At 44.9% G+C, this 121,896-nt stretch overlaps 2 protein-coding genes across 2 annotated transcripts in view; one reads left to right on the forward strand and one right to left on the reverse strand.

Annotated features, from left to right (window-relative positions):
* The window catches only part of LOC144600702 (POU domain, class 3, transcription factor 4-B-like), a 103,849-nt gene extending 80,224 nt beyond the window's left edge, over positions 1-23,625 (forward strand). The window contains exon 2 of the mRNA XM_078412608.1: positions 23,504-23,625. The gene's annotated coding sequence lies outside the window, so the exon portion shown is untranslated. The remainder of the gene's footprint in view (positions 1-23,503) is intronic.
* Positions 23,626-35,961: 12,336 nt separating this feature from the next.
* LOC144600705 (ribosomal protein S6 kinase alpha-6) lies at positions 35,962-119,404 on the reverse strand. The gene is made up of 22 exons (XM_078412614.1): positions 119,244-119,404; positions 88,262-88,321; positions 77,059-77,175; positions 75,351-75,432; positions 74,044-74,124; positions 67,141-67,220; positions 66,002-66,108; positions 65,418-65,455; positions 61,879-62,021; positions 60,959-61,029; positions 56,309-56,397; positions 54,060-54,124; positions 53,524-53,626; positions 51,074-51,198; positions 49,827-49,949; positions 45,612-45,701; positions 43,122-43,280; positions 42,097-42,258; positions 40,873-40,949; positions 39,672-39,789; positions 37,947-38,087; positions 35,962-36,612 (listed from the first exon to the last, which is right to left on the reverse strand). Exons 1-22 carry the CDS (start codon positions 119,307-119,309, stop codon positions 36,487-36,489), a joined length of 2,223 nt encoding a protein of 740 aa, XP_078268740.1. The 5' UTR covers positions 119,310-119,404; the 3' UTR covers positions 35,962-36,486.
* Positions 119,405-121,896: the final 2,492 nt, after the last annotated feature.

Below are 121,896 nucleotides of genomic sequence, written 5' to 3' on the forward strand. Positions count from 1 at the left end.
ACACATGCGCACACACACACGCACTCACACACACAAAAACCCTCCTCACCTGTATCCACCTATCACCTGCCACGCATCTCTCCTCCAGCTTTCTCCACCCTCCCCGCCCCGTATCACTGATGACCCTGTAACAAAGGGCCATTATGGGCTCTGCCCTCCCTCCTCTGTTCTGGCCTTTTCCTGCCTCCAGTTCCCTCCCCTCTACTTTCAGTCTGATGAAGGGCCCCGACCCGAAACGTCACCCATCGATTTTTCCCAAAGACGCTGCCTGACCTGCTGAGTTGCTCGACCACTTTGTGTCTATCTACAAGCCATGGAGCACGGTCTGGTAGGTGGAATTAGTCTGGATGTGTACATCATGCTGGCATGGCGAGGGTGTGTCAACGAGCCTGTCTCTGGGCATGACTCCACAACTCCAGTTACCCTGAGCTTTGGAAGATGCCCAGAAGCCACATACCCCCCACATTACTGTCTTGTCCATACATTCCCCCCACTTTACAGTCATGTCCATATAGTCTGAATTTGTTAATTGTTCATTTAAACAATAGACAATAGACAATAGGTGCAGGAGGAGGCCATTCAGCCCTTCGAGCCAGCACCACCATTCAATGTGATCATGGCTGATCATTCTCAATCAGTACCCCGTTCCTGCCTTCTCCCCATACCCCCTGACTCCGCTATCCTTAAGAGCTCTATCTAGCTCTCTCTTGAATGCATTCAGAGAATTGGCCTCCACTGCCTTCTGAGGCAGAGAATTCCACAGATTCACAACTCTCTGACTGAAAAAGTTTTTCCTCATCTCCGTTCTAAATGGCCTACCCCTTATCCTTAAACTGTGGCCCCTTGTTCTGGACTCCCCCAACATTGGGAACATGTTTCCTGCCTCTAACGTGTCCAACCCCTTAATAATCTTATACGATTCGATAAGATCTCCTCTCATCCTTCTAAACATTAGAGATACAGCACGGAAACAGACCATTCGGCCCACTGAGTCCGTGCTGATCGGCAATAGATAGATTCTTGATTAGTACGGGGTTATGGGAAGAAGGCAGGAGAATGGGGTTGAGAGGGAAAGATAGAACGGCCATGATTGAATGGCAGAGTAGTCTTGATGGGCCGAACGGCCTAATTCTGCTCCTATCATTCATGAACCTACAAACCTGTAAGTCCTTGGAGTGTGGGAGGAAACCGGAGCACCCGGAGAAAACACAGGCAGGTCACGGGGAGAACGTGCAAACTCCGTACAGACAGCACCCGTAGTCAGGATGGAACCCGGGTCTGTGGCGCCGTGAGGCAGCAACTCTACCGCTGCGCCACCGTGCCGCACCTCAGTGACAACGACAGTTGCTTTTGATCTCCTTCCAGGCGCGTTACAGTTGATGCTCAAAACGTGAGTGGAAAACAAAATGTCAGTGGGGACTCCGAGCATAAAGATTCAACAAACTGGTGGACCGGGCAGGACCTGCTCATGGCAGGACGTGTTGGACTGGTATCTGAACTCTGCCGGCACCATGAGGTACTGCTGACCTCTTGAGTTGGCACCCAGTAACACAACAGCTTCAGCCAGCGTGGAAATATAGTTGGCGTGGGGCCATCACTAGCAGCCGATGTACATCTTCCACTGATTCATGGTGTAACAATTCTCATAGTCACACAGCGTGGAAACAAGCCCAACTTGCCCCACACCGACCAACATCTGCACTAGTCTCACCTGCCTGCGATTTTAGTTTAGCTTGGTTTATTGTTAAATCCTATCAATGTACCTGTCTGAATGTCTCTTAAACATTTTCTTAGTCCCTGCCACAACTACCTCCTCCAGCAGCTCGTTCCATACACCCACCACCCTTTGTGTGAAAAAGTTACCCCTCAGGTTCTTATTAAATCTTTCCCCCCTCAATTTCCCCTTCCATCGCCCGGCGCGGCTCGGCCGCGGGACCTTCCAGCGCCCGGCATGGCTCGGCCGCGGGACCTTCCATCGCCCGGCGCGGCTCGGCCGCGGGACCTTCCAACGCCCGGCGCGGCTCGGCCGCGGGACCTTCCAACGCCCGGCGCGGCTCGGCCGCGGGACCTTCCATCGCCCGGCACGGCTCGGCCGCGGGACCTTCCATCGCCCGGCACGGCTCGGCCGCGGGACCTTCCAGTGCCCGGCGCGGCTCGGCCGCGGGACTTTTCATCGCCCGGCGCGGCTCGGCCGCGGGACCTTCCATCTCCTTGCGGGGGCTGTGCAAGTCAGGAGCCTCGGTCGCCTCGGCAGAAGTCGAACTATCTGTCCGTGGGAGAGGCATGGGGGAGGAGAGAAGAAATTTGTTTCTTGCCTTCCATCACAGTGAGGGGGTGTCTGGAGGAGTCACTGTGATGGATGTTTGTGTTACAATTGTGTGTCTTGTGCCTTTTACTCTGTACTGCTGTGGCTGCGTGGCAAATGATTTTCGTTAAATTCATTTTGAATGACAATAAAGGTCATTCAGATTCAGATTCAGATTTAAACCTTTGTCCTCTGGTCCTCGATTCCGCTACTCTGGGCAAGAGACTCTGTGCGTCCACGCAATCTATTTCTCTTGTGATTGTGTACACCTCTATAAGATCACCCCTCATCCTCCTGCGCTCCAAGGAATAGAGACCCAGCCTACTCAACCTCTCCTTATAGCTCGGACTCTCGAGTCCTGGCAACATGCCAGCTCCTCGTAAATCTTCTCTGCACCACTTCCATCTTGACGACATCTTTCACATAACGTGGTGCCCAAATCTGTGCACAATACTCGAAATGTGGCCTCACCAACGTCTTATCCAACTGCAACATGACCTGCCAACGTCTATACTCAGTTGAGGGACAATTAGTCACCACTGAGACATAAGAAAATAACTGCAGATGCTGGTACAAATCGAAGGTATTTATTCACAAAATGCTGGAGTAACTCAACAGGTCAGGCAGCATCTCGGGAGAGAAGGAATGGGTGATGTTTCGGGTCGAGACCCTTCTTCAGACTGATGTCAGGGGGGCGGGACAAAGGAAGGATATAGGTGGAGACAGGAAGATAGAGGGAGATCTGGGAAGGGGGAGGGGAAGAGAGGGACAGAGGAACTATCTAAAGTTGGAGAAGTCGATGTTCATACCACTGGGGTGCAAGCTGCCCAGGCGAAATATGAGGTGCTGTTCCTCCAATTTCCGGTGGGCCTCACTATGGCACTGGTGGAGGCCCATGACAGAAAGGTCAGACTGGGAGTGGGAGGGGGAGTTGAAGTGCTCGGCCACCGGGAGATCAGATTGGCCAACGCGGACCGAGCGCAGGTGTTGAGCGAAGCGATCGCCGAGCCTGCGTTTGGTTTCGCCGATGTAAATAAGTTGACATCTGGAGCAGCGGATGCAATAGATGAGGTTGGAGGAGGTGCAGGTGAACCTCTGTCTCACCTGCCGTCTCACCACTGAGACCTTGTACATAGTCTCTGTATCCGCGGCCAAGGGCACTGGTCAATGGTCTGGAAGGTGCTAGGGCTGTGTTGGGAAGGTTCAGAGATATAGACGGGGAACCAGAATCTTCCCCCTGTGTGCTTGTTATTTTATATTGGGTGTATTACTGGATACCATGAACAAGTTACAATAACCCATACTTTCCTTTCTCATTGGAACGAGGTGCCGGAGGAGGTAGTCAAGGCAGGTACAATCGCAACGTTTAAGAAACAGTTGGACGGGTTCGTGGATAGGACAGGTTTGGAGGGATAGGGGCCAAACGCAGGCAGCGTAGATGGGACATGTAGGTCAGTGTGGGCAAGTTGGGCTGAAGGGCCTGTTTCCACGCCGTATGACTGTGACTCTAAAGGGTGGTGGGTGTAGGGAGGGAGGTGCTGCAGGAGGGGTAGTTGAGGCAGGTACAATCACAACGTTTAAGAATCAGTTGGACAGGTTCGTGGATAGGACAGGCTTGGAGGGATATGGGCCAAACACAGGCAGGTGGGACAAGCGTAGACTGGACGTGTCGGTCGGTGTGGGCAAGTTGGGCCGAAGGGCCTGTTTCCACGCTGCAGGGCTCGAATCAGGTGCCCCAAAGATAAACGATTGCTTGTGCAAGTTGGCAGCCTTGGAACACCGTTGGCTGTTGTTTCTGAGTCGGGACTCAGCGAGGATTTGCTGGGAGCTGCCACGAAAACAGCCCCACGATTGGAAACGATTTCTTTTCTTTCAAACTGCTTCGCACATGAAAGGGAAAGAAAGTTTGACTCCAAAGGGGGATTCCATGAAATCCCACCCCAATTAGACGTGCCGCATTAACGGCCCAGGCTCTGAACTCGGCTTCCTATGTGCGCTGCCATGGGACGAGCATATAGTTTGCAGCCTCCCGAACATTGAAATATTTATTTCCCCACCACACACTCAGTCTCCCCGCCGAGAGAAAATGCTGCCAAGGCTTCCCCGCGACTGATTTGTTTGAAACTTTGACTTTCACTCTTCTGATTCTTGTTAAAACCACCCCTCCCCCCCACCCCCCCCCCCCCCCATCCCTCCTTCCCCGCACAATCTCCCAGTAACCTAGCGGCGATCGGAATTTCCCAGTCGAGCGTTTGTAGCCATGAAGCGGCAAACCCGCCATCTCAATGTGAACTACATCCGCAGCCGGGCAATTTACTGCTTGACTGCATTTCTGCATCTTTTCCAGCCCTTTATAGACAATAGGTGCAGGAGGAGGCCATTCGGCCCTTCGAGCCAGCACCGCCATTCAATGTGATCATGGCTGATCATTGTCAATCATTCCCCTCTCTGCATGGGGGGGACCTCATTGAAACGCACCGAACACTGAAAGGGCTGGAAAGAGTGGATGCGGAGAGGGTGTTTCCACTCGTGGCAGAGTCTAGGACCGAGGGACCCGCAGCCTCGGAATAAATCGATGTACCTTCAGAATGGAGGTGGGGAGGAATTTATTTCGTCAGAGGGTGGTGAATCTGTGGAATTCATTGCTACAGACGGCTGTGGAGGCCAACTCAATGGATATTTTTAAGGCGGAGATTGACAGATTCTTGATTAGTGCGGGTGTCAGGGGTTATGGGGAGAAGGCAGGAGAATGGGGTTGGGAGGGAGAGATAGATCAGCCACAATTGAATGGTGGGGTAGACCTGATGGGCCGAATGGGTTATTTCTGCTCCTAGAACTTGTGAACATGAACTTGAACTTGGTCCTGGGCCGCGCTTTCTGTTCAAATCCACGTCTCCGTTGCTTTCCGTGCCTCGTGTTGCCGATGGTAACAGATCGCAGCGTCGTAATTTGGGACCGATTCACTAACGACGCGACTGAATGAAGAATCGCTGTCAGGCTTGAAATCCCAAGGAGGCAACCTAGTCAATCAGAACCACAAGCAGGAATCGAGTCGACTGGCTTTGGTTTGATGGTTTGGTGTTTGCTGTCTGTTGGTGCCAGCTTTGGGAGGCAGGCAGGTGGACATTAGAAGCAAATGTGTCGAGAAGGATGAACCAAAAAGATACTGGGAAATAACAATGACTGCAAAACAATGGCGGCGAAGTTGCCCAAAGCGGTAGAGTGATACGCTGTCTATGAAACCCTTTCACTGATTCCTTCCTTTGCAACAGAGCGAACAACAAATTCTGATTGAAGGCCAACATTGGGCGGCACGGTGGCGCAGCGGTAGAGTTGCTGCCTCACAGCGCCGGAGAACCGGGTTCGTTCACAACTACGGGTGCCGTCTGTACGGAGTTTGTACGTTCTCCCCGTGACCTGCGTGGGTTTTCTCCGAGATCTTCAGTTTCCTCCCACACTCCAAAGATGTGCAGGTTTGTAAGTTAATTGGCGTGGTAAATTTTTTTTTTTTAATTGTCCTTCGTGGGTATAGGATAGTGTTAGTGTGCGGGGATCGCTGGTCGGCGCGGACCCGGTGGGCCGAAAGGGCCTGTTTCTGCGCTGTATCTCTAAACTAAACTAAACTATCTCTATGTCACCGTCTCTATCTCTCGTTTGCCTCTCCCCCGACTCTCAGTCTGAAGAGGGGTCTTGACCCGAAACGTCACCTATTCCTTTTCTCCAGAGATGCTGTCTGACCCGCTGAGTTACTCCAGCTTTTTGTGTCTATCTTATGCATCACAAGGTGCACTGATTGAAAAGAAAAGCTTCACGAATTCTGTAAATTATGCTCTACTGTTTAAACAAAAATCCTGGAAATAATCAAGCCAGTCTGAAACCTTGTCACTTTGGAACAGAGATAGATAATAAAATTTAATTAACAAAGGTATCACAGTTTCTTCTCCTTTAATTTAGTTTTCATATTAAACTCGTTGATAAGGATACAATTTAGGTCGCACTGACAACGTTAAATGCCAAGCACATTCCTCTCACCTTCTGTTCTCTTTCTTAACCTGTTAATTAAAGTCAAGGTACGGGATGCAATGTAATTGTGAATGTGATTGTATTTGCCAACTATAATTGTTCATGGTAAATAGAGTCATAGAGTGATACAGAGTGGAAACAGGCCCTTCGGCCCAACTTGCCCACCCCAGCCAACATGCCCCATCTACACGAGTCCCGCATTTGTTCCATATCCCTCCAAACCTGTCCTATCCATGTACCTGTCCAAATGTCTCTTAAATGTTGCGATGGTCTTTTTAGTTTTATAGACACAGGCCCTTCGGCCCCCCGGGTCCGCGCTGACCAGCGATCCCCGCACACTAACACTATCCTACACACATTAGGGACAATTTACAACTACAGCAAACTGATTAACCTACCAACTCCGTACAGACAGCACCCGTAGTCAGGATCGAACCCGGATCTCCGGCGCTGAAAACGCTGTAAGGCAACAACTTACCGCTGAGCCTCCGTGCTGCCCCTGGTACAGCCTTAACTACCTCCTCCGGCCACCTGTCCCATAAACCCACCACCTTTGTGTAAAAAAAGTTAGCCCCGCAGGTTCCCATTAAATCTTTCTCCCTCGTTTTAAAATTATGTTCTCTGGTTCTCGATTCCCCTATTCTGGGCAAAACTGTGCGTCTACCCAATCTATTCCTTTTATGATTTTGAACACCTCTGTAAGATCACCCCTCATCCTCTTGCACTGCTAGAAATAGAGTCCCAGCCTACTCAACCTCCCCCTATAGCTCACACCCTCGAGTGCTTTCTATAACATGGTGCCCAGAACTTAACACAATATTTTAAATGTGGCCTCAACAACATCTTGTACAACTGCCTCTCTAAACTAAACTAAACTAAACTAAACTAAACACTGGGGGCAAAGTATGTCTAAAGTAAATCAATGAGACATATTTAAAACCAACTAGACAAAGTGGACCCGTTGGGCCCAAACCTCTCCTGCATTGATGCAGCACCCTGTTCTCCCCCCTTCCCCTCTCTCCTCAACCCCCCCCTCTCCCATGTACAAATGTGGCCTCAACAACATCTTGTACAACTGCAACATGACCTCCCAACTTGTATACTCAATACTCTGACTGATGAAGGCCAATGTGCCAAAAGTCTATCTACCCATGAACTATGTAGCTGGACTCCTGAAACCCTCTGCTCTACAACACTCCCTATAACCCCACCGTTCACCTTGTAGGTCCTGCTCATGATAGAAGTCCCAAAATGCAACATCTCACATCTCTCTGTATTAAATTCCACCAACCATTCCTCAGCCCACCTGGCCAACCGATCAAGATCCTGCTGCAATCTTTCACAACCACCTTCACCATCTACAAAACCACCCATTTTAGTGTCATCTGCAAACATGCTAATCATGGTCTATCATTTCTAACGACTGTACAGGTGTGGTCGGGTCAGAAAATCATCGCCCCAGAATTCACCCCTGATTAGCAGAGTTGCTGCCTCACGGCGCCAGAGACCCAGAGTTCGATCCAGACCAGGGGCACTGTTTGCACGGAGTTTGTACCTTCTCCCTGGGACTGCGTGGGTTTTCTCCGGGTGCTCCAGTTTCCGCCCACATCCCAAAGACGTACAGGTTTTTTTTAACGTTGATTGGCTTTGGTAACAAATTGTAAATTGTCCCTTAGTGTGTGTAGGATAGTGCTAGTGTGCGAGGATCATTGGTCGGCACGGACTCAGTGGGCCGAATGGCCTGTTTCAGCTCTGCCTCTCTAAACTAAACTAAACTAAACTAAACTAAACACTGGGGGCAAAGTATGTCTAAAGTAAATCAATGAGACATATTTAAAACCAACTAGACAAAGTGGACCCGTTGGGCCCAAACCTCTCCTGCATTGATGCAGCACCCTGTTCTCCCCCCTTCCCCTCTCTCCTCAACCCCCCCCCTCTCCCTTCTCCCCCCCTCTTCCCCCCCCCCCCCCCTCCTCCCCCTCCCCTCCTTTTAAACTTTAAAACGTGAATAACTTTAAAAATATAATACCGATTTCAATAAAAATAAATAAAATTAAATTGGGCGGCACAGTGGCGCAGCGGTAGAGTTGCTGTCTTACAGCGAATGCAGCGCCGGAGACTCAGGTTCGATCCTGACTACGGGCGCCGTCTGTACGGAGTTTGTACGTTCTCCCCGTGACCTGCGTTGGTTTTCTCCGAGATCTTCAGTTTCCTCCCACACTCCAAAGACGTGCAGGTTTGTAGGTTAATTGGCTGGGTAGATGTAAATATTGTCCCTAGTGTGTGTAGGATAGTGTTAATGTGCGGGGATCGCTGGGCGGCGTGGAGTCGGTGGGCCGAAGGGCCTGTTTCCGCGCTGTATCTCTAAATCTAAGAAACTACTTGCATTATCACTAAAGTGACAATGGTGAGTAAGGTGGGCCTAAAATTGTGGCGCTGTCGTGTGCCGTTTTGGCTGAAGTTCAGTCACAAACAAGATAACAAACGAGAGTTTTAGTCCATAGATATCGAAAGTCAAACTATTTAAAAGCAAGTATTTAGAAGGCAATGGCATAATGTTATTAGCGATGTAAGCATGTACAATTCAGTGTTGATGAAACAGTGGCACATGTTCTGAATGAATCTTCTTGTGTCTCCTGGAGTTTATATAATAGAAAACTCACCAGTTCTGCAATACACTCCCACAGGCCACTTCCCAAAGACACTACAGATGGTGTTGGAAGTGATTATATTCAGAGAGGGGAAGACACTGCAAGTTCGTAAAACTGCTTTTCACCCGAAATATGAGAAAATCAGGCGTTAGTTACTGGACATAGACGCAGAGTGCTGGAGTAACTCAACAGGTCAGGCAGCATCTCTGGAGACATTTCGGGTCGGGAACCTTCTTCAGACTGACAGTGGAGGGGCTTTGTCAAAAGGAGGAGGCGGAGGTGGAAGCGGGCTGTGCGGGGCTGGGGAACGATGAGCACCGAGGTCAGATCACCAGAGGTGATGAAATCAGAGATAGTCCTGGAGACAAAGGGTGGTGGGGGCATGGAACGAGCTGCCGGAGGAGGTAGTTGAGGCAGGGACTGTAGCAATGCTTTTGAACCAATTAGACAGGTGCATGGATAGGACAGGTTTATAGACAATAGACAATAGGTGCAGGAGGAGGCCATTCGGCCCTTCGAGCCAGCACCGCCATTCAATGTGATCATGGCTGATCATTCTCAATCAGTACCCCGTTCCTGCCTTCTCCCCATACCCCCTGACTCCGCTATCCTTAAGAGCTCTATCCAGCTCTCTCTTGAATGCATTCAGAGAATTGGCCTCCACTGCCTTCCGAGGCAGAGAATTCCACAGATTCACAACTCTCTGACTAAAAAAGTTTTTCCTCATCTCAGTTCTAAATGGCCTACCCCTTATTCTTAAACTGTGGCCCCTTGTTCTGGACTCTCCCAACATTGGGAACATGTTTCCTGCCTCTAACATGTCCAACCCCTTAATAATCTTATACGTTTCGATAAGACCTCCTCTCATCCTTCTAAATTCCAGTGTATACAAGCCTAGTCGCTCCAGTCTTTCAACATATGACAGTCCCGCCATTCCGGGAATTAACCTAGTAAACCTACGCTGCACGCCCTCAATGGCAAAGAATATCCTTCCTCAAATTTAGAGACTAAAACTGCACACAGTACTCCAGGTGCGGTCTCACTAGGGCCCTGTACAACTGCAGAAGGACCTCTTTGCTCCTATACTCAACTCCTCTTGTTATGAAGGCCAACATTCCATTGGCTTTCTTCACTGCCTGCTGTACCTGCATGCTTCCTTTCAGTGACTGATGCACTAGGACACCCAGATCTCGTTGTACGTCTCCTGTTCCTAACTTGACACCATTCAGATAATACTCTGCCTTCCTATTCTTACCACCAAAGTGGATAACCTCGCACTTATCCACATTAAACTGCATCTGCCATGCATCCGCCCACTCACACAACCTGTCCAAGTTAGAAGGATGTGGGCCAAACGCTGGCAAGTGGGACTAGTGTAGATGGGACATGTTTAGCTTAGTTTAGAGAAACAGGCCCTTCAGTCTACCGAGTCCTCACTGACCAGCGATCCCCACGCATTAACATCTCCCTACACACACTAGGGCCAATTTACCTTTATACCAAGCCAATTAACCTACAAACCTGCACATCTTTGGAGTGTGGGAGGAAACCGAAGATCTCGAAGAAAACCCACGCAGGTCACGGGGAGAGCGTACAAACTCCGTCCAGACAGCACCCGTGGTCAGGATGGAACCCGGGTCTCTGGCGCTGTGAGGCGGCAAGTCTATCGCTGCACCACCGTGCTGCCTTGTAACTAGCAGCTGCAGCTCCTCAAGTTGGGCCGAATGGCCTGTCTTCTCGCTGTGTGACTGTGTGACTGACTGGGCCTCATCTGTGCCCTCATGGAACCTGCACCAAAGTTTATTCGGAAGTAAAAGTAAATAAATAGGAATAAAAAATCCCAGGCACTATAAATAGTCATGTAAATTGTCAAAGGGGCTTTGATGTGAAGTTAGCCCTGTTTGTCTTTCTGCTGGTCCTGCCTGACCTGCCGACTGCAGGTAGACCACATTGCTGCCAACCTGCCTTGCCATTTACATAGAGCAGCACAGGAACAGGCCCTTCAGCCCACAACGTCTGTGCTGAACATGATGCCAAGACCATCACACGTCTACTTGCACAGAGGGAAAGATAGACCGGCCATGATTGAATGGCGGAGTAGAGTTGATGGGCCAAATAGTCTAATTCTACTCCTACAACATATGAATGCAGATAAGTGCGAGGTGTAGTATTTAGGGAAGTCATACCTGGGCAGGACCTTCACAGTGAGTGGCAGAGCCCAGGGGAATGTTAGAGTCATTCAGCGTGGAAACAGGCCCTTCGGCCTAACTTGCCCATTGCCGACCAAGATGTCACATCTAAGCTAGTCCCACTTTAGTTTGGTTTAGAGATACAGCGCGGAAACAGACCCTTCAGCTCACCGAGTCCGCACCGACTGACAATTACTCCGTATACTGGCGCTTTGCTACACACTAGGGACAATTTAAAATGATAAAAAGCCAATTAACCTACAAACCTGCACATCTTTGGAGTGTGGGAAGAACCCGGAGCACCTGGAGAAAACCCACGCGATCACCGGGAGAACGTACAAACTCCGTACAGACAGCGCCCGTAGTCAGGATGGAACCCGGGTCGCTGGTGCTGTGAGGCAGCAACTCTACCGCTGCGCCACCGTGCCTGCGTTTGGCCCTTATTCCTCTAAACCTTTCAATAGACAATAGGGGCAGGAGTACGCCATTCGGCCCTTCGAGCCAGCACCGTCATTTACCATGATCATGGCTGATCATGCACAATCAGTACCCCGTTCCTGCCTTCTCCCCATACCCCCTGACTCCGCTATCATTAAGAGCTCTCTCTTGAAAGCATCCAGAGAATTGGCCTCCACTGCCTTCAGAGGCAGAGAATTCCACAGCTTCACAAATCTCTGAGTGAAAATATTCTTCCTCATCTCTGTTCTAAATGGTCTACCCCTTATTCTTAAACTGTGGCCCCTGGTTCTGGACTCCCCCAACATTGGGAACATGTTTCCTGCCTCTAACGTGTCCAACCCCTTAATAATCTTATATGTTTCAATAAGATCCCCTCCCATCCTTCTAAATTCCAGCGTATACAAGCCCAGTCGCTCCAGTCTTTCATCGTACGACAGTCCCGCCATCCCGGGAATTACTGCACTGCTCCCAGCAGACGAGTCAACAGTAACAGTTAAGAAAACACAGAAAACTGATGACAATTTATCCTTGTCTTTACTTTTATTTATAATGAATGATATCTTGCTATCCACATTGCTGCTGTAATACTGTAAACTTCCCCGGTGTGGGACGAATAAAGGAATATATTATTATTATTATTATTATTATTATTGTTATTAACCTCGTGAACCTACGCTGCACTCCGTCAATAGCAAGAATGTCCTTCCTGAAGTTTGGAGACCAAAACCTCACACATTCCTCCTCACGTACCTGTCCATTCTGAAGTGCATCCTCAACCGGAATGTTCTGGAATGCAATGAAGCCTCCTGCAGTCAGACTGGCAATGAGGTGAAACGTTTGGCAGGTTTGCTCGTTGGGATGGTCTCAGGTGTGGACTCCCGAGGAATGACAGGTTGCAACTGCACGTCGGTTCCGATGTTCCACTGACGGATCAGACTCAGCGGCACATCTCAGCAGCTGCCACACGACAGCCGGCACCTGAGCCGCAAAGTAAGATTGACACAGGCCGGGCCAGAGTACATTGCTCCTGCCACTGACTGTGGACTCAGAGAGTGAAAACACCTCTACGTTCAGCATAGACACAAACTGCTGGAGTAACTCAGTGGGTCAGGCAGCATTTCTGGAGAAAAGGAATGGGACCCCGCCCCCATCCCCTGACATCAGTCTGAAGAAGGGTCTCGACCCAAAACATCGCCCATTCCTTGGTGAGACCGCACCTGGAGTATTGCGTACAGTTTTGGTCTCCTAATCTGAGGAAAGACATTCTTGCCATAGAGGGAGTACAGAGAAGGTTCACCAGATTGATCCCTGGGATGGCAGGACTTTCATATGAAGAAAGACTGGATAGACTCGGCTTGTACTCGCTGGAATTTAGAAGACTGAGGGGGGGATCTTATAGAAACATATAAAATTCTTAAGGGGTTGGAGAGGCTAGATGCGGGAAGATTGTTCCCGATGTTGGGGAAGTCCAGAACCAGGGGTCACAGCTTAAGGATAAGGGGGAAGTCTTTTAGGACCGAGATGAGAAAACATTTCTTCACACAGAGAGTGGTGAATCTGTGGAATCCTCCCACACTCCAAAGACGTGCAGGTTTGTAAGTTAATAGGCTTTGGTAAAACATCTGGCCAATGTAAATTGTCCCTAGTGTGTGTGGGATAGTGTTAGTGTGCGGGGATCGCTGGTCGGCGCGGACTCGGTGGGCCGAAGGGCCTGTTTCCGCGCTGTATCTCTAAACTAAACGACGCGGATGTAACCTGGAGAGTTTTAGTGCGGAAACAGCAGACGTTTGCACGGCCTTGGACGTGGTGGAGGGGGGGGGGAAGAATGGGGAATGCATTGAGATCCTCACGTCTGGTGAAGAGGGTGAGGTTTCCACAGCTGCTGTGCTGAGGCAGCGCCAGATCCAGGCATCGCCCTCCGTGTAGAGATAGAAGTCTTAGTGGTGGCACAGTTACGCGGGCACAGACACATCTTGGGCGTCAGGTGGTGGCACCAGGGCTGTGAACAATCTGGCTCCGCTTTGGATGAAGAATGGAGTGGCTGGCTGGAGGAGCGGAGTTTGGACAGGGATCTAAGGGAGTGGCTTTGGCCTTCCCCCGTGCTGAGCTGGAGGAGAGTTCCGCTCAGCCCACGATACCAGGCTGCTTGTCCTAGATCCAGCTTGGCGTCGGTGGTGAAGCCAAGAGAGGTGGTGGTGAGTTGGAGCTCAGCGTTGGCAGAGAGGGAGCTGGCAATGTGCTGTTGGATGATCTTGTCGAGGTGGTGACAAGTAGGTGGCAGATGGCGAGGGGCCCACATGGGATGCCAGCTGTAGGAATCAACGCACATCTGAATTCACCTCTCTCTTGCAGTGCGGAAACAAGCCCTTTGGCCCAACTAGGTCCACGCCGACCAACATGCCCCATCTACACTGGTCCCATTTGCCTGCGTTTGGCCCAGATCCTTCCAGACCTGTCCTATCGGATAGGCACAGTGGCGCAGCGGTAGAGTTGCTGCCTTACAGCGAATGCAGCGCCTGAGGCTCAGGTTCGATCCTGACTACGGGCGCCGTCTGTACGGAGTTTGTACGTTCTCCCCGTGACCTGCGTGGGTTTTCTCCGAGATCTTCGGTTTCCTCCCACACTCCAAAGACGTGCAGGTTTGTAGGTTAATTGACTTGGTAAAATGTAAAAATGGTCCCTAGTGTGGGTAGGATAGTGTTAATGTGCGGGGATCTCTGGGCGGCGCGGACCCTGTGGGCCGAAGGGCCTGTTTCCGCGCTGTATCTCTAAATCTAAATCTAAAAATCTAAATCTATCCATGTCCCTGTCCAAGTGTCTCTTAAATGTTGTTATAATCCCAGCCTCAACTACCTACTCTGGCAGCTCGTTCCGCACACCCACCACCCTCTGTGTGGTAAACGTTGTCCCTCAGGTTCCTATTAAATCTTTCCCTCTCACCTTAAACCTATGTCCTCTGGTTGTTGATTCCCCTACTCTGGGTAAAAGGGACAGGAGTAGAATTAGGCCATTCGGCCCATCATGCTTACTCCGCCATTCAATCATGGCTGATCTATCTCTCTCTCCGAACCCCATTCTCCTGCCTTCTCCCCCATAACCTCGGACACCCGTACCAATCAAGAATCTATCAATCAACTGCCATAAAAATATCCACTGACTTGGCCTCCACAGCCTTCTGTGTCAAAGAATTCCACAGATTCACCACCCGATGACTAAATAAATTTCTCCTCATCTCCGTCCTCAAAGAATTGGCTGTGGAGAGACCTGGAGCCAAAACACCCTGGGCTTTACTGATGACTAAAGGCATCCAAGTTTGTGTCTTTTGAAGATAGACACAAAATGCTGGAGTAACTCAGCGGGTCAGGCAGCATCTCTGGGTCACGTTTCACGTTTAGACCCTTCTTCAGAATCTTTCTTCATAAGTAGGTTTCTTTGCAGAAGAATAGCTCACTACTGCCATCTAGAACCCAAACCATGACTACATTTTATGATTTAACAATGAAGTGAAAATGAGAACTGAATAATGTACAGGTACTTTTCACAAATCCAGCTTGAACTAATTACCACTTTGCAATCCTTGTAGAAGCCTAGGTCAATAAAAATCAAAATTTTATCTAAATAAATCTCCTGTCCAAAGGATCTATTTGCTTAAGACTGAAGCAGTTTCTCAGTAAAAAAGTAATATACTGGATTGATTTGCCATAAGCGTATTCTCTTACACTTTGATCCTGACTACTGGTGTTGTCTGTGTGGAGTTTGCACGTTCTTAATAGACAATAGACAATCGGTGCAGGAGGACGCTATTCGGCCCTTCGAGCCAGCACTGCCATTCAATGTGATCATGGCTGATCATTCTCAATCAGTACCCCGTTCCTGCCTTCTCCCCATACCCCCTGACTCCGCTATCCTTAAGAGCTCTATCTAGCTCTCTCTTGAATGCATTCAGAGAATTGGCCTCCACTGCCTTCTGAGGCAGAGAATTCCACAGATTCACAACTCTCTGACTGAAAAAGATCTTCCTCATCTCAGTTCTAAATAGACAATAGGTGCAGGAGTACGCCATTCGGCCCTTCGAGCCAGCACCGTCATTTACCATGATCATGGCTGATCATGCACAATCAGTACCCCGTTCCTGCCTTCTCCCCATACCCCCTGACTCCGCTATCATTAAGAGCTCTCTCTTGAAAGCATCCAGAGAATTGGCCTCCACTGCCTTCAGAGGCAGAGAATTCCACAGCTTCACAAATCTCTGAGTGAAAATATTCTTCCTCATCTCTGTTCTAAATGGTCTACCCCTTATTCTTAAACTGTGGCCCCTGGTTCTGGACTCCCCCAACATTGGGAACATGTTTCCTGCCTCTAACGTGTCCAACCCCTTAATAATCTTATACGTTTCTTCCTACCGGGTGCTCCGGTTTTCTTCCACATTCCAAAGACGTGCATGTTTGCAGGTTAATTGGCTTCTGTAAATTGGCCCTAGTGGGTAGTGCTTGTGTACAGGTGATCACTGGTTGGCACGGACTCGGTGGGCAGAAGGGTCAGTTTTCACGCTGTATCCTAAACTAAAGCAGTGACAGGATCGGTCAAAGTCAGCATGGATTTGTGAAGGGGAAATCATGTTTGGCTAATCTTCTGGAATTTTTTGGTGACAAGTAGAATGGATAAGGGCGAGCCAGTGGATGTGGCGCAGCAGGAGTGGCTGCGACTCGCCTTCGGAAGCTTCGGCCGCGTGAACGTCGGAAGCTCGCAGGCCCCTGGGTGGGGGCCGACATCGGGAGCTCCGGCAGCGGCAGCGTCTTCGCCCGCCCTGGATCGCGGGGCTTGGGTCGGCCCACCGCGGACCTTTCACCGTCCGGCACGGCCTGAAATAGGCCGCGGGATTTTTCTCTGCCCGGCGGGGGCTTCAATGTCGGGAGCCACGACCGCCCCGACGTGCAGCGGCAGCGTCTTCGCCCGCCCCGAATCGTGGCGCTTGGGTCAGCCCGCTGCGGACCTTTCACCGTCCGGCGCGGCCTGGAACGTGGCAACTTCAACAGCCTGACCGCGGGAGAAGACGGCAGGGGAAGAGAAAAGACATTCTGGCCTTCCATCACAGTGAGGAGGTGACTGGAGGAGACTCACTGTGATGGATGTTTCTTGCTTATTTTTATTGGTCTTATTGTTGGACTGTGGGTAATCTTTCATTTCACTGCACATCTTGTATGTGTATGTGACAAATAAACTTGACTTGACTTGACTTCAAAAAGCCTTTGACAAGGTCCCACACAAGAAATTAGTGCGCAAATTAGAGCACATGGTATTGGGGGTAGGGTATTGACATGGATAGAGAACTGGTTGGCAGACAGGAAGCAAAGAGTCAGAATTAACGGGTCCTTTTTAGAATGGCAGGCAGTGACTAGTGGGGTGCCGCAAGGCTCGGTGCTGGGACCCCAGCTACTTACAATATACATTAACGATTTAGACGAGGGAATTAAATGTGACATCTCCAAGTTTGCGGATGACACAATGCTGGGTGGCAGTGTGAGCTGCGAGGAGGATGCTATGAGGCTGCAAGGTGACTTGGACAGGTTGGGTGAGTGGGCGGATACATGGCAGATGCAGTATAATGTGGATAAATGTGAGGTTATCCACTTTGGTGGCAAGAACAGGAAGGCAGATTATTATCTGAATGGTGTCAGATTAGGAAAAGGGGAGGTGCAACGAGACCTGGGTGTGCTTGTACATCAGTCACTGTAAGTAAGCATGCAAGTACAACAGGCAGTGAAGAAAGCCAATGGCATGTTGGCCTTCATTGCGAGATAGAATTGAGTTTAGGAGCAAGGAGGTCGAACTGCAGTTGTGCAGGGCCCTGGTGAGACCGCACCTGGAATATTGTGTGCAATTTTGGTCTCCTAATTTGAGGAGGACATTCTTGCTATTGAGGGAGTGCAGCGTAGGTTCACCAGAAGACTGAGGGGGGATCTTATAGAAACATTTAAAATTCTTAAGGGGTTGGAGAGGCTAGATGCGGGAAGATTGTTCCCGATATTGGGGGAGTCCAGAACCAGGGGTCACAGTTTAAGGATAAGGGGGAAGTCTTTTAGGACCGAGATGAGAAAACATTTCTTCACACAGAGAGTGGTGAGTCTGTGGAATTCTCTGCCACAGAAGGTAGTTGAGGCCAGTTCATTGGCTATATTTAAGAGGGAGTTAGATGTGGCCCTTTTTGCTAAAGGGATCAAGGGGTATGGAGAGAAGGCAGGTACAGGATACTGAGCTGGATGATCAGCCATGATCATATTGAATGGCGGTGCAGGCTCGAAGGGCCGAATGGCTTACTCCTGCACCTATTTTCTATGTTTCTATGTTTCTATGTTAATTCCCGGGATGGCGGGACTGACATTTGATGAAAGAATGGGTCGACTGGGCTTGTATTCACTTGAATTTAGAAGGATGAGAGGGGATCTTATAGAAACATATAAAATTCTTAAAGGATTGAACAGGTTAAATGCAGGATAAAATGTTCCCGATGTTGGGGGAGTCCAGAACCAGGAGTCACAGTTTAAGAATAAGGGGTCGGCCATTTAGGACTGAAATGAGGAAAAACTTCTTCACCCAGAGTGTTGTGGTTCTGTGGAATTCTCTGCCACAGAAGGCAGTGGAGACCAATTCACTGGATGTTTTGAAGTGAGAGTTAGATTTAGCACTTAGTGTTAATGGAATCACGGGATATGGGGAGAAAACAGGAACGGGGCACTGATTTTAGATGATCAGCCACGATCATATTGAATGGCGGTGCTGGCCCGAGGGGCCGAATGGCCTACTCCTGCACCTATTTTTCCATGTTTCTATATTTGTAAGACATCATCATATTATTTACTGAAATATATTGACTTCATTGCATTGAAGGTTCATTTTTGAAAATTAAATGCTTAAGATAAAGACCTGCAATGGTGTCACCCACTGTTGTCAATGCTTGTGATCACATCTGTTATTATTCAAGTCTCTCCTGGGCAATATCATTTACTTTCTAGGTAGTACACGACCAAATAATGTGCCAATGATTGGTACTTTATTGTTTGATACTTTATTATAGTCACATGTACTTGGTACAGCCACACTCTTTGTTTTTGCGTACAATACACAGGTATGCAAAGAGTCACCACATAAAGGGCGCCGACCAAGTTACAAAAAGTATAAGAAAATAACTGCAGATGCTGGTACAAATCGAAGGTATTTATTCACAAAATGCTGGAGTAACTCAGCAGGTCAGGCAGCATCTCGGGAGAGAAGGAATGGGTGACGTTTCGGGTCGAGACCCTTCTTCAGACTGATGTCAGGGGGGCGGGACAAAGGAAGGATATAGGTGGAGACAGGAGGGTAGAGGGAGATCTGGGAAGGAGGAGGGGAAGAGAGGGACAGAGGAACTATCTAAAGTTGGAGAAGTCAATGTTCATACCTCTGGGCTGCAAACTGCCCAGGCGAAATATGAGGTGCTGTTCCTCCAATTTCCGGTTGGCCTTACTATGGCACTGGAGGAGGCCCATGACAGAAAGGTCAGACTGGGAGTGGGAGGGGGAGTTGAAGTGCTCGGCCACTGGGAGATCAGTTTGGTCAATGCGGACCGAGCGCAGGTGTTCAGCGAAGTGATCGCCGAGCCTGCGCTTGGTTTCGCCGATGTAAATAAGTTGACATCTAGAGCAGCGGATGCAATAGATGAGGTTGGAGGATGTGCAGGTGAACCTCTGTCTCACCTGGAAAGACTGTTTGGGTCCTTGGATGGAGTTGAGGGGGGAGGTAAAGGGACAGGTGTTGCATCTCGTGCGGTTGCAAGTTACAAAAAGTATTCATTATAGTTCCAATGGGCCCTAATCCTTCATGTGCTCCCACCCCTCATTCCCACCCACCCTCACCCCAAGTCCCTCTTTGTTCTCGGCAGACCCCCCCGCCCCCCCACCCCCCATGCCAGGTTCCTCTTGGTAAGACGAATGGTCTTTGAGAACACAAGGAAATAGGAATAGCTACGTGGCCTGTAAATATTTCATGGCCAGTCAATAACCACCTCCTCTGTGCCAGTTCCCCCACACCACTCAATCCCTTGATCTTTCAAAGATGTCTCTGCTTCTTGGAACTAACCTCCGCAAAGCTCCAGGGTGGAGAGTTCAGCAAATTCACCAAACCCATGGGAAGTCCCCACACGTCTCAATGTTGAATCAGCAGCTCCCTTAACCTGTACCTGCGGCTTCTCATTTGGGATTCCCCCACTGGTGGAAATGTGTACCAGCAACAACTCTGCCCTGACCTCTCCCGGTCTTGTATCTACACACTAAAACTCTCGTTTGTTTGTTCCTGAACTACAGCCAAAACGGTACACGATAGCGTGACAATTTTAGGCCCACCTTACTCATCTTCGTCCCTTTAGTGCTGATGGAAGTTTCATTGAAATCGGTGTTATATTTTAAAAGTTATTCACATTTTAAAGTTTAAATCTATCTCCTAGGGAGGGAAGGGGGAGGAGTGAGGATAAATGGGGTTGTGGGGGATGGAGTGGGGTGGGAAGGGGGGGAGGGGAATAGGGGAGGGGAAGGGGGACAGGGGAAGGGGGGCAGGGGAAGAGGGGGAGGGGAAGAGGGGGAGGGGAAATGGGAGGAGGGGAAGGCGGGGAGGGGAAAGCGGGGAGGGGAAGGGGGGAGGGGAAGGGGGAGGGGAAGGGGAGGGGAAGGGGTGAGAGGAAGGGCAAGGGGAGGAGGGGCAGAGGGGAAGGGGAGGAGGGGGATGGGGAGAGGGAAGGAGAGGGTGCTGCACCAATGCAGGAGAGGTTTGGGCCCAACGGGTCCTCTTGGTCTAGTTTTTTAATAAAATCCCTGCTCATTCCTCGAAACTCGGGAAAAGATTGATTGTGGAGTAGCGGTAGATTCGTGCCTCACAGCGCCAGAGACACGGGTTCCATCCCGACTACGGGCGCCGTCTGCACGGAGTTTGTACGTTCTCCCCGTGACCTGCGTGGGTTTTCACCAGGTGCTTCGGTTTCCTCCCACACTCCAAAGACGTGCAGGTTTGCAGGTTAATTGGCTTCTGTAAAATTATAAATGATCCTAGTCATCGGAGCAGAATTAGGCCATTCGGCCCATCGAGTCTACTTCGCCATTCAATCATGGCTGATCTATCTCTCCCTCCTAACCCCATTCTCCTGCCTTCTCCCCATAACCCCTGACACCCGCACTAATCAAGAATCTGTCAATCTCCACCTTAAAAATACTCAATGATTTGGCCTCCACAGCCGTCTGTGGCAACATTTTTTTTACAATAAAGTTTACAATAAAGTTTCACTGAGGCATTATCAGATAGGTTTTAGGTTAATCACTGTGAATTTTTTTTTTGCTGCTAATACATTTTTAGGAATGAGTTTTGGTAATGGTCCAAGCACATATAAATGACAACGTGGCATTTAACCAACTGTTCTTAATAAGTACTTTGCCTTCATATTTGTCGAGCCTTCCTTCAGCTAAAATATCCTTGCAAATTATGCCAATGATCATGACTTTGTTATTACAGTTGAAATAATCATGTCGTGTTTTAAGCCTGGAAGGGATTTGTTAAATATTGCATCCTTAAAACGGGAGCATAATTTTCACCAAAAATTCACATCAAACATCAGCAGAGCTATAATGCACTTGAATAATGAGGTGCTTGGAATTAAATGAATAACACTTAAAAACTGAGAGAGAGAGAAAAAAAAACAAGCTTGTTTAGAACACACAATTCAAAATGTTAATGCATCCCAGATTCTGCCCCTGAATATTCTGAGCCCAACGTAGTCAGACCCACGAAGGCAATAGATGACAAATACTCCACCTGGTGGCCAAACTGTCCCGACATCCACTGCAGAACCTTAATGTCGCCAACTGTGACAATTTCGCAATTGTCCAACCCCTCTCTCTCCGTCCCTCCCCCACCCAAGTCGTACCAACTTCAACGTCGTCTTGTTGAGTCTCATTGTCTGTAACTGTCAAGGGTTACGGGGAGAAGGCAGGAGAATGGGGTTAGGAGAGAGAGATAAATCAGCCATGATTGAATGGTGGTGTAGACTTGATGGGCTGAATGGCCTAACTCTGCTCCTATCACTTATGACCTTATGAACTCGTTTTCATCTCGCCCCATGGCCTTTATACGTACATCTTTTTTTGCATATCTTTCATTCATTTGTTCTACATCACCGTCTATTTATCTTGTTTCCTCTTCCCCTGACTCTGTCTGAAGAAGGGTCTTGACCCAAAACGTTACATATTCCTTTTCTCCAGATATGCTGTCTGAAATTTACACACAATGGGTGGTGGGTGTATGGAACGAGCTGCCAGAGGAGGTAGTTGAGGCAGGGACTCTTGCAACAGTTAAGAAACAATTGGACAGGTACATGGATAGGACAGGTTTGGAGGGATATGGACCAAACGCAGGCAGGTGGGAGCAGTGTAGAAGGGAAGCTGGAGTAACTCAATGGTCCAATGGTACTTGATCTGTCGCATGTGCTGAGGTACAGTAAAATTCATTGTTGTACACAGTTCAGCATAAGTATCACTATACATAAGCACTTAGATACATCTTAGATAAGCATCTCAGATACAGTACAGGTGTATAGGAGTGCTACACTGAGACAGTATACAGAGTGGTCAGAATCCCAGTTGTAAGTGCATGACCTGCCCATGAACGTCCGTTGTCACGGTGGTGTTGCAGGGTCGGCCTGGCCAAGCATAGTCGTGATGTCCTCTACTGCTCCGCTCCGCTGGAACTCAAGGGGTCAGGCAGCATCCCTGGAGAACATGAACAGCTGATATTTTTAGGGTTGGGGGCCTATTTTCAGTCTGATGAAAGGTCCCAACCTGAAACATCACCTATCCATTATGTTGAGAGATGCATCTCCAAAGTTGTAAAGTCACCAAGGCATGTTCTCCAGCGATGCTGCCTGGCCCGTTGAGTTACTCCAACACTTTGTGTCTCTTATTGGCATAGCTACGATTGAAACCGACAGTACAAGGCACAACAGAACCTTCCTCGCTGGATGCCTGAAGACTATTGTGAACTCACTGATGAACTCCATTGTGAGATCACAAAGTTCCACTCGATGTAAGCATTTTGAATCATGCACTTCATTGTTTATCAAACTTGAAATGGGACTGCATTTCCTTCTGACAGTGCAGTGAAATATACTTTTTAGATTAAGGGTGAAATAAGACTTCAAGTGAGCAAATCATTTGTAATATCCACTTGCTGAAAATTGTACTGATGCAACTTTTCAGCAGAACATTGCAGCCGCCTATTTGTGTTGATGTGTACTCATGCATGTTGTTGTATTATAAATCTGAAAATACGATACCTTCAAGATTAGGGTCGCACGGTGGTAGAGTTGCCGCGTCACAGCGGTAGAGACCCGGGTTCCATCCCGCGCACGGGTGCTGTGTGTACGGAGTTTGTACGTTCTCCCCGTGACCGCGTGGATTTTATCCGGTTTCTTCCCACACTCCGAAGACGCGCGGGTTTGTAGATTAATTGGCTTCAGTAAATTGTCCCTCGTCTGCAGAACTAGTGTGCGGGGGATCGCTGGTCAGTGCAGACACGATGGGCCAAAGGGCCTGTTTCCGTGCTGTATCTGTAAACAAATCTAAACTAAACTATGCTGCTATCCGTGAATTATCAATAATCTACCAGAAGATTGTACAACAGAATGAGCCACGAGTTATTAGAAACCAGCCAGGCAGATTCATTTCTGAATGTAATCGTTATTGATGAATGTGTCAGGTGAAAAACTTGTATCATAATATCTACAGCTCATCTAGGTGCTGAATTGAAAGGACAAGCTTCGGTCTATTAATTCCCACTAAGTATTTATTTTCTCTCTCCAGAGGTCGTTTTTGTCCCAGCAGTCACGGTGGACAAGAAACCCCTAAATCCATTACATCACAGAGAATACTTTAAACAAATTACCATGGAAGACGACTGTGCCAAGGGTTTGCTTCCCTCTCTACACCATAACTGCAACGAAGACGGATATTTGGAAATCTCTTCTGGTCAAAAGGCAATATTAGGTATGCATAGGAGATTGTCTTCTCAAGTTTACTTTAGTTTAGAGATACAGCGCGGAAACAGGCCCTTCAGCCTGACGAGTCCACGCCAACCAGCGATCCCCGCCCACTAGCATTGTTCTACACACGCTAGGGGACAATTTACAATTTTTACCAAAGCCAATTAACCTACAAACCCTTTGTACGTCTTTGGACTGTGTGAAGAAAGCGGAGCACCCGGAGAACATTTTTTAGATTTCGTTTTAGAGAAACAGGCCCTTCGGCCCACCGAGTCCGCGCCGCCCAGCGATCCCCGCACATTAACACTATCCTACACACACTAGGGACAATTTAAAAAAAAACATTTTACCCAGTCAATTAACCTACATACCTGTACGTCTTTGGAGTGTGGGAGAAAACCGAAGATCTCGGAGAAAACTCACGCAGTCACTGGGAGAACGTACAAACTCCGTACAGACGGCGCCCGTAGTCGGGATCGAACCTGAGTCTCTGGTGCTGGATTGTAATCATGTATTGTCTTTCTGCTGACTGGATAGCATGCAAGAAAAACCTTTCACTGTACCTTGGTACACGTGACAATAAACTAAACTGGACAGTAAGGCAGCAACTCTACCGCTGCGCCAACGCGCCACACAACGTCTTGAGTAAATTTTATATCACCATATTACAAGTGCTCAGCTCCAGGTCTACAAGGCGGCACGATGCACAACAGTAGAGTTGCTGCCTCACAGCACCAGCAACCTGGTTGGGACCCTCCTTGAATATACACCGATCAGCCAAAACATTATGACCTGATGAGCCAAAACATTATGACCACCCGCCTAATATGCTGTTGGTCCTCCGTGTGCAGCCCCATACGCACCAGGGTGCGATGCACTGTGTATTGTGACACATTCCTCCCGTGACCACCATTAACATTTTCTGTGACTTGTGCCACAGTCGACCTTCTGTCGGTTCGGACCAGACGGGATCACCTTCGTTGCCCTCGCGCATCGATGAGCCTTGGGCGCCCAACACCCTGCCTGTCGCCGGTTTGTGGTTTGTCCCTCCTCGGACCACTGTCGGTCGGTACTCACCACTGCTGACCGGGAGCACCCCACAAGCATTGCCGTTTCAGAGATGCTCTGACCCAGTCGTCTGGCCATAACAATTTGGCCCTTGTCAAAGTCGCTCAGGTCTTTACTCCTGCCCATTTCTCCTGCATCCAACACATCAACTTGAAGAACTGACTGTTCACTTGCTGCCTAATATATCCCACCCCTTGACAGGTGCCATTGTGACAAGATAATCAATGTTATTCACTTCATCTGTCAGTGGTCATAATGTCTTGGCTCATTGTTGTAGACGGCACTCCAAGGGAATTTAGGAAGCAAAAATTGACTGAGAAATCACCATTATTTCAGGGGATATGTTACTTCAGTATAAATGGATTAAAAATTCCACTGTTACAGACTAAGTAATGAGAATTTCCACTTTTGTTCTTTAAATAAAAAGTTAATTGAATTTGCGGTAGAGTTGCTGCTTTACAGCGAATGCAGCGCCGGAGACTCAGGTTCGATCCTGACTACGGGTGCTGCACTGTAAGGAGTTTGTACGTTCTCCCCGTGACCTGCGTGGGTTTTCTCCGAGATCTTCGGTTTCCTCCCACACTCCAAAGACGTACAGGTATGTAGGTTAATTGGCTGGGTAAATGTAAAAATTGTCCCTAGTGGGTGTAGGATAGTGTTAATGTGCGGGGATCGCTGGGCGGCACGGACTTGGTGGGCCGAAAAGGCCTGTTTCCGGCTGTATATATATGATGATATGATGATGATGAAAAGAAACAGACAGGGTTTTTTTGTTTGCAAAGTCTGAATTCCATTTGCCAGGTGAAAAACAATTCCCATTCTCCATTACAGATCTAGACGCTATTTTCAACTCCGAACATTCACAGCATCAATCGAAACAAAGCGTCATAAGGCCTCGATGCCCAAATAAAAGGCTGCCGTCAAAGCATCCAACACACCTGCAGGAAATAGAAGTGGGTACCTTGTTTACAGAACACACAAGGAACTGCAGATGCTGGAATCTTGAGCAAAATACAAAGTGCTGGAGAAACTCAGTGGGTCAGGCAGCATCTGTGGAGTGAATGGATAGGCAGTGTTTTTGGTTTCACTTATCCTGTCAGTGGACAATTATACATTTCCCTTCATAATCCTCTATTAGTCACTCAACCTATTTGTAACCCTTTGAGGAAGCAAGGAACTGCAGATGCTGGTTTACATAAAAGCATACAAAGTGCTGGAGTAACTCAGCGGGTCAGGCAGCATCTCTGGAGAACATGGAAAGGTGACGTTTCACTGAGTGCTGGAGTAACTCAGCGGGTCAGGCAGCATCTCTGGAGAACATGGATAGGTGACGTTTCACAGAGTGCTGGAGTAACTCAGAGGGTCAGGCAGCATCTCTGGAGAGAACATGGATAGGTGACGTTTCAGGTGCCGACCCTTCTTCAGATATTCCATGCCCTGACCAATGAAGACATTCTTATCTCATGCCTTCTTCACCACTCTATCCACCTGAGTGGAACCAACTTCAGTATTAATATGGTACACTATCGTACAGTTTCTCAGGCCCTTCTCCTTCCTGACATGCAACGTCACCTATCCATGTTCTCCAGAGATGTTGCCTGACCCGCTGAGTTACCCCAGCACTCTGTGAAATGTCACCTATCCATGTTCTCCAGAGATGCTGCCTGGCCCGCTGAGTTACTCCAGCACTCTGTGAAACGTCACCTATCCATGTTCTCCAGGGATGCTGCCTGACCCGCTGAGTTACTCCAGCACATTGCTTCCCTTTGTGGCCACCTTAGGTCCTGTTCACAACTTTCCTCTCCATGTATGTAATCGTGTCGTCAGCCAAATAACCATATCTTCAGTCTGAAGAAAGGTGCCAATTCGAAAACGTTGCATGTCCATTCCCTCCACAGATGCTGCCTGACCCGCTGACAGCACTTTGTGTGCTTTTGCTCAAGGTTTAAACTGAAACTCCAAATTTGAGGAAGGATATTCTTGCTATTGAGGGCGTGCAGCGTAGGTTTACTAGGTTAATTCCCAGAATGGCGGGACTGTCATATGTTGAAAGACTGGAGCGACTAGGCTTGTATACACTGGAATTTAGAAGGATGAGAGGGGATCTTTTCGAAACGTATAAGATTATTAATGGGTTGGACACGTTAGAGGCAGGAAACATGTTCCCAATGTTGGGGGAGTCCAGAACAAGGGGCCACAGTTTAAGAATAAGGGGTAGGCCATTTAGAACTGAGATGAGGAAAAACTTTCTCAGTCAGAGAGTTGTGAATCTGTGGAATTCTCTGCCTCAGAAGGCAGTGGAGGCCAATTCTCTGAATGCATTCAAGAGAGAGCTAGATAGAGCTCTTAAGGATAGCAGAGTCAGGGGGTATGGGGAGAAGGCAGGAACGGGGTACTGATTGAGAATGATCAGCCATGATCACATTGAATGGCGGTGCTGGCTCGAAGGGCCGAATGGCCTCCTCCTGCACCTATTGTCTATTGTAACACAATCTAGGGCATAATCTGAACCACACGTTAATGATGAAAAGATGTTTTCTGTTAATAACTGTGCGACACAGTGGCACAGCAGTTGCCTTTCAGCGCCAGAGAGCTGGGTTCAATCCCAACCTCCGGTGCGAGTTTGCATGTGTGGTTACATGTTCTCCCTGTGACTGCGTGGGTTTCCTCCGGGTGCTCCAGTTTCTCCCCACATCCCAAATACGTACGAGTCTGTTGGTTAATTGTAAATTGTAATTGTACATTGCTCCGAGTGTGTCAGGAGTGGACGGGAGAGTGGGATAACACAAAATGCTGGAGTAACTCAACGGGACAGGCAGCGCCTCTGGAGAGAATGATGATGCCGTGGAGCAGACAAAACGTGTAGGAAGGAACTGCAGATGCTGGTTTAAATCGAAACTAGTCTGAGGAAGGGTCTCGACCCGAAACGCCACCCATTCCTCTTCTCTACAGATGCTGCCTGTCCCGCTGAGTTACTACAGCATTTTGTGTCTGTCCTAAACTAAACTAATCTTCATTTTGTTTAAATCTGGAGGAAACTTTAACAGAAGAATTTGCACATGACGATGCAGAAAACTACAAGCCAGGGTGCAGTGAAGTTGAAGAGTTCAAATCTGCGGAATCGGGATTTCGATATTTGAAGATTGGTGGGATGAGAGTCTTGCCCGTCCCTGTATCCGGCCCAATGTTCTGGACTGACAACAAATAAATTAACTGCGTATAATAACTTGTACAGAGTGGGACTGACTTCATTAAGCATGAAACGGTGGGTTTAAGCAGATGTTTGCCAGTCTATGTTGAAAGACTGGAGCGACTAGGCTTGTATACACTGTATTTAGAAGGATGAGAGGAGAACTTATCGAAACGTATAAGATTATTAAGGGGTTGGACACGTTAGAGGCAGGAAACATGTTCCCAATGTTGGGGGAGTCCAGAACAAGGGGCCTCAGTTTAAGAATAAGGAGTAGGCCATTTAAAATTGAGATGAGGAAAAACTTTTTCAGTCAGAGAGTTGTGAATCTGTGGAATTCTCTGCCTCAGAAGGCAGTGGAGGCCAATTCTCTGAATGCATTCAAGACAGAGCTAGATAGAGCTCTTAAGGATAGCGGAGTCAGGGGGTATGGGGAGAAGGCAGGAACGGGGTACTGATTGAGAATGATTAGCCATGATCACATTGAATGGCGGTGCTGGCTTGAAGGGCCAAATGGCCTCCTCCTGCACCTATTGTCTATTGTTCCTGTAATTCTCTACCAAGGCAGGTGAATAGATTCCAAACCTCATGTGTGGTATTTGCTAGTACCTGCCTCCTAGAGGTGCCAACTATCTCATTCCGAAATAAGGGACATAGTGATGTCACTGCCCCGTGCCCCACCCCACGTGACCTCACCCAGCCAGCGTCCACGTGCTCCCGCTCCACCAATGGCGGCCGCCCGGGCCGGGAGGCGGGATGCTACGCAACCTCCGTTAGGCGGCGCCCAGGCCACCGGGCCTACACTGTCTGGGCCTACACTGTCCGGGCCTACACTGTCTGGAGATAGGCACAAAATGCTGGAGTAACTCAGCGGGTCAGGCAGCGTCTTGGGAGAGAAGGAATAGCTGACGTTTCGGGTCGAGACCCTTCCTCAGTCTGAAGAAGGATCTCAACCCGAAACATCAGCCATCTTCTGTTGGACCTCCACATGCTTCTTTAGTAACTTGTGAGTTTCTTTGTTGATCTAAATTAGGCGCTGGTTGCAATCAAAAGTGTTTGAGCTTCGCCATGGACGATGAGGGCGAGGAAAGTATCCACAAACTGAAGGAGAAGGCGAAGATGAGGAAGGGGCGAGGATTTGGCTCCAAGGAAGGCGCTCGATCCGAGCTGCGAGAAGACGACGACTCTGTGGAGCGAGACGGCGACAAGCCGGGCCCTCAACGCGCGGTGGAGGGGTGGATCCTGTTTGTGACCGGGGTCCACGAGGAAGCCACCGAGGAGGAAGGACATCCACGGCAAGCTTGCCGACTACGGTGAGATCAAGAACCTGCACCTCTACCTGAGGCGCACCGGCCCCTCAAGGTCTACGCTCTGGTGGTGTACGAGACCCACGAGGAGGAGCAGGCGGTCATGGAGGGTTTGACTGGGTCGGAGCAGGGCCGGGCAGCACATCAGCGTGGACTGGGGCTTCGTCAGGGGGGCCCCCTAGGAGCAAGAGGCGGAGTGGCCGCAGGAGAAGCTGGAGCTGGCCGGACCGGACCGGACGCGTCACTGAGCCGGGACGTAGTGAGGAGCGACCGGTGGGACGGAGCGGCCCGCACAGCGCCGGGGAGCGATACACACCGTTCTTCGTGCCCAAACGTGTCAGGGGCTTTTTAACCACAGTCGGGGACTGTCGTGGGGCTGGGGAGAGGGTGGGGAGGGAAGGGGAAGGTTGGCTTGTGCAAAACAACACTCGGAAATAAAGTAGTTTAGTTCAAAAACAAATCTTCAGTCTGAAGAAGGGTCTCGACCCGAAACGTCACCCAGTCCTTCTCTCCAGAGATGCTGCCTGACCCGCTGAGTTACTCCAGCATTTTGTGTCTACCTTTGATTTTAACCAGACTGGTTAGTAAAAACAAAAGCTTTTGTTGCGTGCTAACCAGTCAGCGGAAAGACAACACATGATTACAATCGAGCCGTCCACAGTTTAAGAATAAGGGGTAGGCCATTTAGAACTGAGATGAGGAAAAACTTTTTCAGTCAGAGAGTTGTGAATCTGTGGAATTCTCTGCCTCAGAAGGCAGTGGAGGCCAATTCTCTGAATGCATTCAAGAGAGAGCTGGATAGAGCTCTTAAGGATAGCGGAGTCAGGGGGTATGGGGAGAAGGCAGGAACGGGGTACTGATTGAGAATGATCAGCCATGATCACATTGAATGGCGGTGCTGGCTCGAAGGGCCGAATGGCCTCCTCCTGCACCTATTACCTGTTGTCCACAGTGTACAGGTATAAGGGATAAGCTCGTAATCAACGCTTGTAACGTCTCGAACAATACCTTCCAACTCACCTTATCCAAGTGATTAAGTGGATATTCCAGACCAGTACTCACTGCATGTAGCAGATCCTCATCCAGAATAATCGCCTCTGTTCCTTCGTGATGATTCAATCAAATACCGACAAGTCCCTCAGGCAGCAGCTCACCGCGATTCTTAAGTAATGGGTAATTAAATGCCACCTAAATGCACTTATCAGGCACCTGAACCATCCTACCACCAACTAGAGAGGTGTCCTGTCCTACCATCTACCTCATTGTTGACCCTAGGGCAATCTTTTATTGGACTTTATCTTGCACTAAATGCAATTCCCTTCATCCTGTATCTGTACACTGTGAGATCGTAACCATCTATCAGCACCAGCTGGACCTGCTCACACAACAGAGCATTTCACTGTACCTCCGTACACATCACACAACAGAGCATTTCACTGTACCTCCGTACACATCACACAACAGAGCATTTCACTGTACCTCCGTACACATCACACAACAGAGCATTTCACTGTACCTCCGTACACATCACACAACAGAGCATTTCACTGTACCTCCGTACACATCACACAACAGAGCATTTCACTGTACCTCCGTACACATCACACAACAGAGCATTTCACTGTACCTCCGTACACACGATGATAACAAACTAAAGATTGGTAAATGAAGGCAAATTGTGTTGGGGGTCGGAGAAATTTATAATAATGTGGAATACCAGAGGTTGAGAGGAATATATAAAATTATGAGGGGCACCGATAGGGTTGACAATCAGAACCTTTTTTCCCCAGGATGGAAATCCATACATATCTATACACTAAAACTCTCGTTTGTTTGTTTGTTTGTTCCTGAACTACAGACAAAACGGTACACGATAGCGCAACAACTTTAGGCCCACCTTACTCACCGTCATCCCTTTGGTGCTAATGGAAGACGTTTCATTGAAATCGGTGTTATATTTTTAAAGTTATTCACATTTTAAAGTTTAAATCTATCTCCTAGGGAGGGAAGGGGGGGGGAGGGAAGGAGGGGGGAGGATCAGGGGGGTTGAGGGGGATGGAGGGGAAGGAGGGGGGGGGAAGGAGAGGGTGCTGCACCAATGCAGGAGAGGTTTGGGCCCAACGGGTCCACTTGGTCTAGTGTCAAACAAAAGAGGCCATAGATTTAAAGAGAGAGAGGCAAAATTTAGAGATGTGTGGGGCAGTTTTCTGTTCATATAGAGGGTGGGAGTGCCTGGAACTTGGGAAGGTGGTGGAGTCAGGTACGATAGTGACATTTAAGAAACTTGTACATAGGCACATGGGCGGCAGTGGCGCAGTGGTAGAGTAGTGGTGACAGGTGCCTTACAGAACCAGAGACCCGGGTTCAATCCTGACCTCGGGTGCCGTCTGTACGGAGCTTGTATGTTCTCCCCGTGACCGCATGGGTTTTCTCCGGGCGCTCCGGTTTCCTCCCACAATCCAAAGACGTATAGGTTTGTAGGTTAACTGGCTTCGGTTAAAGTGTACTTTATCTCTAGAGTATAGGATCGCTCATCGGCTTGGACTCAGTGGGCCGAAAGGCCTGTTTCCATGCTCTGTCACTGAAGTCTGAAGTGACATAGATATGCTGGGATGGAGGGATATGGATTATGTGCAGGTAGATAATAGGTCTTGGCATCATGTTCTGCAGAGACATTGTGGGCCGAAGGGCCTGTTCCTGTGCTGTACTGTTCCATGTTCTAAATAACACCAGGTCAAGAGGGTAATTTCCCGTGAGTTAGCATTCCACAGGTTTGCAGATGCTGGTTTAAACAAAAGGACACAAAGTGCTGGAGTAACTCAGTTCTGGTACAAATCGAAGGTATTTATTCACAAAATGCTGGAGTAACTCAGCAGGTCAGGCAGCATCTCCCAAACAGTCTTTCCAGGTGAGACAGAGGTTCACCTGCACCTCCTCCAACCTCATCTATTGCATCCGCTGCTCTAGATGTCAACTTATTTACATCGGCGAAACCAAACGCAGGCTCGGCGATCGCTTCGCTCAACACCTGCGTTCGGTCCGCGTTGGCCAAACTGATCTCCCGGTGGCCGAGCACTTCAACTCCCCCTCCCATTCCCAGTCTGACCTTTCTGTCATAGGCCTCCTCCAGTGCCATAGTGAGGCCCACCGGAAATTGGAGGAACAGCACCTCATATTTCGCCTGGGCAGCTTGCAGCCCAGTGGTATGAACATCGACTTCTCCAACTTTAGATAGTTCCTCTGTCCCTTTATTCCCCTCCCAGATCTCTCTCTATCTTCCAGTCTCCACCTATATCCTTCCTTTGTCCCGCCCCCCTGACATCAGTCTGAAGAAGGGTCTCGACCTGAAACGTCACCCATTCCTTCTCTCCTGAGATGCTGCCTGACCTGCTGAGTTACTCCAGCATTTTGGGAGTAACTCAGTGGGTCAGCACGCTTCTTCAGACTGATTGTAACGGGGGGGGGGGGGGGGGGGGGGGAGAAGCTGGAATAGAGGAGGGGCAGGACAATGCCTGACAGGTAATAGATTGATACAGTCGAGGCAGAGGGTTTGATAGGCAGATAGATGGTTGGACAGAGGCCGGAGGTGAAAAGACACAAGGTGTAAGACAAAAGTATTGATGAGTTGCAAATTGTGAAGCCAAAGGAATGTTCCGACCCAAAAATGTCAGCTGACCCTATTCTCGACAGATGTTGCCTGACCCGCTGAGTTACTCCAGCACTGTGTGTGTATTGTTTTAGAAGCATCTGCATTCCTCCTTTCTGCAATTGGCCATGTTGCTTTTAGCTGTGCTGGGATCCTACGCTGGAAAACATCTCCTGCTCCTTCTCGTGTTCTTCCTTTAAAAATGGTCCAGGAACGAAGAAGATGCAAAAAATGGTGAACCCTGTGCAGTCCATCATGGATTTAGTTTAGTTTAGTGATACAGGACGGAAACAGGCCCATCGGCCCACCGGGTCCGCGCCGACCAGCGATCCCCGCGCATTACCACTAGGGACAGTTTTTACATTTACCAAGCCAATTAACCTACAAACCTGTACATCTTTGGAGTGTGGGAGGAAACCGAAGATCTCGGAGAAAACCCACGTAGGTCACGGGGAGAACGTACAAACTCCGTACAGACAGCGCCCGTAGTCGGGATGGAACCCAGGTCTCCGGCGCTGTGAGACAGCAACTCTACCGCTGTGCCACCCAGAGTACTGACCTCCCCATCACCGAAGGCCCATCATGGGTACTGACCTCCCCACCATCGAAGAGATCTACAGGAGAGGCTGCTGCAAAAAGACAGCCGGCATCGTCAGAGACCCACACCACCCTGGCCACGCTCTCACTTCACCCCTGCCATCGTGAAGAAGGTACAGGAGCCTGAAAACTGCAACGTCCAGGTTCAGGAACAGCTTCTTCCCTACAGCCATCGAGCTATTAAACACGACAACCTCCAGATAAGCTCCCAACTATAGAGGCAGGGACATTATTTTTGACTTTGCACTACTATTGTCTATTTATTTGTCTGTCCGTTTAAAAAAATTAAAACTGATCTTTTTTGTTGTTTATTATGGGTTTTACCGGGCAATATATTTACATATCTGTTGTGCTGGACTTCAAGTGAGAATTTCATTGTTCCGCATTTGTTATTCACTTTGCCATTACTAAATGCTGCTTCAAATTTCTAGCATCACAGAAAATTCACTAAAATGGTGCATGAATTCTAAATAATTGCAATGATCTCCCGTTGAAATATTTTGTGGACAATAGACAATAGAAATAGGTGCAGGAGTAGGCCATTCGGTACTTAAAGCCAGCACCGCCATTCACTGTGATCATGGCTGATCAGCCACAATCAGTACCCCGTTCCTGCCTTCTCTCCATACCCCCTGACTCCGCTACCTTTAAGAGCTCTATCTAACTCTCTCTTGAAAGCATCCAGAGAATTGGCCTCCACTGCCTTCTGTGGCAGAGTTCCACAGATTCACAACTCTCTGGGTGAAAAAGTTTTTCCTCATCTCCATTCTGAATGGCCGACCCCTTATTCTTAAATGTACTTATCCATTGTGTAAGTGTAACTAAATTACCAGGAGTTGGATATGGATTGTGTTAAACACTCTGCAAATGTTCATGGTCAGGCCAATGATTGATTAATGTGTGGGAACCATATAACAGAAGAGTATAGAGTCATACTGCATGGAAACTGACCTTTCGTCCCAGCTCCTATGTGCTGACGAAGGTGCCCCATCTAAGCTGGTCCCAGATACCCCGCGTTTGGCACATATCCCTCTGAACCTTTCCCACCCATGATATATAGTTAAGAAAATGAAGCAATTAAAATGTCTCATCTTTATTGTAGTTTCCCCATTCTGCAAGAGCTGAAAGTGTAATCCAGTCAAATATGCAGGAGAGAGCCTCCTTGGAGAATGTGCCCACATGGCTCTGGAACTCAGGGCCTAGTCAGAGCCAGCAGATCCATTCCCTTAAGTGACTTTGCAGGCCAGTATCTTGCCCTTGCCTCCCCCCCCCCCCCCCCCAAGATGTGACCTCTGTTGCACCGGCAAAAGTATGGTATGGCAAGGCTCTGGAACCAAGGTGCTGGAAAATCAGGGGTGGACCTGTTCTTAATCCAAACATCTTGGAAATATGAATGCTGCAAAGTTGGGGGGAAGAAACATTACAGCTTTAATCCACCATATTAGTTACCTTCAACTTCATAAAACATACAAAACAGAACTAATTAATCTTATTGTGGGGCTTCTGAAGATGAAGTATTTGGACACTAAAACACTGGCTTCCATTTGACCATTTAGAAATTATTTAAAGGATTGCAGGTCCTACTGCCTTGGCGCCATTAATGTGACTCCCTAAATATATTCAAGATGTCATTGTAATGTTCCTTCAGCAATGGTAAAATATTAACACGTTGGGAAGTCTTTACATATCCACAATTTCAGAAAATGGAAAACTAAATAAAGAACATTTGTCAAGAAATAATTTTAAGGCTGTTGGACAACTTAAAGTCCATCGGGTGGCGCCACCACGGTGGCTGCCTCTCCAACAGTCTGTCTGTCCTTTCTACTGTTTTTATTATTTTAAGTATGTGTTAAAAGTATGTTTTAGTGTTTCTTGGTTGTTTTGTGTGGGGGGTGGGGGTGGGGGGAATTAGGGGAAACGTTTTCCAATCTCTTACCTCGACGGAGATGCGAGTTTTCTCCGTATCGTATCTCCGTCCCCTATGCGGCCTAACATCGAGGAGTTGGCGGCCTTTCCTGGAGACCGGACCGGCGCTTCAAGCCGCGGGCTTTAACATCGTGGAGCTGCGATCCTTTGCCGAGGATCGACTGCGGAGAGCTCCAACCGCGGGGCCTGTGGATTTTAACATCGTGAAGCCCACGGTCTCTGGTAAGAAGAGGCCGACTCGGGAGCTCCATGCTGCGGAGTGTGTTTCAACCGTCCCGACGCGGGGAGTTTCGATCATCGGACAGTCGGCAGCGGATGGTTCAACAGCCCCGACCGCGGGTGATCGAAGAGGAAGCCGATTGAACTTTATTACCTTTCATCACAGTGAGGAATGTGGATTCCGCTGTGGTGGATGCTTATGTTAAATATTACTTTATGTGGCTGTGTGTCTTGTTGCTTAGTATGGCTGTATGGCAACTCAAATTTCACTGTACCTTAATTGGTACATGTGACAATAAATTGATCTTGAAATCTTGAACTTAATGCAATCCAGAGTACTCTTGTGCAATATGACATTTTAATGACAATATATAAATTGACCTCAAAATAAAACTTTATCTGAAAGCATTGTATTTCTTGAAAGTGAAAGTAAATAAATAAAATAGAAAGTTTAATTAAACAATATCTTAGAACAAGATCACAAATGCAAAATAGCTCTGAATTTGTGCCACGAGTAACCCTCCTCCTTAATCTGCTGATCTTGTTGTTATCCTGATTCAAATTGTTACGCCCTTTTCAAAACTGCATTATTAAAATTCAACTTCATGATGCAAACCTGCCTCAATTGAGAATTAAACACAACTCCTTTTGTCATTGGTATTATCCTATCTTTGCATCTTCTGGTCGTGGTTGATCCCAGTCTTCCATCTCCTGATTTGGTCTCCAATTTCCCGATCCTTAATGGAAAAACAAAAGGAAAAGCAGAAACTCTGGCTTTGTGCATCTTCCAGGAGCTCGCTGACATTCAAGTCATTTGAAAAAAAGCCATATATTAATGGTTCCTACATAATTCATAAGTCCGTTGAGGTAAGTTTCTTCATAACTCTGCGCTGAGCTAGACTCGAAGCCGCGACGGGTTCCAACACTGGACGAAGGGTCTTGTGGTTGAGGGCGGAGTATGTAGCAGCCATGGCTCCCTGTGAATGAGCAAACATCTTCATCAGCAAACACAACACACACGACTTACCTTAGAACAAGTTAAGTCGCTGGAGCACGATGGAACATAATTTTTCCGCTTCCACTCCCCACACACTAGAGGCAATTTTACAGAGGGCAATTAACCTACAAACCTGCACGTCTTTGGGATGTGGGAGGAAACCGGAGCACCCGCAGAAAATGCACGCAGTCACAGGGAGAACGTGCGAACTCCACACTCCTGAGGTCAGGATCGTACCTGGGTCTCTGGCGCTGGGAGGCAGCGGCTCTATCACTGTGCCTTTTAACAATCATGGGGAAGGGTACCTTGGAGATCCTTTGCCTGCACTTCCCAGCGGAGGATCTACTATCACCCAATACAATTGCTCTACACTTTAAATCTCTGCCTTGATTGTTTGACTTGATTGTGTTTATGTACAGTATTATCTGATCTGCAGGAAAGAACTGCAGATGCTGGTTTAAATCGAAGATAGACACAAAATGCTGGAGCAACTCAGCGGGACAGGTAGCATCCCTAGAGAGAAGGAATGGGAGGTTTCGGGTCGAGACCCTTCTTCAGACTGATGTTAGGGGAGTGGGAGGGACAGTTCTCCTACCAGCCTTACTGTCTCCGACCACTTCCCTGACATTATCTGATCTGATTGGATAGCATGCAAAACAAAGCCTTTCACTGTACCTCGGGACGTGACTATAATAAACCTAAACCAAAACTATCTTTCTTTCAAGCTAGGCCTTTAGACTTTTAGAGATACAGCGTGGAAACGGGCCCTATGCCCCACCGATCAGTGATACACTAGCATTATCCTACACACACGAAGGACAATTTACAGAAGCCAATTAACCTACAAACCTGCACGCCTTTGGAGTGTGGGAGGAAACGGGGATAAACCCACATGGTCACAGGGAGAACGTACAAACTCTGGACAGACAGCACCTGTGGTCAGGATGGATGCCAGGTCTCTGGCGTTGTAAGGCAACAACTCTACCGCTGCTGCACTGTGTGTCGTTCAAGTGCCCGTTCATTTTGAAAACAGACAAAATGCCAGTCTGCGCGGCTATACGGGACATGTTTTCCCCGTGAGCATACGTACCTTCACTAGACGAGGGGCGGCTATACGGGCTGCGTTTTCACCGTGAGCGTACGTACCATCACTAGACGAGGGGCGGCTATACGGGATGTGCTTTCACCGTGAGCGTACGTACCTTCACTAGATGAGGGGCGGCTATACGGGCTGTGTTTTCACCGTGAGCGTACGTACCTTCACTAGATGAGGGGCGGCTATACGGGCTGTGTTTTCACTGTGAGCGTACGTACCTTCACCAGATGAGGGGCATCCTGCCGGTTTAATTGGAAATGCGGGAGCTGATCGCGGCAGGCGATCCAGGGATGTTTCAGCACCTGCTCGGCTGTGAATCTTTGACGGGGATCGACGTGAAGCATATTGGACAGCAAATCCTGCATGTTAAGAATGAACAATCATATTACAGTAAAGAATTGCAGGTCAACACCTATTTTCCGGCATCTAGTGGTTCGGCACCTCCTTTAATCCAGACAAAATCCCCTCTCCGGGCGTCTGCCCCAAAAATGTGGCTCTAGAGAAACTTCTAGAGCTGGTTGCAAAATTAATACACAAATTAAAGAATTATGACAGTCTAATTTATGTAGGGAAATAAAAAGTGGGATAAAACTTACTTTTACCTTTTGGGATACTAGTTTAAACTATGTCCAGGCCGAGAATGACTATTGTTTACTGAATGTATTGGGAGTGGGAACGGAATGGGGGAACTAAGTAGAATGTGTTTTAAATAGAATATTGTTCTATTGTTAAGACAATTTACTGAAATCTTCCTCATGTTTGGTCTGTTCAGCACAATGTTCCATTATCTTTTAGACAGACACAAAGTGCCGTAGCAACTCAGCAGATCGGGCAGCATCTCTGAAGAAAAAGGATAGGTGACGTTTCAGGTCGGGACCCGTCTTCAGATTGAGTTACTCCAGTGCTGTGTGGTTACCTTGGGTATAAACTAGCATCTGCAGTTCCTTTCTACACACTAGCCATGTATCCTTTTACAGGTTGAAACATTTCTTCAGCTGGGGGGCTAAAGGGCAACAGTTTTAGTGGAGATGTGCTCAGACCAAAATCTTGCTAATAATGTCACACAAATCACAATTTCACTTAAAACCAAAGCAAGCATAATTTAAAAAAGACACAAAGTACTGGAATAACTCAGTGGGACAGGCAGCATCTCTGGAAAACATGGATAGGTGATTTTTTGGGTCGGCACCCTTCTCCCCAACCTGAAACGTCACCTGTCCATGTTCTCCAGAGATGCTGCCTGACCTGCTGAGTTACTCCAGCACTCTGTGAAACGTCACCTATCCATGTTCTCCAGAGATGCTGCCTGACCCGCTGAGTTACTCCAGCACTCTGTGAAACGTCACCTATCCATGTTCTCCAGAGATACTGCCTGACCCTCTGAGTTACTCCAGCACTTTGTGATTATTTTTGTAAGCCAGCTTCTGTAGTTAATATTTTTGTCCTTGCACTGCTATTGTCTATTTATTTTTATATATATACTGAATTTTTAAATTGTTTATTAAGGGTTTTATAGAGTAATATGTTTACATAACTGTTGTGCTGCAGTGAATAAGAATTTCATTGTTAAGTTTTGGAACATATAACAAATCTCTCTTGTTTCGACAAGAATAATGTCTGGTAATGTCGACAAGAATAACCTAATAACTGGTACCATAAATAACAAACTATATAATGCTCAACTCTGCAAGTGTTATTGTGGATAAAATGATTTATTTCTCCACTTCTATACTATTCTTGCTTAAGGACGCCCGCTCTTAAATGATAATCAGTTCGAGACTTACTCAAGAGGATTGCTGTTGTTAAGATGTGTTCTGATGAACTCATCAGCATCAGGAAGACTATATTTTGCTGAGCTTCACTTTTATTAAAGTTGCCTCATTTTTTCCAAACAATGCTTTAGAAATTTAAACTGTTACCGTAATTGCACACGTTTGTTTTACCTTAGCAGCATCTGAAACCGTGTCCCAGTTGCCTCCAGTCAGTGAGAATTTACCACTTCCTATTCGTAATAAAATTTCTTCGGCCGTATCATTTGGTCCATTGGCAAAAGGAGTATAACTGGTCCGTGAGGTGGACATGAAAAAGTGAATCAGTGTACTGAGTAACATTGTCCAATAATATAATTCCCATCTTCCGATACCTCCCCAAGGACACAGAGCACTGGGGTAACTCAGCGGGTCAGGCAGCATCGCTGGAGAACATCGAATGGTGACGTTTAGGGTCGAGACCCTACGGCACCCATCCTTTTTCTCCAGAGATGCTGCCTGACCCACTGCGTTACTCCAGCACTAGATGTCTATCTTTGTCCCTTGTTTCTGCATCCCATCTATGCCTTATTGATTATAGCACTCAACCAGATACTTGTATGCTGTGAGAGTACCTATCACTCCCTCAGGCAGTGAGTCCAGATTCCAACCATCTTCTGACTGAATAAAGCTCCTGCTCAGAACCCCTCCAAATGTCATATTCCTTACTCATTTTCCCAGATGATCACAATCATCGTGCAGCCCGTGACTACCCTCCTCACTCTCAACTACACCTCGAGGTTTTGTGTCATCTGCTAACTTACTAATCATACCTCCAATGTGGGACCGCTTCAGACATGAATGCACGTTAGTTCTGATATTATTCACTGCGTTAAAATGCAGTCGATTCATCCAAAACACCAAATTTCACAAAAGCTCTCGCCGGATTTAGAGATTAATTCTATTAAGTTCTTTTTCTGTCAGCCAAAAAATATAGAAGCTTCAAAGTGTGCACCACCAGACTCAGGAACAGCTTCTTCCCCTCTGTTGTCAGGCTTCTGAACGGTCTATCCGTAAGCTAGGGTACTGTCCGATTCACCACCACCCATTGCAGACATTGGACTTTGTCTGTGGAACTGGTGCGCTACAATGCTGAGAACAACATTCTGCATTCTGTATCTTCCCCCTTTGCTCTACCTATTGTACTTGAGTTTGGCTTGATTGTATTTATGTGCAGTATCATCTGAGCTATTCGGATAGCATGCAAAACAAAGCTTTTCCCTGCACTTGAACCTAAAGGCAGCAAGTTCATCTGTTTTAGCTATAACGTGAAACAATGCTGCACTTTAACAGAGAGAGACGTCAGAAACCGGTGCTGCTTTGTAAAGGTGCATACCCAGCCAGCATTGTGTACAGGAGGACTCCAAGGCTCCAGATATCACACGCAGCATCGTAACCTCCACGCATAAGAACCTGCAAACAAACATCAAGAGGGGCACTGCTGACGAGTTTCAGTCACAAAGAAATCAGCCTCAGCACAGAAGTATTGTTGTCCATTTTATTACGTGCATCTTTACTTGATGATGTTGATCACATTGTTTCAGTTTTGTTTTAAAGTAGTGGTGAGTTTTCAATTTGTCTTTAATTCTCTGATTCTATCCTCTTTGTTTCAGGAAAATATCCTGAATATAGAAGTATCTGCAAGTCCAGGAGCGACGAGATGGGGGGGTGGGTGGGTGGGGGGGGTGTAGTTACTTGGAATTGGAGAGTTCAGTGTTCACACTGTTGGGTTGTACACTGCCCATGGGTGCTGCTCCTGAAGTTTGAGTCTGGCCTCTGGCAGTGCAGGTGGTCAGTACGGTCGGCACGGTGGCGCAGCGGTAGAGTTGCTGCCTTACAGTTCCATCCCGACTATGGGTGTTGCCAATACGGGACTTTGCACTTTCTCCCCGTGACCTGCGTGGGTTTTCTCCGGGTGCTCCAGTTTCCTCCCACACTCCAAAGACGTACAGGTTTGTAGGTTACGGGCTTTGGTAAAAAATGATAAATTGTCCCGAGTGTGGGATAGTGTTAGCGTACGGGGATCGCTGGTAGGCGTGGATTCTGGTGGGCTGAAGGGCCTGTTTCTGCGCTGCATCTCTAAAGTCTATGAGAATGGGAAGGGGAGTTAAAATGTTTAGCAACCAGGAGATTCAGCGGTGTTTCATAAATATTGCCCAGATAAGAGGTTAGCAGGGAGATAGATTAGCGGATTAGACTTGTGGAGGAAAAAACTGCAGATGCTGGTTCAAATCAAAAGTAGATACAAAATGCTGGAGTAACTCAGCGGGTCAGGCAGCATCTCTGGAGAGAAGGAATGGGAGGTTTTGGGTCCAGACTCTTCTTCAGACCGATGGTCTGCAGAAGAGTCGAGACCTGATATGTCACCCATTCCTTCTCTCCTGAGATGCTGCCTGACCCGCTGAGTTACTCCAGTATTTTGTGTCAACCAGCGGAGTAAACTTGACGGGCCAAATCTGCTCTTATGACCTTATGAGATTCCATCTAAAGAGACTGAGCGCTTTGAAGATAAATATTTAGTGGCCTTTTCTCTGGTGAAGGACAACAGGCGTTTGTTTACCTCAGGAGCCACGAAGTTGGCAGTGTAACATGGAGTCATTAGCAGGCCATTCTCACCACGCAGCTGTTTAGCAAACCCAAAGTCACAGATGCGAATGGATTCAGGGTCCCCCGATTCATTCATGTACAGAATGTTACTCGGCTTTAAATCCCTGTGCACAACCTGCGGCAAAAACAAAACACAAAGGTTATATTCAAAGGTTTTATCCTTCTCGTGTTCAGTTTAGTTTAGTGATACACCATGAAAACAGGCCCTGCAGCCCTCAGAGTACAATGGACACAGATTAGAAGGAATTTAGTTTAGATTAGAGGTAACAAGCAATTTGGTCCACACAGATCATCATTCACACATTCACACTAGTTCCCACTTCCTCATCCATTTCCTACGCATTAGGGGCCAATTTACAGAGGTCAATTAACTTACAAGCCCGCATTTACAGAGGTCAATTAACTTACAAGCCCCCATGTCTTTTGGATGTGGGAGGAAACTGGAGCACACGGAGGAAACCCACGCGGTCGGTCTCGGGGAGAAAGAGCAAACTCTGTACAGATAACACCCGAGGTCAGGATTGAACCCGGGTCCCTGGCGAGATGAGGCAGCAACTCTACCGCTGTGCCACCCACAACGTACTTATGATGTAGAGAAGCCTTTTACCCCCGAATTCATGCCGGATCTCGGAGCAGTCCCATTATCTCACATTTCCTCGTGACCCACACTCTCCCATGCCCACAAACACCTCCTTGATGCTCCCTGATGTTTACACAAATGGAGACAAAGTACTAAAGTAATTCAGCGGGTCAGGCAGCATCTCTGGAGAAGGTGGATAGGTGACATTTTGGGTTGGAACCTTCTTCAGGTCCTGACCTGAAATGTCACCTATACATGTTCTCCAGAGATGTGGCCTGACCCGCTGAATTACTCCAGCATTTGTGTCTTTTTTTTTTAGTAAACCAGCATCTTACAAGTCCTGGTGTCTCAATGTTGCTCATATTGAATTAAAACCTGCGATAAACTTAAGAACTTACCCCTTGGCAGTGAAGGTATTCCACGGTTTTTGTTATAGTGAATAGCACAGCACTGGCTTCTCGTTCTGAAAAGAACTTTTGCCGAAGGAGTCTGTCGAGTAGCTCACTTCCTTTCAACAGTTCGGTGACAAGGTACACATATCGGCCGTCATCATATACCTGAATGTGCAAAACAGCCACTCGTGAATTACAGCCAAATGTTTTGTTTAGTTTAGAGATACAGCGCGGAAACAGGCCCGCACCGAACAGCGATCCCTGCACATTAACGCTACCCTACACACACACACACACACACACACTAGGGACAATTTAACATTTATACCAAGTCAATTAACCTACAAACCTGTACGCCTTTGGAGTGTGGGAGAAAACCGAAGATCTCGGAGAAAACCCACATGGTCACGGGGAGAACGTACAAACTCCGTGCAGACAGCACCCATAGCTGGGATCAAACCCGGGTCTTTGGCATTGTAAGGCAGCAACTCTATCGTTGCACCACATTCCCCAGTTACCTGCCTGCAGCCTTTATGGAACTCATGTAAATAAGTGACAGGAGCAGAATTAGGCCATTTGGCTCATCAAGTCTGCTCCGCCATTCAATCATGGCTGATCTATCTTCCTTTCTTAACCCCATTCTCCTGCCTTCTCCCCACAACCCCTGCACCTGGGGTTAGCACCTGCATTTCTGCTCGATAGATCGGACACTAAAATGCCTTAACAACACCGCTATAGTATAAATGTTGAATTTTACAGCAGATATGTAGTTCTGTTCAAAGCATTTGAAATACAAGATAATTACATCAAAGAACATAGTTCAGTGCCCACAATGTCCATGTCGAACACGATGCCTAGACCATCTCTTATCTATCTGCATTTAATCCATATCCCTCCACTCCCTGCACATTCAGATGCCTATCCAGAAGCCTCCTAAATGCTTAAATCCTGCTTAGTTAACTAAAGAATCACATGTTACATAAGTTGACATTTATTTTCATCACTATAGCTATATAAATACAATCTAGTTGCACAAACACAACAGTGCAATTGCACAAATGTTTAGAAGCACACGCACAAACCAATCACATATATTTGTGTGCAGGAAAGGGATTTTTCTACAAACAAGAACTTCCGTTTATCTTGCACCTCAAGTGGCGGATCCCATTGAAACCTACTGGATAATGAAAGGCCAAGATAGAGTGGATGTGGAGAGGATGTTTCCAGTAGTGGGAGAGTCTAGAGTCAGAGGGCACAGCCTCAGAATAAAAGCATGTACCTTTAGAATGGAGATGAGGAAGAATTTATTCAGCCAGAGGGTGATGAATCTGTGGAATTCATTGCCACAGACAGCTGTGGAGGGGAAGATTTTGTATTTTTAAGCCAGAGATTAATAGATGCTTGATTAGGAAGGGCAACAAAGGTTGAGGAAAGAAATTCCACCTCATCTCCATTCTAAAGATCTCCATCCTTTTATTCTCTGGCTCTAGACTCTCCCTCTACTGGAAACATCCTCTCCACGTCTACTCTATCTTGGCCTTTCATTTTCTCTCTACTACAGTAGAAAAATGCTAATTAAAAAAATTAGTTTATTGTCACGTGTACCGAGGTACAGTCAGAAGCTTTTGTTTATAGTCACGTGTACCAAGGTACAGGGAAAAGCTTTTGTTGCGCAATACAATTTACGCTGATGTTACCCGCTGTAGGCTCTGAAATGAGTGCATTTAAATTAATAGATTAAATATTTTGTAACCGATTGGAGTCTTGTGTATTAGTGAACAGTAGCACGGTAGCGCAGCGGTAGAGTTGCTGCTTTACAGCGAATGCAGCGCCGGAGACACAGGTTCGATCCTGACTACGGGTGCTGCACTGTAAGGAGTTTGTACGTTCTCCCCGTGACCTGCGTGGGTTTTCTCCGAGATCTTCGGTTTCCTCCCACACTCCAAAGACGTACAGGTATGTAGGTTAATTGGCTGGGTAAATGTAAAAATTGTCCCTAGTGGGTGTAGGATAGTGTTAATGTACGGGGATCACTGGGCGGCACGGACTTGGAGGGCCGAAAAGGCCTGTTTCCGGCTGTAGATATATGATATGAGAAGGCTGTGGAGGCCAAGTCAGTGGGTATTTTGACGGCAGAGACAGATTCTTGATTAATACAGGTGTCAGGGGTTATGGGGAGAAGACAGGAGAATGGGGTTAAGGGAAGATAGATAAGCCATGATTGAATGGCGGAGTAGACTTGATGGGCCAAATGGCCTAATTCTGCCCCTGTCACTTATCAACATGAGTTCCATAAAAGCTGCAGGCAGGTAACTGGGGAATTCCAGGGCTGTGACCAAGCAAATACTGAGCTGGAGTAACGGTCCAGGTCAGACTGGTACCTATCCTGATCCTTGAGGCTATTCCAATGGTAAGTTTACAGATGATATTGCACGGAACACTAATGCCAGATATCTGTGCAAATATACGGCAGCATGATTCAGACAATTAACTTACATCTTTCAAAGTGATGATGTTTGGGTGCTGTCCATAACGCATGAGGATCTCAATCTCCTCAGAAGGATCTCGTTTGCTCTTATCAATTATCTGCAAATTTAAAACAGTAAAATTAACAAAGTCAATGACTAAAAATCACTGTTTACCTAGAGGCAGTAGGAAGCCAGTTTGACAGAGTCAGACAGCATGGAAACAGGCCCTTCCACCCAACTTGCCCATGTCGACCAAGATGCCCCAACTACTCTTGTTCCACCTACCCACATTTAGCCCATATCCCTCTAAACCTTCCTATCCATGTACCTGTCCAAATGTACTAGTCCAAATGCTAGATAGAGCTCTTAAGGATAGCGGAGTCAGAGGGTATGAGGAGAAGGCAGGAACGGGGTACTGATTGAGAATGATCAGCCATGATGACATTGAATGGCAGTGCTGGCTCGAAGGGCCGAATGGCCTCCTCCTGCACCTATTGTCTATTTTAAACATGACGTTACCTGCCTCAACCACCTCCTCTGGCAGCTCATTGCATACACCCACCACCCTCTGTATGAAAATGTTGCCCCTCAGGTTCCGACTAAATCTTTCCCCTCTTACCTTAAACTGATGTCCCCTACTCTGAATAAAAGACTGTGCAACTCCCCTATGTATTCCTCTTGTGATCCTATATACCTCTATAAGATCAACCCATATCCCCCTGCACTCTGAGGAATAACGCCCTGGCCCACTAAACCTCGCCATCTAGCTCAGACCCTGAAGTCCCCTGGCAACATCCATGTAAATCTTATCTTCACTGTTTCCAGCTGAAAAAAACACATTTACTATTTAAGCACAAGTTCAGCAAGCATTAGCACGCGTTCAGCAAAAGAGTAAAAATGTGACCAATACAACTGCACTGGTAAGAGATTTAATTCACTGTGCTGGCAAGGAATTTAAGTTGCGTTCACACATTTTTCATCAAATGACTCCCAAGAGTTCTGAAGAAGGGTCTCGACCCGAAACGTCATCAGTCTGAAGAAGGGTCTCAACCCGAAACGTGATCAGTCTGAAGAAGGGTCTCGACCCGAAACGTCATCAGTCTGAAGAAGGGTCTCGACCCGAAACGTCATCAGTCTGAAGAAGGGTCTCGACCCGAAAAGTCATCAGTCTGAAGAAGGGTCTCGACCCGAAACGTCATCAGTCTGAAGAAGGGTCTCGACCCGAAACGTCACCCATTCATTCCTTCTCTCCTGAGATGCTGCCTGATCCGCTGAGTTACTCCAGCATTTTGTGAATAAATACCCAAGAGTTAAAATCAATTCTGCAAGCAGTTTCTTTTCATTGATACAGATTGTCTCTTTACTGCCCTCATGTGGCTCTATGGATAATTGCAACAAAGCAAACCCCCCAACACAAGGATCTGCAGGTGTTGAAATGCTGCGTACTTTTTTTAATTAAAAAAAATAAAAATTTATTTAAGTTTTAACAGAACTCATACATTTTACATTTCATAGTAAGCAATAATAACTACATTATAAATTCGATTATACACGTATTGTTCTGTATTATCTCCCCTCCCACACCCCCCCCTTCCCCCCACCCCCCAGTTAAAAAGAAGGAAAAATAAAAAGAAAAAGAGAAAGAAAGAAACCTGGAGTCCAGAAGGAGACACTTCCGGGTAATTTCTTATTAAATTCTTATTAAAGGTATCAAAACAATCCTGAATTTAAATATTTCCAATTCTTAATCCTAGCTTTAAAATGAATGGGTTCCACACCTTCAAGAAGAAGTCATATCCATTTCTCAGATTATACGTTGCTTTTTCTAATGGGATACAACTACGCATTTCTGCATACCATCTTTCAAATCTTATTTCATTTTGATCTTTCCAAGTGACCGCTACACATTTTTTTGCTACTGCTATTGCTATATTGAGAAATCTTTCCTGATGTTTATCTAAAATTAGCTTTGGTAATATTCCTTTTGTATCTCCCAATAAAAACAACCTTGAATCCAATGGTATGATCTTATTCATCAATTGTTCCAAAACATTTTTTAGGTCTTTCCAAAAAGGAGTTACCTTCTGACATGCCCATGTAGAGTGTAAAAAAGTACCCATGTCTTGGTTGCATCTAAAACAAATTTCAGATGAATTTGGTTTTAAATTGTTTAATTTTTTCGGGGTTAAATATAGTTGATGTAAAAAATTATATTGTACTAAACTATATCTCACATTAATAGTATTTTTCATACTATCTAAACACAGTCTTTCCCAACTTGGTTCATCAATGATAATATTATGATCTGTTTCCCATCTTTAACACAAATGTTCACAAACTCCAGGGCTCTTGTCAAAGTTGCAAGGAAAGACAAGTTGACGCTGGTGTGTGAGCAGAAAAGGAAGATTGATAAGAGCCAAACGCAGTTCAGTTTAGTTTATTGTTACGTGTACCGAGGTACCGTTAAAAGCTTTTGTTGCGTGCCAACCAGCCAGCGGAAAAACAATCCATAATTACAATCGAGCCGTCCACCGTGCACAGATACATGATAAAGGGAATAACGGGAATAACGTTTGGTGCAAGATAAAGCCAGTCCATGGAAATTGAATTAGATTAGATAAGCATCTCAGGCACATCGATAAGTTGGGCTGAAGTGCCCGTTTCCTCTAAGACTAGGATGCCATCTAAAATGCAGAGCTGGTTGTGATGGATAACTGCCCACTGATGATTCTATCCAAATTGTTTTGTTAATTTCTTTTGCATTTGCACTTTGAGTTTTAGTTATACTTTCAGGATTATTAGATTTAGGATTATTAGATTTAGGATATTAGATCGGGATTGTTGAATTTGCTTTGTTTATTCTTTGCATTCCAGCACACTGAACTATCCAGCAAGGTCGAAAACGGACAGAAACTTCAACTGCAATTTGGTCACCTTGAAAGCATTGGTTTCCACCGCAAGAGCCCAGCAAAGCTGAGAACACGGTGGATGGAAACAGAAGCATCCGCCCAGCACCCCGTATGCTGAAGTCCTGACCAAGACTTCACTTTGGTGGTAAGAATAGAAAGGCAGATTATTATCTGAATGGTGTCAAGTTAGGAAAAGGGGACGTACAACATGATCTGGGTGTCCTAGTGCATCAGTCACTGAAAGGAAGCATGCAGGTACAGCAGAGAGTGAAGAAAGCCAATGGAATGTTGGCCTTCATAACAAGAGGAGTTAAGTATACGAGCAAAGAGGTCCTTCTGCAGTTGTACAGGGCCCTAGTGAGACCGCACCTGGAGTACTGTGTGCAGTTTTGGTCTCCAAATTTGAGGAAGGATATTCTTGCTATTGAGAGCGTGCAGTGTAGGTTTACTAGGTTAATTCCCGGAATGGCAGGACTGTCATATGTTGAAAGACTGGAGCGACTAGGCTTGTATACACTGGAATTTAGAAGGATAAGAGGGGATCTTATCGAAACGTATAAAATTATTAAGGGGTTGGACACGTTAGAGGCAGGAAACATGTTCCCAATGTTGGGGGAGTCCAGAACCAGGGGCAACAGTTTAAGAATAAGGGGTAGGCCATTTAGAACAGAGATGAGGAAAAACTTTTTCAGTCAGAGAGTTGTGAATCTGTGGAATTCTCTGCCTCAGAAGGCAGTGGAGGCCAATTCTCTGAATACATTCAAGAGAGAGCTAGATAGAGCTCTTAAGGATAGCGGAGTCAGGGGGTATGGGGAAAAAGCAGGAACGGGGTACTGATTGAGAATGATCAGCCATGATCACATTGAATGGCGGTGCTGGCTCGAAGGGCCGAATGGCCTACTCCTGCACCTATTGTCTATAAGACATAGGAGCAGAATTAGGCCATTCAGCCCATCGAGTTTACGCTGCCATTCAATCATGGCTGATATGCCTTTCCCTCTCCACCCCATTCTCCTGCCGTCTCGCCCAAACTTTCGACACCCTTCCAAATCAAGAACCTATCAATTTCTGCCTTGAAAATACCCAGTGTCTTGGCCTCCACTGTCATCTGTGGCAATGAATTCCACATATTCACCACCCTCTGGCTAAAGAAATTCCCCCTTATCTCCTTTCTAAAGGTACGTCCTTTTATTCTGAGGCTATGGCCTCTGGTCCTAGACTCCCCCATTACCTGAAACATCCTTTCCATGTCCACTCTGACCGTACGGCCATCACAACCTTACATCATACATAAAGTTTCACTGATGATTCGATGCCCATTTTTTCTTATTTACCTTGACAGCAAATTCCATGTTGGTAACTCGATGAATGCAGCGCTTGCAGATTGAGTAGGAGCCAACCCCAATATCTTCTTTTAGCTCATATCCATCGGTAAATTGAATACTGTTGCCATGCAGCTGTTTCAACCAGATAGAAAACTGTTTAACCTTCAGATGTTACATTCACTCTGGCATTCCATTACCTAAAGACATTAACATATACATACACACATATATATATACACAAACACACGTACATATATATGCTTGTACATGTGTAAATATATAATGTAGCTTGTTTGTGTATATATAACATATTTTGTGTGTGTAACATAGGATGCATGTAAGCGTGTATATAATGTAGACTGTATGTGTGTGCATCTATATATCATAGGTTGTGTGTGTTTGTATATGTGTATTTAACATAGGTTGTGTGTGCATATATATATAACATAGGTCATGTGTGCATATATATATATAAAACATAAGTTGTGTGAAATATGAGTATGTGTGTGTATAACAGGTTGTGTGTGTGTGTGTGTGTGTGTAATAAAGGGTGTGTGTGTGTGAGTGTTTAATGAAGTGTGTGTGTGTGTAATGAAGTGAGTGTGTGTGTAATGGAGTGTGTGTGTAATGGTGTGTGTGTGTGTAATGAAGGGTGTGTGTGTGTACAATGAAGTGTGTATGTGTGTATAAAATGAAGTATGTGTGTAATGAAGGGTGTGTGTGTGTACAATGAAGTGTGTGTGTATAAAATGAATTGTACGTGTGTGCGTGTGTAATGAAGGGTGTGTGTACAATGAAGTGTGTGTGTGTGTAATGAAGGGTGTGTTTGTGTGTGTGTGTGTGTGTAATGAAGGGTGTGGGTGTACAATGAAGTGCGTGTGTGTGTATAAAATGAAGTGTGTGTGTGTGTATAATGAAGGGTGTGGGTGTGTGTGTGTAATGAAGTGTGTGTGTGTATGTGTGTGATGAAGGGTGTGTGTACAATGAAGTGTGTGTGTGTGTAATGAAGGGTGTGTTTGTGTGTGTGTGTGTGTGTAATGAAGGGTGTGGGTGTACAATGAAGTGCGTGTGTGTGTATAAAATGAAGTGTGTGTGTGTGTATAATGAAGGGTGTGGGTGTGTGTGTGTAATGAAGTGTGTGTGTGTATGTGTGTGATGAAGGGTGTGTGTGTGTGTGTGTGTATGTGTGTGCGTGCGCGTGTGATGAAGGGTGCATTTGACAATTAAACACCACATTTACTGATTGTGTATCATACCTGTACTATGGGCTCGACGACTGTGAGGGATGCACTTTGCCCGACTTCCAATGAATTGGTTGCCACAAAACTAAACCCTCTGAACAACTGGTGTGCATTAGCACTTGGTGGAATACCTGGTGAATCTAAATCAAGGGAAAACATTTAATTCCTAATTATTTATTTGCATGATAAAAGTTACCAGCATTACAAATCCAGATCTACAGTGCTCATAGAACTACAGTGAATGTACAGTACATAAATCCAAGATGGACACAAAATGCTGGAGTAACTCAGCGGGACAGGTTGCATCTCTGGAGAGAAGGAATAGGTGACGTTTCACATCAAGACCCTTCTTCAGACTGACGTCAGTCCGAAGTATGGTCTCGACCCGAAATGTCACCCATTCCTTCTCTCCAGAGATGCAGCCGGTCCCGCTGAGTTACTCCAGCTTTTGTGTCTATCCATGCCTGATATTGCAACTTATTTGTGTTCGGAAATAACAAAAACATCCTTCCTCTTGAATTAGCTATCAGTGAACGTTCCTCCGAAATCAGGCAAAGGTTACAGTGTTTGGCCGTCACTAATTAACAAGAACTGGAATGAGAAATGAGTCGCTTCATGTACGCATCTGAAGCGATCTTAATTTAGAAACAAGGTGAAGATTTATGCTTTATTCATCTCATAATATTTACAGAGGAGGGGAAACATAAAAAGAAGGCAGCGTCATATAAACCTCATGAGAAATATTTAATTTCCACGCATATTTTAGTTTAGTTTATAATATTAGCCGCCGGAAACAGCCTGTGAGAAGATTAGTGGTAGAAGTTGGGAACAGTTAATGGGAATGGGAGGAGAAAATGGATTTGGGTAAAAATGAGTGCTTACTGATGGGCATGGACCGGATGGGCTGACGGACCTGTTTCTATGCTATGAGAAACTTAACTTCCATTTAAATTATCATTAACCAGGCTTTGTTCCTCTCTTTCCCACCTCTTCACAATCAGTCTGAAGAAGTGTCCCGACCTGAAACGTCACCTATTCATTCCCTCTGCAGATGCTGCCCGACCTGCCGGGTGGCTCCTGTACTTTGTGCTTTGCTGAGTTCTAAAGTCGTTCTTCTCGTCTCCCACAGGATACAGGGAGAGTTGCAACTGCTGGGGGCTTGCGGGTTCTGAGATACTTGAAGAGGCCAAGGTCGGGTCTGCAGACGGACTGAGGCACAAGCCGCTTTAGAGGGCGGGCGGGCGAGCAGTTTGGGAGTGGCGAGTCCCGAGCTCTTTCCAAGCTCACGCTGGGCTTCTGTGCAGTGCTGAACATAAGGTCATAAGTGATAGGAGTAGAATTAGGCCATTCAGCCCATCAAGTCTACTCTGCCATTCAGTCATGGCTGATCTCTCTCTCCCTCTTAACCCCATTCTCCTGCCTTCTCCCCATAACCTTTGACACCCGTCCTAATCAAGAATCTATCTATCTCTCTATGATGATTGGAAGTGAGGGTACGTACTGAATAATGAAAGGCCTAGACAAAGTGGATGTGGAGAGGATGTTCCTAGTTGTGGGAGAGTCTAGGATCAGAGTTCAACAAGAATAAAAGAACGTTCCTTTAAGATGGAGATGAGGAGGAATATCTTTAGCCTGAGGGTGGTGAATATGTGAAATTCATTGCCACTGAAGTCTGTGGAGGCCAAGTCATTGGATATTTTTAAAGCAGAGATTGATAGGTTCTTGATTCAGTTCAGTTTAGTTTATTGTCATTTGTGCCGAGGTACAGTGAAAAGCTTTTGTTGCGTGCTATCCAGTCAGCAGAAAGACAATACATGACTACAATCAAGCAATGATTAGTAAGGGAATTGAAGACACGGGGAGAAGGCAGGAGAATGGGGTTGAGAGGGAACAATAGATCAGCCGTGATAGAATGGTGGTGCAGAGTGGATGGGCCGAATGGCCTAATTCTGTTCCTATGCGTTACCGTCGGCTCAATGTCATCCCAAATACTGCTCCCCCTGCAGTTTAAGTATTCCTGGGCTGGGTATTCACATATTTTTAAGGCAATTTTGAAAATACGCTTGAATTATTTTTTACCCTGTCCGCATAATGGTGCTCAAATAAAACATCTGTTTGAAGCTGCATTTGTGAACGACATGTCTGTCGGAGCTGAACAAATTTAATTTGGGGGCTCAGTGCTGGATGTTGACCTGGGAGTAGACACAGACGTTGATTTGCAGTGGATAGGGAGGATTTTGCAGAGCCACCAATGGTAGTAATGCCCAGTGCTACGAGAAGCCTGCTATTAAAGCACTCTGCATCTCACACGCATTACTGTACCACAGGCAACACTTCCCAACAATATTTATTCATGCCATGAACTGTAAACCAAATGACAAATAAAGCCTTCAATAACTGGGAAAGTGCAGAGTTACATTTTCACACAATTCATAATGCCGAGGGAAGCAATCATCTATCTGTACCTTTTGGTGTTTTAGCTGTAAATTCTGGATCAAAGCAAAAAGTGTCTTCTGGTTTACCAGAAGCAGGTTTAAATGGAGGATGAATTTCCTTTCTGACCAATTTCTAAGAAATAGAGAATGTTTGGTTTTTATATGCATCAATCATCACATTTTGAATTACAGTATGCACAGTGTATAAAAATATGCGCTTTGAACTGATTTTTCAGACTAATTAAAACAAAATCCAGATTTATTAAATGGCTAGACTGTTTTCATAATTGATACTTAAAAAAGGTGCAAAAGGCAGAGAAGATTAAACTGATTGTATTAAGCATTACAAACTATAATTCAAATAATTCCAGAACATTGTACTCTCAGCCCAGAATATGTATAATATAAACATAAATGTTTTAATAACAATAGAGGAGGAATTCTTTAAAGCAACCGATTAAAGCCATGAAAATTTAGATTTTAACTTTGTTTTTTCAGGAGTAAAAAACATTACATTTAACAGCTTTGTGACCTTGATCTTGCTTGTTGGAATGGGAAACACCTACATTCCAGTCAATGGTGGCAAAGAATGGATGCCTTTTGATCTCTTCAACTCCATCAGGGCCAGCGCCTACAAGAATCAAGATTGTGGGATGTTTATTTGTGGTCGTGGCTGCAAGAGGGCAGAGGCCAAACTCCAGCCCAGCACGTTCAACTGTCCTTGAAAGTACTGTGCACTGGAGAATTTGAAAATCATAACATAAAAATAAGAACTAAGAGAAGTAAGACCACACAGCCCTCAAACCTGTGCTGCCAGTGATAGGCATTGTGCTCAATCTCCCACCACCACCGATCCCCCCCTTGTCTCTGGATTCCAAGAACGAACCAACCCCGACTAACCATTCACAGCTCTCTGGAGAAGAGCTTCATGATCCCAAGAAGTGAAGATTTAAAAAAAAATCCCAGTCCAAAATGTCCCGTCCCTCATCCAGAAACTTTAGTCTCCAGTAAAAGTCTCGACCTTGCCTTCTGAGGCAGAGAATTCCACAGATTCACAAGTCTCTGACTGAAAAAGTTTTTCCTCATCTCAGTTCTAAATGGCCTACCCCTTATTCTTAAACTGTGGCCCCTTGTAAAGGGTACAGCTTATTCCTGCTTTCTGTCCACCAACCCATCTTCTACCCATGCCAATAAACCACCCCAAACCTATGAGCACTTAATATACCTACATTTTTTATCGTACCTTAACAAACGGAAAAGCTATTTTTTTAACATTTGGCATTGTTCACAACATCCTAAAAAAAAACTAAGTTTGTCAAATGATTTCCTTTTCACAGAATCATGTTGATTTTATCTCATCGTGTCACACTTGATTGTATTGACCCACGGATGCTGTAATGTAACTGAAGTAGCCGACTGCTGAAAGCACTACGAGGCCGTGGGTTAATTTTGTCTTGAACTTAACTAAAAACTGTGTTAGACGCAGGAACACGGGAAACTAATTAACTCCAACAATAGTATTTCAGGTAATTTTATCTTTAAAAAAAAAATGCAACTGCGAGCATTACTTTTCACTCAACGCACCAAGACTACATCGGTGGTAATCTTTAGTAATGGCTGTATAAGTAATGTAGCCTATTAACAGTGAACTCACTGAGAAAATAGCTTGTTATTCTCTCTCCACAGGTTCTTCCAAAGCTTGTTAACATTTTGTGAAAAATACTCTAAGAAAACAAATTATTTTGAAATTGGATTCAAGTCTTTAAAAACAAAATAAAGGAAATTTGACTGCATTAACTCTATGCCAAATGTTACAAAGAAGATAAGGTGGCCAAAGAAAATAGCGAACTGATTCCACATGGCTATTACACAAATCTGCAAGAAGTTCAACATAGCCAGGGTATAATATAGATTATAGGTGTAATATAAGGTAGATTTAGATATGGATTTTAATTTAGTTTTGTTTAGATATCCAAGGCAGAAACAGGCCCTTCGGCCCACCGAGTCCGCGCCAACCAGCGACCCCATACACTAACACTATCCTACACACTAGGGACATTGACCTTTTTTTTAACCAAAGCCATTTAACCTACAAACCTGTACATCTTTGGAACATGGGAGGAAACTGCAGCAGAAAAAACCCACGTGGTCATGGGGAGAATGTACAAACTCCGTACAAACAGCCCCCATAGTCAGGATCAAACCCGGGTCTCTGGTGCTTTAAGGCAGCAACTCTATCGCTGCCCGCCACCCATACGAATTGCTTCAAACAGGTTGGTAAATATGTTGTACAAAGTGAAAGATAGAGAATAAATAACTTGTAGAAGAAGTGGGTGGATATTCAGTGTAGGATGAATGAGTTGCAAAACCAGAAGGATACCTCCTGCATTTTGGGTGGGGGTGCAAGACTATGGGTGCCTCTTTTAGTGCTCTCTCTCTCTCTCTCTCTCTCTCTCTCTCTCTCTCTCTCTCTCTCTCACACATTTTGACACATTAAATTGTTTGGAAACTTTGAGGTAAGGAAGTGGGATTCAAAGAAGTGTGTTTGTCATAAAGTCACCACAGATGCCAGAAAATCTTCAACCTACATAATCTCAATTTTAAAAAAAAATGTAATCTATACATTTAAAAAAAACTAATAAACGAAACAGCTGCCATCACCATACCGTACTGACAACGTAACACACACACAATAATGTATCTGAATATTTTTCTCAAATGTCAACAGAACATTAACAGTCATTAAATCTGCAACAATAACTGGCGTCAAAGTTTAGCACAAAGAAGGAGAATGAGAAAAGTGCGGAGCTAATACCTAGTCGGTTCCCAGGATTGCGCTTGAATAATGTTCTGAGCAGTCCTTGAGCTTCTGGACTAAGAAACTGAGGCATTCCTAATTTAGCTCTTAGAAAAAACAAAATGGACATTATTTATATGAATGAAATACTGCGTTACATACAAATAGATTTATATTTAGCAGCATTTAGAGATACAGCGCGGAAACAGGCCCTTCGGCCCACCGAGTCCGCGCCGCCCAGCGATCCCCGCACATTAACACTATCCTACACACACTAGGGACAATTTTTTACATATTACCCAGTCAATTAACCTACATACCATACCTGTACGTCTTTGGAGTGTGGGAGGAAACTGAAGATCTCGGAGAAAACCCACGCAGGTCACGGGGAGAACGTACAAACTCCGTACAGACGGCGCCTGTAGTCAGGATCGAACCTGAGTCTCCGGCGCTGCATTCACTGTAAGGCAGCAACTCTACCGCTGCGCCACCGTGCCGGTCATTGCTCAATGAATAGCATTTTTACTTTCACGATAATTCTTATCCACTGTAATGCTAAATTAATAACAGGCTCAGGTATTCTACACTACTCCGCAAGTGAATGTTTTTCATCAAAGATTCACAGTATCAATGGATAAATCATCAAAGGAAGTATATTTCATCATTATTTCTATCTGAATGTGAATAATTTTAAGAATATCATCACAGTGTTAATCATTGTGAATACATAATACCCATTTGCAGCTGATCTGGAATCGGCTGTAACTCTTGAAGACCTTCTTTGTCTACAATACCAACAATTTTAGTGTCATCTGCAAACGTCCCAATCAGCCCTTGCACATTCTCATCCAAACTGTCGATATAGATGACAAACAACAAAAGGCCCAGCACTGACTCCTGACGCACACCACTAGTCACAGGCCTCCACTGTGCAAAAACAACCCACCACATCACCTTCTACTTCCTTCCATCAAGCCAATTATGTATCCAGTTAGCTACCTCTCCCTGAAGTCCATGCAATATAACCTTCTACAGCAGGCAACCATGCAAAACCTTATCAAAGGCATAACTGAAATCAGTACACATTACCTCTCCTACACTGCCCTCGTTGACCATCTTAATTACTCTGGCAAAAAAAATGGGCCAAATTCATGAGACGTTTTTGTATCTCCCAGAACCCTGCACTAACTGTCCATAATCAATCTGTCTTTCCAAATGAATATCCACTCCCAGAATTCATTCCAGTAACTTACCGACCACAGATGTGAGGCTTACTCAGCGACAGTTCCCAGGTTTTGATTGTAACCCTTCTTTCAGAAAGGCACATTAGCCAGTCATTAGAGATTTATCCACCTGCATAGACATCGACCACCCAGCTTTATCAAGCTTCTGAACGGTCCTTCTATAATCCGGGGTACAGTCCGATTCCCCCTTACCACACGATGGACATTGGACTTTGTCTCTAGAACTATTGTGCTATAATGCTGAGAACCATATTCTGCACTATCTTTTCCTTCGCTCCACCTTTTGTACAGGTCCACCTCTGATTTTCTGGCAACTGGTGAATCCCCCACCTTTGGTTTACAGATACAGTGCGAAACAGGCCCTTTGGCCCAACGAATCCGCACCAACCAGCAATCCCCGTACATTAACAATATCCTACACACACGAGGGACACATTTTTTGACACTTATACCAAGCCAACTAACCTACAAACCTGTACGTCTTTGGAGTGTGGGAGGAAACCGAAGATCTCGGAGAAACCCCACGCAGGTTACGGGGAGAAGGTACAAATTCTGTACAGACAGCAATTATAGACGGGTGTCGAATTCTGGGTTCTGGCGCTGCAAGGCAGCAATTCTACCGCTGTGCCACAATGCCACTACAGACAAATTCCCCAAAAGACCCCAGTGCCATCTCGGCCGGGTGAGGCGGCCAATCTCAACCTAATCTGTGGGTTCGGCAAAACAGATAATCCAGGAAAAACTCTGGAATCAAAGAAAATCAGTGGTAGACCTGTACTGGAGTTTGACTTGATTTATCCAGTTTTATCTGATCGATTGGATAGCATGCAAAACAAAGCTTTACGCTGTACCTCAGTACAAGTGACAATCATAAACCTAAACCTCGTTTACTATGTTGACCAACCTCAAAACAACCCCATTAGCTTTCCCCGAGTTCCCTCATCTTTACCCATTTCTCCACAGAAAAACAGAAGAGAAATATTAAATATGAGGACATAATATTCATCGAGGATATCAAGTGCAAAATCAATCTAAATCAGTAACGTGGATGTGCATAGAAATACAAATTGGCAGCTGCTGCCTGAACAATAACGACTTAAACAAAACTTTATAAAGAGCCGGCTGTAATGACTGATTTTGAAATTTCATCCACATTGTGTGGTTTGAGATAAATATGTAATTTGCTGCCATTTAAGTTTGTTTATAGCACAAGCTGTAATTTTGATCTAGTGAAGCAAGTTTCCCTCCATATAAATTACTCATGACAGATGAACGTGAGAGACAAAAGGATTACAGGGGAAGTGGGGGATGGTGGAGAGTTCCAAAAAGCAAAGTCACGATCTGAAACTTCACTGCTTTTAGTTTAGATACAGCGTGGAAACAGGTCCTTCGCCCCACGGAGTCTCCACCGACCAGTGATCACCAGTACACCATTCCCTCCTGATTAAATGTTAACTTTGTATGCTTCGTTGTCACCTTCCCCAAGCTAACAATGATCTATTCTACATTTCCCTTGAACTTCACCCCCTTTGATGTCTCGTTCTCACACCTTACCCTTCATATCTGTGTTTCCCTCTCCCCTGACTCTCAGTCTGAAGAAGGGTGTCGACCCAAAACTTCACACATTCCTTCTCTCCAGAGAAGCTGCCTGTCCTGCTGAGTTATTCCAGCATTTTGTGTCTATCTTCGGTGTAAACCAACACCTGCAACTCCTTTCTACACAATCTATAAACCTGCACGTCTTTGGAATGCGAGAGGAAACCAGCGCACCTGGAGAGAACCCACGTGGTCACAGGGAGAACGTGTAAACGCTGTACAGACAGCACCTGTAGTCGGGATCAAACCCGGGTGTCTGGCGCTGTAAGGCAGCAACTCTACCGCTGCGCCACTGTTTTCAAGACCAGAATAATGCATTTTGCACAGACCTTCCATTTAGGATTACAAACTTGTAAACCAACAGTAAAACATTCAGAATTGATTAAGGGAATAATTACTCACGGTCAAACCCAATCTGTACGAACAGCTCATTAAAACCCACATCCTAGACTTGCATTTCAATCTCTCCGTTCTCGTTAAGTGAATTTGGATTGACTTTATTCCGTTTCCCAAAACTAGCAAGATCCTGCTCAATGAACAGCAGCACCACAACAGGCTCCACGTTTCCTACAAACTTAATTACCAGCTTTTAATTTAATTGCACCAGAAGCTAATGCCAATATACCAATGCAGAACACATTATTTCCACAAAGGTTCGGAAGGAAAGGGAAGGGAAAATGTTATAAACAATAGGCGCAGGAGTAGGCCATGCGGCCCTTCGAGCCAGCACCGCCATTCACTGTGATCATGGGTGATCATCCACAATCCATACCCCGTTCCTGCCTTCTCCCCATATCCCTTGACTCCGCTATCTTTAAGAGCTCTATCCAACTCTTGAAAGCATCCAGAGAACTGGCCTCCACTGCCTTCTGAGGCGGAGAATTCCACAGATTCACGATTCTCCAAGTGAAAAAAGTTTTTCCTCATCTCCATTCTAAATGGCCTACCCCTTATCCTTATAACTGCACGGAGGTGCAGTTAATAGAGATGTCGCCTCACAAATCTAGTCGCCTAGCTTCAATCCAGAGCTCTCAGTGTGGAGTTTGCATGTTCACTGTGACCCCATGGGTTTCCTCCAAGTGCTCTGGTTTCCCTCCGCTTCTCAAGGGCAGGTGGGGTGGTAGGTTGATTGGCCGCTGTCCCGAGCAGTGGAATGAGGGGGAGTTAGGCCATTGTGGGGAGAATAAAATGGGAATAGTGTCAAAGGAGGCTCAGTGGTCAGTATGTATTAAGTGGACTGAATGGCCTGCTTCTGTACCTAATGACTCAAACTATGCACGTTTGCATGCCTGCATGTATAACATGTTTATGACATACTCAAAACATATTCCAAAGGAATCTTTTCTAAATCTCAAAAGTCGCGAGACATGGGAGGCACAGTGGCCCAACAGGTGGAGCTGCTGCCTCACGGTGCCAGAGACCCAGGTTTGATCCTGACCTCGGGTGCTGTCTGTGTGGAGTCTGTATGTGCTGTCGGTGACTGCGTGGGTCTCGTCCAAGTGCAATGGTGTAATTGTGCAATTATGCAACTAATACTCAGGGGGTATGGGGAGAAGGCAGGAACGGGGTACTGATTGAGAATGATCAGCCATGATCACATTGAATGGCAGTGCTGGCTCGAAGGGCCGAATGGCCTCCTCCTGCACCTAGTGTCTATTGTCTATAATGTAAATAGGTGATTGATGGTCAGCATGAACTCTGTGGGCCAAAGGGCCTGTTTCCATGCTGTATCTCAAAACTAAACTGAACAATGTTTAGCAAAGTTAACCGGCATGAAACTTCCTACCAATGAAACCACTACTTATGAAAGTAGAACCAACAAACTTACTTGAGTATCATGTTCATTGTTTCATTTCGATCTTTACCTTGGAATGGTAATGTGCCTGTCAGCATCTCAAACTAAAGAGTAAAAGCAAAGTCATTCCACTGGCGCCAAAGTTATACAGGGCTTTGATATTTATAGTGTATATAATTGTTTAATCAGTAATTGTATAATAACCTCTGCATAAATATTGAATATTGATCATCAGCATGGCATGTATATATATATATATATTTATATACATAAATTTGTTAAATTGCAAACACATGGACAAAGAACCGTAGAAACATTAAAAATAAGGTACACTTCATTGCCAGCCTCAACGTTCTATCCGTATAAAAATGGGACATAATTCACATCATTTAATTCTCCAAAATATAGCAAAGCTCTGAAACAGCTTTGACTTTGCCAGTGTAAAAGTTGGTTTATTAATGTCTGTAGCCCAAGCAATCCGGGAAAGCACGATTCAGTGACGGGGACCAGAGCCAACCAGGGGTTCGACAGCTGAGGTGCAAACCCTCCAGCTCAGCACAAACAATTCCCACGAGTTTAAGTTTATATCCAACAGTTCCATAGAAGTTTAGCCTTCCAAACATCCAGCAAAACGTGTGCCAGGACACTTGTATAGAAGCACCATTTTATCATTATTGTTTGTTTTTTAGCTGTTCGCTTTTGTGCGTGCGTGCGTGCGTATATAAAGTTCACACACAGGACTTTTTTGCTTGTTTATTATATTGTTTACAGTGCACTATGTTCACATATTCTGTTGTGCTGCTGCAAGTAAGGATTTCATTGTTCGATCTGGCACATACCGACAATAAAACACTCTTGACATATAAATGGAGCTGCCCTGAGTACGCAGTAATTTTCACTAAGTTCAGCACCAGGCGGAACAATACTAAAGAGAAGCAAAATCGCACACATACCATGAGCACGCCAAATGACCACCAATCTGCACTCTGTGTGTGACCTCTCCTGTTCACAACTTCTGGTGCCATATACTCCACCGTACCACAAAATGAGTATGCCTTCTTTTCTTGGTCAACTGATTCTTTACTTAGCCCAAAATCTATAAACAGAATAATGTCAAAAATGTGAATACGTAAACAATGTCCACCTTTTCAAAATGTCACAAATGACTAATCATTAAGTTGTCCACTCTGCATTAGAGAAGTTGATGCTACTTACAGTTGGCATTGATTATGATGTGGATGTGGTAATGATGTCTGTCAGGGAAAGGCTATACATATTTACTTGTCATTTACTAAAAACAGCCTATATTACACTATAACAAGAGAAACATTGCAAGTCAAATTTTATCACGGGTTATTTGGTGAGCAAAAATTAAACAAGAACACGGGAGAACAATACAAAGTACACGGAAGTTCAATTCCATTGCATCTTAATTTTTAAAAATCATTTCTAAATTCAGTTCAATTTAGGTTATTGTCACGTGTATCGAGGTACAGTGAAAAGCTTTTGTTGCATGCTAACCATTCAGCAGAAAGACAATACATGATTACAATCAAGCCATTGACAGTGTACAGATACATGATAAATGTTGCTGCAGGAATAGAGATTTAAGACTGTGGAGTGATTGTGATATGTGATTGTAGATCTGCTTCTGTGGCCTGCACGCAAATAGTCGCCTGGGCTGGACGCCATCTTGGAACACATCAACACTATTACAGGATCATTGAAATATGGCTGCGCCATTCACCTGGTCCGATTCATGGTGGAGTATTAGGATTGCTGTCCGAGTGTAACACAGCAGGTGTGTTTCACAAGGCAGCACTTCCACTAAGTACTGGTGAAGGGTCTTTGACCTGAGACACTAACTCTGTTTCTCATTCCACAGAATGCTGCCCGATGGGCTGAGTTTAAACGTTGTTAGTTTTATTTCAGATTTTAAGCATCTGCTGTTTTTTGATCAATACTTGCTAAGACTTGGATCGACATCATCCAATGGTTTACTCAGGTACCATAGTTAGTGCTCAGCTAACGCAATGGGCACCGAGGGACAGGTTAACCTTACCATGCTATTGCAAGCGGGGCATGGTGGTGGCAAGCGTAAGGAACAAAACTGTGCACGTGTCCTTTAAGGAGAGGCGGTAGAGAGCACTACAGCTTCAACACGCAGGATCGACGACATATCAGTGAATGTCATTCACTCCTGGAAGGAGGTTTCAGGGGATTCAAGAGTGACACTGAAACGAATGTGGATACAAAGTGCTGGAGTAACTCAGTGGGATAGGCAGCATATACTTCAATTTTTAGACATCTATTTTTACTTGCTTTTTGGTATATGGTATCTTTATAGCCCAGAAAGCAGGAAGGGTGAGTTGGCAAGTCTGAGAACTTTCCTAGTTCCTGCTGCTTAACTAGTGAGCCAACCAAAAAAGTCACGAGTGTAACTTGCAATGTTTAATGTTTAAACAAGCTAACCTTTTCAAAAACCCACAACAGACCTACTGATTTAAGGTTGATGGTAGCTATATCTCCAGTGTCTATCGGAAGAGCAAGGAAGCCTGGCAGTTCTGAGGAGCAGCAATATTACTGGTATAACAGTAAAGCAGTTTATCAAACTGAGGGCAGGACAGTGGCACAGACAATAGAGTGCTGCCTTACAGTGCTGGAGACCTGGGTTTGATCCTGACTACAGGTACTGTCTGTACGGAGTTTGTACATTCTCACCGTGACCTGTGTGGGGTTTCTCCAAGATCTTTGGTTTCCTCCCAAACTCCAAAGACAGGTTTGTACGTTAATTGGCTTGATATAAATGTAAATTGTCCCGAGTGTGTGTAGGACAGTGTTAATGTGTGGGGATCGCTGGTCGGAACGGACTCAGTAAGCCCGTTTCCGCGCTGTATCTCTAAACTAAACAACAGGACTTCATCAGGGCAATTGGGGCTGGGGATGGAGCTGGTCACTCAAGGTGTGCAGGGCCTCTCCTTGAGAGGGACTCTTTCAAGACCCAAGAAGAAATGGTGGACTCCAAACAGAAATCTTCAACAGATCACTTGTCTTCAACAGCTCTGTCATGACGTGCATCCACGTTCCCGTCCTAACAAGTGCTTTCCAATAGAAAGAACACGTTCACGTACCCAGTATTCAATGTGGACACTGGCCAATTCAAAGGCTGACTACGTTTATTACACTTGGAGCCAACATCAATTCTGGCAAAGGGCTCACAGAGACCTCATGGTACATCTTATTGGCAATTACTTGCCTGGTTATTGTTTCATCAAGCAGATGTCTGAGGACTGTTGCCTCCAAAGCTCGTTACCCATCACGTTTTTTGTCAGCTTATTCTGAGAAATTGATTGCTTTGGGCAATGGCAGGCAGTTATGGAGGTTTGCCCATCGCCACAGGTGCATTGGGTGCAACTGATAGGCCGCATTGGACTTTTATTGCAATAATGTCATATGTTCAAAGTTATCTTAGCGATGCAAGAAGGTGTTGGGTAGCATAAACAAAATGCAAAAGGACTAAAAATAAATGTCATGCATAATCTCAATGTTTTAAAAGATTCACCTACAACAAGCAAGTTGCAAAATGTCTCTTTCTGCTTCTTTTTAAGCCATAACAATGACTTAACACAATTTTGACCAACTAATGTACTAATCTTTTTGCAAAAATCAATTTTAACTCGGTTCTTCAGTTTTAAAAATCAATATGAACAGGGAGGGGTTCGTTATAAAAATTAGTTGTAACTCTATTCTTTCCTGTTGATAATTTATACACCGGAAATTGAAAAAAAACTCCCTTGCCATCAAAATGGATTGAAAATGAGAGGTTACCCAATATTTGTCTATTGTCCTATTGTCTATTGTCTATTTATTGAGTAGGAGGAAAGTGGTCCAAAAAAAAGGCTTTTTTTATATTGTTAATTTTAAAAAAAAATTAGATGTTTGGCCTGTTGCCGCCATTTGTTGACAGTGTTGTTAACAATGTTTCCCCAATTATTTATAGAAAATGGAGCCTGGATTCAAACTACCTTACCTGAGGAGCACCTTCAGCAACAGACTGGTTCCACCACGATGCAGGACAGAACGCCACAGGAGATCCTTCTTCCCTGTGGCTATCAAACTGAACAACTCTTCCCCCTTCTGTTGTGGAGTAGACTCTCCTTCCTCCCCTCCACCTCCACACCCACCCCCCCCCCCCCCCACCCCACCCCCCCACCCCCAGTCTTTGTACATCCACAATCCTTTCCACTCGTCACTTTAATTTCATGTACCTTGTGATTTTATGACTGTTGGCAGATCAATTGCCCTCCTGGGATAAATAAAGTTCTATCGTATCGCAAGAAATAGAATGCAAATACCTCTAACAATAGGACTAAGCAAAATACACGGGCATTTCTTCAGAAAAATATCTAAGACAACTGGTCACCTTGCAGCTCGTTCATTTACAGAAACAATTATCTATATAACTGATGCATTGGGTGATGAATGCACCTACCTGTTAACTTGATATGTCCTCCTTCATCAAGTAAAATGCTGAAAGTAAAATTCACAATCTCCAATACATGTACACACGTTTGAATAAATAACTAAAACAAATCAGTCTATTCAGAATTGTATTTGTAAATAGTTATGAGCTATTGCTCTTAACGAATATGCAGCAATCTACATTAATATTACTTCAGTAGGTAAACAACTGCTGGTTTAAATCAAAGGTAGACACAAAATGCTGGAGTAACTCAGCGGGACAGGCAGCATCTTGGGAGAGAAGGAATGGGTGACATCTCAGTCTGAAGAAGGGTCTCGACCCAAAACGTCAACCATTCCTTCTCTCCCGAGATGCTGCCTGACCCGCTGAATTACTCCAGCATTTTGTGTCTTCCTTTAATATTACTTCAGTATACAATTACAATTGCAAACCAAAAAATGTTACTATGTAATGGTATTAATGGTATGTAATGGTGCTATGTAATGGTATTTAATAATGTAATTATTAAATATGCAGCTTTACTGTTTAACTGTGCACAAAGAAAATGCATGAAAATTATATTGCAATATAAATTAAAAAATAATTAGACTTACTTCTCAGGCTTTAGATCTCGGTACACTATTCCCAAGCTGTGCAGGTGATCCAAAGCAAGTGCCAATTCTGCGAGGTAGAATTTGACATCTTCCTCAGTAAACATGACCTAAACGAGAATCTGAATTGTTTTTATCAGTTTCTACGACATTAAACCATGCTTCAATTAACACAGGAGCAATACAGTTTCAACTAAGAATGGATTTGATCCCCCAGCCCCCAGCCCCCCCCCCCCCCCCCCCCACACACACACAATATATTTCTGCAAATTCATAATGTGATTGGCGACAGCAACAGCACTAATATTTGCAGCCTCCTCAACTAAGGGAGGCTGGAAAGGAAGGTAGAAATAGGACTTTTACGAGGATGTTTCCGGATGGGACTTGAGGGACTGAGCTATAGGGAGATGTTGAGCAGGCTAGGGCCTTAATCCTTGGAGTGCAGGAGATGAAAGGGTGATCTTAACGGTATGTTACATAATGAGGGGAATAGATAGGGTGAATGCGTAGAGTCTTTTACGCAGAGTAAGGGAATCAAGAACCAGAGGCCAGATGTTTACCGTGAGAGTGAAAGATTTAATAGGAACCCGAGGGGCAGGTTTTTCACATGGAGGATGGTGTGTATATGGACTGCACTGACAGAGGAAGGAGTTGCGGAAGGTACCATAAAGAAACATTTAAGAGACATTTGGAGAAGTAGATGGATATGAAAGGTTTTGAGGGAAATTGTAATAAAATGGAACTGCAGGTGCTGGTTTATACCAAAGACAGACACAAAGTGCTGGAGTAACTCAGCGGCGTCACCTGCATAGATAGGTGACGTTTCGAAACGAAGCCTTCTTCAGATTCAAGAATTCTGTAGAAGGTTCCCAAGCTGAAACGTCACCTATCCATGTTCTCCAAAGATGCTGCCCAACCCACTGAGTTACTCCAGTATTTTGTGTCTATGTAAGGTTTAGAGGGATATGGACCAAACACGAGCAGGTTGGACAAGGATAGATAGGGCATCTTGATTGGCGTGGGCAACCTGGGCCAAAGGGCCTGCTTCCATGCTGTATGACTCTTGAGACAATAGAAAACATTATATTTTTCACTGAAAAAGAAAAAAAAAATCTTAGCAGGAAAGAATTCTGAAATCTCACCTCTTTGGACAAACGTGTAAATACATCTCCTCCTCTGAGAAAATCTAAAATCAGGTAAAGCTTCCCTTCAGTCTGAAAGGCTGAAATAAAAATGAGTAATTTGAGTGAGATTAAAGACCAAGGTTTAGTTTAAGAGATACAGCACAGAAACCTCTTGCTCACAGCTTGAAAATACTTTTGCAAGGGCCACAAAACATATTTTGGCACAGTTTACAAAGAAAGAGTCCAAAATCCGGTCCAAACGCTGGAACTACTGTGCGCCCCAATCCAGCTAAGGTACATGGATAGGACACGTTTGGAGGAATATGGACCAAACACAGGTAGGTGGGACTAGGGTAGCTGGGACATGTTGGCTGGTGTGGGCAAATTGTAATGAATGGCAATTGATTATACATTTAACAGTATATACTACTCAGTCACTATTCAAACGAATACCCAGGTAGCTTGGTACAACCCTCCCACCCTCCATCTCTTCCCCAAAAGAGTTCCCTATTTGGCTTGATTAATATCAGCAGTAAAGGACCATTTGACCATCTAATTTGGGAAACTATTGCAAAGTCACAGAAGGACAGATGCCCAAAGTAGGAAGAGACTAATCTCAAGGTTTGTTAAACTTAAAACAAAATGCTAATTCCTAAATAACTGCACATCAGCACCAAAAGAAAATGTTGGGAATACACAATATCTATATATTTGGGTGTTTCTGTAAATGCACCACGCAGTAGTAAAACTGAAGGTCTCCAAGTGTCCAGGTTATTTTCCTGGTTTTTATGTAATATTCCCATTGTTTCATATCCTGTATTTTAAGTAGTACGGATCATGGTGCATAGCCAAAATAATGAGGTGTAGCAAAAATAAATAAATCTGTTTAAACAAAGAAAAATGTCAGATGTGTCCCTGTGTTTCCTTGCCTTTTTTTGGACATTTTTCAAGGGGGATTTCATCAAATCCTTAGCCTAATTTATAACAGAAAGATTATATTAATTTTGCTATTAAATAACTATATTAGCCAAATTCTGATTATGCTTCTGGTTTTTATCATTTATCACCCGATTAGATGGTTTTCTGATGCCCCAGGTTTTTGGGGTTGGACAGGCTAGATGCAGGAAGATTGTTCCCGATGTTGGGGAAGTCCAGAACAAGGGGTCACAGTTTAAGGATAAGGGGAAAGTCTTTTAGGACCGAGATGAGAAAGTTTTTTTTCCACACAGAGTGGTGAATCTGTGGAATTCTCTGCCACAGAGGGTAGTTGAGGCCAGTTCATTGGCTATATTTAAGAGGGAGTTAGATGTGGCCCTTGTGGCTAAAGGGATCAGGGGGTATGGAGAGAGAAGGCAGGTGTGGGATACTGAGTTGGATGATCAACCATGATCATAATGAATGGCGGTGCAGACTCGAAGGGCCGAATGGCCTACTCCTGCACCTATTTTCTATGTTTCTATGTTTGCAGCAGAACGCGAGTAGCAGTGTCCATTTGGTCACGTGTGAAATGTGGGAATAAAAAGCAGAGTAACCGTTTTTATTTTTATTTTTTATTGTTTATATTTTGTGTTTAAGCTTTCCATTGAAATACTTAATGAATAGACCTTAAAATCATGAAATAAAAATCTAGCCTACTCACCTATTTAGCGATGTCTCATTCTGTAGTCCCCCCCGTTGGCTAATGTCGTCAACGCTATAATGGGTATTTTTTGCACGCGTCGCGGTTTAAAGAAAAATTCAAACAAGGCGATTACAATGACCCTGGCGTGAATTACGGGCCACGGGTTGGGTTAGGTGCCGACATGTTGTAAGGGAGCTTAGAAATCAGCTACGTCTTATAAATAATTTTTTTCTCTCGTTTTTTTCTCCAATTTTGAAAGTATTAAATGTTGGTCGATTTTGATCAAAAATTAGCTCAAAAGGATCATAGGGATGCCCATTTTTAAAGCTGTGCTATTTCGTTATGATTTAATAATTCAAATTTGGCCACCCATGACACAGGTTGGTACTCTTATTTATGGAAACACCCATGTACTAAACAAATAAGTCCTCCCATTGAAACCAATTTAATGAAGACTACACATGCCAAAATGTACATCATTTTTCTCTTTGTTTTAAAAGCTGATTAAACCTGTTGTTTTCAGAATGTTTGGTTCTTTTATTCAGTTATTGAGGAAAACATTTCATTTTAATAATCAACTTTCCAAATATATTGCAGAATTTATTCTGGTACGATCTCGGGTCCTGATTACACAAATACAAAACCAGGCTATACTTACAGGTAAACCTGATGTATATTTTTTCTCTATAAACCACCATTATAAATCTATTTTAATCAGCGTTTCTGCAGTTATATACATTAACGATTAAATATTTTATTCCCTGTATACTCACTTTGTGGGACATTTTCCTTGATTTACAAGCAACTTTGTTCAAGATACTTGCAATTCACAACCAATATGTGTTTCCATTAATCAATTTTATCAGTTGAAAAAAAATGTTTAATTCAGGGATGATCTGATCCAAAGCACACACATTACGACAAAATAAAAAGAGAAAGACCGAGGAGTATTTTCCCTTTGAATGAAACCAGCAAAACCTCGCCAGTAACAAGAAATGTTTCTACCCTCAAGTTCCTGCTCAAACCTATCTGCGTAACACAATATCTTCTATTAATGAAATTTTAAAACAAAATTCTTTTAAAGTATTCCATGATACAAGTAACAATATAGTTTGATCAATGTAGTTTACAAGATTATTAAGGGGTTGGACACATTAGAGGCAGGAAACATGTTCCCAATGTTGGGGGAGTCCAGAACCAGGGGCCACAGTTTAAGAATAAGGGGTAGGCCATTTAGAACTGAGATGAGGAAAAACGTTTTCAGTCAGAGAGTTGTGAATCTGTGGAATTCTCTGCCTCAGAGGGCAGTGGAGGCCAATTCTCTGAATACATTCAAGAGAGAGCTAGATAGAGCTCTTAAGGATAGCGGAGTCAGGGGGTATGGGGAGAAGGCAGGAACGGGGTACTGATTGAGAATGATCAGCCATGATCACATTGAATGGCGGTGCTGGCTCGAAGGGCCGAATGACCTCCTCCTGCACCTATTGTCTATTGTTTAAAATAGATAAAATGTATTAAGAATAAGGGGTAGGCCATTTAGGACTGAGATGAGGAAAAACGTTTTCACCCAGGGAGTTGTGAAACTGTGGAATTCTCTGCCACAGAAGGCAGTGGAGGCTGATTCCTGGATGTTTTCTAGAGAGAGTTAGTCAAGAGAGTCAAGAGTGTTTTATTGTCATGTGTCCCAGATAGAACAATGAAATTCTTACTTGCTGCAGCACAACACAATATGTAAACATAGTACACTGTAAATAATGATAAACGAGAGAAAAAAAGTTCAGTGTGTACATATACACATACTCACAAGTACACACACACACCCATCTATATATATATATATATATATATATATATATATATACATATCCATATACATAGATACACACACACACACACGACCACAGGCAGTGAGAATGGGCCCGCACCTGTCCTCCACTATCACCCTGAGTACCGGCACACCACAGGGCTGTGTTCTGAGCCCCATGCTCTACTCCCTCTTCACACACGACTGTGTTCCTGCATTCGACACCAACACCATTGTCAAGTTTGCAGATGACACAACGGTGATCGGGCTGATCACCAACGGGGATGAAACAAACTATAGAGCGGAGGTGCAGAACCTGGCGGACTGGTGCTCGGATAACAACCTGTCCCTAAATACCACCAAGACCAAGGAGCTGATCATCAACTTCCGTAGGTCACATAACGGGGAATATGCCCCGATCTCTATCAATGGGGTCAGTGTGGAGAGAGTGTCCAGCTTCAAGTTTCTGGGCACTCACATTTCGGAGGACCTAACATGGTCCAATAACACTGCTGCGCTGGTCAAGAAGGCACAACAAAGACTGTTCTACTTAAGAACACTGAAAAAGTCTGGTCTACCCCAACAGCTGCTGACGACCTTCTACCGCTGCACCATAGAGAGCATCCTAACGCATGGAATCCCTGTGTGGTACCTCAGCTGCAAGGAGGCAGAAAGGAAAGCTCTACAGCGGGTAGTCCATAGAGCTCAGAGGGCCATCGGAACACAGCTACCAGACTTGGAGGGCATCTACAACACACGATGCCTCAGAAAAGCCACCAGCATCCACAAAGACTCTTCACACCCCTGCAACAGTCTGTTCGAACTCCTTCCATCGGGCAGACGATACAAGGCCTTCTATGCCCGCACCTCCAGACTCAGGAACAGCTTCATCCCCAGGGCCATAGCTGCTATGAACCGGTCCTGCTGAGCCGGATGGCCACAACGCATAGATCAACTTGCACTTTACCCTGTCCAAAACTGTTATAACTGTTCGTTTCGTTGGGTTGCTGCTGTCTAAATTACCTAAATTAGTGCATCGTATGGGAGGCGCATTCCCAATCTCGTTGTACCCCTGGGTACAATGACAATAAAGATATATTGTATTGTATTGTATTGTATTGTATATATAATAAATATATTCATACACACCACAGATTTAGCTCTAAAGGGCTAAAGGAATCAGGGAATATGGGGAAAAAGCCGGAACGAGGTACTGATTTTCGATGATCATCCATGATCATATTGAATGGCTCGAAGGGCAGAATGGCCTACTCCTGCACCTATTTCTCTATGTTGTTATGTCTATGTTTCTATGTAGGGAGGAACTGCAGATGCTTGTTTAAACTGAAGACAGACACAAAAGGCTGGAGTAACTCAGCGGTTCAGGCAGCATCTCCGGAGAAGAGAAATAGGTGCCGTTTCGGGTCGAGACCCTTCTTCCGACTGAGAGTCAAGGGAATGGAGAACGAGAGATATAGATGGTACTTAGGAGAAATGAATGGAAGATATGCAAAAAGCACTGATGATCAAGGAAACGTGGGGCACACAATAGGCCACTATTGACTGAGACCGCCAACAAGTCTACAGAGGAACTCAACAGGACGACAGTGATCGTAATGTGTGTGCTTTGGATCAGATCATCCCTGAATTAAACATTTTCTTTCAACTGATAAAATTGATTAATGGTGGGAATTGCAAGTATCTTGAGCAAAGTTGCTTGTAAATCAAGGAAAATGTACCACAAAGTGAGTATTTATGGAATAAAACATTTAATCATTAATGCATATAACTGATGAAACGCTGATTTAAATAGATGTTAAGTGATTGAAAGTGATTTTTTGAAAGATACTGAACAATTTATAATTGCAAGTTTCCACAACAAGCCCACATTGTCCGTGTGCCTCTGTGAAGTTTTGCAACAAACACGACCAGCAAAAATGACCAAAGGTATTTCATTGATCCTCCAGCTTGTCCAGTTTCGTAGGCAGGGACCAATAATTTTACTCCAACAAGAGTATTTTAAACTAACACAGAAGACAACATCACCCATTCCGTCTCTCCAGAGATGCTGCCTGTCCCGCTGAGTTATTCTAGCATTTTATGTCTATCTTCGATATAAACCAACATCCGCAGTTCCTTCTTACACCCAGAAGGCTTGATTATGCTTGAAATTTGGTCAATTTCTGCATTTAATGCTGATTTTAACACAATCGCACTAGTTTTAATGATGGACCAGAATATTTAGTTTCCCTTTTAATGATGCCACAAGATATTTTGAACTTAATGACAAAAATGTTACTAAAATCAAAGCTCAGCCAAAAAATTATGTATTTAAATAATTATACGAACAGCATTTTAACCAAAGCAATTTCAGGGCATTTTACTGTTCTTGGCAAATATAATTGATTCAAGATCACCAATTCTTTTTCCACATCTACTTAGATGTTCATTGATTGAAAACTAGTGATCCTCCACACCTTATCCAGAATTCCAAAGAAAATTCACTGCACTGTTTTAACCACAATCTACCTCATTGGAGACCCGCGGACTATCCTCGATCTGATCGTTTTGGAAAGCATGCAAAACAAAGCCTTTCACTGTACCTCCGTACACATGACAATAATAAACCTAAACAATACCTTTCTGTCACTGGTCAAAATTCTAAACTCCCAATGGCACTGCAATGAATACCCACACGACACGAACAGCCACTCTCAAGGTCAATTGTAAGATGGCTATTAAATATTGAACTTGCCATTGGTAACCCTCAGCTTATCCTTGATCGGACTTTGCTGGCTTTACCTTGCATTAAACATTATTTCCTTATCATCTATCTAAACACTGTAAATGGCTCGATTGTAATCATGTATTCCCATTCTATGACTGGACAGCACACAACAAAAGCTTTTCGCTGTACCTCAGCGCACGTGATAATGAACTAAACTGTAACCTCTACACTTCAGCTTCTACCAGTTAGTATTGTTCTTAGTTTATTGATCCAGCACGTATGCACATGGATCAATAACCATCTCCATTGTGCAGCAACATGTTTTCAATTCACATTTAATTGTCTTTGTTCTTTCTTCCATTTTTGTTATTTTCTTTCTCATGACCGAGTGCAGTGACAATTCTAATCTCCAAATTGTCCATCAACTCGAGAAACTCACGGCTCAATCCAATTCTGTCCTCACTCCGGCACTTTCCAGGTTCATCACTGAACAGCCAATTCTTTTTTTCTCTCTCCATTATCAACTATCCTTTACCCACATCCTGACTTCTCCAACTCACACGATATCTTGTATGTGCTGCACAATTTAAATAAGTAATGGGCGACGTTTCGGGTCGAGACCCTTCAGACTGGGTCTGATACTCAAATTATTACTTATGGCAGCAAAATCTAAGTCAGGTTGGTGTCATGTCCAAAATACCACAAACACCAAAATAAAATTACTTAACTGAAAGCAACTTAAATGTATAAAATTAATCTGATACTTGCCATAGTGTAATTTAACTATAAACGGATGGTTTACTTCCACGAGAATATCCCGTTCCATTTTGGTGCGGACACGATCCCGAACTGAAAATTAAGAATATAGATTTGATTTTCAATGACTGCACGTATTCATTAAGTGGCAAGAACACATGACAAATAGTGAACATTTGACTTTTTTGAACTGCAATGCCCTCAGTGCTGGGTGTACTGACATCGTCAGAGATGCATCAGGAAAAAATAGCCAAGTTGTGTTGATTAATTCTTATTATTCAATGCCTGGTGTCTCACCTCCTTGGTTCAACACTTCAAGCTGCCTCAGAAAATCAGACTTGTCCCACCCCAGTCATTCCTTCTTCTCCCGCTCCCATCAGGCAAAAGGTGCAGAAACCTGAAAGTGCACACCACCAGACTGAGAAACAGCTTCTTCCCCGATTATTGGACTTCTGTACAGTCCTTCCATAAGCTCGGGTACTGTTTGATTCACCCCTATCCCATTGCAGACACTGGACTTTGTCTGCAGAAGTGTTGTGCTAAAATACTGACTACTGTACATCATAATTTTATGATAAGCAGCTGAAGCTAGTGAGGAGGAAAAAGCATCTGGAAATGTTAAACTATTCGCAGCAAGGAATGTGTCTGAAATTGGTGTTTTTCACAGAAATAAATTATGGTGCAATAGAAAAAAATGTTAATATATTATCATTATAAATTATATATCAACCTGAACATTGCAAACATGGTAGACACAAAATGCTGGAGTAACTCAGCGGGTCAAGTAGCAACTCTGGAGAGAAGGAATGGGTGACTTTTCAGGTCGAGACCCTTCTTCAGACCGATATCGGGGAGGGGGTGGGAGAAAGATAGAATATAGTCAGAGACAGTAAGACTAGTGGAAGAACTGGGAAGGGGGAGGGGATAGAGAGGGAAAGCAAGGGCTATCCGAAGATAGAGAAGTCAATGTTCATACCGCTGGGGTGTAAGCTACCCAAACGAAATATGAGGTGCTGTTCCTCCAATTTGCACTGGGTCTCACTCTGACAATGGAGGAGGCCCAGGACGGAAAGGTCAGATTGGGAATGGGAGGGGGAGTTGAAGTGCTGAGCCACCGGGAGATCAAGTAGGTTAAGACAGACTGAGCGGAGGTGTCAGCGAAATGATCGCCGAACTTGCACTTGGTCTCGCCGATGTAGAGAAGTTGACACCTGGAACGGTTTCTTTGCAAACATGGTGATCTGTTGCTCTTTGCACTCTTAATCCATCTACAAAAAAGGCAAGCAATTAACTGAGAAAAGGAAAGAATGGCAACTTGCCTTTCAGAGTGGCTTTCTTCAGCACTTTCATTGCGTACAGTTGTTCAGCATCAGGACCAACCATCTTTCTAACCAAAAAGACCTCATTGTAAAGAAATAGTACAAAGACAATATGTTAGAATTCTGCTGAAATAAACATTCAAAACACGGCAGGCAAAATTACCTGAGGTGGGTGGATCAGTTAAAATAGGAATTACAACAATTACTAGCACAGGACAGGAGTCGGTCACCAAATTCTTCACCTGTTTTTAGTTTAGAAATACAGAACGGAAACGGGCTCTTCGGCCTACCGAGTCCGCACTGACCAGTGATCCCCGCACATTAACAACATCCTACACTAGGGACAATTTTTACATTTATACCAAGCCAATTAACCTACCCTTACATCTTTGCAGTGTGGGAGGAACCAGAAGTTCTCGGAGAAAACCCACAGGTCACGGGGAGAACATACAAACTCCGTACACACAGCACCCATAGTCAGGATCGAACCCAGGACTCTGTTAACGCTGTACTGTACGCCACAGTGCCGCCCAATGCTTAACTTTCTTAAAGCCTTTTAACCCTTCATTTCCCTTGAAGTTTTATCTACATATTTCTAGCACACACAGTCTTAAAAGTTTCTACTGAACCAGGATGAACAATGTTCTTGTATGCCTATAGTTTGCAGCACAGTAGGGGAGTGGACAGGTTTTGCTTTCTGAGCTTATGATATGGGATCACATAATAGGCCTGACACAGGTCCATACAGGTGGAGTTTGGGAACAAATAGCACAATGGATCGCAAATAGACACAAAAAGCTGCAGTAACTCAGCCGGTCAGACAGCATCTCTGGAGAAAAGGAATAGGTGACGTTTCACGTCGAGACTCCTTCTTCAGAAGAGTCTCGCCCCAAAACAACACCTATTCTTTTTCTACAGAGATGCCGTCTAACCCGCTGAGTTACTTTGGCTTTTTGGGTCTATCTTCGGTTTAAACCAGCAACTACAGTTCCTTGTGAAGGAAAGAACTGCAGATGCTGGTTTAAATCGAAGGTAGACACAAAGTGCAGGAGTAACTCAGCGGGACAGGCAGCATCTCTGGAGAGGAAGGAATGGGTGACGTTTCGGGTCGAGACTCTTCTGAAGAAGTGTGAAGGAGGGTCAAGTCGACCCGAAACGTCACCCATTCCTTCTCTCCAGAGATGCTGCCTGTCCCGCTGAGTCACACCAGCATTTTGTGTGTCTCTACAGTTCCTTCCTACACAATGGATCGCAAACCGGCGACAAGTTCTTGCTGCACATTAGATGCAACAACCGTAAGTATACAATGAATGATCACTTATCCTAAATATACCAGACCATGACAATGCCAAAGACCAAGTGCATAGAACAACCACAGCAGGGGAAACCCCATAGGGGTGCCATGCAGACGTAGGTTGTGCAGGATGGTTGAAGAAGCCGATGACTGATGGGGAGTTGTTCCTCAAACTTGAAGTGGCGACAACACAGTGCCGATCCAGCAACAATATCAAGGAGCACATTAAAATAGGCTTATACATTTAGAACATTTTAGAATTTCTTTAAGCTTCCTCTCATTAGTTCCACAATCGTAAAGAATAAACTTTAATAGAAATGAATAAAATGGGCAAATAATTTCAATTTTTATTTAACAAATGGAGTGAACTTTCTGTTATCAACCCAATGTTCCTAAATCTACATAAACACTAACCTTTCCGAAAGATCCCTGACCAAGGACCTTCAACAATTCAAACTGTGTGGGATCAGCTCTCTCACATCCTTCCTTTACATGGTGTGTGATTGCAATCTCCTTGAATCTTCCTTCCTCCTGAAGAAACAACGTTTGGAACATTAGAACAGGCAAGAACCATATTTGCACAAAAAAATATCTTACAAAATCAAGAGATGGAATATGTTATTTTGTTCGTGTAAAGAACGCTTTGAAAGGCTGGAACATTTTATTCAGGCACAAAACAAGTTTAGTTTAGGCATACAGCCTGGAAATAGGCCTTTCAGCCCACCGAGTCTAGAACCACCAATGATCATCCACACACACTAACATAGAGTTAGCCCACTCTCTCATCCACTCCCTACACACCAGGAACAATTTACAGAGACCAATTAACCTACAAACCCGCATATTTCTGGGAAGTGGATAGAAACCAGAGCACCCGGTGGATACCAACTTGATCACAGGAGAATGTGCAAACTCGCCGCGGGGCCTTCCATTGCCCGGTATGGCTCGGCCGCGGGACTTTTCATCACCCGGCGCGGCTCAGCCGCGGGACTTTTCATCGCCCGGCTCGGCTCGGCCGCGGGACCTTCCATCTCCTGCGCGAGTCGGGAGCCTCGGTCGCCTCGGCAGAAGTCGAACTATCTGCCCGTGGGAGAAGCATGGGGGAAGAGAGAAGATTTTTTTTTGCCTTCCATCACAGTGAAGGGGTGTTTGGAGGAGTCACTGTGATGGATGTTTGTGTTAAAATTGTGTGTCTTGTGTCTTTTACTCCGTACTGTTGTGGCTGCGTGGCAAATGATTTTCGTTCCATTCATTTTGAATGACAATAAAGGTAATTCAGATTCAGATTCAGATTCAGCACCCAAGGTTGGCATCAAACCCGGGTCTCTGGAGCTGTGAGGCAGCAACTCTACCCGCTGAGCCACCGTGCAGATAAACAACTCAGCAGACAAGAACCATATTTTCACAAAAGAATCCTAACCCTAATGCAAAATGAAGAGATGGAAGGTGCTATTTGTTAGTATAAGGAATACTTAAATGCAAGAACATTTCAGCAAGTTCATAAGAATGAAAAAGATTGCTGCTGCTGCTGCTGATTATCTCGATCAGCATCAAATTCCAATGTCCCCAGTCACTTATTATGAAAAAAATTAAGCTTTGTCCAAGACCATATGGTAGTTGTTTCCCTCCACACACGTATACCGTTTTGGATACAGGTAGTGGGGGGATGAGATAGGAGAAGAACAGCAGCAGCCACATACATGGCACTACAACTGGATCTGATGTACAGCAGGGAAAGGAGCTACTGAGATAGGAGACTCAATAGTTTGCGGCACGGTGGCGCAGCGGTAGAGTTGTTGCCTTACAGCGAATGCAGTGCCGGAGACTCAGTTTCGATCCTGACTACGGGCGCCGTCTATACAGAGTTTGTATGTTCTCCCCGTGACCCGCGTGGGTTTTCTCCGAGATCTTTGGTTTCCTCCCACACTCCAAAGACGTACAGGTATGTAGGTTAATTGACTGGGTAAAATGTTTTTAAAAATTGTCCCTGGTGTGTGTAGGATAGTGTTAGTGTGCGGGGATCGCTGGGCGGCGCGGACTCGGTGGGCCAAAGGGCCTGTTTCAGCACTGTATCTCTAAATCTAAAAAAATCTAAAAAATATAGTTAGTGGGGAAGACAGGAGACTGTATGGCTGCAAATGACATACTAGGATAGTGTGTCGCCTCCCAGGATGTCTCCCAGTGAATGCAGGAAATTCTCAAATGGGGGGGCGAGCAATCAGGTGTCGTTGTGCACATTGGTATTAATGACATAGATAGAAAAAGACAGTGTGAATATAGGGAGCTTGACAGGACATTAAAACACAGGGCCACAAGGGTAGTCATCTACCGATTATTTCAGGCTTCACATGTTAATCAAAAGCTGGAATCTTGCACAAAAAAACAATCTGCTGGAGGACTTCTCCGGGTCAGGCAGCATCTGTGGAGGGAGAAGACTACGTTTTACTTTCGGACTTCTTCAGACCGACGAAGAAGAGTCCCAACTTGAAATGTTCTCTATCCATTCCCTCCACAGATGCTGCTGCTTGAGTTCCTCCAGCAGTTTTGTTTTTTGCTCCGAATGTAAAGACTGTTATCCTTGACACCGAGGTTGCCCTGTGAAGAAGAGTACATTGTGCATAGTCAATCAGAAGTAACTGCATGAAAAGCCAGGGACTGGCAGTAAGAAATAGAGTGTCATGCACAATTTGTTCTTGTGTTCCTATGGCTCACTTTTGGCAACGTGATTCAATTTTAACCAAAACAATGCTAACGGCACCACTCTAAAATGGATCAACGACATTGTGAAAGGCAGCAAGACGAATAGCACTCTAAAGATTAATGACATGATGGGAGCATATTTTTCTTATCATTTAGATCAATATGCTAGCATTAACTACCCCAGATTCAGTTGACATCCACAGCAGTATGAACAGATTTCTGCAATGTTAGAGATGCATTTATTTGGATGAGGTCCAATCTGTTTGTTCAAGTGGCAGATTTCATGAGGAGAAATAAGAGTTATCAATCCTCTGTGTCCTGCCCAACATTTATCCTTCAATTCTTTAAGATGTTGTGAAAGGAATGCAGAGGCTACTGTTTAAATATAAATCTCTTTCCTACAATCAACTCATTTCAAATAAATTTCCTGGACCGGACTGAAGGGCACCACAGTGGTAGAGCTGCTGCCTTATAACGCCAGAGACCCGAGTTCGATCCTGACCATGGGTGCTGTTAGTACGGTGTTTGTATGTTCTCCCTGTGACCATGTGGGTTTTGTTCCGGTTTCCTCCCACACTCCAAAAACATACAGGTTTATAGGTTAATTGGCTTTGGTAAAACTGTAAATCATATCATATCATATATATACAGCCGGAAACAGGCCTTTTCGGCCCACCAAGTCCGTGCCGCCCAGCGATCCCCGCACATTAACACTATCCTACACCCACTAGGGACAATTTTTACATTTACCCAGCCAATTAACCTACATACCTGTACGTCTTTTGGAGTGTCCTGAGTGTGCAGTATTGTGCTAGTGTCTGATTATATATTAATCAATTTAAAAGATTTTGGTGTCTTAACTGATGGGGACCTTTATTTATAGACGCAAGGAATTCCAGATGAGGGTTTACAAATGAAAACACAAAGTGCTGGAGTAACTCAGCGGGTCAGGCAGCATCTCTGGAGGACATGGATAAGTGATGAGTTACTCCAGCACTTTGTGATTTGTACTTTTGTCTTTTGTTAGAATAAACTCTATGGTGGTCTCCTGTGCACAGTATTAGTTACTCAGAATGTGAATGCAGAAGCTAACGGAAGCAAATGTGCATGCCATATCAACACAAACAAAATGTGTTTGCATAATGGTATACACTATGCAGACTACTAAACAAATCAGATGGAACAAAAAGAGACCTCGTCCAGAAATAAAGGATTCATGACTCAAAGCTGGAAATAAAAGCACAAACGCCCACGCCACAGCCCACTGCAAGATTGAATCATACATGTGCAGTTAATAACAGACTATTTCTGCCAGAAGGACACATAACTCAGAAACAATATTTTCAGGATATATTTCTCATGGATATAATGGAAGCAACCATAATTTGAAATGTCTTTTTTTCCTCAATGACTCCAGGGGTGACAAACGTTACCAAGATAGAATCTCAAATAATCTAAAAACATTCAGCCCAATTGATCTGTGTTGATGAATGTGCTCTATTCATGCTTTCACCCACCTCACTTCATCGAAGGTAGACACAAAATGCTGGAGTAACTCAGCGGGTCGGGCAGTATCTCGGGAGAGAAGGAATGGGTGACGTTTCGGGTCGAGACTCTTCTACAGACTGATGTCAGGGGAGGGGGCGGGACAAAGATAGCATGTAGTTGGAGACAGGAAGACTAGTGGCAGAACTGGGAAGGGGGAGGGGATAGAGAGGGGAAGCAGGGATTACCTGAAGTTAATGTTCATACTATTGGGGTGTAAACTGCCCAAGCGAAATATGAGGTGCTGTTCCTCCAATTTGCGCTGGGCCTCACTCTGACAATGGAGGAGGCCCAGGACAGAAAGGTCAGATTGGGAATGGGAGGGGGAGTTTAAGTGTTGAGCCACTGGGAGATCAGGTTGGTTGAGTCGGACTGAGCGGAGGTGTTCAGCGAAACGATCGCCGAGCCTGCGCTTGGTCTGACTTAATCTAAGCCTATGATGCAATCATTCCAACACCACCAGAATCTAGGGACCTAATTAGGTTGATTGTTGTCACGTCTACCAAGGTAGAGCAAAAAGCTTTGCTTTGCATGCTATCCAAACAGATCGGATAATGCTATACATAAATGCAATCAAGCCAAACCCATGTGCAATAGGCAGAGCAAAGGGGAAGATGCAGAATATTGTTCCCAACAATGTAGTACGTCAGCATCCATTCTGAATTCGGCAGAGATTCACGTGCACCTCCTCCAACCTCTGCTGTTATATCTGGTGCTCCTGAACTGGCCTCCTCTATAACAGGAAAGGTCAGGCACAGATGACGCAACCATTTTGCCCAACACCTGCGCTCTGTCCGCCTTGGCCATCTTGAGCTTGCAAACCATTTTAATTCGCCTTCCCATTCCCACGCTGATTTATTAGTTCTTGGCTCATCCACTGGCAGGGTGAGGCCAGAGGTCCTTGGCTCATCCACTGGCAGGGTGAGGCCAGAGGCCCTTGGCTCATCCACTGGCAGGGTGAGGCCAGAGGCCCTTGGCTCATCCACTGCCAGGGTGAGGCCAGAGATACTTGGCTCATCCACTGCCAGGGTGAGGCCAGAGATACTTGGCTCATCCACTGCCAGGGTGAGGCCAGAGATACTTGGCTCATCCACTGCCAGGGTGAGGCCAGAGGCCCTTGGCTCATCCACTGCCAGGGTGAGGCCAGAGGCCCTTGGCTCATCCACTGCCAGGGTGAGGCCAGAGGTCCATGGTTCATCCACTGGCAGGGTGAGGCCAGAGGCCCTTGGTTCATCCACTGGTAGGGTGAGGCCACACACAAACCAGAGTAGCAACACCTCATATTCTACCCGGCTGGTTTATAACCATTTGGCATGAATATTGAATTCTCCAATTTTAGGTGACTTGCTTTACCTAACTAAGGGGGACCTGGCAGGGGATGGACATAGAAGGGATGTGTATTTTTTGTTACTTTGTTGGTGTACCAGCACTCCCAAGTTCCTTTGCACCGCCAATTTCTGCATTTCTTTCAGAAAGGTCTCGATCCAAAAGGGCAACTTTTCATTTCCCTTTAAAGATGCTGCCTACACTTTGCCAACATTTTGTGTGTGTTTTTCCCCACCGAGGCAATAACTTGCGCAAAGCGGAAGAGTTGCCGGGAACTAGAATGACTCATTTCTTGGTCTTTGTGCGTAATTGAAACAGACCAACAAATACTATCTAATTACGCAGCTCACATCCGATACCATCCAAGTAAAATATGATCAATGTCCATCCTCCACAAAAGGTGAGAAACCTAAACTGTCCAGTTCACAAATGTACACATGATGCGCCAGCTTTGATGAAAATGTAGAATGCCAAAACTATTCATCTTCCAGAAAAAAACATGCAACAATATTGAAACAAAATAGGAACTTGGCCACTTGAATATTATTATTATCAATATTAGCATTTCACAAAGAAATTCGTGCAAAGGAAAAAGGACCTGCATTGATATGGTGCATTTCATGACCTTTGCATATCAAAAAGCTCTCAATTCATCAACGTATTTTTTGAACTATTGTTAATGCTATTATCTAGGGAGACAACTAATTCAAATGCACCAAAGTGCCACAAACAGCAATGATAATTAGAGGGTTTCTCTTGATTTTTTTTTGTCCCCAAGCATCATTTTGACTGACTGTAGCAGAGAGGCCATTGGAAATGTGTCAATAATAATGTGTTTTGTAGATTTTTTAAAATAAATGGTTCTGTGTGACACCCACACAATGTCAAATTATAATGCGCAGCCATTACCTTGGGCATAAATCATAACAAACTTACATTCATTAGCCTTAACCTTGTATGCCTTGATTTGAAATGCCTCCATTTCACAAAGAACAAGTTGCTGCAATTATCACACAGACAATTGTGGCAATCAGTTTTGGGTTCTGGCTGAAGAAGCCATGAAAGCTCTTTTCTCCTCAACTAATGTTAATAAATTACAATTTCAGTGTAAAAATAGAAATCGCAGTGAAGTCTACTTAGAAAATGGCACTTCTCCGTAATTATTCAATTTCTGTATTTTCAAAGGGCCTTCTGGTATGAAGGAAGCCATTGGTTGTCAACGCTAGAAAACACATTCTTCACTGCCACTGACTGACAAACATTCCCTCGTCAATAGTGGTATAACCATACATAGAATATAACTTCCTATTTCACCCAAAACACAGAGTGCTGGAGTAACTCAGCAGGTCAGGCAGCATCCCTGGAGAACATGGATAGGTGACGTTCCGGGGTTGATGTTTCGACAGTAGGGTTGCTATTTTACCCAATGTACCCGAGAAGAAACTTCTTAAGTAAGGGGTTTCAAATCTTTGGGACACTTTACTCAAGAGTTGTGGAGGTTCAGTTGCAGAATATATTCAAGATGATGGCATAGATTTTGAGGACATCACGGAAATGCGTTTAGTGTGGGGAACGTGGGTGTGAAATAAAAAGATTAGCCTTGATCTTGAGAAACAGTGGAGCCGGCACAAAGGACTGAGTAACCCTACACATGTTTCTATTTTTACGTGACTTTATAATCTAAATTCGAGGCGGCACAGTGGCGCAGTGGTGGAGTTGCTGCCTTACAGCACCAGAGACTCAGACTTGGTCCCTGATTACGGGTGCTGTCTGTACGGAGTTTGTACGTTCTCTCTGTGACCGCGTGGGTTTCCCCCGGGTGCTCCGGTTTCCTTCCACACGCCAAAGATATACAGGTTTGTAGGTTAATTGGCTTCGATAAAAATTGTAAATTGTCCCTAATATGTAGGATAGTGTTAGTGCTCAGGGTGATTGCTGACTCAGCGCAGATTCAGTGGGCTGAAGTGCCTGTTTCCACACTGTATCTCCAAACTAAACTAATCTGTGGGATACTTCCTGTAATTGAGACTTTGCAAGCACAGATGATTGAGAGATAACTTGGCAATATCAAACACACTCAGCGCAGCTTTGCTACGTCTGAATTCAAAGACGAGGTTGATTCCGGCCGATCCACCTGATATGATGCTCATTGTTTTTTATAGTGGCTATAAATCAAAATGAATGTCTTCCTGGCTCATTTAAGGAGGAAGTGTCAACCACTTTCCTGTTCATATAAATAGATCACGTATATGTCACAAATAGGCCAGACCTAGGAAGGATGGTGGGTTTCCTCCCATGAGACATGTTACTGAATCACTAATATGTTTCAATCGGCTTACAGAAATGGATTGCTTTTTATGACAGTCTGTTACTAACAAGGTTAAATCACCATGATGTATTCCCCCACAATTTCTGGAAAAGTTTAGCTAAATTAATTTACTTAAAATCCTCAAGGACCAAGGTGATTTGAACTATGTCTTTAGATTGTTCAATCAAGCTTTTAAATTAACTCAACCACTGCACCATCAGTCTGAAGAAGAGTTTGTGAAACATCACCCATCTTTTTTTCTCAAGAGATGCTGCCTGATCCGCTGAGTTACTCCAGCACTCTGTCTTCAGTATAAACCAGCATCTGCAGTTCCTTGCAACACTGCACCACCATACTTCAGTTATGATATTAATGCAGGAAAAACAATTCATCACATTTATATTATCATGGAAATGATTGCAAAATAGTTGTGAACCGATATTTTAAATGCAAAGCAATGGATTATATCTAAAAAACATCTAGTCGATTTGCCTAGTAGGGCGGACTGGTCAGATGAGGGCCGCACGAAAACAAGTTAAAGTTATGTGGGGTTGCAAAGTTTCAAAGCACTGATAGCAATCTTAATTACATTGCATCAAAGAGATGGTTAAGTTAGCTAACTATGACAACAATGCATCTTCAATTTCGAACAAAATGTACAGAAATATTCTGAAGAGGAATTACGATCAAGCTAAATGCGTTTAAATATTCTGGGGTACAATGACGGGAATAAGTAATTCACTCCTTCAAATCCGTTCCACCAGGCAATTACACTGTCGTCGCTCAGAACTTCAACTCTGTTTATTAACAGGACCACCCAAGTTAATAGAAAATGTTGTTCAGAAATTTGACATTTTCAAGATAAAGACAAATAGATATAATTGTTGTAGAGTTATTAAGTCATATAGCATGGAAACAGGCCCTTCAGCTCAACTTGTTCACGCCGCCCAAAATGCCCCTTCTGCACTTGTCCCACTGCCCGCTGATCTCCATCAAAACCTTTCCTATCCATGTACCTGCCCAAATGTCTTTAAATGCTATAATAATACCTGTCTCAACTTCCTCCTGTGGCAGATCGTTTGATGTACCCACCACCCTCTGTGTGGAAACGTTGTCCCTCAGGTTCTTATTCAATCTTTCCCATCACCTTAACCTACGTCACCTGGTTCTTGATTACCCTACTCTGAGTAAAAACGTCCGTGCATCTACCCAATCTATTCCCCTCGTGATCTTATACACCTCTATGATCTCACCCTTCACCTTCCTGCGCTCCAAGGAATAAAGTTGAGGCCTGCTCAAACTCTCCCTCTAGCTCAGGCCCTCTAGTCCTGGCAGTATCTTCGTAAATCTTCTCTGTTCCCTCTCCACCTTAACAACATCCTTCCTAGAGCAGGGTGACCAAAACTGAACACAATGCTCCAAATGTGGCCTCACCAATATCTTGCATAGCTAAACTATTCTTTTGGGGTGGTGGGCTGGGGAAAGTAGAAAAGACAAATTATTTTCAAGAGGAATTAAGAAAGTGAAGTTTCAATAAGCGAGTTTGGTATCTCGACTGCGCATGCCCAGGTCATAAGTCATTTGCGATAAACATTCTCGCCGGCTGAGCAGTGCGTGTGTACAGACCGCCGTTTCATCCGTATTTTCCAGTTTTGCTTCTTCGAGGTAAGAAAATTCTGCTTTCAAAACTATTAACTAGGTATATTTATAATTAATTTGTACAAAGCTACGATGATTTTGTTGGTTTTATTGCTTTGTGCTTTGGTGAGCGAGCGAGATCGTGACGATGAATAACAAGCATTTGTTTTTGTTTTGGAGGTGGAGGGGAGGAGAAATGAAATGTATAATTTCTATAACTATCAATAGACTTCTGAATGAGTTCTGCATGTACATGTGTAAGTAAAGTTGTGTAGTACAAAACTTAGTCACGAGTCTCCTGACTAATCATGTCTCTTCTGATTCCCATAACACTGGATAATTTTAATCAGTATTTGACATTTACTGAGAGGATCACTGGCGCCTCACTCCCAACACTCCTGGTCCTTTACACCACCCGCCTCACCCGCAAAGCATTGAGCATTGTGGGTGACCCCTCCCACCCCTCCAACAGCCTCTTCACCCTCCTGCCTTCAAGGAGAAGGTTTCGCAGCCTGAGGTCGAGCACCACCCGACTAAAGAACAGTTTTTTCCACCAGGCTGTCAGGATGCTGAACTCTCTCCCCTCCCTCCCTCCTCTCTCCCCTGCCCCCATTGGACCTGGACTTTAACACCCCACACACATGCACATCCAGCACCAGACATTTTTTTTCTAAACGCTGCTATGGACAGGCTTTGCACTACTGTTCATTATTTTTTTATTGTAATATATTCATCTTCATCTTTTTTTCATTGAAGTGACTATATTTTATATTGATTGTTGTTTGCTGTGCCTTTTTAATTTTAACTTAATTTAATGCACTTTATTCCTCGGGATTGTGGGAAACGGTATTTCGATTTTCTGTCTGTGTAAACTAACTGGAAATTGACAATAAAGTTGACTTTGACATTCTAAGTTTCTGTTATAATCTTGTGATTGTATAAATTAGTTCAATATACTTGCACCATTTTCTTTTGCATTGTAACTTGTACCAGTATGTAATGGGCATGCTTACAGGACCCTATTTGAATTAACATTTGATTGACTTTGTTATTTATTTTGTTTTATATCTTACTGGGCAAAGCCATGCGAATTTGTGCAATTTTGGGCTGTGGGAGTAGCGCGTATCACCTGAATAAGTGGATGCAGAATGTGTGTGACAGCCACAACTGTAAATTTGCAACGGAAAACTGTTTCTGCCGAAACAGTGGGTAGAAACAGTTTTCCGTTGCAAATTTACAGTTGTGGCTGTCACACACATTCTACATCCACTTATTCAGGTGATACGTGCTACTCCCACAGCCCAAAATTGCACAAATTTGCATGGCTTTGCCCAGTAACAGATAAAACAAAATAAATAACAAAGTCAATCATATGTTAATTCAAATAAGGTCCTGTAAGCATGTCCATTACATACAAGTTACAATGCAAATGAAAATGGTGCAAGTATATTGAACTAATTTATACAATCACAAGATTATAACAGAAAATTAGAATGTCAAATACTGATTAAAAACATCCAATGTTATGGGAATTAGAAGAGACATGATTAGTCAGGAGACTTGTGACTAAGTTTTGTACTACGCAACTTTACTTACACATGTACATGCAGAGCTCATTCAGAAGTCTATTAATAGTTATAGAAATCATACATTTCATTTCATTCTTCCCCCCCCACTCCAAAACAAAAAACAATTAAAAAATGCTTGTTATTCATCGTCACGATTTCGCTCACTCACCGAAGCATAAAGCAATAAAACCAACAAAATCATCGTAATTTTGTACAAATTAACCATAAATACATGTAGTTAATCGTTTTGAAAGCACTATTTTCTTATCTCGAAGAAGCAAAAATGGAAAATACGCATGAAACACAGGTCTTTGTAAATGCAGCCGCTCAGCCGGCGAGAATGTTTAGCACGAATGACCTATGACCTGGGCATGGGCAGTCGAGATACCAAACTCGCTCATACTGCAGCCATTTGCACCACATTGTCTTTTGCCCAATAAACCTCTGAAGCTACATTTCAGACAATAGAGCATAATTACAATAAATTAAACATAAACTGCAAAATACATAACTGTAACTGCACCATACTTACACAATGGGAATAGGTTTCATCTGCTACCATAGGTTCATCCACCATCTGATGGCCATTAACCTGGAAAAGGATAAAATAACAGGATGTCTTTTAGTGCTCAAAAGGGTGCAGTTATACATCTGCAGTTTCTGCAATTTTCTACACTGTGCATTTCTAAATAATATGATACATGCAAGATTTATTTTAACTTAAAAATAAACCAGAGGAGACATGAAAGGTAATTTTATTTGCTGCAAATTATCAGGAATGTGTGGCCTGAAAGGCATTTAACAGACTATTGGATAGGCACGTAGATATTCCGGGAATGGAAGGATATGGATTAGGTGCAGGCAGATGAGCATTAGTCTTGGCATCCTGATTGGAACAGACATTGCAGGCCATAGCTCTGTGCAAGCCTGTTCTTGCGCTTCACTGTTCCATGATCTGACGCCGGGAATAGCTCATCCACCCCTCGTTATTGCGCTACCACTTTTCAGATTCGATCATCGACCATTACTCCACATTCCAGCTCAGTTCTCTTGCAAACAAAATCTACCTCAGCCATGAATATACTTCATAATTCAGTATTCACAGCGCTTCAAAGTATAGAGTTCCAAAGGTTCAATATTAACTTGAAAAGAGAATACCGTATCTGTTTAGAAAGGAAAAATGGACACAGCTATAGGAAGAGGTAAAAGAAGATTCTCCAGATTCAGGGACTGTTTCTTCCCAACTGTTATCAAGCAACTGAACCATCCAACCGCAACTAGAGAGCAGCCCTGAACTACTATCTACCTCATTGGAGATCCTCGGACTATCTTTGATTGGACTTTGCTGGGCTTTATCTTGCACTAAATGTTATTCACGTTATTCCCTTTATCACGTTTGTGTACACTGAGGATGGCTCGATTGTAATCACTTTTTAATTGTCTTTCCATTGACTGGTTAGCACACAAATGCTTTTCACTGCACCTCGGTACACGTGACAATAAACTAAACAAAATAGTTTGAAAGCTCTTTCGGAGGTGAAAGATGGCCCCAATAACTTCCTAATAATTTCCTTGTGCATTCCATGGACCAGGGAGATTGCATTATTATTTCATTTAAGGATAATGTTATTAGGAATGATAGTTGAATTTAAAGAGATATTTCGGTGTTATTGATGATAAAAACTAATCTTGATGATAAAAACTAATTTTGATGATAAAAACTAATCTTTCACCTAGTTAGCCAAAGCCATCCAAGCCAATGATAAAACTCTTTATGAAACATCAATTGAAAGGCTGGATTGTTGACCAATCTGCAGAAATGTACTGTGTGACCTTGCTAAAGATAATATAATAAAATAACTGCAGATGCTGGTACAAATCGAAGGTATTTATTCACAAAATGCTGGAGTAACTCAGTAGGTCAGGCAGCATCTCAGGAGAGAGGAATGGGCGACGTTTCGGGTCGAGACCCTTCTTATTCTAAAGACCCTTTTTATTCTAAAGATAATGCTCTGAAGCCAACCTTAACTGCCTGTGTATCTGGGTAGAAATTCTGGTAATAATCATCAGTGAATTAATTTGTAAACTGAACAGTAATTTTGACTTCGAAGGTAGACACACAATGCTGGAGTAACTCAGCGGATCATGTAGCATCTTGGGAGAGAAGGATTGGGTGACGTTTCGGGTCTCGTCACCCATTCCTTCTCTCCCGAGGTGCTGCATGATTCGCTGAGTTACTCCAGCATTGTGTGTCTACCTTCGATTTTAACAAGCACCTGCAGGTTTTTTCCTACTAGTAATTTTGACTTGCTGTATTTTAAGATGGAAACACAACTGTGCTGATCCCAGAGAGAGCCGAGGAAGCTGGATTAGTTACTGACTTCATTTAAGAACATGAAGACAAGGCATTGAAGACAAGGCATTGAATATTAATTTGACCGTTGTAACCAAATGCACGGAGCTTTAATGGATTAGTTTGGTTGAGAAATACGGTGCAGAAACAGGCCCTTCAGCCCATCAAGACCATGCTGACCAGCCATTCCCGTACACTAGCACTATCCTACACACTAGGGACAATTTACCACTTTACCAAAGTCAATTAGCCGACAGACCTGTACGTCTTTGGAGTGTGGGAACAAACCGGACGGAGCACCCGGAGAAAACCCACAAGGTCACATTGAGGACATACATAGTACAGGCAGCACCCGTGGTCAGGATCGAACCAGGGACTCTGGCGCTCTAAGGCAGCAACTCTACCACTGTGCCACCCTCTATTCATCATTCATCATTCAAATTTGAGGAAGGATATTCTTGCTATGGAGGGCGTGCAGCGTAGGTTCACTAGATTAATTCCCGGAATGGCGGGACTGTCGTATGTTGAAAGGCTGGAGCGATTGGGCTTGTATACACTGGAATTTAGAAGGATGAGGGGGGATCTTATTGAAACATATAAGATAATTAGGGGATTGGACACATTAGAGGCAGATAACATGTTCCCAATGTTGGGGGAGTCCAGAACAAGGGGCCACAGTTTGAGAATAAGGGGTAGGCCATTTAGAACGGAGACGAGGAAGAACTTTTTCAGTCAGAGGGTGGTGAAAGTGTGGAATTCTCTGCCTCAGAAGGCAGTGGAGGCCAGTTCGTTGGATGCTTTCAAGAGAGAGCTGGATAGAGCTCTTAAGGATAGCGGAGTGAGGGGGTATGGGGAGAAGGCAGGAACGGGGTACTGATTGATAGTGATCAGCCATGATCGCATTGAATGGCGGTGCTGGCTCGAAGGGCTGAATGGCCTACTCCTGCACCTATTGTCTATTGTCTATTGTCTATTGCAGACATTAGTTCATATCCAGTTATATTTTGAAGGGTTTCCTTAGAACATAGACGTATGGTGAAGTTTCTGAAAGGCACCACACCAAGGTTAAAACACTTTAAAGCAAGGTTAAAGCACACAGTCACGTGCTCGTCTGAAGGTGCATTTGTTAAAAGCTGCTCGTGGAGTCCGCTGGTCATTCCCTGTTCTGCTTTCATTTTTCAAAAAAGTTGTATCTTCTCAGATCTGACTTTCAATTCTTTAAACATTAAACCTACAACATTGTAAATTATATCTCAATTGTTGTGCTTTCCTCAGAAGTTTTCAATGAGCAACTTTGGATTTCAAATTCCTCCACTCATCTATTATATTAAAGGTTAAGCTATCAACACTGGACGATCTTCCGAGATTAGTATCACACTTCAGGAAACGGGGCTTCCCCTCCTCCATTATAGATGAGGCTCTCACTAGGGTCTCTTCTACATCCCGCAGCTCCGCTCTTGCTCCCCCTCCCCCCACTCGCAACAAGGACACAATCCCCCTCGTTCTCACCTTCCACCCCACCAGCCAGCGGATCCAACATATCATCCACCAACATTTCCGTCACCTACAACGGGACCCAACCACTGGCCATATCTTCCCATCCCCTCCCCTCTCTGCGTTCCGCAGAGACCGTTCCTTCCGTAACTCCCTGGTCCACTCGTCCCTTCCTACCCAAACCACCCCAACCTCGGGCACTTTCCCCTGCAACCGCACGAGATGCAACACCTGTCCCTTTACCTCCCCCCTCAACTCCATCCAAGGACCCAAACAGTCTTTCCAGGTGAGACAAAGGTTCACGTGCACCTCCTCCAACCTCATCTATTGCATCCGCTGCTCTAGATGTCAACTTATTTACATCGGCGAAACCAAGCGCAGGCTCGGCGATCGCTTGGCTCAACACCTGCGCTCGGTCCGCATTAACCAAACTGATCTCCCGGTGGCCGAGCACTTCAACTCCCCCTCCCATTCCCAGTCTGACCTTTCTGTCATGGGCCTCCTCCAGTGCCAGTGAGGCCCACCAGAAATTGGAGGAACAGCACCTCATATTTCGCCTGGGCAGTTTGCAGCCCAGTGGTATGAACATCGACTTCTCCAAATTTAGATAGTTCCTCTGTCCCTCCCTTCCCCTCCTCCTTCCCAGATCTCCCTCTATCTTCCTGTCTCCACCTATATCCTTCCTTTGTCCCGCCCCCCTGACATCAGTCTGAAGAAGGGTCTCGACCCGAAACGTCACCCATTCCTTCTCTCCCGAGATGCTGCCTGACCTGCTGAGTTACTCCAGCATTTTGTGAATAAATCGATTTGTACCAGCATCTGCAGTTATTTTCTTATATCACACTTCAGCTGCTCAATTGCGTAAGCTTTTAAGTATTTTAAAATCATAAAGCGTAGAAATTTACAGCAGAGGAACAGTCCCTCCCAACAGTATTGGTTCATTATTGTCACGCATCCAAGAGACTGTGGGGGGGAGGTTGTGTTGCATGCTATCCAGGAAAATCATACCATAAATGTGTTCATCAGGTAGTGTAAAAGGGAAAGGAAACAGAGTGCCAAAAATAGTGTCACAGCAACAGAGAGAAAAAGTGCAAGGGCAGCAACATGGTAGATTGGAAGATGGAAATTCAATCCTACCATGTGAGGGGTCCATTCAAGAGTCTGATAACAGCAGGGAAGCAGGTGTTCTTGAATACTATTTTCAAGCTTTTGTATCTTCTGCACAATGGGGGAAGGGCAAAAGTGACCGGGATGAAGGTGGACCTTGTTTCCGTTGGCTGCTTTCCCGAGATCGAGTGAAGTGTGGGTGCTGTCAGTGGGTTTTGGGCGGGGAGAGGGAAGGTGGTTTGTGTGATGCAATGCACTGTGTTCACAACTCTATACAGTTCTTGCAATCTTGGGCAGAGCAGTTGCCAATCCAAGGCGTGATGCATCTAGCTAGGGGGCTTGCTATGGTGCCCCTGCAGAAATTGGTATCACTGGAGACATGAGGAATTTCCTTGGCCTTTTGAGGATGCAGAGAGGTTGGTGTGCTTTCTTGGCCGTAGCGTCGATATGGTTGGTCTAGGACAAACTACATTACCGAGAAATGTAAGCTCTCGCCCATCTACACTGCAGCACCATTGGCAAGTACTCCACCCCACTCCCTGTGGTCACTGACCAGCTGCATCCTGCTGACACTGAGAGAGAGATTATTGTCTTCACATCATGCTACTGAGTTCTCTATCTCCTTTCTGTACTCTGTCTTATCATTGTCAGAGATCTCTCCTACTGCGGTGGTATCATCAGCAAACTTATAAATAAAGTTTACAACTCGTGACGTCTGTGTCAAACATGATGCCAGGTTAAATTAATCTCATCATGCTGCATATGGTCCATATCCTTCCGTATTCTGCCAGTTCACAAATCCTCTTAAACGTTGCAACTGCATCTGCTTTCACCGCCTCCACTGGCAGCACAATCCAGGCATCTACCGGTCCTGGTGTAAAAAAAACCAAACTTGTCTTGTAATCTCACCTCCAGATGATACAAAATCCCGACTTGGACACATACGGCTCGATATCACAACCCCTCTACTTCCAGAGGAGACTGAGGAAATTCCGCAGGTCTCCAATGACTCTTACAAACTCCACAGATGCACCACTGAAAACGCACTGCCGGGTTGCATCACAACTTGGTCTGGGAACAGTTCTGCCCAAGACCGCAAGAAATTACAGAGAGTACTAAATGCAACCCACAGACCAACCTTCTCACCACTGACTTCATCTACACTTCACGTTACCTCGATAAAGCAGCCAACATTATCAGAGACTAGCGCATTCCTCCTTGTCCCTGCTCCCGTGCAGCAGAAGATATAGAAGCTTGAAAGCGCACGCCACCAGACTCATGAATAGCTTCTTCCACTGTTATCAGGCTTCTGAACGGTCCCTCCATAAGCTAGGGTACTGTCCGATTCACTACTACCCCATTGAAATTCCAATGTGATATCAGTGTAATGAACTGATATGCCACAATGCTGAGAACTATGTTCTGCACGCTATCTTCTCCTTTGCTCTAACAATGGTACTTCAGTTTGATTGCATTTTATGTATAGTATTATCTGATCTTTTTGGATAGCATGCAAAACAAAGGTACGGCACGGTGGCGCAGCAGTAGAGTCGTTGCCTTACAGCGAATGCAGCGCCGGAGACCTGGGTTCGATCCCGACTACGGGTGCTGTCTGTACGGAGTTTGTACGTTCTCCCCGTGACCGGCGTGGGTTTCCTACCACACTCAAAGACGTACAGGTTTGTAGGTTAATTGGCTTGGTTAATGTAAAAATTGCCCCTAGTGGATAGTGTTAATGTGCGGGGATCGCTGGTCGGCGCAGACCCGGTGGGCCGAAAGGGCCTGTTTCCACACTGTATCTTAAAACTAAACTAAAAAAGCCTTTCATTGCACCTCGGTACACATGACAATAAACAATACCTTTCTGTCACTGGTCAAAATTCTAAACTCCCAATGGCACTGCAATGAATATCCACACCATAGGAACAGCCACTGTCAAAGTCAATTATAAGATGGCTATTAAATATTGAACTTGCCATTGGTGACCCTTGGACTATCCTTGTTCAGACTTTGCTGGCTTTACCGTGCACCATGTGTTATTCCCACACCATGTACCTGTACACTGTAATTGGCTCGATTGTAATCATGTATTGTCTTTCTGCTGACTGGATAGCATGCAACAAAAGCTTTTAGCTGTGTCTCGGTACACGTGACAATAAACTAAACTGACCTGAAACCGAACTAACGCCCATAAACCTTAAAAGACTTCAGATGACACTAATTTGTGAACATGAAACACGCTCTCGTCTGATTTTTCATTCTAGCATCCAAAATATCTGATGTCATTTTTCTCCACATTGAATCCATTTGATGCAGCCTTGCCCACTCACTACATCCGAGTCCCTTTGCAAATTCCACCCACACGCTGTTTTTTTTCCAGGAAACAGTGGGAAGCTGGGAGTCTGAACACAAGAATTTGCGACTTCATTTTGCATATTTGAAAAGAGAGAGCTTTGGACAGCCCTATAAATTCATGAACATATTTTTATTTGAAATTGAGATTAGTATTGTGAGGTTTTGGTTGCAAAATAAGATTGTAGATATCACTGGCTATGCATATAACAAAGAACAGTCCAGTTCAGGAACAGGCCCTTCGGCCCACAATGCCTGTGCCAAACATGATGCCAAGATAAACTAATCTCCTCTGCCTGCACATGATACCATATCTCTCCATTTCCTGCATATCCACGTGCCTATCTAAAAGCCACTGTGGCATCTGCCACCCTACCACCCCGGGCAACACATTCCAGGTACCCACCACTGGCATCTACTGCTAATCAGTTGTGCCATAGAGTGATACAGTGTGGAAACAGGCCCTTCGGCCCAACCTGCCCACACCGGCCATGTCCCAGCTACATTAGTCCCACTTGCCTGTGGTCTATATCGCTCCAAATTTGTCCTATCCATGTCCCTGTCTGTTTCTTAAACATAAGGATAGTCCCAGCCTCAACTACCTCCTCTGGCAGCTTGTTCCATACACCCACCACCCTTTGTGTGAAAAAGTTACCCCTCAGATTCCTATTAAATGTTTTCCTCTTCACCGTGAACCTATATCCTCTGGTCCTCAATTCCCCTACTCTGGGCAAGAGATTCTGTGCATCTACCCGATCTATTTCTCTCGTGATTTTATACACCTCTATAAGATCACCCCTCATCCTTCTGCGCTCCAAGGAATAGAGACCCAGCCTACTCATTCTCTCCCTATAGCTCAGACCCTCTAGGCCTTGCAACATTCTCGTAAATCTTCTCTGAACCCTTTCAAGCTTGACAATATCTTTCCTATAACATGGTGCCTAGAACTGAACACAATATTCTAAATGCGGTCTCACCAACGTCTTACACAACTGCAACATGACCTATCAACTTCTACTCTGACTGATGAAGGCCAATGTGCCAAACGCCTTTTTGACCACCTTATTTACCTGCGACCCGACCTTCAAACCATGCACCTGCACTCGTAGATCTCTCTGCTCTACAACACTCCCGAGAGACCATTCACTGTGTAGGTCCTGCCCTTGTTAGACATCCCAAAATGCAACACCTCACATTTCCCTGTATTCAATTCCATCAACCATTCCTCCGCCCACCTGACCGATTGATCCAGATCCTGCTGCAATCTTTCACAACCATCTACACTATCTACATAACCACCCACTTTTGTATCATCGTCAAACTTGCTAATCTTGCCCTGTATGTTCTGATCCAAATCATTGCTATAGATGACAAATAGTAATGGGCCCAGCACCAATCCCTGAGGCACACCACTCATCACAGGCCTCCAGTCTGAGAAGCAACCTTCCATTGTCACCCTCTGCTTCCATCCATGAAGCCAATATGCTATCCATTCATCTATCTCTCCTTGAATCCCATGCGATCTAACCTTCCAGTGCAGCCTATCATGCGAAACCTTGTCAAATGCCTTACTAAAATCCATGTATATCACAGCTACAGCTCTGCCCTCATCGAACATTTTGGTCACGTCTTCAAAAAAACTCAATCAGATTTGTAAGAAACAACCTCCCACGTACAAAACCACGCTAACTTTCCCTAATCAGCCCTTGCCCATCTAAATGCCTGTATAATCTATCCATTTATTTCACAAAATGCTGGAGTAACTCAGCAAGTCAGGCAGCATCTCAGGAGAGAAGGATTAATGCCTGTATAATCTATCCATTGCTGGTTATGGGTTTCTGCAACTTTACAGATTTCTAGTCAAATTCGGAGAACATTTAGCTGTCCCCTACAAGACAGACACAAATATGGTAGATCAGATAAGGACAGCAGATTTCCTGTCCGAAAGTGCACAAGGTAACCAGTTGAGTTTGTACAGAAATGTAAAAACATGGCCAATTTTACTGGCAGAATCCTGCTGTTAAATAGCCGTTGATTGTTTTGCAGATTCTCAGTTGCCCGCAGTTTCCTGATACATGTAGGTGGGAAGGAGGAAGTTGCAAAGGGGCAGACAGATTAAAGAAATGGGAAAAGGTGGCAGATGGATTTGCACAACAATTACAATGTGATGACTTACCTGCCAAACATTATAAGACAAAAACAAGAGCCATTTCTTACTTCTAAGTACATTTCTTCGATTATCTCTCATTGACTATTAAAGCGCAGCAGTAGAGTTGCTGCCTTACAGCACCAGAAACCTCGGTACGATCCTGACTACAGGTGCTGTCTGTGTGGAGTTTGTACGTTCACCCCGTGACCTGCGTGGGTTTCCCCCGGGATCTCCGGTTTCCTCCCACACTCCAAAGTACAGATTTGTCCGTTAATTTGTGTGGTATAATTCTAAATTGTCCCTAGCGTGTTTATATTAGCGTTAATGTGTGGGGATTGTTGATCGGCGGACTCGATGGGCCGAAGGGCCTTTTCCCGACCTGTATCTCTAAACTAAACTAACTACCAAGTGGCCAAAGGAAAGCTTTCAGTGTGAATTAAGATTAATCCAGTGGCTATTAAAATGCAAATGAAATACCCAATTTCAGGCAACATGATGAGGGGTTCATTATTTGAGTGTGTTCCATTTCCAGCACATTACCATACAACATTAGGAAATATATTTTAGAAATCTCCTTGCAGTATTCATTGCCATTTTTATCCACATTCCTTGCAAACGCAGGGCGTCACATTGTGGATTACTAACTCGTTCATTCAAATAATTGTTATAGGATTGAGATGCGCATTAAATGGAAGCTTTGTTTAACATAAGAGCAATCTACTGCTCAAAAATGGAATTGCCTGTGATGAAATTTGTCGTCTTCCTTCTGACTATCATAACATTGCCCGTCTCCGTCCATCCCTCTCCTCCACAGCTGCAGAAACCCTCATCCACGCCTTCATCACCTCCCGTCTGGACTACTGCAACAGCCTCCTCTATGGCGCACCCTCAAAAATCATCAATAAACTTCAATACATTCAAAACTCCGCTGCCCGTCTTCTCACACACACCTCGATCCATGACCATATCACCCCCGTCCTTTATAAACTCCACTGGCTCCCCATCCCCCAGAGAATCCAGTACAAAATCCTCCTCATAACCTACAAAGCCCTCCATAACCTGGCCCCATCCTACCTGACCGACCTCCTCCACAGGCACACTCCCACCTGCACCCTCCGCTCTGCCGCTGCCAATCTCCTATCCCCCCACATCCGGACTAAACTCAGATCCTGGGGGGACAGGGCTTTCTCCATCGCTGCTCCCACCCTATGGAACTCACTACCCCAAACCGTTAGAGACTCCCCCACACTCACCACATTCAAAACATCGCTGAAGTCTCACCTGTTCAGTACTGCCTTCAACCACTGAAGGTCACCTCACCTTCTGTCTCCTTTCTCTGTTCATTTATTTATTTACTTATTTATCTATCTATTTATTAATTTCCCTATGTTCTCAAAATCTCTGTAAAGCGTCTTTGAGTATATGAAAAGCGCTATATAAATAAAATGTATTATTATTATTATTATTATTATATGCTCCTTTCATGTGGCATTAGATAAAGTTGAACTTTTATATTTTATAACTCCTGCATCATTGCCTTACGTCATTGCAATATTAAAACCATGTAACGGTCCAATAGTACTGTGATCACAAGATGCACTCGATTTGCAATCAACCACCAATTAGTTCTCCATTCACAACAAAACACAGCATTTTAAAGGTCGGAGAGCAGGAGCAAGGATGACCGTTGGCTGAAAGTAAGTAGGTGATAATTGCAGGTAAAAAGACAGTTTAAAAAGAGCGCCAAAGGGATGCTAGCAGTCAGCCAGTGAAGCACATACCTCCAAGCTCGTCAGGAAGGCAGGATAGAAGTGAGTACGTGGATTGGCTGATCAATTAAATTAGAAGTTTGGTAAATTGGCCAAATAGGTCAATAGTCAATAGTCGTTTATTTGTCACATACACATAAATGTGTAGTGAAATGAAACATTACCCGCAGTTAAACAATAAGACCAATAAGAATAATCAATAAAAATGCAATAACACATACAATCACAACTAACACCAAACAAAAAGAAACATCCATCACAGTGAGTCTCCTCCAGTCCCTCCTCACTGTGATGGAAGGCCAAAAATGTCTTTTTCTCTTCCCTGCCGTCTTCTCCCGCGGTCAGGCTGTTGGAGTTGCCACATCGGGGCGGTCGGGGCTCCCGACATTGAAGCCCCCGCTGGACGGTGAAAGGTCCACGGCCTATTCCAGGCCGCGCCAGACGGTGAAAGGTCCGCGGCGGGCCGACCCAAGCCCCGCGATTCGGGGCGGGCGAAGACGCTGTCGCTGCCGCTGCCGGTGCTCCCGATGTCGGCCCCCACCCAGGGGCCTGCGGGCTTCCGACGTCCACGCGGCCCGCGCCGGAGCCTCCGGAGACGAGTCGCAGCCGCTCCCGCAGCATCCGCAGGCAGCCAGCGCCGCAGGTGGTGAGTCCGGGCCGTGGGCTCTGCGAACCAGAGCCCCAGGTGCATGGCCGGTGGTAGGCCACAACGGGAACGGAGACACGACACAGAAACAAAGGTCGCGTCTCCGTTCGGGAGAGAGAATTTTACAGTTAATAATTTAGAGACTGATATTAACAAGGCTTGCACAAGGGGTGCAGCCCTGTCGAGAAAAGTGCCCTGTGAGAAAAGTGCGAGTTTAGTGCCCTGTGAGAAAAGTGCAAGTCTAGTGCCCTGCGAGAAAAATGCGAGTCTTTGGCTGCGAGTCTTCGGCGATGAGGCTGAGGTGAGGAGGTTACGCTTGTTTTTAGGCCTGATTTGTTTTTAGACAATAAAGTGATGGTGGGCAAGTTGGTGCAGTGTGTTTCCTGCAGGATGTGGGAAGGTAGGGACACTGCTGGATCTTCTGGGAGTTACACCTACAAGAACTGTGTCCAGGTGCAACTCCTGAATGAACGTGTGGTGGTGTTGGAAAAGCAGCTGGATGACCTCGGGGCCGTCCGGGAATGCGAGAGTTTCCTGGGCAGGACCTACTGTGAGGCTGTCACGCCAAGGGTCCAGGTCGAGCGAAGGTGGGAGACCGTTTCAAGGGGGAGTGAACGTGGACTCCCAGTGGGAAGCCAGAGGATTGGGACTCTTTTAAAGAGCAACAGAAGATGACTAAAAAGGCAATACGGGGAGAAAAGATGAGGTACGAGGGTAAACTAGCCAATAATATAAAGGAGGATAGTAAAAGCTTTTTTAGGTATGTGAAGAGGAAAAAAATAGTCAAGGCAAATGTGGGTCCCTTGAAGACAGAAGCAGGGGAATTTATTATGGGGAACAAGGAAATGGCAGACGAGTTGAACCGGTACTTTCGATCTGTCTTCACTAAGGAAGATACAAACAATCTCCCAGATGTTCTAGTGGCCAGAGATCCTAGTGTGACGGAGGAACTGAAGGAAATCCACATTAGGCAGGAAATGGTATTGGGTAGACTGATGGGACTGAAGGCTGATAAATCAGGGCCACCAGGGCCTGATGGTCTGCATCCCAGAGTACTTAAGGAGGTGGCGCTAGAAATTGTGGACGCATTGGTGATCATTTTCCAATGTTCTATCGATTCAGGATCAGTTCCTGTGGGTAGCTAATGTTATCCCACTTATTAAGAAAGGATGGAGAAAGAAAACCGGGAAATTATAGACCAGTTAGTCTGACATCAGTGGTGGGGAAGATGCTGGAGTCAATTATAAAAGACGAAATTGCGGAGCATTTGGATAGTGGTATCAGGATCGTTCCGAGTCAGCATGGATTTACGAAGGGGAAATCATGCTTGACTAATCTTCTGGAATTTTTTGAGGATGTAACTATGAAAATTGACAGGGGAGAGCCGGTGGATGTGGTGTACCTCGACTTTCAGAAAACCCTTGACAAGGTCCCACATAGGAGATTAGTTGGCAAAATGAGAGCACATGGTATTGGGGGTAGGGTACTGACATGGATAGAAAATTGGTTGACAGACAGAAAGCAAAGAGTGGGGATAAATGGGTCCCTTTCAGAATGGCAGGCAGTGACTAGTGGGGTACCACAAGGCTCGGTGCTAGGACCGCAGCTATTTACAATATACATTAATGACTTGGATGAAGGGATTAAAAGTACCATTAGCAAATATGCAGATGATACAAAGCTGGGTGGTAGTGTGAACTGTGAGGAAGATGCTATGAGGTTGCAGGGTGACTTGGACAGGTTGTGTGAGTGGGCAGATGCATGGCAGATGCAGTTTAATGTGGATAAGTGTGAGGTTATCCACTTTGGTGGTAAAAATAGGAAGGCAGATTATTATCTGAATGGTGTCAAGTTAGGAAAAGGGGACGTACAACGAGATCTGGGCGTCCTAGTGCATCAGTCACTGAAAGGAAGCATGCAGGTACAGCAGGCAGTGAAGAAAGCCAATGGAATATTGGCCTTCATAACAAGAGGAGTCGAGTATAGGAGCAAAGAGGTCCTTCTGCAGTTGTACAGGGCCCTAGTGAGACCGCACCTGGAGTACTGTGTGCAGTTTTGGTCTCCAAATTTGAGGAAGGATATTCTTGCTATTGAGGGCATGCAGCGTAGGTTTACTAGGTTAATTCCCGGAATGGCGGGACTGTCGTATGTTGAAAGACTGGAGCGACCAGGCTTGTATACACTGAAATTTAGAAGGATGAGAGGGGATCTTATTGAAACATATAAGAATATTAAGGGATTGGACGCGCTAGAGGCAGGAAACATGTTCCCAATGTTGGGGGAGTCCAGAAACAGGGGCCACAGTTTAAGAATAAGGGGTAGGCCATTTAGAACTGAGATGAGGAAGAACCTTTTCAGTCAGAGAGTTGTGAATCTGTGGAATTCTCTGCCAGAAGGCAGTGGAGGCCAATTCTCTGAATGCATTCAAGAGAGAACTAGATAGAGCTCTTAAGGATAGCGGAGTCAGGGGGTACGGGGAGAAGGCAGGAACGGGGTACTGATTGAGAATGATCAGCCATGATCACATTGAATGGCGGTGCTGGCTCAATGGGCCGAATGGCCTACTCCTGCACCTATTGTATATTGTCTAAAACAACTGCCATTACCAAAATGTTCAGCCAGCCGGAGATGCTAAGAATACACAGTCATTCAACCTTTGGCAGAATTCAACCCAATCTTATTAGCACTTACTAAGCTAAAACTGAAGCCAAAGCCTACACACACACACACACACACAAATTCCTTTTCCGAAATGTCACCTATTCCTTTTCTCCAGAGATTCTGTCTGACCTGATGAGTTACTCCAGTTTTGTGTGTCTATCTTCGGTCACAAAGGTGATGTTCTTTCACTTCCACAAATAATCTCTCTCCATTATTAATTCTACAACCAATTCCAAAATCCAGGTCTGTACTATCAACTCAAGTCTTGATGCCTCTTAACATTCTCTTAAACAACAGCTCCAAATTTGACAAAATACCAACATTTGAGTCTGAAGAAGGGTCCCCACCCAGAACATCACCTATCCATGATCTCCAGAGAAGCTGCCTGACCCACTCCAGAATTTTGTGTCTTTCTTTTGCATAAACCAGCAGCTGCAGTTCTTTGAAATCTCATTACAAGTCCTACCCAATATTGTTTCTCACTAAAAATGCCGGTGCCCATCTGCTTTACGGCTTAAGGTACAGAAGCTGTTCTGGATCTCATACAAGTACTGAAAGCCACAGATAGCCCAAATCTGAATTAAGAAAAAGGAAACGCTGTATGCAAATAAAATGCACAAAGTCACCACATTTCAGTAATCTCTTGTTGCACACGTCCATTCTGTGCTTTGAGACCCTGACTTTCAACCACCTCAGTTTTTCACTCCCGCCTCCCCACACCATGTCCTGCTCTACATCGATCAATGTAGCTTGAACAATCTTTGCAGTAACTTCATCTGATCAAGACACCATGGAAATGCAAGCTCGTGCTGTTTTCACTGCTTTACCACCTCTCCCATCCTCACAACAGGGTGGTACAGTGGCTCTTTTACTCTTTGTAGATTAATTGGCCTAGTTTGTAGGTTAATTGGCTTTGGTAAAAATGATAAATTGTCCCTAATGTGTAGGATAGTGCTAGTGTACATAGTGATCGCAGGTCAACGCAGACCCTGGTGGGCTGAAGGGTCTGTTTTCATGCTGTCTCTCCAAAGTCTGAAGTCTAAAAAAAACCACATTCCCAAGACAAATATGCCACCATAGAGGAAATAATTGAAACTTTAAACCTTCCAACACATGAGATTCACAGCTTTGAAAAGGAACAAAACGTGCTCGTCTGGAAAAAGCATTTGAACTGAGATTTGTTTAACCATTCTATAACATCAATATTTTCCAGTGATGCCATCTGTGTGAAAATGCTTTCATTTCTGGAACCAAAGAGCTTAGACGGGAAACTTTGTCATGGAAATAATATTGACCATAAATGAGAAGAACGGATCTGACTAACAGAGTGCTGGAGTAGGATATAAGGGATTAGAGGACAGAAGTCAGGCATTGCAGAAGGTTGGATTCGCTGTAAAATGGCACCAAGGTACAGCAAAATAAATATTATTGTAGATGAATAATGAAACGTGAAATCAGAGCAAGGTTACGGTGTGACAGATATAGAATGACGATACCTTAACAAAAATAGACACAAAATGCTGGAGTAATTCAGCGGGTCTGGCAGCATCTCTGGAGAGAAAAGATATGTGACATTTCGGTTTGGGACCCTTCATCGGTTTGACCTGAAACGTCACCTGTACATTTTCGCCAGAGATGCTGCCTAAACTCCAGCATTTTTGTGTCAATCTTTGATGTAGACCAGCATCTGCAGTTCCTTTTGATTATACCTTAACAGAAACATCATAAAGAGCAATTCTGCCTTATTCCGTGGAGTTTTTCCTAGATCTAGATTTAAAATACTTTGTTGAAGAATTAGAGACAGATAAGATAATTTCATTCCGAGGAAGGCAGTAGTCTGGAACTCATTGCTTGAAAGGATAGTAGAAGTAGAAGCTCACATCACATTTAAATGCTTTTGGGATGAAGAGTAAAAAAGCCCAGAGCTCTGGATCTAGTGTGTGAATGTGGGATTTGACTGGGATCTCTTTTTTGACTCTTTTGTAGCTCGCATGGCCAAGAATCTATTCTGATTGTATTATCCAATGAGCATTACCATCGAGTATAATATATTATATTCGGACTATCTTTGTTTGGACGTTACTGGCTTTACCTTGCACTAAACGTTATTCTCTTATCATGCATCTGTACACTGAATGGCTTGATTGTAATCATGTATTCTCTTTCCTCTGACTGGTTAGCACGCAACAAAAGCTTTTCACTGTACCTCGGTACACGTGACAATAAACTAAAAGAACTGAAAGTTATCAGTTCTAAGTATTCGCACAAAGCTCCACTAAATTAAAGCAACACAAAATGTTTACAGGGTCCAATGTCTACTCTAAATGCTATTTCATTCAACCTGAATTCATAATTAGGTGTTTTGAACAAGCAACGGTTTAAAATTAAGAGTTGACTACATAATATACACAACAGACTTCAGATAATTTCATGGGTGCAGTCATTCCCCTGGGTTTGGATACTGATTCAACATTCAAGGAAGGGATAATTATAAAATCATTCAATATACAGAGATAGTGCTTTATAGTTTTTAATCTTCCAGTTTTCACCATTGTAACTATTCACTCAGCAGAATTTTAGATGCTGACAAACAATATGACAATTTCTAAAGGAGTCACGTCCTATAAATGTGTAGCCAAAAGGTCTAGAAGGATGGCAAAGCAAGGAATCTGTAAGTAAATATTGCAGTTTTTAATGATAATTGTGTACTCAGTGTCTGAACGACCCCAAACCTACATCACCACTAAATTATTCACAACCACAGAGTCAAAAAGAAAAAAAACTGAAATAAAGAAAATTGGTAAAAATAAATCCCAGAGATAATGATTAACAATGCAGAATCAATTTACTTAATCATGGATCGGTTTTTATTGATTAAGATGCAGTAAATATGATTCCGGCAAATGACAATGGTTTCAGAAGGAACAGTCTTATTTATAGTTTCGTTTATTGCCTTGTGTCAGGCACAGAGAAAATCTTTTTATTGCATGCTAACCAGTCAGCGGAAAGATTACGCGTGATTATAATTGAGCCAACAGTGTACAGAAACTTAATAAAGAGAACAATATAAAGACCAGTAAGGTCTGATTAAAGGTAGTCCAAGGATTAAACTTCTTCTTCACCACCTTTGATTGGACTTTACTGGCTTTATCTTGCACTAAACGTTATTCCCATATCAATTGTGTTGCCATTTTCAGTAAACCATGGACAAACCTTAATGCCCTCTGTTTATCAACATTCCTTACTCAGCTACCATACCAATCCCCCATCTGACTTACCAAAATGATCACAGGCACCCAATCAGAAAAGCATCCCTCCATATGAACGTCTGACCCCTATCACTGAGCCAATTTTCCTTGGTTCAATTGGCCTTGTGGGACCTTATCAAATGCTTTATGCAACTCCACAAAGACAATGACTTACTTCATCATTCTCCTTAGTTACCTCCTTCCTGACAAAACTCATTCACATTTTAGAGACAGGATTGCCTCCGCAAATGCTAACTATCGTTGTATTTGCTTTTCCAAATCTACACAAATTCTATCCCTCGGGATTTTCTCCCAACCTTTCCCTACCTTTCATGCAAGGCTCTCTGGCCTGTAATTACCTGATTTATCTCTATTGCCCTTAAACAAAGGAATAACATTAGCTACCCTCCAGCATTTCATCCATGGCTAAGAAAGATGCCAAACTACCGAGCCAAACTACCTCCACCCTTACTTCTCAAAACAACCCCAGATATAAGTCATCCAGCCCTGGGGATTGGACAACACAGGGCATCCCATAACATTGAACACCTCCGTCTTCCTCGACACCGAGCCGCTCCAGGTAACCCACCCCACCATCTTCCACATCGCTTGGCTCCACACATTTTTGGGCACACTTTTTTTCCCATGGTAAATATCTTGGGATTCTCCTCAATCTTACTTGCCAAGGGTATGTCATAATCCCATTTTAATCTCCCATTTTCTTAATTTCTCCCTGATCAAACCTCCAATACCCTCTGTCATCCAAGACTCCCTAATCCTGCCATCTTTGCCTTTCACCCTTGCCTTTGCCTTCAGAACCCGCTGAAAGAGTTTCAGGACTGAAAGGGTTAAGAGTGTAAGTGCAGAGGAGCACATCCAGGCATGTCCTAACACAAGGGGCTTTGATTCAAGGGTGCTGATGATGAAAGAGGTATGGGTCCCTCCCCCCCCCAGTATAAATAAGCAGGGCTTTGGATCGAACCTTTGAGTGGGACCACGAGGGACAGCGAGTATGTTGCCATACTCGGGGTTGCTCTCCCACTGCCGCATGCGCGAATAAAAAGGCATTGCTTCATTCTTAAGGTGACTAACGTGGTCTGTAGTCTGATAGCGTGCATATAACTTTAACACCACTGGCCCTGAACGCTCTTTGAAACAACACTCACTTATCAGCTTAAATTTTATGAACAGCCCATCCTCCATTTGCCAGGTCCTCTCTTCGGCTGCTGAAATCAGCTTGCACTACTGAAATTATGACATGTTTAAATAAATCCAGGTTTTTTTTTGCCCTATCTGGTAACTGTAAAATATGACTATCACCAGCCACATTGTGAAATGAAAATGATACATTGCAAATTTATATCCTGTAATAACATCTGAAAATCCACGACTTCATACTGCAGATGCTGGTTTAAACCGAAGATAAGACACAAAAAACTGGGATTACTCAGCGGATCAGACAGCATCTCTGGCAAAAAGGAATAAGTGACATTTCGGGTTGAGACTCTTATTCAGACTGAGACTAAGCTGCCCAAGCAAAATATGAGGTGCTGTTCCAGCATACAACCTAGCGATATGAATATTGATTTCTCTATCCTCAAGTTATCCTTGTATCCCCTCTTTCTCCATCCAAGTCGGTTTACTAGTTTCAAAGTCATCTTGTTGAGTCTTATTGTCTGTAACTCATTTTCACCTAGCCCACAGGTAACAATGGCCTGTTTCTTTCATCATCGTTACAATTTTGATAACTTTCATTCATTTGTTCCGTATCTCTCTTTATCACCGTCTGTATCTCGTTTCCATTTCCCCTGACTCTCAGTATGAAGAAGGGTCTCGACCCAAAACGTCACCTATTCCTTCTCTCCAGAGATGCTGTCTGACCTGCTGAGTTACTCTAGCCTTTAGTGTTTATCTTCACTTCATAACTGTTTACAACTGCACAGCGAGGCATATACGATTCAACCATTTCTCTCTTTGCCAAGGGCAAAATGTACTTCGCCTGAAAATTCACAGGAGTCAGCAATACCTGATACCGGATGCGTGCATTTAATACAGCGGAAGGAAATCTCTCTCACAAGACACTCAAGCAGTCCTGAGCTACTGTCTACCTCATTGAAGACTCTCGGACTATCTTTGATCGGACTTCACTGGACTTCACCTTGCACGAAACGTTATTCGCGTTATTCCCTTTCTCAAATGACGGACAAGATGCACAAGTTCTTTGAAAATATAATCATTTTCAAACAGAACCCAAATCTTTCAAGACATTCAAATTTCTAGTTATATCATAAAGAACAAGAAGCATGTATTTCTTAATTCGCTACTTATTTCATTTGATGCTAACCTTCTGAGCAATAACAATACTCCAAAAACAAGTTCGTCATCAGCAGTGAAATACTTAAGTCTGAAGGCATAAAAAACAAATTACGATTCTTTGTAATTAACTTCAAGAGATCCTTCTGCGGAATTTGACTTAACTGACTTCAGATCCTTTAATTACAACACCAAGACTCTAACCGAACAGTCAAGCAAACTTATACCCGAGTGCACGATGCCATCAGAATGATACACAGTCCGTAACTTAGAAAATATCTCCAGGTACAATTAGACAAATCAAAGATGAGACAGTTTGTTAGAGGGCAATTCCAACAATACCCAGGGCCAAGAAACAACTCAGAGAGGAGGTGATGGAAGGTGAGGAAGAGGAGGGAGACACATCTAGGGTGGAAGGAGAGAGGTGAGGAGACAGAAGTGGGGTGGGGAGGACTGAAACAAAACAAATGGACTGGAGCTAGTGGGGGGTGGGGGGAAGGAAGGCAGCCCATGGAGTGGGGGTGTGTGAAGTGGTGACCAAGCGGTGGAGGTGAAGGGAGGCCGACCAAGGACTGGAGGTGGAGACTGATCGAGGGATGGGTGGGAAATCCTAGACCCGAGGTCAACAAATGACAGGTGCAACTTCTACAGATGCACCTGAGAATGCGTTTTATCAGGATGCATCACAGCATGGGTTGGGAACAGCTCTATCCAAAACTGCAAGAAATGGCAAAGATTTATGGACACAGCCCAGACCATCACGCAAACCAACCTCCCTCCCATTGTTTAAGACCTCGTCTTTTCCCTTTGATCCATATATGGAGTATCACACTGATCTTTAAGGTGATCTACCCTCTTCTCGGCTACCTTCTTACTCTTAATATACTTACAGAATCTTTTAGGATTCTCCTTGAGCTTATTGCTTGGAGCCTCACCAAAGAGCCTGACAGTTTTCAAAATGACAAGAGAAAAGTTTGACCAAGGACGTATTCTGTGGCAGACTGGCAGTGACCGCACTGGAGTCAAAAGGGCCAAGGAGGGATCTACCTTGATCCACTAATTGAACAGTTAGGCCACTAGAAATATACAGCAGCCGATGTACAAGCAACGATAGATGCAAGCAACTGCAGATGCTACTTTGCATCTTGCTACTTTGCAAAGTGTTGGATTAACAGTGGGTCGGGTAGCTCCTCTGGAGAACATGGATAGGCGATGTACCCCAGCAATTTGCATATTTTTTTGCTGCAATGATGCATGGGTGTTCAAGTACTTTGGCTTTTGTGGACCACATTAAAGCAGATACGACAATGTCACAACTTTCATAAATCTCACGCTGCTGACGTTAGCAAGTTACGTCTGCCTTGGCCAGCAACATCAACCCTTTTTTAAAGATTTGATTGCCCACTTGATTAAGAATAAAACCACTTGTACAGGTAGAATTGATTGCCTGAGTTGCAAGGTTTCCAAGTGGCCTTTATTTGGATAGCCCGGCAAAATAAATTGAAACAGAACACCCTTGGCCTCTCAGTTAGCTGTGTTGTGGGAGAATACTTCCAAAGTGATTGTCTGTATCTTTGGAGTATCTAGTAAATTACACGCATGAAGACTCCCCTAGCTTGTATGACACCAAGTTGTATGGCTGTACAACCTTAGTAGATAAATAGATTTTAGTGTACAGATATAGGATGGAAACAGGCCCTTCGGCCCACCTAGTCCACACTGACCATCGATCATCCACGCACAGTCGTTCCACGTCAACCTACTTTCTCATCCAATCCCAACATGCTGGGGGCAATTTATAGAGGCTGATTAACCTACAAACCTGCACGTCTTTGGGACATGGGAGGAAACGAGAGCACCTGGAGGAAACCTGCCTGGTCACAGGGAGAACGTGCAAACTCCACACGGACAGCAGCCGAGGTCAGGATCGAGCCCGGGTCTCTGGCACTGTGAGGCAGCGGCTCTATTATTTGCCTCTTTTGCTAATTAAACTGGCTATTTGCCATTTTCAATTGCGTCAACGTTATTTATACGAATGCTATTTAGATTTAAAAACTCAGACGGGCAAACTACTGCAATGTTTTGTGTCGTTAAACGCTCCTCGTCTGCGCTGAAGCTAAAAAATCTAATCCTGTGCAACATTCATTTTATCAGTGAAAAATGGCAAAACTTAATTCCTGATGAGACATGAACACAGAGAAATATATTCAGACAAGAGTATGGCAAGGAATATAAATTGTACTTAAAGACATTAACAACCAATGCGAGCAATCCTTTGTTATTTCACCCACGCACTTCAGCAATCCTGCGTCACACTTCCTCACCAAGATCAATCGGCTGATCTTCCAATACATCAGGCCTCACACCTCCAGAATCACCCAGGACAATAAAACCATTTAGTTCCAGCATTATACAAAATCTGCCATATTCCACAAAAATGACAAAAAGCACAGTATTTCTTGCAAACGAGATGGAAAGCATGCAGTTAGTATGTGGAGGACAATTTAGAGAGTCGGTTCAGATTCAATGAATTCACAATCAATTTTTACCACCATTCATTCCCAATCAGGTATATACTGATTACTTAAGAATAGTGGAAAGAAAAGCACATACTGATCAAGTGAAAATTTTTTGGATGCTTCAAAAATCATAGATTTGCCTAAAAAATATTATCTTTTGAAACATTCGGAATGAATGCCACAGTAGAACGATTTGTTTAGTATTTACAAAGGTCCTTAACAAATTATAGTGCTGATGGGAGCTATTTATCTCAATATGTCTGGCAGACTCTCAGAGTAATTCAAAATTATAACAATAACAAAATGCTGGAAGCACTCAGCATGCCAGGGAATATCTGGGAGGAGAGAAACAGTGGATATTTCAAGTCAAAGACCTTCCACAGAACCGGAAGGTAAACAAATGTACATTAAGTTGCAGCAGTATGCTTCGATTTCCTTGTCTTTTTCCGTTTCTGCCTGTTTATTAAAGTAACTAATACCTTGGTCTCCACCCTATCACAGGCATTCCACAAGTCACGAGCCAGTGTTTTATTGTCACATGAAGCAAAACGGAACAAAATTCTTTTTTGCAGCACCACAACAGGTCTGCAAGCAGATTACTCACTAAATAATAACAAACAAACAAAAATAAAGTTCAATAAGAAACCCAATATAGTGCAAAACAAAGCCCAAAGGCCCTCATGCAACCAAGGTATTTCGTGGTTCTGCGTTTGGTCAGAGTTCACAGCGTTCAATCGCCTGATGGTTGTTGGGAAGAAGCTGTTCCCGACTCCGTTAGTTTTCAGGCTCCTGTACTTTCTTCCTGACGGCAGGAGTGAAATGAGAGGGTGGCCAGAGTGGTGTGGGTCTCTGATGATGCTGGCTGTCTTTTGGAGAAAGCGACCCCTGTCGACCCCTTCGATGGTGGGGAGGTCAGTACCCACGACGGACCAGGCAGCGCTCAAAGCTTTATGTAATCGCCTTCGTTCCTTGGCGTTCCAGTTGCCGAACCAGGCCGTGATGCAACCAGTCCATATGCTCGCTACCGTACACACTAGTACAAGCTCAAATTAGTAATCATCGACATCCCAAATCTCTTCAGTTTTCTCATGAACGTAGAGGTGTTGATGGGCTTGGTTTACGATTGTATCAATGTGCTGAGTCCAGGATAGATCCTCATAGATATGTGTGCCCTGGAACTTGAAGTTCTGGACTCTCTCCACCACCGTTTAATCAACGAAGATATGTTTGAGGATCCTCGGACTTCCTCTCCCAAAGTCAGCAATCAGTTACCTGGCTTTACAGATGTTGAGAGCAAAGTTGTTGTTTTTCTGGCACTATTCAATCTGACGATCTATACTCCGACTCATCATTATCTGTAATTCATCCAGCAAGGGCAGTGTTGTCAGCAAAGTTAGAGAATTAGAACTAACTGGCTGCACATTCTGGGGATAGAGTGGGTAGAGCAGGGGACTGACACGTGCGTTTTTATTGTCCGAGTGTCAAATGCAGAGTGGAGAGAAAGCAAGATCGCTTCTCGCAGTGACACCTTGTAGTGGGTCCAGGTTCCCAGGTGCCATTTTGGGTCTGGGTGCTTTTTGTTATAGAGAGGAGTCTGAAGAAGGGTCCTGACCCAAAACGTCACCTGTCTATGTTCGCCAGAGATGCTGTCTGACTCTCTTAGTTACTCCAGCACCTCTTGTCCTTTTCCCTAGTTAAATTAAGGATGCTGGAAACCCAGGTGAAGAAAGCAAACATCACTGTCCCAGCACATGAATTGGGGTAAGGAAAGCAACCTGTAACCCCATAGCCTAAATATATTTTATGGTGACTTGTTTTTAACTTATTTCTGGGATCCACTTTCCCTGGCTTTTATTTGCGTGAGACTATGACAAATCTTATCAACATTGCCAAAGACTAGATTTCTTTTGGATGAAGTGAGCACGCCCCACCCCAATATTTGCAGACTGTGCCTTATTCATTTAAAAATCCATTCTCCCTATCCTCGGCACAGGAGCCCAGCTCGGAAGTCAAGGCAATCTTAATATTTTACCACACATTGAGCCAAACATTAATCCCTTAACAGAACAAATACCAAGCAAATCCAATTTAACGCATTAAAACACATCATATCGGGTCCTAAATTATCACAGAGAAAAGAAATATCAGATAGGTTTGTTTAAATTAAATGAGTATTTTCTACTTGCTTTTCAATTCTCTTCATCTCTTCCTGACTTTTCCTTTGCTAAAACCTTTTGTTGAGGTATTTTCATCCCTGTACCAAGCTTCCCACCTAAACCATTCTCACTTCAGATGTGACGGCACGGTGGCGCAGCGATAGAGTTGCTGCCTTACAGCGCCGGAGACCCGGGTTCCATCCTGACTACGGGGGCTGTCTGTACAGAGTTCGTTCAGACAGATCTCCAAGATTTTCGGTTTCCAAAAGACGTACAGGTTTGTAGGTTAATTGGCTTGGTAAAATTGTAAATTGTCCCAAGTGTGTGTGGGATAGTGTTAGTGTGCCGGTGCGGACGGACTCTGTTCGGCCCATTAGCCCGTGCTGGTTCCCAGGTGAGTAATCCTGTTAACCCTTCCTTCGCTGTCGTGTCCCTCTCTCCTCTGAAGAAGGGTCTCGACCCGAAATGTCACCAATTCCCTCTCTCCTGGATGCTGCCTGACCTGCCTAACAAAATGTTACTCCAGCATTTTGTGATACCTTCCTTCGCTGTATCTCTGCAAAACATTCCCTCTCCCACACGTGGCCTTTTGACACTTATTTTTACAACATACAGAGGCCACTTAACCTGCCACGTCTTTGAGGCGTGGGAAGAATCCAACACACCTGGAGGAAAACCAAGCAGTCATGGGGAGAATATGCAGACAGCATTCGGAGTCAGGACCCTCATATGAGGAAAGATTGGAAAGACTGGGCTTGTATTCACTGGAGTTTAGAAGAATGAGAGGGGATCTTATAGAGACATATAAAATTATAAAAGGACTAGACAAACTAGATGCAGTAAAAATGTTCCCAATGTTGGGGGAGTCCAGAACCAGGGGCCACAGTCTAAGAATAAAGGGGAGGCCATTTAAAACTGAGGTGAGTAGAAACTTTTTCACCCAGAGAGTTGTGAATTTGTGGAATTCTCTGCCACAGAAGGCAGTGGAGGCCAATTCACTGGTTGAATTTAAAAGAGAGTTAGATAGAGCTCTGGGAGCTAGTGTAATCAAGGGATTGGGGAGAAGGCAGGCACGGGTTACTGATTGTGGATGATCAGTCATGATCAGAATGAATGGCGGTGCTGGCTCAAAGGGCCAAATGGCCTCCTCCTGTACCTACTCCCTATGTTTCTGTTTCTAAGCCAGACGCTGCCCGGCAGAAGTGCCAGCTGCTCCACCACAGTGCCACCTCCAATCGCTGCCAATGTCAGCAGAACATTTCCAATTATGTGGCATGTGTAATATTAAAAAATTAAATGGCTAAATGCATGCGTAAGTAATTCCATAACATGCATGTATTTATCTACGAGCTTCCAACTGCCAAGAAAGACTTCTTAAGATGGCAGGACAAAAACTACTGATCCTGTTGCCACATACTCTTCCATACGCCTGAATCCCAGTTTTTTTTAAACCAGGCATTTGAACTTTATTCCTTTCATCGTGTATCTGTACAATGCGGACGGCTCGAATGTAATCGTGTATAGTCTTTCCGCTGACTAGTTAGCACGCAACAAAAAGCTTTTCACTGTACACGTGACAATAAACTAAAGCATATGAAAAGTTCTAAAGCTCAACATTGAATTCTCCAATTTTAAATATGTCCCCGTTTAAGAATTTATTTCTCTTTCCTGTGGCCACTCCCACTGTACATCCATTCCTCCCATTAACTCCCCCTGCTCCTTTCCATCTATGTCCCTCCCTCTGGCTTCACATCTCACTCCTCTTCTCTCCTTATCTGACACCCTTTTGTCTCCAGCCTTTGCACCATCTGCCATCTCATCTGTATCCACATTTCACTTGCCAGCAAGAGAAAAAAAAGGTGCAAAGTGCTCTTGTAACTCAGCGGGTCAGGCAGCATCCCTGGAGAACATGGACAGAGGACATTTTGGATCGGGACACTTCTTCTGACTGACAGTTGCCGTTTCGAGTTGAGACCCTTCGTCACCTGCCGGTCTTTGTCCTCCACACACCTAACACCCCCCCCCCCATACTACAATCAGTTGGAAGAAGGGTCCTGACCCAAAACAGAGTTCTCTAAAAATGCCACCTGACCCGCTGAGTTACTCCAACACCTTGTGGTCCCCCATGCAAGATTCCAACATCTGCAGTTCCTTGCGTCTACAAAAAAGCGCTAAGATGCACTAAAAACATTGTGGAATAGTGGCCGATTTATACACAAGCTCGTCTTTCACTTCTTCCCATTGCAACTAACCTTCCTGAGAATGAACGAAAATGAGGACCTCACACAGCAGTCAAGGAATCTGCACACTGCATCAAAAACTAGATCTTGTATTGCACTAGGTCTGTGTGTAGGAAAGAAAACTGTAGATGCTGGTTTAAATCGAAGGTAGACACAAGATGCTGGAGTAACTCAGCGGGTTAGGCACTATCTCTGGAGAGCAGGAATGGGTGACGTTTCGGGTCGAGACCCTTTCTCCAGACTGATCTTCCAATTTTATATCAAGACCTACATTCTTTCATAAAAACATGTTTTTAGATTATGCCTTCATAAACCCTTTAGACCATCCCAAGTACTTTACAGCTAATATAACACTTGAAATTGCAGATATTGGCAGACTGTAGACCACGGAACAGCCAATTTGAACAAAGCAGGACTCCCATGTAATCACAACTAGATATCCAACTTGAAGTGTAGGAAAGAACTGCAGATGCTGGTTTAAATTGTAGACACGAAATGCTGGAATAGCTCAGCGGGACAGGCAGCATCTCTGGAGAAGGGTCTCGACCCGAAACTTCACCCATTCCTTTTCTCCAGAGATGCTGCGTTACTCCAACATTTTGTGTCTATTTTACTTTAAGGACGTGAGAAATAGTTATCTTATTCTTCTTCAAAAAAGAGAGGGGCTTGCTTTTTATCCCTCGTCCAAACAGAACACCGTTGGGAACGCAGCATTTTCTCCAGATTGCATTGCAGATCGAGGTCAGATTTCTGTGATCAAGCCTTTCTAACGAAACTTAACTACTCAAGGTGCTCCACCATCTCAGAGTCATACAGCATGGAGACAGGCCCTTCAGCTCAACTTGCATCTGCCAACCAAGATGCCCCATCTACGCTAGTCCCACCTGCCTGCTTTTGGCCCATATCCCTCTAAACATTTCTTCCCTTACATCCAAGTATCTTTTGAATGTCGTTATATCCACACACCCACCAAAAAGTTGTGAAAAAGTTGTCCCTCAGGTTCCTATTAATTCTTTCTCCTCTCACGTTAGACCCTTGTCCTCTGGTTCTTGATTCCCCGACTCTGGGTGAAAGACTGTACATTTATCCTGTTTATACTACACTGAAGAAAAAGACTGGGGCAGAAGAGGGAAATGATGAGGCCTGATGGGAACTCAGGAGTGTCATTGTGGGGAAGGAACTGTGACTGCACCAATAAGGGATGGACAGACTAAACCGAAAACAAGTGAACTGGTAGCTCACAAGTAAATCTGAAGTCGGCTCAAACAAGCAGGATCATTATTTATCATTCATCACCCATGAGGTTGTGCTAGCTTCAAAGTCATCTTGTTGAGTCTCATTGTAACTCGTTTTCACAATGGCCTGTTTCCTTTATCATCGTTATGTTTATGCATATCTTTCGTTCATTTGTTTGATATCGTTCTACATCACCGTCTACATATCTCGTTTCCCTTTCCCCCAACTCTCAGTCTGAAGAGGGGTCTCGACCCGAAAGGTCACCTATTCCTTTTCTTCCGAGATGCAGCCTGACCCGATGAGTTACTCCAGCTTTTTGTGCCTATCTGCGTAATTTATAAAGTTGTCCATTTTACTGATAAGAGTGATCCCGTTAGTAAATTGTCCCTCGTGTGTGTGGGATAGTTTCCCTGCCTTGTTCTGCTATAAGTACAGGAGGATGGGCTGGCCACAGGAACGTCGATGCATGCCAGGCACCAGGTTCCTCTCCAGTGCCAACACAACGAGCTACAGAAGCTAGAATACGGAGCAAATGTGACAGTGATGGAGGTTAATCCCCAGGATGGCGGGACTGTCATATGAGGAAAGATTGGAAAGACTGGGCTTGTATTCACTGGAGTTTAGAAGGACGAGAAAGGATCTTATAGAAATGTATAAAATTATAAAAAAGGACTGGACAAGCTAGATGCAGGAAAAATGTTCCCAATGTTGGGGGAGTCCAGAACCAGGGGCCACAGTCTAAGAATAAAGGGGAAGGCATTTAAAACTGAGGTGAGAAAAAAACTTTTCCACCCAGAGTTGTATATTTGTGGCATTCTCTGCCACAGAGGGCAGTGGAGGCCAATTCACTGGTTGAATTTAAAAGAGAATTAGATAGAGCTCTAGGGGCTAGCGAAATCAAGGTATATGGGGAGAAGGCAGGCACGGGTTACTGATTGAGGATGATCAGCCATGATCACATTGAATGGCGGTGCTAGCTCAAAGGGCCAAATGGCCTCCCCCTGCACCTGTTTTCTGTTTCTACGTAATTCAGCAGGTTCCGTGGAGGGAATGGACAGACGACATTTTGTTTCAACGGTGTCAACTTCCTCCTTTATTAGCCGGATTCCTCAGATTATCGATCAGAGTAAATCATCAATTCCTCTGATCAATAAGAGAAATTGACAATTTGATAGCGGCCTTTCCTACTAGCATGTGCTAACTGCAAACAGACTTAAGTGTAAGCTACCAGTTAGTGCAGTTATTTTCTGTTACATCGGCCCCAGGCTGAATCGTCACTCGTCCACTCCCTTTACAGATGCTGCCTGCCCCACTGAGCCTCTCCAGAACTTTGCCTTTTCTCTCCCATGGTGAGTAAATGGTTCAGGGCTCGGCTGGGGAAGCCCAACGTCCAACAGCACCTTGGTGACCAGACTCAAGCTCGTCCCCACAGTTATCAAACACTGAACGGCCCTCTCACATAGTTGGTAGAGCTGCTGCCTCACAGCAGCAGAGACCGAGGTTCAATCCTGACCTCAGGCATTGTCTATGTGGTTTGCATCTTCTCCCTGTGACTGACTGAGTGGTTTTCCTCCAGGTTTAGATTAGTTTAGATATAAAGGGCACTAACAGGCCTGCTGGGGGAGGTGCTCTGGATTCCTCCCACATCCCAAAGACATGTGGGTTTGTAGGTTAATTGGCCTCTGTAAATTGCACCTAGTGTGTAAGGAGTGGATGAGAAAGTGGGATAACATAGAACTAGTGTGCTCGATGGCCGGCGATGGCTCTTTTAAATTACAGAGGTACAGCGCGGAAACAGGCCCTTCGGCCCACAAGGTCGACACCGACCCCTGCACACGAACACTATTCTACACACACTAGGGACAATTTCCAATTTTACCAAACCAATTAACCTACAAACCTGCATGTCTTTGGAATGCGTGAGGAAAGCGAAGATCTTGGCGAAAACGTGCAAATTCCACACAGACAGCACCCATGGTCAGGTTCACACCCAGGACAGTGTCTGGCGCCGTGAGGCAACAGCTCGACCGGTCTCCGGCGCTCTTTGACCCATTCCTTCTCTCCAGATGCTGCCCGACCCGCAGCATCGGGAGCCCCGACCGTCCCGACGTGGCAACTACAACAGCCTGACCGCGGGGGAATACGGCAGGGAAGAGAAAAAGACATTCTAGCCTTCCATCACAGTGAGGAGGGACTGGAGGAGACTTGCTGTGATGGATGTTTCTTTTTGTTTGATGTTAGTTTATGATTGTATGTATTATTGCATTTTTATTGATTGATTATTCTTATTGGTCTTATTGTTGAACTGCCGGTAATGTTTCATTTCACTACACATTTATGTGTATGTGACAAATAAACGACTATTGACTATTGAGTAACTCCAACACTTTGTGTCTGCAAGACAGCGGGTCGGGCAGCATCTACTGTGAAGGGACTGACGGATGAGGTCGCGTGGAGACCCTGGCTTCGTCAGACTGCGTCTGTGTTACATATTTCAATTAAATTCCTGATCATTTGTTCATGAGTTACAGGAGCAGAATGGGGCCACTCGGCCCATCGTGTCCACTCCGGCTGATGCTCCTCTCCCTCCCTCCCGCCTTCTCCACATAACCCCGGCCGGGCACTGATTTAGAAGGATGAGGATACACTGGAATTTAGACGGATGAGAGGAGATCTTATCGAAACGAATAAGATTATTAAGGGGTTGGACACGTTAGAGGCAGGAAACATGTTCCCAATGTTGGGGGAGTCCAGAACCAGGGGCCACAGTTTAAGAATAAGGGGTAGGCCATTTAGAATGGAGATGAGGAAAAACTTTCTCAGTCAGAGAGTTGTGAATCTGTGGAATTCTCTGCCTCAGAAGGCAGTGGAGGCCAATTCTCTGAATGCATTCAAGAGAGAGCTAGATAGAGCTCTTAAGGATAGCGGAGTCAGGGGGTATGGGGAGAAGGCAGGAACGGGGTACTGATTGAGAATGATCAGCCATGATCACATTGAATGGCGATGCTGGCTCGAAGGGCCGAATGGCCTCCTCCTGCACCTATTGTCTATTGTCTGATCCTCCAGCCGGCCCCGCACTTTGTTAACCCGCACTTTCCCCGCCGTCTAGCGCTCTCATCCGCGCTGCTTTGTTGTGTTTCCCCGCGGTGTGGCGGGCGGACGGACGGGCATCACCCCGGCCCCAGCCCGGCCTGTGTGGCGGGGACAGACATGCCGGGGACAGGCCGCTCTCCGCTCCCTCTCCCCCAGGCCCGGCCCCGCCCCGCCTCACCTCACTCATGCTCGACACCTCCATCTCCATCTCCTGCCACGGTTTATCCAGCTGCACGAACGGCATCCTAACGCTGCTGCTGCCGCCGCCGGGCGCCTCGGCCGCCGCTCATGTTGCAGCAGCAGCAGCAGCAGCTGGCGGGTGGGACAGGCGACTCCCTCCTCCCCTCACCCCGGCACCGCCCACAGCCTGCCCCACACAACATGGCCGCCCACAGCCTGCCCCACACAACATGGCCGCCCACAGCCTGCCCCCCACAACATGGCCGCCCACAGCCTGCCCCCCACAACATGGCCGCCTGCAGCCTGCCCCACACAACATGGCCGCCCACAGCCTGCCCCACACAACATCGCCGCCCACAGCCTGCCCCCCACAACATGGCCGCCTACAGCCTGCCCCACACAACATGGCCGCCTACAGCCTGCCCCACACAACATGGCCGCCGGCCCCACACAACATGGCGGCCCACAGCGTGCCCCACACAACATTGCCGCCCACAGCATGCCCCACACAACATGACCGCCCGCAGGCTGCCCCACACAACATGGCCGCCCACAGCCTGCCCCACACAGCATGGCCACCGCTAATCCGCTGATGCGCGTTCATAGCAGGAACCTTCATACCATGGCCACCACCAATCCGTAGACACAAGGAACTGCAGATGTCTGTGTCGTGTTTTCAACACAAAAGATCCTAAGTGCTGGAGTAACTGAGCGGGTCGATGGCGGCGTCTCTGACGGTTGCGGTCAAGAATCTTCTTTCTGTCGCCTGACCCTCACAACATGGCCGCCGCCTGTGACGTCAGCACGCCGGTCCGCAGCGCCCCGCGGCGGCGGGGAGGAGGCGGCGGCGGGGAGGAGGCGGCGGTGGCGCGCATGCCCACTTCCTCGGTTCCCACGGTCTGGGCCAGGCGTCCTGTGCTCACCCTTAGTTTAGTTTAGTTTATGGCCACGTGCACCGAGAGCAGTGAAAGGCTTTCTCAAGTCAAAGCTCAACAACTCGAAAATGGTGACAGAGGCAGAAACCTTATAAAACTATACAACTTTGTGCTGCTCATCTTCTGTTGCAGAATTCATCATTTGTACAGGCCAAAGGCCAAATGTTTGTTTGTGCTAGGGCTGTGGCTGTGCCACGCAGGGCTGTGCATTTTGCGCTGAATGTGGTCTGGGAACTAATTTGTCTTGATATTCTTGTGACTTGGATGCTCGGCTCAAAGTGAGGTGTTGATGGGTTCCATGGCAGTGTAATGATAACAATGTCACCAGAGATAGACACAAAAAGCTGGAGTAACTCAGGGGACAGGCAGCATCTCTGGAGAGAAGGAATGGGTGACGTTTCGGGTCGAGACAGTTTCCAGACCTAACAATGTCATCAAGTTGCAAAAGTTAAAACTATTTGATAACTTGGCACCAAATTGGAATATGTCTAGAAAGGAACTGCAGAAGCTGGTTTACATCGAAGATAGACACAGAATGTTAAAGTAACTCAGCGGGACAGGCAGCATCTCGAGAGAGAAGGAATGGGTGACGTTTTGGGTCGAGACCCAAAACGTCATCCATTCCTTCTATCCAGAGATGCTGCCTGGTTTGTTGGCCAACTTGGAATGTGGATTACTATATGAATCCACTAATATGGATTCGTAAAGGTGTCAGAGGTTATGGGGAGAAGGCAGGAGAATGGGGTTAGGAGAAATAGACCAGTCATGATTGAATAGTGGAGTAGACTTGATGGGCTGAATGGCCTAATTCTACTCTTATTCCTCATGGCCTTATGATATCTGACCAAGAACCTCAATACTTAAATACTAAGAGAAAAAGTGTGCAATAAATCAGATGTGTGTTTAATTCTCAGCTTTGTGTGCCAGCCAAAGTATAAATTAACTAATGGATTAAGAAAAGTTGGCAAAGTGCCACCTGGCTGTACTAAAGCCCTCATGAATTTAGTTGTATGACAACTGAAAACTTTAAAGCTGCTCAATTTTTACTTTAGGAAGGAACTGCAGATGCCGGTTTACACCTAAGATAGACACAAATTGCTGGAGTAACTCAGCGGGACAGGCAGCGTCTCTGCAGAGAAGAGAGAGTTAGATAGAGCTCTTAAAGATAGCAGAGACAAGGGATATGGGGAGAAGGCAGGAACGGGGTACTGATTGTGGATGATCAGCCATGATCACAGTGAATGGCGGTGCTTGTTCGAAGGGCCGAATGGCCTACTCCTGCGCCCTTTGTTTATTGAATGGGTGACATTTCGGGTCAAGACTCAAAACCCTTCTGAAGAAGGGTCTCGACCCAAAACGTCACCCATTCCTTCTATCCGGAAATGCTGCCTGTCCCATTGATTTACTCCACCATTTTGTGTCTATCAACGTTTAGTTTAGAGAAACTTCTGTTGCAGAATTCATCATTTGTATGGCAGGCGAAAAAAATGCATGAGCAAATTTTGCTAAAGGTGCTAATTTTACATATTTGTCTTTATTTGGAGAGCACACTTGTCTGGAACGTCTGGATTTGACAAAACTCTTGCTGCATTTTGGAATCTACTCTGCATATTTCAACACTGTGCGGTCGTGGAACCTGTAAACGCCATCGTCTTTCAAACAGGGACGACAAGTCAAATATTAGCTGACCTACTTATTTGATAACTTACAAAACAA

The sequence above is a fragment of the Rhinoraja longicauda genome, chromosome 15 (genome assembly GCF_053455715.1).
Source record: "Rhinoraja longicauda isolate Sanriku21f chromosome 15, sRhiLon1.1, whole genome shotgun sequence".
Lineage (NCBI taxonomy): Eukaryota > Metazoa > Chordata > Chondrichthyes > Rajiformes > Arhynchobatidae > Rhinoraja > Rhinoraja longicauda.

Coding starts and splice junctions, on each gene's coding strand:
- LOC144600705 (XM_078412614.1), bottom strand. CDS start 119,309: ATGCCGTTCGTGCAGCTGGATAAACCGTGGCAGGAGATGGAGATGGAG. Junction 42,259..43,121: donor AATACCTTCACTGCCAAGGG/GTAAGTTCTTAA, acceptor TTTTTGCCGCAG/GTTGTGCACAGGGATTTAAA. Junction 39,790..40,872: donor CTGTACACAATGCTGGCTGG/GTATGCACCTTT, acceptor CTCACGGACCAG/TTATACTCCTTTTGCCAATG.